Below are 128,702 nucleotides of genomic sequence, written 5' to 3'. Positions count from 1 at the left end.
TCAGTGCATGGTTGTTTGAACAGGGCCTGTTATTGTCAACAAAAAAAAAAAAAAAGGAAAAAAAAAAAGGAAAAAAAAAAAAAAGAAAAAAAGGCTGTATTTCCCCTTCCCCTCCCACAGACCTTAGAGCTGTGCCTTTTCTATGCAATATTACAGACATATACATCTGAAACCAGATTACTGTATTCACATGTAGGTATGGGCTGTAATCAAAAACCAATTGGACAAATGTACATGGAAATGAGCAGTCTTACTTTTGTAGTTTTATATTATACAATAAACAATTAAAATAAATTCTGGCTCCGTTCTTTCCCTCCGTGAAATGGTAAGGCGGGGGGACAGACCCCCCAGCCCTCCCCCCCCAGCCCGGGTCGGCAGCAGGAGAGGGTCTCGCCCACGGGAGGTGGCAGGGGACAAGGGAGGGACAGCCAGGTCTCGCCCCGCTCCACCTTACAGAACAAGAGAAGCGTCACCTGGCGCAGGGCGCGGGGGCTCCTGTCCCCAGTGTCCCCTCGGTGGCTGTGTCCTTCTGTGGCCATGCTGGGGCTACGAGTGCCCAAAGGATGTGCGTCTCTGCCGCGCTGCGTGCAGCTCACCGAGGCGCTGCCAGCCCAGCCCACCGCAGGATCCGGCCAGTTTTAATACACGTAACGCAGCATCCCTCGGGGCATTAAATCCCGGCAGGAAACCTCTGATACCTTAATCCACCTCCTCATTTATCAGCGCCCTCTCCCCCCGCCCCCAGGTGACTGGTGTTTGCTTTCAGGGCCAGCCAGGAGGGACATCTTCCCCCTGTTCTTTGGCTCGAGTCCTTTGCGGCGCTAAAGCAGCGAGCGTGGCCCAGGATTGTCCCTTGGGCTGGCCCTGGCACACAGAGAATGAGTCACCCCCTCCCGCCCTCCCCCCGCCAGCGCACCCACAGAACCACGACTGCTCCCATTTTGGATTGATGGTGATCCAAAAAACCAGAGGGAAAAGCAGCCGTTTTCCCCGTCCCACCATGTGCCTCAGCTGTGGCGAGCTGGCTCGTGTTACCAGTGCGGCAGCGCGGGGCACAGGGCCCTGCACACCGGCTGCCACGCAGGGACAAATGGCTGCGGGGACGCGGGGGAACGCAAAGAAAGGAGAAATGGAAGAATCCAAGCCAGCCCAGGGGAATGAAGAATTTCTGTCTGCCTGGCAAGCGCCGCCGGGCTCGAAGGGGTGAAACGCAGCCGGGAGGACAGTGCGAACGCTCTCCCCAGCGTCCCCGCTCCCTTCCAGGGCACAACGCCGCTCGCCCCCCACAGACACTTACAGTAGTTCTCCGTGCAGCGACCTGATGGAGGACACGTGGAGATGCCACTGTTACCTTCCCAAAGCTGCTCCCATTTTTTGTGGCCACCTACCTTTTAAGAGCTCTTTTTCTCACCTGGGACTCATTAGTAAGAGATGCCCCCAGCTCAAAATGCAGCGCCCAATTACCCCTTCGTTATGTGAGTGGCTTGTCACCCACTCCAGACCTTCCAGCTCTCAGGGTTGGCGAGGGCAAAGCCATCACTCTGGGCTTTTAAAAGGGGGTACCCATGGGGGGAGCCGGGGAGCTGCACCTCCCGCTGGTGCCTGCCCCTGGCCGGAGGAGTCCCCGGCAGCTGCCTGGCATTTCAACCCCACCAGCCCCTGCCGTGAGCCGGCAGGAGAAAGCGGGCTTAGGGTTCAGCACAGGGACTGGCCTGCAGCGGACAAGGTTCAGGTGTGAGGTATCTCACACTGACACCACACTGGCGGAGAACGGCACTTCCCTTGTTACCCAGGAGTGGGGTTTCCAGGCCACCGCAGTGCTGGCAGCAGCTCCTCGCAGGTGTTGAGACCTTGAGACCACCAGCAGCAACGGCCTGGACCTGGCCCAGGTCTGGATTCAACTCTGCTGCTGCCTGGTATCGCTACAAGCTAACATGGCAACGCCACGGCTGACACCAACCACTAAGCTCCTCTCTGGGCCCAAATAATTAGAATCACAGAATGGTTCGGGTTGGAAAGGACCTTAGAGAACACCTAGTTCCAACCCCCTGCCCTGGGCAGGGACACCTCCCACCAGACCAGGCTGCTCAAAGCCCCATCCAGCCTGGCCTTGAACACCTCCAGGGATGGGGCAGCCACAGCTTCTCTGGGCAACCTGGGCCAGTGTCTCACCGCCCTCACAGTAAACACTTTCTTCCTGGTATCTCATCTAAATCTCCCCTCTTGCAGTTTAAAACCGTTAATTGGAAGCTGGGGGTGTTGTGACCAGGCAGTCACCAGCTTTCACAAACCTTGCTCAAGCACACGCCACGCAGACAGAAGCAGACTCAAACACAGCGCCGAGGCAAGGAGGGGACAGCAAGGGGCACCCTTGTCCCACCGCACTCCTGGTGCCCTCACCAGGAGGGATAACGCTCCCTGCCTCTAACCTGCCCACCCGACCCAGGCCTGGAGGGACGCACGTTCCTCCCTGTGGTGGCAAGAGGAGCGAGCCCCGCTCCAGGCCCATGCCGCAAAGCTGGCTTCCCTGGACCACACGCGTCTCGTACTCACCAGGGAAACCACAGAGGGGAAAAGCCATCGGTGGGGGGAGGAATCCTCCAGCCACAGGCAATGCTTCATAGAGCCACCCTGAACCACAGCCAACCCATCAGCTGAGGCAGCTCCGTAGGGATGCCGGCTCCACAGCAAAGCTCTTTCTCGCTGGCCCCCCACCCTGCCCCTTTCCAGTTCGTCCCTTTCCTCTGGGCTCTGTCACTGCTGAGCCCACGGTCCCACCTGCCTCCATCGCTGGTGGTGGCAGGCTCCTCTCTCCACTCGGTCCCTGCATGCATCATCTGCCTCCTCTCCAGGCAGCTCCCTCCTTCCATGGCTCCATGGCTCCTCTCCCTTTGGAAGAAACTTGCCTTAGCAACTGGCAGCAGGCCAGAAAGATTGTGGGCTTTTTTCCTCCCACACCCCTCCTTCTCCTCCAAATAACAAGATGGTCGGGGAGGGAGAAGGAACCGTGAGACCTTCAGGAGCCAGCATCCCTACGGACCATGGCAGTGGGCTGGACACACCTGTCAACCTCCAAAACTCATCCTCATGGACCGATGGCTCCAAGTACAACCAGGTGCTCCGGAGTCACAGGCAGGGAGGTTTCTTTCTAGTCCTCCTTCCTTCTCCCTTTTCCAATCGATGCGTCCCCAAAAGCCAGCTGATTCCTCCACAGGCATCTCCAGATCTAGAGCACCTGCCAGGGAGGGCACATCATGGGCACAGAAGAAACAGGTTTTAAATCGCCCATTTCTGCAAGGATTTCCTTTCATTCTTCTGGCCCTGCCGTACCCACCTCACGCTGCTCTCCCTGGGCTATTTCCTCTCCCATTTCCTCTCCTTTTCCCGCTATTCACCAGGCTTCCTCCCCCTGTTCCTCCCCTTGCGCAGTTTGGCCTACAGCCTTCACTACTTGCTGCCTTTACATCTCCTTTCTTGGTTTGAGCGGCGATGACATCAATTTTGTGCTTGTGCCAAGCTCTGCATTTATTAAAGAGGGGGGATAAAAGAAAAAAAAGCCACAAAACTCTGGTAGTTTTCTAGAAGACAATACTGTAACTTCACTCTCATTCTCCCTGCATGCTGCCTCGCAGCTTGTGTGGGGAAGGGATTTTCAGGCTGCTCCAACCGGAGTTTATCGCGTCGCTTGCAATCCCTCGGCAGAGCTGATGTGGCCAACCAGCTCCCGCTGCCTGCTGGGGGGGTCTGCACTGGGGTGGGGGGCACAGAGGGACGAAACCCCCTTCCCTCTGCTCTAATGTTGTCACCTACCACCACCTTTCTCCTGCCTCAGGCCTGCCAGGGGTTAATATTGTTGGAGTCACGGTGGCACCCTACTTCAATCAAAGGTTTGCTCCTAAATCATAGAATGACGGAATGGTTTGGGTTGGAAGGGACCTTAAAGATCACCCAGTTCCAGCCCCCTGCCCTGGGCAGGGACACCTCCCACCAGACCAGGCTGCTCAAAGCCCCATCCAGCCTGGCCTTGAACACCTCCAGGGATGGGGCAGCCACAGCTTCTCTGGGCAACCTGGGCCAGTGTCTCACCACCCTCACAGGAAAGAATTTCCTCCTAATATCTTATCTAAATCTCCCCTCTTCCCGTTTAAAACCATTCCCGCTCCTTTCAGCATTGTCACTCTAAGTAAGTGTTGTGCATCTCGTCCCCTGCCCCTGGCTGCTGGGAAGGCTTGGGGAAGCAGATCTGCCTCATGTGACCTTAAATTAAGGAGCTGGGGGAGGGGAGGGAGGTAAGCAGGAGACGCCCCTGGGAAAAGCCAGGAGGGGAATTCCAGCCATAGGGCCACAAACCCAGGGGCCTGAGGGACGTGGACAAGGAGGGGGCTTCGAGTCCCGCCTGTTTTAGCAGACGCAGCAGCATTTTCCAGCGAGGCCAGGCAGCTGGCTCAGAACACGAACACGAGGGGCTATCGATTTTAAGAGAGCCATTTTTAAGCGCAGCCCTCCGTCGGGCGGGGAGCGAGTCAGGCCTGCGGTGGCTGCCAGGGGGCTGCCAGCCACGGGGAGGTCTTGCCCGTAATGGTGGCACCAGCCGATGCCCCGCCTGCAGGAATAAGCACAGGTTCTGCAGCAGCTTTTGCCTCCAGCAAACGCGAAGGAGATGCTTCTGCTGCTCTGAATGGGACTGAGGAGCACCTTTTCCCAATTTGGGGAACACCTGTCCTCTAACTCCATTTTTAAAGCAGGAGACCACCTGGTGCGAGCGTATCAGAGCATTTTACTTCTCCCAGGCTACAGGCAGCTCTGTGAATCCAGCTGCAAGGACACAGCTTTAGGCTACACCAAGGTTTAAGGAAGGGCCGGTGAGCTGAGCTGCCAGCCCTCGGCTTTCCCTGCATGGAAGCGAGAAGCAGGGTCTGGACCCAGATCATTCCCCCCCCACCAGGGAGGAAACATGTACAAATGGCATCAGCAGCGATACCCAAAAACCACAGAGGGGGCTGGCCAGCGCAGCCCAAAGATAATCCAGCTTTAGCAGCAAGACTTGATGCCAGCCACAGAGTTTTCATCCAAGGAGGGGCTTGGAGGTCAGGACAGCACCTCAAAAGCCTTCGGCGGTTACCTGTGGATCCTAGTGGCCTCCACAAGCAGCAGCTGCTCTGTCTCCTGCCCTCCGACGCTGTCAAAAGCGAAGCCTGGGGTGCACCATCAGCACGGCCCCGAGCTGGCCGTGCTCCAACAGCATCATGGTCACGGTTCCTCAGACCAGTTCCTCCCGCTGACGAGGCTCACGAGCACACTGACTCACAGACGCCTTAGCCGGGGAGGGAAAACTGGATTTTGCTGCTCCGGCAGCCAGGTTGCTCCCACCTTGCAGAGGAAAAGAGTTCCGGGAAGCAATCGGGCAGGGGAGCCGGGGAACAGCCGAGCATGCAGTTTGCTCTTTGACGTCTCAGATGCAGGTGACAGCTCTGGCAGAAGCGATGGTACCCCTGTTTGGATGACAACTCCCTGCCACCACTTGGCAAGAGCCTTAAAAATACAGAGAGCAGCTCTCAGCAGAGCTCAAAACGCCCCCTCCATCCCTCCAGTGGCACAGATTACTCCCCAAACACTGCGTGGCCTCGCCAGTCTCACTGCTTATTACTACAAACCTAATTCTGGATGGTTACAGCTGTGCAATGTAAATGCACAGCCCTAATACAACCAATAAATTAATAAATAAATCAATCAGTCACCTAATTGCCTCTGCCACCCAAACTGGGTTATTGAAAAGCCTCGACTTAATAGGTCAGGGATCCCCAGGACACCCAGAATTACTTGCAGAAAGGAGTGTGATGATGATTTGTACATCCCCGCTGTGGGATGGGGCAGCGCTTGGTGCATGGCGGGGGCTCCCGGGACGGCGGCGATACCGAACGACAGCTAACACGTCTGTAAAAATTGCAAGCTGCTGACAGATGCTGCGGGAACAAAGTGAGGGCCGAAACGCGTCTAGTGAATCATCCGCTACGTATTGGTTCAACCAGTTTGAAGTCGGTCCCACACCCGAAAGCAAAGACAACCCCGGGACTGTGTAATCCCAGGCAAAGGAGTGGGGGAGAAAGAGAGAGAAACGTGCCGGGCAGGAGGGACGGCTCTCCGGCGTGGCCTCGAGGATGAGCTTGGAAAGGCGGCGAGTCCCAGCTTGCTCCCTCCTGCCAGAAACTCTTATTCCTGCCTCCCCTCCCACGCCCCGTGCTCCTGCCGCGACCTTCCTCTCCTCCCGGCACGGCTGCTCCCTCCAGGCAGCAGTTGGCACCCGGAGAGCAGACAGGAGCCTAGAAAACAAGTCCCCGCAGGGAGCGGAGGCGTATGGGATGAAGGGAATGAGACCGGGAAAGGAGAAGGACTCCACGGGCGCGGGACCTGCTGAACTGAAACATCCTCAGAAGGGACAGGAGAAAAACTGACCTTTCCGCGGGCTGCTCCCGGCGGGTAGCAAATCCGCTTGGCTCCCACTAACTTCATTTCATGCCTTGACCTGAGTGCTCTCCAAAGGCAGGGATAAAAAGAATAATAATTTTAAAATAAAGAATACCCCTCTCCAGTTAATCCTAGCCTGGCCGGTGCCTTCCTGGCCCTGCTCGCCAGGTTCAGAGCGTGCACAGCGGCACAAAGGGAAAACTGCAATCTGCGGAGCACGTCACCCACTCAGCCTGTTTTCCGGTGCTGCCCTACGTGCTAAAAGCCTTCAACTGAGAGGCGTCAAGATTTAAACTTAAATTAAGATTTAAGATGAACAGCAGGAACAGACCTATTCAGTGCGACTCCTTTCCCTCCAGCAGACTTGCGATCCGTACCAGGCGAGCAGGACCAACAATTTCTGGTTACGGTGTCTGTTCTGCAGGAAGAAATCTAAACTATTTTTCCACCAGCTTCAGTAAAACAGGCGATTTGGCCCTGTCAGTCCAGAACGCCCTGCGCCGTCCGCAGACAACCCTTCATAGAGGGAAAACGCGCCCTGCTGAAAAGGGTTAAACCAACCTGTTTTAAATAAATAGCTTCACGTTATATATAAGCCATCACGCAGAGGAACCATAGGAAAAGCACATTTTAAATGTGGTTTTTGACTGCGGTTAACCCTGAAATTAGGGACTTTATCTTTTCTCGATTATTGCACTCGTCTTTTTGAAGGACGGCTTATCCCCGAAGCCCAGCTCGACTCCACCGCTTTAGAACAGCTGCCAACGCCACGGCCCTGCGCCTTTCTGCGTAAAACGGGTCCTGCCACTGGCAAAGTTAGTACCTGCCACGCAACGAGAATAAAGTTAGAAAGGGATTTTGTAAAACATTGCCTCCCTGTTAACCCTGGGGAGAAAACCCAGGCGCTCACTGATGGTTGACTATCTCGCGCGACCCTGAGAAGCATAATAATTTACCAACATATAAATGGAGGGCTTAGCGGCAGCTGCGCTACATGAACAGTCGCTGGGGTGCTCTGAAGTTTCTATCACTATATGGCATATAAAGCTGGGTGAATAACTGATTTTTCGGTTCGCTGGCAATCCTGAAAAAAAAAAGTTTTTAAAAAAAAAAAAAAAAAATTTCATTTGGGGTCGACTGAAACAAATGTTTCACTTCGACTCTTCAGCCCTTTACAAAAGTTAGCTCCGAAGATCATTCAAAATGAAAAGTTGCTTCAAAAGAGAAAAATGTCAAAGCCTTTCATTTGGAAAATGCTGAAACAAAAGAGGTTGGTTGTTTTTTTTGGGTTTTTGTTTGTTTTTTTTTTTTTTTTCTCTCCAGAAAAAAAAAAGTTTGGCAAATCAAAACCACTCATAAAACGTTTTCATTTTGCCAAAATTTGCCTTTTTTGCTCAAGGTTTTACCCAGCTCCAACACAACCAATTTGCACCTATAATAACTTCAATAGAGACATGAGTAATCCTGATGAAATACAGTCTTTAAAAAAAAAAAAGTCTCAGCCACTGTACAAATGTCCCGAAACTGAAACCCAGAAGAAGAAAGTAAGCTAAAAACCACTAAGCTTTTCTTGGCTCGGCAGGAGAATCTTATTAAGTCTCTGAATCGTATAGCCACAGATTTGGGACGTTGTAAAAATTAAATTAGTCTTACTTCTTATTAGCTAGGCAAGAAAGGAACCAGGAGATTATGATACAGCAACTGCTATTGTGAGCCAATTTTTCCAGTGTGTTTCTGCTTTTCTTCTGTAAACGAACAATTAGTGGGCATTCTCGCTCCTCTCATAAAGGCGGTGTTATTTTTAATCTCGGGATGCAGGTTTCTGACTCTCCACTCAGACTAATGCAATTCAAGGATTTAATGCCATGCTGCCATGCCAGAGTGAGATTCTCATTTCGTTTCCCCGATATGTTTCATTTGAAGCTTACGCGTGCTCTGCAGTCGCATCTACCTACGCAGCAGGGAAACCGAAGACCCAGGGCAGCCAGGAGTTAAACCCTTGGGATACAAAGGAAGAAAAGGCATCCAATCCATACGCACTTCCAGAGAGTCGGATGGCCTCACCTCCCTCCTGTTTTGCCTTTTGCTGAGAGCTTAATAGAGATTGCTTGAGGGCTCCGATGCCTCGAATGGGGACATTGGGGTACTGTGCCCAGCTCTGGAGTCATCAGCACAAGAAGGACGTGGACCTGTTGGGGCAGGTCAAGGAGGCCACAAAGATGCTCAGAGGGCTGGAGCACCTCTGCTGTGAGGACAGGCTGGGAGAGTTGGGGTTCTCCAGACTGGAAAAGAGAAGGCTCCGGGGAGACCTTAGAGCCCCTTCCAGTCCCTAAAGGGGCTACAGGAAAGCTGGGGAGGGACTCTGGATCAGGGAGTGGAGTGATAGGACGAGGGGCAACGGTTTTAAACTGAAAGAGGGGAGATTTAGATCAGATATCAGGAGGAAACTCTTGACTGTGGGGGTGGTGAGACACTGGCCCAGGTTGCCCAGACAAGCTGTGGCTGCCCCATCCCTGGAGGTGTTCAAGGCCAGGCTGGATGGGGCTTTGAGCAGCCTGGTCTGGTGGGAGGTGTCCCTGCCCATGGCAGGGGGGTGGAACTGGGTGATCTTCAAGGTCCCTTCCAACCCAAACCGTTCTGTGATTCTATGACACAGGTTGGCCAGCTGGGACCAGAGCAGTGCCCTTCCTGTGGGCCCAGAGAAATACATGGGATTCATCCACTTTTTTGTTCAGAACACGGCTGCTTCACGTGCTGGGGAAGAAGTGGGAGTGAAGTCATGCATTTTTCTAGCTGCTGTATTTTTTTAAATTAAGCCGGGCTTTAGCACAGCCTGCCTTCGTAGGTCACAGCTTCCAGACATCCCACCACGCTCCTCCGTGGAAACAGTAGAAAGCAAAGAGCAGATATTCCAAATGTCACACCCAGGCCTGTTTTTAAAATAGTAGAAAACAAAATAAAAGCAGTTTTTCTATTTCATAATCACACAAGGATGGGCAGTGACAGTATGCTGGAAATTGTTTTAACAGCTCTCAACTGAAAGCGGCTTTGAACCCAGAAAAATCCGTGGACGAAAATAAAAAAAACAAAAAAAAGCAGAACTTGGATCATCTCAAAGCACAACTACACTACGAAACTGTAGCCTTCCAAGGACAAACTCCAAAGCAATATTTAATGAGCCAATACCTCCATTTATCATGAGTTCATTTGAATACTGGAATCCCTACATAACACTGCAGGCAGGTTTGATTTATTATTATTATTTTTTAAATGCCACCTTTAATCCCCGAACGGCTGGCTATCAGCACTCAGTGGCCCAGCGGGGCCAGGGGCAAGCAGCTGGGCAGCACGGCACCTCTGGTCCATCAGGCAGCGGTGTTTCCAGCAGGTGAGGTGCAAAGGGCTGTCCTGCTCATCCATCCTCAGCTCTCCTGGGGGGAACCAGGGAGGAAACAGCCGTTTCCCACCCCACTCCGAAGGAATGGAGCTGGAAATCCCTCTAAGGGTGGCGTTGCTTTTAACCCTGTGCACTCAGAGTGGAAGCCCAGGGAGCTCAAGCACCAGATAGCTCCAGCTACCACTTCAGCCAAAGACAACAGGATCTCATCCCTTCCCCCTTCCAGCTTGCAGCATCCCGCAAAACACCTGGGTTTTACGCAGTGGCTTGCTAGCACGAGTTAAATTACAGAATAAGAAAGGTTGTTTCTGTGCAGAAGAGTATGGAGTGCTGGGGTTCCTGCATACCAGGACCTCTGTAGTCCTTGGCCATGTTCCAGGAGAGACAAGCTGCGGGGGAGCTCCTGGCACACATACTCCTGCCCTTCCAGATAGGCTCCAACTTACTCCTGGTTCCACACCTCCTATCCTAAAGCTGCTGCTGCATGCTGTGCCGGAGGCACAAAGACATCCTCCCCTGCTCTAAAAATCTTCCCTTGCAGCCTTTTGGAAGCTGAGCTTTGTCCTTGTCAGAGGCCTCCAGCCCACAGCGAGCACATGCAGCCCCCCAGGATCGATTAGAGCCTGGAGACTCACTCATTTCTTGGAGAACCGCAGGCCTTGAGAGTACCGGCTGCTGAACACCACCAGGTGGAACCTACGGGAGATGTGATGTGGTACCACTGGTTTCCCTTTCAGCAGGGGACAAAGGGCTGAGGTGGTGCAAACACCCCAAACACCATTGCTGTAAGCACCCCAAACACCATTGCAACACCAAAGATGAGCATCTCCCGTGTGTGCAAAACCCTGAGCAATGCACCCAGGAGACGCCTCTGTACAGGACTCTGGCACCAACCTAAACAGCATCCAGGACCTCACAGAATAATCCCAACTGCAGCAAATATCACATTTATCTACCTCCATGTATCTATCACTCTGTGTGTGTGTACAACCATATAGATGATCATTATATAAAATCAGCTCCTAACAGCAAACTCTAGACAAGGAAAATGGTCTGGACAGCATAAATTACACAAACAAAAGCTGATGCAAAACCCCTATTTAGACATTTAAATTGAAGTGTTTTGCTAGAGGTACCAGTCTCGAATTTATCAGCCTCTCCTTTGACCAACTCCGAAGAAGCAGGAAACAATCACACCGCGACTGTAGCATCTCTCCTGACCCTGCCATTTCAGCCAGCTCTCCTGGCAGGGAAAGGGCACCCATAATTTGTGAGCTGCATCTTCTGCAGCCACAAGAGCAACTGCAGGAGAGCATTTTCCTCCCCCTGTCTAAGAGTTAATTAGAATTTCCCAGGTGTGGGTTTGTTTTGCAGAAGAGCAAGGCCTACCTCTGTCTTGTTTTCCTCTTTTCCAGTGGCAGCTCTATTTTTGGGGAACCTACAGCAGCAGCAGCAGCAGCGGGGTCTGCAGTGCTCCATCAGACAGGAGCACAAAGCACACCACGTTGAAAGTAGAGCATGAACTCCCTTGTGATCCCGCCAGCGTTCCCTTGTCCGCCTCTACCTGTTTGGGTTGTCGAGAAGAAACTAGAGCCTATTATCAGCCTGCTTCTTTGTCAGGGGTTTCTTTGATGTAAATTCAACCATGATCAAATCTGCTGATGGCAGCAAACAGCTGAGGAGTAACAAACATGCAAACTGCACAGTGACCTGCAGAGATTAGAGCAAGCCAGGCTGTAGACAAATTGGGAAGATTAAACGCAAATGAGCTAAGAAGTCTTGGGAGAACTACCCAGGGAGACGAAAATAAGCAACGCAGACAGAAAATAAGAGAACAAGGCAGACCAAAGACTGAACAGACCCTACTAGTAGATAAATCAAAGTCTTCCCCCGCCTCCCAACGCTTTAGCTTTACCCTAGTGCTTCTGCTCCAAGGAAGTCAGCGCCAGGCTGGCTGCTGGGAAGCGGGCTGAGAGAAACCCTTAGTGCACCTCTGCTGTGTTCTCTTGTCACACTGCTGCCACTGCAGAACCAACTCAGCCCTTACAGAGGAAAAAACAGGCTTTTCCCCCTTCTCTTCGTGTTTTTTGCCCCTTTCTTAAAAAAAAAAAAAAAAAACCAACAACAAAACAACAAACTGCTGGAGAACTGCTGACAGGACTTCCTTGCAATCAGAACCGCCCCACTAATCTGAGCATCTGCAGAGTCCACCTTCACTTCCAACCCTGTCAAATTCAAGGAAAACCTACCTGGAGCTAAAGGCACTATTGATATCCGTCTTCCAGCAGTGTAACCTACCCAAGCATAGAGGACCAGGAGGCTTGCAAGGCCAGAAAAATCACACACCCATATATAATGTGATGCACTCCCATGGCTGTGCAGCTTCCCCTCCTGCTTTGCATCGGGGACACATGTGCTAAGGTATGGTCTAGAGTTCCTCACACACCCCATGCTGTGCAAACACACTGCAAATACGTCCCTGCCTGCAGCACAACAGCATCTTGAAAGGTTTCTTTGAAATTTGGAGGGTAGGGCTATTCTTTTGAAGGTGGAAATACTTAATTTGGGGCAGCACAGTATACCACTGCACTACTTCACTTTTCATCTGTTGCCAGTAGTGATGTCATCACCCCGCAAGCCCTCAGATTTGAGGACCAATACTGATTTAGGGACCACTCAGCAGTATGCCAAGTGGTATAAGGGTATTAGACACCCAAATTCATGGAGAAAACAACAGAGCACCCGAGAAAGAAGTACTTGAATCAACCTTTCCGCAGCTAAATGAGATCTGCTGCCGTATCAGAGGCGTATTTATCTTTCAAATCCCATCATTTCTGTATCCCTTAAAAAAATGAACTTCTCTAGCAGCAAGACTGGGAAATCTGTAAATTTCCTCCTGTAAGTATGCTAAAATTCCCCTTGCCGCTGTATACCACGGCTCTTTCCGCCATCACTTGTAAACCAGGGCAGTGACATTGTGCTCACACTTGCAAAACAAGAATGAATTTTCAACCCTGCTGATCAGAAGTGGCGGAATAAGATCAAGATGTCAGCGAGGCAGATTTCAGCACATAAGGCCCATTATTTGCTAATGAGATTTCAGCAGCAATCCTCCCCACTCACACCTCCGAGATCAAAACACGCTTCAGAGATGAGAAGGTTCAAAAACAGGTTACCAGCAAGCCCTGAACTATCTCCCCTAACGCTGCGGTGCCATCAGGCTGGCTTGGGCAGCACCAAACCTCACCAGTGCCTAGTCTAAGTGTCCACCAGTACAACTCTGGTCTGACTATTTTTCCCTGGGGGCCCAGTATATTTTCCAGTGCGTATAAGTGATACAATACAACCTGACATGCAACACACCAGCTTAGCAGAGCCACGATCCTCATGCCGTTTGCAGGAAAACCGCAAGGGGACCAGCACACATTTCAGAAGGCAAATGCCATCTTTTTCACCAGGACAGAGGTAAGGTCTGCAAGTCCTGCAGAAGTCATCAAGTATTTATTCACCAACCCTTTCCCTACATGCAGGACCCCCGGCTGCTCGTGCAGGTCAAGGGCAACTACGGTACTAATAGCACCTGAGGGGCTGCCCCCATCCGTCTAATTTTCTTAAAACCTGCTCAACTCAGAGGTTTAACCTAAGCATGGCTCAATTGGAAAATCCAGATCTCCTCCCTAAATCCACTGCCAATCTCAGGGGAAAGTGGCTTTTGCGAAGAGAAGAGAATTCAAGCATGCACACCGCAACATTTCAGTAGTTTCCCGGGACAGGCTAACCTCCCAAAGTGCCAGCACGGTCCTCCAGTGCATTGCATGAATGAAACACTGCGGATAGGAGCCTGTGCCAGCTGCAATGGTCCTAACCGGCTGGAAAGGACCAAACTCCCTACCTCTTTGGTCCTGGACTCGGGGGAGAATTGGCTCAAGCCGCCTCCTGAATGAAAGAGCAGCTTTCCTAATGACTGAGCTCACACTGCCAGCCTGCTAAGGAGCTGCATTGATTTGAAACCTAAAGGACAGCTGTTTCTTCATCCCTTTCCACCCTGCTTCCTCCTCCCTGGCCAAAGGAGGAGGAAAGTTGCCAGAACAGACTTCATCTGAGTGGACAAGGAGAGAGGAAAAGAGAGGGGATACCCCCCCAAAAAATGGAGAAGGATGGAAAAACGTACCCTTTAGTGCACAAAGCGGCCGTATAACTGCTCACTTTGCCATTGCCAGAGGGAGGCAGCTCAGTCTAAGAGAAAGTGGAGTAACCTGCAATACTCCTAAACAGCTGCAAAACACCCGCTGCCAGTTGCATGTTGATTCTTAACTTGCTTCAGCATTAACTAAGTGACAAAAGGCTTTAGTGCTCCTAATGAAAACACAGTCCCTGTGCTCAGTAAAATAACACAGCCATGAAAAAAAAAAAACCAAACCAAAAACCTTTTCGTGTGCAAAGAGGTTTCGAGTCCAAGATGATGAGATCTGGACAAAATGTTTGACGAGATTTGGGGCTGGGGAGGGAAAGGAAAGGGAGGGTTTGAAGGTGTCTGTGCGTGACACTTCGTGTCTGCTTTCCATTTGTTTCCAAAACAGCCACGCTTTTGTATGTGTGCTAAGGCTCCCTGTAGTTTAAGAGCCAAAATTTGATCAGAAAAGGCCTTATGGACCCTGAGCCAAGCTCTGCATTTTTGAACAAGCCTGTTAGATACTTTCCACTCTGCTCTGAACTCCTGTGGAAGCTACTCCCAGAGTCTTCTCCAAGGCTGCTGTGAGGAGCTGAAGGGCCTTAGGAAGAGATCCAGCATAATTTTTTGCCTCGTTTTCTCCTTGGACTGGTGAGCATAAAGGAGTAAGAAAATCAGCAGTCCAACTCGTAGCGTGTCTGCATACAGCTGCCAGCGTTCACTTGCTCTTTCCAGGCAGTCTCCTCGTACCTTTCTTTTCCCTAACTGAAAAAGACCCGAAAAACCAGCTCTAACCACAGCAAAAATTACAATTCAGTCAATATCACAGCTCTGCAGACTTGAGTGACGGCCCGAGGGGACACTAGAAGAGACACTAGACAGAACCAATTCTGCCGTGACCACACACATGTGTCTTCTGCACATCCCACTGTACATCAACCTGCCCCTCTGACCACACGGCTTTGGAAAAGCATGCTGGGATGAAGCTGTGTGCAGGAACAGCAGGGCTGCCTTCCCTTTCCCTGTGTCACTGTGGCCAAGACTTCTTGCTATCCCAAGCAATAGGGCAGATCCTGATTAGCATGTTCTTTCAGATATTTATACAAACAGGCTGCAGTTAATAATTAGAAATATCACTGGGACTAGCACTGGTAAAGCCAATTTATCTGTCTCTTTTATTATTAGAGTTGGACTCTGCTACAGATAAATTCCCCAAATTGGCACAAGGTGTTGTAACAATGCCACCAAGAGTCGTTGGCATGGGATGGGAAGTCTTGTCCTCCTCACGATACAAGTCCAAAAGGCTCACCTCTTTGCAGAGCCAGAACAGCACAGCGGTCTTTAGGGTTTGTACCACAGGAAGGTTTGCGATGCTCTCTGTGTTATAGCACAAGGCCACAACTACCTGAGGGATATGCTGGACAACTTTTCCTACGAGGCATCCTCCTGAGCAGCTGGGGGCCAGCCAACAGATTAAGGTCTGACCCAAAGAACTTGCTTTTCTCTCCTTGTGTAATGCCTTCTGAAGACCAACTCAGGCGAGACAACACTTCCTGCCATTTTAAAGATTAAGGCCGCCTTGAAAACCGCACCTGGCTTCAGTAAGCTGCCCTTACTGCATTTCTTCACTGTCTGAGGGAAACAAACACCAAGTGTTTTATCGCTTAAAGATTTAAAAACAATCGAGAGGCATTTCATTGGAAAAGCTGAGACAAAGCCATAGACAAGGCTGCTGAGCTGAAAACTGCCCCTCTGTTTCCCCTCCCTTCCTATTTAATAACTTCATTTCTTTAAATATGGGAGGCAAAGCTCATACAATGACAACAATCCCGGCAGGAAACCTACTTGTATTCTCCGGGGATTTGCTTGCTAGACCTGGCGTCAACCATGCAAATGCTTGCAGCATGGGACCGCACATGCATGTGTACTAATAAACCCCTGATGGTCCAGCCCTAACGAGTAAGGATCAGTCACAGCAGCTGAACTGCCAGCGTTGGCACAGGTGTAGCAGGTCAGCAGCAAGTGCCACCTTGGGCACAGGAACAGTGACAACACAAGTGGAAGCCCAGCAGAGCACCTTAAGGCATATAGCCTGAGAGGGTCGGCTTCATTTCGACGCCTCAGTTCAGTTTATTGCACACATGGGTACATATTCTAAAGATACAAAACTATGCCCAAAACAATCATTAAGCGCATGGAAAACAATGCAAAAAGGGATCATCAGGCAAACATTCAAAAGTGTCTATGATACCTTAATTTTACTCTCCTTTGAATTAGTCTTTAGTTACAGAGTCTCATTATTTTGTTTTGCACAGGACCATGGTCTCTTTTTAGTACAATGAGAAGTATTTTTTTTGTCCCTCCACATTCTACAAGTAGTCCCAAGCCTTATTTGAGGCACACAATCCAGTTCCTATATGGAGTATACTATTAGGAACCTCTGCAGGTATATGCCCTAGTGTTAGGTGAATGAGGTCCTGACAAAGTCAGTGGATCTGCAGAGGAAGATTCAGAGTCCCTAGAATAGGCATATAATTTTCTTTGGTGACCATACAGTGAATCCAGACATAAGACAGAGAGCGTTCCCCTATGCCTTTGAGATGTGTGCGATACCTATATAAGCTGAGTCCTTCTCAGATGTCGCTGACAAACTATGAAGATGAGCATGGCATTTCAAACAGAGCTGATCTCCGCAACCTTGCTGTAATGCAAGGGTAACGACATATATTACAAGTTTAAGAACAGGCTGACAAGATGAAAACAAGAGCTCCAGCAGTTTCGGGTGCTTTGCACATGCACCTGACCCCTGGTGTCGCAGAGCCCCGATTGTATATCAAACAGCCAAAACTCCTAACTGCTTAAGCTACATCCCGGAGCAATTAGCATTTCTGCACATCCCAATCAGGCAACTCACGCTGGGCACCAAATGACAGAAATGCACAAGTGACCTCCTGAAAAAGAGCTGGCCTGGCCAGCCGCTTCAAGCCAGCAGAGCATTGCACTCCACCGTGCCTTCTCCAGAGTTTCCACACAAGGCCATCCTTTCCCTTTAGCTCTAAGAAGCAGGGGCCCTGCAGAGAAGAGTTTCACTATACTATGCTGATTCAGAAAAGAAATCTGCGCAGGGCATGAGGCAAGGATAGGGCGAAGACAGGACGATATGAAAGCAACGGCTGTCACATTGCAGATGCATGACAGGACTGAAGCTGTGGTTCCAAATTACAGCAGCAGAGCTTAGCTTTTGAGGATTTGATTTTATACCTACAGTCTGGATTTATAATGTTCCTCCATACTTAAAAGTAGTTTTTAAAAAACATCTTCTAACATCTGGACTTGTATCAATGCTAAAACATGCACCAGCAGCTGCATTTAAACCCTTACGTCTGCAGTCCAGCTCTGTACCAAAAATAACTGATAGCAATAGCTGGCTGTTGCAACACATAGAACTTACATTCAACCAATAGGTTTGACACATTTTCTCTGCAGTACAGTAACACAGAGACTGGGGTCTTTGAGGCTCAGTTCCAGATTTTGAAGAAACGCAGCCAGTGGGCACAATGTGTGTGTGTCTAATCCATCCCAGGCTTTCTCTCCTCTCCAAATGCCCCTGCTCCTCATGCTTGTATCCCACTTTCTCCACCACCTGCTCTTCCTATAGCTATCCCAGCTGCCTACGCAGAAAGTCCTGCTTAACCTTCTTATTTCCCCTACTCAGAGCTCCTCCTGAGCTCTTGCTTTATATTTTCTTCCAGCTCCTCCTCACCCTGTTTTTAGCCTCCTGAATTTGAAACGTGGTGTTTCTCCCCATCTCCTTTCATGCTCCAGGTTCACCTAAGGGAGCTGAGCAGGCTGCTTGATGCCTTTAGTGGCTGTGCTCTTCAGCACAGAGGCCAGACTATGAAAAACTTCTCTGCTTTTGTAGCAGACACTCCTAGCAGGTGCTATGCAATTACTAGATGCCACATGCAATTATAAATTATATTCAAGTGTATTTTGCAACTATCCTGTATTTCAGACTGCTCTGAAATTTAAAAAATTATGCAGAGGTACGGAACCAGCACAAAGGAGTTGTACCTAGATGTAAGCGGTTGGGCCAAGGCTGATCCATCTCACATGAGCCGAGCCAAGCCTCCCTCGCATCCTATGAAGCCTATTAGATATTCATCCCAAGCACAGCGGTCATGCAGTCCAACAACAAAACTTTCCACATGCCAATTTCATTACAGGGTAAAATTCTGTACAACAATCCAATGTGACGAAGGGTTAACTTCAGTACATGCTAATTGCATTTGAGGGCATCTACAGACATTATTTGTACGCTTTATTTCTAGCATCTCAAAATGAATCTGTCAAGCTAATGATATTCAGAGAAGGTCTTAACGTTTCAAGTGCTGCGGGAAGTACAGCACTGCTAACACCTGCAGCAGGTGGTAAAGCTCCTGGTAAGTCAGCGCTGAACCACTGAGCGTCAGAGTGCAGTCTTTTGGATAATACAAGCAGAGCCCAGCTCTTCTTCGCAGTCATTCAGGGGCCCGCAGCTCGCTTCACAGTGGGAGTTTTGGACTTTGCTTCATGGCCATGTTCCAACTCAGGCAAATTGCATCTGAACCAAGTGTCCTCTGCCGCTTCTGTTGGATGAGCACATAAGCGCCTCACTATTAAATGACACTAGTTCTCAAGTGAACGTGATACACATTGACATGTCTGATGACAGCGCACAGCAACACGTATGTGCAGAAAGTATCAATTACCATCATGCCCATAAACCTACTGGCAAGATTCAACTAGATAAGGCATGCTGTGGCAATGGGAACAGCATGGAAGGACAAGCCCAAAGCAGCCGGATCTGCTACACAAAACTTTCTGCATAAGAACAAAGCTGCCTGTGCAAGACAGGGGGAGAGAGGATGAGGAGCCTGCCCGTCCACCCCAGAGTCGACAAGAAAGAAGGGAGCTTAAGCTAGGAGACAAAAAGCAATGCTACGTTTTAAGGCAAGGAGCATCCACCTCCAAAGGCTGGATTTAGATGGAAGATTTATGTCTTTTCAGCACTGTGAAGGTTTGTGGGATGCAATTTTTAATTTATTTTTTTTATTTTTGGCAGAAAGAATATAAAAACCCCATAAACACACTCTAGGTAGTACCAGGTTTCACAGAGTTTTAGATTGGTACATCAGTCACAACAGAAATCTCCTTTTTCCCCTGCCATTTCTCCCCCCTCCCCCATCTTCAGCGGGCCACCAGTACAGCACTTGGAGACTGGAAGACAAATGGGCAGCTGCCTCTAGAGGCAATTGTGAGGAGACTAAAGATCAACTTGCAGCTGGCACTTCCACCCCCACCTCTCCTTAATACTTCAGTCCACTTGCTGCCAGACAAGGATCATGAGTCAGCTCCTAAACATATTCTCCTCGAAACAATAGCTATAGCTCTCTACTGCAGCTATACCACTCCTCTGGCTCCAAGGGACACGCCACAGTTATGAAAACAAAAGGACCGATTTTAACCTACAGCAGCCCAGCACCAGAACTGAATGATGTAATAAGCATGCACTAAAGAATACTATGCTAAACCTGTGAGATTAACACAGCTAATTTTGACATGAAACGGGCATGAAGTCAGTGCTATAACGAAAATCTGCAGAAGGAGCAAACAGAAGTGTTTTTGGGGATACACAGTAAAGCAGATGGCTTTTGCATAAGTCTTTTCAGCTACAACAGGGTGCAGTTTGATACCATGGTGTTGTATGCTGCAGCACTAATTGAAGAGCAAAGGAGCCAATTTAGCCTTTACAAATTAACTTTATCACAACTGCAGGAGCTGTGCTCTCAATTCTGAGTGGCCAGCACTCACTGAAACTCCTGCGTTCACAAAGGTGGAACTCCAGCACTCATCTCTCGAGGACATTTCAAGAGGACTCCCTAGAAGGAAAAAGCTTCCTTTTGCAAGGAAAACATTTCAGGTTACCAGCCAATGACATCAAGCTCACACTTTAACTTTTCTGACTCAAGCGCTGTCAGACGATAAAGAATTCAATAAAGAGGTAAGAAAAATGCATTGGCGATTTCTCAGAACTAGATGTTAACTGATGAACTGGTGGTGACTACTGCACACTTTTTCTGTGCACATAGTAAAGGTTAGACATGGAGAGTCTCAAAAAATATCAACACCCAGAGCAAGCCTTACCTGCAGACAGTCCACTGATATCCTCTGAAGAGACGTTGCTGAAAGAGCTATAGTGCAAGCTAACACGTAAGGAAACTTAAATCCTACGTTTACGTTTCTATTTCTAGCTAATAAATGGGCAAAATCAGTTGTCCTTTCTCACCTCACCATCATTTGTGTTTCTTACAGCTGAGTATCACCAATTACACTGAATAAGTCTCTAACCCAAAATAGCGACATGTATTGAGCCACATCACCCTACAAGCCAGCAGGCAAGCTGGAAACAGAAATAAAAGAGTACATCACAACACGGTCAAAGAGACAAGACAATTAAAGAGAAGTCGTATTCTCCTTCTGCAGGATCCTGACAGGTGTGTTTTGTGGGCCTGTGCAACACAAATTAGAAGGTTCTACTGTTAATGCAGTGCATCAACTTTACCATCAACAGAAACAGGAATAATGTATACATTCTGTATAAAATGATAGCAGACTATATACATATGTATCTTTTAAATTATTTTATTTTGTGTAAGCTAAAAGGAAATTTACACACTTAAATCTCAAAAGACCTTGGGCATGCACATTGACCTTTTTAGAGGTTCTTCTACATAGCTCTCTTTTTTCCATAGGAATTTCCCCAGACATTTACAACCCATAGTTTTTACTGTATATACAGCCTAAAACCATAGCAATCTATGATTATGTCATTTTACACTGTGCAAAATCAAACAGGAATAGTGGTACAACAGAACATAAAAATTTTTAACAGGTAAATTTCATTGTAAGACATTCATATAGTTTTGGTCCTTCTTTTCCAAATCAAACTGATTAAAAGCAGACAACCTTCTAATGACCCCAAAAAAATCAAGCATTTAGATAGTGATCCATAACCGGAACAAGAAGTTACTGACAGCGTTACCTTTCAAAAGGCTATATAGTGACACAGCCATACTATTGAAGTTTAAGAACATAAAAAATTGATCAGCCAACCAATCAACCAGGGGGAGGAGAGGGGGGAGAAGAAAAGGAAAAACACATCTTAAACTGTTAAAACAGAAAAGAAATTACCAGGTTTTAAAGAAACAACAACAACTGAAAATCCGCAAAGGGACAATTTAACCTTTTGTTTTTTTCCCCAGCAACACATATTTTAATATATGCAGGAAAGAAAAAGATGCTCAATGCAATCCAAAAACTTTTAAGGGGGACTTCACAGATTGTGAAGATTAGCATTTTCATTATGTGTTTCTAGGATTTTAATTTTTTTTTAAACTTTTTAAAAGTTTTGTAAGAAGGACACCACCAGTGTATTTCACAAAGACATAAATGTATACACCCCAGCACAACAAAAAGAATAGATCTTCAAAAAGATTTACCCCCATTTATTTACATTTTTCTCTAATATAAATTTAGGACTCCAGTATGTAAATAAATATACATTATTATGTATACCTTTCTAGTGCTGCTTACCAACAAATCATCTGAACTTGATTTTTTTTTTTTAATTAAAGCAAGATTGCTTTTTACAACCCACAGAGGGAAGAAAAAAAAAATCAATAGAAAATGTCCAATTCACATCACTTTAGTCTACCTTTTCTTGGCAGCTTGTTGAAGGTGTTAATGTGGCTGGGAACATCAACACCTTGGCATGCATGAAAGTTAAGTCAGGAAGGCTAGAAATCACCTTGGCAGCCTCTTCACTGAGATGTTCTTCCTTTTTAGGCTTCCTGTTGAGAAGAAAAGAACAAAGTACATTAATCCAGTACCTGATATCCCTTGAATCACTGAAAGAACCACTGATTGAAGCAATGTTCTGGCAGTTTGTCTCCCATTGACAGGCACTTCTGTAAGCTACTTGAATGTAGTCTAGTGTTCTAATACCTACCTGCCTACCAACAAAATGTTAACATAGAAAGTCAGAAAAATGTTCCTGAACATTGTTGCAATAAGGGGGGAAAAATTCCTATTCAAATGCTAATTTTTATATATTTTTCTTTTTTTTGGCAGGTTCCAGCGTGCCATTCTGGGACCACTCACTTGAAGAAACAAGCATGCCCATATTCTAGGGATACGACAATAGGAGCATTACTTCTAAACTACATAAATCCAGTACAGTATTCCAAAATAAAATGGAAAAATCTTGAAAGGACATGAAGAAGGTCCTAACTTATTTCTTAGTACTTTTAAAATAAAAATAAGGTACTTATGCTGTGTTTCCGACACGACCATACTCAGATTAGACATCAAACTGCTCTCCATCGTGATCCACAAACACTTTTTTCCCCTAGGGCTCAGCAGCAGCAAAAGGTGGCTCACAACTTGTAGCTACTTGCTTTGAAGTGCAGTAGTACGTGTAGCCATAATGATACATACAGTAGTTTGGGAATCACTGGTGTTTACTTTGCCTTTTGCATTATTCACAAGAATTACGGAGCCCAAATGAATAAAGAGGTCTGAATCCCATGCCGCTTGGTTCTCTCTATTATGCAAAACCCTCACATTTCCTAAGTCAAATGAAACTTGGCTCAGACTGCTACAGAAGACCCCCCTCCCCTGCCCAAACATCCGTACTTTACAGACATCTAGCTTATCTTTGAAGAACACTGCCTATTACTAGAAATACTCAGTTTTCCATCAAACATTATTCCAGTTACAAAAAAGGCACCTGCTACACCCTGTAATGACATTAGAAATTCCAGCTAAATAAGCTCCCCCATCTTTGGGGCAAAAAATAAAACTGAGACAAAAGGCTCAAACCAAGCAAACTGCCTTTCCCTAGAACACTTCCGAAATTTCATTTCTATATCTTGTCTTAGCTATAAACTTTAAAATGAGACCATGAGAGGGCAATCTTCACTCTGATCACGAAGCAGCATGTACATATATTTTCTTTTGTCAGCACCCATCAGGATTGTATCCTGAACTGATCAGAGATCAGGGGAAAGCAAAGGGCTACGTATTTGCCTCAGCAAGCAGTCTCAGAATTTCTTAGCTAGGAGAAGAAGAAAAAAAGAGCCGGAGTCAAACTCATCCTTGACATCACTGATCATTGTGTTGACACTAAACTATCACTTTTGTTTGCTACTTGAAATCTCCACTTGATGAAAGATCTCTAGATGAGGCAGCCTAGATACTAAATCTGACTGTCCTTCACTAGAATAGCAATATTTTCTTTTCTCTGCTGCAGTGGAATTTCATGAGCCACTGACTAGGCAGATTACCAAATTCTGGAGGATAAACAAAGCTGTGCGCTGGATTTACTGAAGGAAGACGCAGAGAGACAGCATGTGCCTCCTCTAACAACCTCACAGTCAGCTCTGTTTGCACTCGAAGGACTATCTCTGAGCTGTTGAAATGTGGCTGTCACCCACCACTGTGTTATCAGTATCTGGTGCCACTATTAGTAATCACTTACCACAAGCCTCTTAAAGGTACAAACTCCTGTTGAACACGGACTTACAGCTAACAAAGGAGTGTTTGACAGAGGAAGCCAAAGGAAGAGGGCTGACTCAGAGATCTGCATTAAAAGGAGTTCCTGTAATTGTTAATCAGGCACTGAGAAGGAGCTCACACACTCCTTGCTATTTATATGCCTCTTCCTCCTCTGCTCAACTGCAGCATGCTAAGAAATGGCACTGCTGGGTCCCAGAGGCAGTGCTGCATTTTATTTGGTGGTCATACGCAGGACCTTTATCACAGGATGATGCTATTGCTTCTTGCTGTACTAGCTGGTCTCTGCAACATCGCAGTCAGATGTGAATCTCACCCTATCACTGATGGCTCCCCTCCTGTCAGAAAGCCCTTTGCAATAATTTACCTACTTAATGTGCTCTGTAAAAAGTAGCTATAGAGAAGGATAAGCTAACACATAAAGCAAGTGTTATTTAACTATGAGCAAGTTACAGCTATAGATACAATCACTTGGTAATGAGGCTCAAAACCTAAAATCTCCATTCCTCAATGGACAGTGTCAGGTTCCTCCAGCGGACAATAAAACTGGACACTGCAAGTACCCTTTTCTGGGTAAGTCAGCACCTTCAGTAGCATGTATCACCAGGGCAAACCCTGAAGAATTACTCACTAACTCTGTAAACTTAAAAGACAAAGTAGCATCATCACTGCAGACTGTTTTTACCCTTAAAACTTACCAAACTGCCTAACAACGGTAATGTCTTTTGATAGAGTTAAGAGAAAAGAACCATGGCAGAGGCAAGAGAAAGAACGATGTCAGGTGCATTAATTTCAGGCACCACTTTTGCTGAAGATATTCCCACTGTCAAGAGATGCTTTTGCTAAACCTTGGTCTATGGGGAGCCGTTGTCAGAGCTTCTGCTCATGCCCTCTTAGTTTTTAATTGCTGTGGCTTACAGAATGGACACCTGAGTAAGTGGATCGTCAGCAGCAGCTGTACTACCTCTGTCTGCTTTGGAACCAGATGTTTTGATTACTAGACCATTAAAGGGCTTGCTCGAAACAGGGTCCCTGCCTCTTTAAGTATATTAAAACTACCTTTTACAAAGCACTTTGCCCCATCCATCTCTTCTCTTTACACTAGGTTAGAGCTCCTCCCAAGCGAGAGTACAGAGGGGATGCCCTTACCCAAGCAAATAACTGCAAGCCCCTCTACCTGCTGGCATGAAGTTTCCTTTTCAAAGGCATGTTAACATTAAGCTGCAAGAAATTAGCCAGACTGACGGGCAGGAAAGTTGTTGGAGGAAAACTTAGCAAGAAATAGGGAAAGCTTTGTTGATGTGTCACTCACACCTCGCTGCTCTGTTTTGCATTCCAGCCCCTTCCTGCAGCGTTCAGTCTTTCAGGACTTCAGTCATCTCTCATGTTTGCAAAGGGTTTTGCACATAGCACCAGCAAAGGCCAGGCTCTAACAGCAACAATGAGTTGATTAGAGAAATGCACTTTAAAAATCACTCTCTAATTAAGAGCTAGCCTGCTCCATCCAACACCGCCCACAAGGAGTATTTCCAGTTTAAATGAGGGTTTTGGCCATTTCTTGGAAAGGTATCAGTGCTCTGCTTTCCTTCAAAAAGACAGCAGATAAACTTTTGATCTCTGCCAGTTCTATGGAACCGGGCAAGGCTGCAGAGTCTCTCTCGGTGGAATGCTGCACTGGATCCCTGACCTTCAACACTCACTGCTGCCGCCAAGGTTTCAGGCTCAAGCTGAGGGGGACATTTCCCTTCCTCTCCCAACACTTTCCTTCCGAGAAACTGACTTTCCAACTTCAAGAAATCAGTTTGCAAGCAAAAGATGGGGCTACTTCAGACAGAGATGACTCTTCGCATGGCTTCCCACAGCTGAATAATGGTATTTTCACTCTAAGCTTTACACTAAAGAGGCTGAGTTCAGACAAGTTACAGACATGGGATAGCCTTAGCACAACTTCAGTTGCCAAAGTGGTGTTAAGCCACTGGCCACATCCTCCCCTGATCAGTTACCATGAATGGCTAACAGACCCCATTTCCAAGTTGGTGCATGAATGTCATCCTTCTTGAGCCGGCTGTACCCTGCCACTCCTATTTTAAAGTCTCTAGTTCATTAAAAAAAAAGAATAAAAAATGCAGAAGAAAAACAATTTTATTGGAAAAAGCTAACATACTGCGACATATTTGGCATATTTCTGAGATAAGACCTTCTTATATCTCTGAAGGTTTCTAGCTTGAAAAACATAAAAATAGACTGCTTTTCTTTCAGAGAGCGTGAAATTAGAAAAGAGAAAAAATTTAAAATTGAGTGGTGAACAAAAACATACAAAATGTATTGAACAGTGAAACAGCTGCTTTAAAACAGCTAATCCTTGCATGCGTCTGAACGTAACTGCAAAGTCTCAGGTCCTCAGCCTCTCCCTACAGCCTGATATATTCCTACAGCACAGACCTCGAACCTCTTCCTATCAGTAAGCAATGCTCCCCAGAACAAGGAAAGAACTTCGACATCTGGATAAAGAGCTTTAAAAGAGCGAGTAAGAGATTTAAGGTGCACCGTGGAAGCATTGGGAAAACCCCCAAACCCCTCATATCAAAAACCAACAATACAGAAAAATGAAGGTCAACATTCATTTAAGCAAAGCAGACTTCCCTGTTCCTTTGTAATGAAAAAGTAAGCTAAGCTATCTTAAAGTAAACAAGCAGGTACAAATCTATGAATGGAGACAAAATAATTAATAATGATACATTTGGAGTTTGTATGTCCTCGCTGTGAACTTGTGGTTACTTTTAAATTACACTTAGAATATATTAAAAAAATATTTCAACCGTACCTATGTTTTCTAATTAGTGAAAGTCAAAGTTTCCCACTAGCGTATCTTCAGAAAGAGCACATGCACTCCATGGACAGAAAATTAGGCAATCCAAAAGCTGACACACGAAAACCAGCATTGAAGCATGGAGTTCCCTCTACTGGTTCTCCCTCGAAATTTCATGCCTTGCTGATCTTTTTTATTCAGTGTTCACTTTGAATATTTTCACTGCAGGAAAACTAGCAAGATAGTTTTCTCAATGAAAGCACACGTTTTAAAAGAGCTCCTGAAAACTATAGTTTTAGTAATTTTAAGAAAGCTACCAATGTCTCACCATCACAAATCGCTACATTTGCCTCAACTCTCTTCAACTGTGCCTCCTCTGTAAGTGCTGTGCTGGATGGAAATGCATCTACTTAGTTTGAGAGTGCTGAATAAACCCGAGAGCTCACTTATGAGTGAGGCTACGTTACTATCTATTAGTTGCAAAGCAACTAACATTTGTTGCATGTTGAGGCATGCACTTCCTCAACAATAGAAACCTTTTATTTGGTAACAATCACTCAGCAATTCTTTAATGGGCACAGACGTTAATTACATGTTAAGACAGCCCAGGATCCTACTGCTAAGATACACAATTCCAAAAATAAACCCAAAGAATACGAGCTTGTAAGTTGAGAGACTATTCTGTACCTATTCAACAGGCCAGACTTAAAGGAAGACATTTGACATCTAAAGCCTTTTGAATCGCCTCTCCCTATAGAAAAAAAGTACGGTAGAACTTCACATGAGATCCAAAGCAGAAAAGACATCTTAAACCAACTACACGCTCATTCCTTAACTTGCAACGGCAAAATGAATCTGATGTTTGGTCACTGAAGTTTTGACAGGTGCTAGAAATATATCGTAAGGGATAAATATTGTCTTAATCACTACTCAGCTTTATTATTTTGCTTGTGCAACATTCCGTATCTATAAGTTATGTGGAGGACTGAGGAGGGTCCTAGGTCACTGAACGGCGTGATTCGGTTTACCCTTCCATTCTTAGGAACCGGCTCTGTTCTTCAGAAAGTCGCTTCCTCCAGTTCCATCTCTGGCTCTAGCTTTTCAACTTATGTCCTGGTGATCTTTTTCTTTCAGCTCATGAACTGTTTCCCATCTTATTTTTAGGGTGCTATGTTAATTTGAAATATGAACTACAGTACTATGAATTTCATATTTAAATGTAATTATTAAATTTAAGCCTTTTGATAATTAAAGAACTTCTGACCTAAAATAGCAAACACATTCACTCCTCACATTTCGTGCCACCCTTAGCAAATGAAGAAAGAAGTGCAACAAAGAGTACTTATTTACCTTGTGGACGTGCTTGCCTTCTCCACGGTGGACATGAGTCTTGCAAATGCATCAGTCACTCTGTTGCTTGCATTGGACGTTTCCAGTTTTGAGGTTGTCAATTCATACAACTCAGGATCCACACCTTATAGTATAAAATGATAATCAGTGATGGTTGGAGGCAAGCATAGCCATAATTAGACACAGACCAACTTGCTAGAGACTGTTTTCTGTAAACATCTGAATCATTTATAATTTCAAGATACATGAAAACAACATGACAGAACATGTCTGTGTTTCTAAAACACCATCCTCTCTCCCCACCCTTCTTCAGTAGCTTTTGTAGTTGTACTACAAACCACACACACATTGGATCAAGTCTGGCATACAAGGTCTCAGTCTAAGAGCAAATAAACCGAATTTGATTTACCTTTTAGAATGAAACACCTGTAAAAATGTCAGCTGTGTTAAAATGGATTGTTTCAATAACTTCAACTCAACTGTTTGTATTAAAAGAATGCTGCATGTTAGCCAGGACCAATTTTTCAACAAGAAATTACACACAACACTGGCATGCATTGGAGTGCATTTAGTATCCTGCTTTTCACGAGAGGTTGTGTTAAAAACATTTTAAGTGAGAAACAGCAGCTTTTGTGATACATACAAGTGAAATGGCATTAAAAAAGTTACATACTAATATGTATAACACTACCAAAACTTTCAGTCTATGCTCCCTTTTCAAGTATTTATAAAGCATCGAGTATCTGGATGTTTCAGCCCTGATTTCTGAGTTCCAGGTATCTTAAGTCAGATGCTGAATTTTGACATCACACATGTTGTGAATGGATTTGAAATTCTATCAACAGAGGTCATTCTGAAAACAATGCAAACAATGGGAACTTGCATCCCAAAAAATACATACGTATGGGTGAAATTCTACCTGTTTAATATCAAGCATCACATCTCAGTAGGAAGTAGCTGTAGAATTTCCAGATATTAAGTATGTTTTCTTTTAAAAAAAGTCTCTAGGAATCAGAATTATCAAAACCAATCAAGAGGAAAGACTGTTACAACACATTTTGTTGTTCAGAAGCATTTTAAGTTGGTGATATTCCTCTAGTTAGTTTCAGCTACTTTATGCTTCATAGGTTTAAATGAAACGTGCATGTGCGCCACCCACAAATATAAATATTTTGCAAAAACAGCCTAGAATTTTTTTACAGAAGCATCATGTTTTATAGACACCTGCCTTCTAAACAAGTTTGACATTAGTGCCAGCTGGTTTGGACAACACAGAAGCATTTCATACTACTGCAGAACAAACCTTGCAAGTACTTGGACATGATGGTCCCGTGTAGCTACTTAATACACAAACCAGCATTTATAAACCAATGTGCTGATTTTTTTACCCAGTGTACTTGCCTGGATCAAGACACTTTTAGAAGTATTTCTGAAATACCAAAAGATTACAATGAAAAAAACAAATATGCCTGTGCTTATTTGTCCTGTCTTTTCCACCCAGTAATTACAGTACTACGTGTGCAAACAGATGAGGTTAATAGTCCTCATGCCTGCTTTGCATGAACTCTCCCCAAGCAGAGTCTTGACTATTTGTCATTTGCGCCCAAGTTAAGTACTCTTCCATTGTTAGGAAACTAAGCTGGCCAAAAAGTAAAACTGAGAAAATCACCTGGTTAAACTGCAGGAGCTGGGAGGAGGAAGATTTGCTCCATTTAATATGAGTTGATTAGAAATTAATCAGTTCTCCTTTCAGCCTACATTTTTTAAGTCTGCATTTTCAAAGTTAATTTCATCCAGTTTCATGCAAAACATCAAAATATGTACTGTCCCGAGACCAGTATACCAAGACTTTAAGTATTCTCAGATGTTTACAGAACTTGGAAATAAGAAAAAGCCCAACTATTCCATGAAATACCCACTTTCAAACAGGGAGAGGAAGACTTGAAGAAATACACTTTGACTTGCAGAAGCCTGCGAAATCCCATTAAGGTACAAATTGTAAAACTAATTGAAACAAGGAGTCCTTTGACATGCAACTCTGCAACAAATGCTAAATGCAACCTTATAAGTTACATCATTTAGATATTCACATTTACGGTCCTGAATTCATTTTCATTGTAGTGTGATGTCACTGCTCAATTTACTGTTCTTTAGGAACCTTTTACTCAGCTACATTTATGTTAAACTATCAACGTGAAAAATAAAACAATACACTAAATCTGTGGGAACATACTAGAAATGGGTAATTCCCTGTTCATGACGTAGAATGCAAATTTTAATAAGAAATTATTTTGTCTGCTGATGAAATCAGGCTGAGAAGAATACAGCATAGAGCTATAGCGAGTAAAATTAAGGTCTTCAGAGAAAAAACAAACTTCTACTACTGATAAAAGTTTCTTCTTTAAGCCAAAAGATCTAACAATTTATCTTTCAATCATTTTAGTTATTTTTAAGAGTTGCATATTCTCCATTTTATTCAAATCATTAGAGAATGTTTAAGGAAAGCACTGCAAAACCTTAATGAGATATTGAAGGAAAGTTAACCAACCAAACCCCACACAAAGCTCCTAAACACAGACACAAACACACGAGCTGCAAGCCAAGAAACAAATGACTTTCCCAGAAACAAGTCAGGAGGGAGGAAAGAAAAGCCAAAACCAAAAAACCACCAAAAATAGGCGCTATAGGGCATACCAGAGAAGGTGATAATACCTGTAACTTGATGAAACAACAACATAAAAAAAAAAAGGCAATAAAATGCTAACAGAGTATCCCTCCAGTAATCAGTTCAAGTGTGCACACCATCAGGACACAAGACCGTACCCAACTGCCCGAGCAGTACATGTATTGGGTACTGACAACTTGTATGTCGATAGACTTGCACACGCTTATAAAAGAATCTGTAAGACTCAAACATCTTGAATTTGCTACCTATCACTTCCACGACAAACCTGCCACCTTTCATCTGATAATGACATTTCTCAAGGGTGGAATAAAAACACATTTGGAATGCGATGCCATAAAATTGCCTTCAATGATAATATTTCAAAACTAAAAAAGCAGGTCTTTAAAAAACAAAAAAATACAATAACTATAAGCACTTATTTGAAATGTGGGAAAACCACAAACCTCTTAAAAATTGATTTTTTAGATTAAAATCACTAAGAGGAAAAAAATCCCTTCCTATGAAGAAAGTGATTATCATGGCTTCAGGCATTGTATTGAAAGAGTATTTGCCTTATCTACTTAACCTATGCACTCTGATAAATCCCCAAAATATTCCCTTAAATTCCTGCAGAAATTTTATTCAAAGTGAAGGTTTTCACAAGCTTACGCAAAATACTCAGAGCATGTCAAAACCATTTGATAAATTAATTCAATTAATTTTATGTGTTATTCAATGGAGAGAGTGCTGTTTTCATCTCCTTTTAAGGGAGTAAGTTGCAGGTGAAGTGCTTTGGTTTTATAACTAACATTCATGAATTTCTGATGCCCCACAAACATGCAGCTATCCTTGTTTTTATTATGAATGGTGTTAAAACACTTTTTTCACTTTATCATTAATATTAGTAGCTCACACAAAGAAAACATTTGCAGCCTCCTGGTACCAGCAAAGACCAGAAGGGCTGTGATAAATTAAGCCCCATAACTTCATATTCACACATAACTTTTCAATAACATTATAATCCTATAATTTGGAGGTGCTCATTCAGAAGAGAGAACAAGCCTAATTTTTGGGGAATTGTCATATGTACAGCATATTTCAATTTTTCTGAACTGCTCTGGAAAGTTAACTTCCCAAATTTCTCATTTGAAACAAGTGTTTTAACATCTTATTTGCAAGAGCATAAGAGCCATTCATTCCTTCAGCACGTGACAAATACAGAGCTGACAGTACCTTTTATATACCTCTCACTCGATACAAAACATCAGAAAACAGAACACAGATTAAAGGAAAAACGCAGTAGAGACACATTTTAGAGAAACGCAGTGTAAAATTTCTCCTTGTTTATAGGAAAGTCAAGTGATGTGCCCATGCTTTTAGTAAGTTGTTATAATATTACAGTTGTGGTTTTAACACTCTGCTGACCTGGGATTGTGGTGGTGCTGCTAGAGCTACTGTCATCCACGGGCCCAAAGAAATCAAGGTTCAGAAGAGTGGAACCTCCACTAGCTTGAAATTCAGTGACCGTGTTGGTAGGCAGCCATATAGAAGGTAAGCCAAGGGAGGGGTTTATGTGTAAAAAGGGGTAAGACACACACTTGAACATGCAAGTTATAATTAGTACTCAGTACGCAATTTAAAAATTGACATGAAAACAATGCTTACAGTATTAGTTTGTACCTTCTAAAATGTTAACAACTTAATTCAGTGCACATTTCCTCATGTACAATGCAGCAAGGAAATCAACACTAGTAACTTTAAAATAGATATATTTATTTCAATCTAAAAATGAAAAGGAACCAGCACGACCCAGAGAGAAAGATGTGATCAGTTAAAGGGAAACAATATATAGATCAATTGATAGTTAGAATATAGCAGGCTTTTTCTCCCCTCACTGAAATCAAAAGCCATTCTTTCATCAGGAAGACTGAGCAGATCCCCAAATAGCAAAGAACCAAAAAAGCTTTAAAGTTTTATTTAGCGGCTTTAAGCTATTAATTATCATTATCTTAAAGCAGTGTGAACACAGGGTAACAAATGCCACTCTTATATCCAGTTCCTCACCACTAAATTATACTGTTCCCCTTTAGCACTAAAACAGAAATCAAACCAAGATACATTTTAAAGTTGTTTGTTAAAAAGAAAGCATGATGATTGACTGAGGTAATAAGACACCAGACAACAGCAAAAGGGTCCATCCAGGCTTTCCTTCAGCACCATGATATTGCTCTCCAAACTCTTAACATCCCACGTGTTCTGAAACACCAGCGTGAGGCAACACCAGCGCAGTAAGAGATGCACTTGAGTTTAGCCTGCTTTTGAACAACTTATGCGTCATGAATTAATTGCTGTTAGCAGGCTCCTCATAAAGATATCAGTTTCTTTACAGGTTTCTAGTCTGTCGATCAAACAAGTTTCCAAAACTTGTTTTATTTCCTTTGCATGCACTTACATTTCTGAGACTGGAGGCGGTGGCACAGCTCACTTTGCTATTAAAATAGACATAGGTGCAGGGTCTTTTATATGATAACTATATACATTTACAGATACAAATAAGTTTGTAGCTACCTCTTTAATTTCATATATTAGCTATAATTAGTTCTTGAGAGTAAGCAAAAGTGATAACAGATGAAGTCACATTTTTGAAATATAAAATTATCTGTAAATCTGAAAACTTTCAGCTCAAGAAGTGTATCTTTTGCAAACAGTTTGTGGTTAAAATATTGTGCTTTGAAGTAGCCACTATACACAAGTTTGTCATTCAAAGGATGTCTAAAGAGATAGTTCGTTGGTGAAAAATACTTTTAAGATGTAAAACTTGTCAATCTAAAATGCTCATTTGTTCAGAGTTTCATTATAATCTGCAGTTATGTATATAATGAAGTGTTAATATTGCCACTGTGTCACTAGCCTATGGCAGGAATCTAAAATAATACTTAGTTTTTTTCAGACTATGTAACACTTCATGTAGGGGCACAGTTAATCAGAAAGAAAGCCTGAATTTCCAAAGTTAAGAGTAAGAAATAAATATTATATATATTTTTATATATATGTGTGTGTGTGTATTTAAAAAATAATAATCAGCAGATAGATGTTTGTCTGAACTTTGTAGCTTTCTTATCTCTAGCTCTGGTGCTAGAGGCTCTACGGAGAGACGTACCATCTAAAGGGTTAGTAAGGCCACTGCTACTCCAGTCAAACTGGACAGGTGGTAGAGATTCCTAGAGTTGAAAAGTCAGAAATCAGATTTTACAGTCAGTTCAGGTTACAACAATGCAAAGCAGTTCAAACAACAGATTCTTTAGCGTCTAAATACTAAAAAGACAACTAAATGAGCAGCTCCAACTTTTGGGAGGCGTGTATTTTCATAATATGCACAAAAGATTCAAAGTGGATCTGTTCTACCACAGGAAGTCTCGTTAAATTCTGAACAGTACAGATTAGGTAACTTCTAACTCAGAGAGGATTTGCAAATCAACTAAAACATATGAATTGGATAAAAAAAACCAAAAACCTTAAGGCATAGTCAAAAGTTAAACTACTATTACTTTCATGGAAGACGAGATATTTTACATAAAAAGTTAGGTATACACAATTACAGGGCAAATTTAGAATAGGGTTATTAGTGAAAGCTGTCTGTACATCCATGCTTTGTCCTGATTATATACAAAATCAGTTCTTTACCATCAAATAGCCCGTGATTCTTGCTATTCATGGGACATAATCCCTCCATGGAGGGACAAACCACCAACATCCTTCCCACCCCCTTTAAAAAAAAAAAAAAGTATCCTGTGACTTATTATCCTTTAACGATTAACTCATTCCAATATATAAACAAACCATTGGTAACAATGCTCGAACAAGAGGAGCATGGAAATGTTGACTCATTTTGGGAGCCCATCCTTGCCTTTTCATTGCCTCTTGTTAAGTCTTTTGTGCACACCCAGGTAAATCATGCAAACAGCAGGGACCATGCTTTACAGGGAAAGCCTGTTCAGGTGCAGTAGAACTTGCAAGTGCTGCCCTCCTGTATTCTCAGGATACAAACTGGATGGGACAGTATCAGAAAGGTCTGAAATATGTTGATCTTTCTACTTCTGCGCATTACATTTCTGCTGTCTCCCCAGTGAAGTCAACTGTCAAGAAGTACTGGGAACAGATGTGCCTTCAGCTTCTAACAGAACAATCACATTTATGGAAGAAAATGCAATGGAATGTCTCTGCAGCATTATTCAAAATGCATCATTAGTTGTCAAGCTTCCAGTGGCTGAGACCACTTTTGCTTTTGCAGAAAGTGTGGCTTTAATTTTATTTTATTTATTTTTTCTTTTAACACTGTCAACTAGCCAATACTGAAAAAATATGCATATTCATGAATCGAGACACTATCAACCTGAGCTGGCTTTGTACAATTAAACTAACTGTAAGAGGTTTTTGCTAGGTGATAGATGTTTACAGCAAGAAACATGAAGGGAGCTGGAAATTTATGTATTTAGTTATAGCAAATGTCTTGCCTTAGAAAAATCCGTCCTACCTAACGACTTGGAAATATTTCCAGTACTGAGCACAACTAGCACAGTATTGACTCCATGGAGCTTAAGGAGCTGACGCTACACTTTTTACTTTGGTAATGAAATAACTGGCATTGAAATGATTTGCATGGAAACATAATGTTAGCAGTGGGGAAGCTACGCCTGATGAAGTAATCATCACTATCATCAGTAGCTTGTTTAATGTTTGTCACATCTAAAATACATCAACATTAAAAGGGGTTTGTACCAAAAAAAAAAAAAAAAAAAAAAAAGAGGCGAGTATGACAATGGAGTAGCTTTCTACCCTGAGGAAAATGAACTCAAATTGAAACAAAGTAGCTTCCTACCAACTCTCACTTACTGATAAAAACATCCACTACATTTTGTGTCAAAAGACTGAGTCAGGACTGATGAGTGCGACAGAACTGCATGGAAAAGGTGGTACCAATGGCTGGCAAAGCTTTTCCCTTTAATGATTACTTGATTCTCAAGTTTGCCTAGGAGGGGACAAAGGAAGTGATGAATTCTTCCTAAAATGGAGGGGTGGGGGGAGGGAGAGGAAATAAACTGACTCCAAATCAATAAGAGTATACTAAGTATATTAGTCTGCTCTGTGAGATGAGGTCACTCTGCTGACTTCAACCGCTTGCAGAGAGGGAGGTGGCAAGTAAAGCAGACCCCATCTATACAGGATGCTGGCAAACCCCGGTCTATACAACAGCAGAGTGAAAGGAGAGGGCAGGGGCAAAAGCCCATTAAACAGAAAGGAAAAGTTTTCTGTTCCTAGTGATCTCAGCTCTAAGAAAACTAACTATACTGGGACACCTGAACACAGCACTGAAATCTCAGACAATGGGAACATGCCCTGCAAACGGGAATATAGTGTTTTGTCTTTCAGAGATTGCAAGGTTGCTAGACTACTGCATTTACAACCAGTATTTTATAACATGCTTTAAGGAAAAGTGCCCAATCTAGAAGGATATTGAGAATCAGGGCAAACTGCTCTCACTCCTCCCTCCATCTTAGATTACAGGACACGGTACAGAAATGAAAAAGTATACTCAGCTGTCAGAGTACTAACTCTGAATGTTAAGGAAGTAAGAAAGAGTAAACTAAAATGCCTGCTGGTTTTACTGCTTCATATTTCACTTTGATAAAAGTGAGAGATGTTTTCACACAGTAATTTTAGAATGGTATTATGTAAGAGCTTTTATAATCCAAAGGAGTAAAATGTAAATGTTTGCCTCTGTGCCAATAATTACCCAAAGAAAATTAAACAAAGAAAAAGGAAAAAAAAAAGGGGGGGGGAGTATTTTGCTGTCTTAAAGCTGGGGGAAAAAATAGAAGGGCTTGTAATACAAATATGGTATCATTTTTAGATAGATTCCACATAGAACAGAGCATCATAAACATTTCAGAAAAAAGGTTTACATGGAAGCAATTCATACCTTTCATTGTGTGTATTCATTGGAAAATTACAACAGTTCTGAAAATTATTTTTCTTAGACACCACCTTTAAGCGACTGTCCCATCTGATAGAATAGCAAGTTCTGCAATATCTCTTACCTGCAAATCGTTCTCTCTTACTCTGTCAACAAAGCTACCTATATTCTTGGATCTTTCTCATATGTATAACTGGAGAGCAGTTCCATGATGGAGCCTTTGGCTGGTGGCCAATAATATGGTAGTTTGCATCTGTCATTGTTTGAAGTCCTGATGGTCCCTTATGTAATTAAAAATGTTTTTAACGACTGTCACCCCGTGGGGTTTAATTAAGGTTCAGTCCCTAATAGCCAGCAAGTGTAAGATACATATTTCTATTATAACCTGATCTCTAATTCAGTAGTCTACATGCATGCAGACATACTGTGATAGGCACCCACAGAAAATAATTACTGGTATCTTTCTTCTAGAGAGGTCTGGGTCACTCTAGATTTCTATTCCAATATAAAACTTACTAAGCAAAAGTAGGCAGGTAAGAAATCCCAAAGTTATTCTGTATGCTGGGACAAAGCTACCAGTAGGGTCTAGTGAAGACAGATAGAACCACATAGAGAGAAGACGATGCTTTGAAGCAATACCGAAAGAGCAGAAATATCTTAGAAAGCTTTTTGCAAAAAAAGCCAGAGAGAAGAAGGTAAATAAACTTTAAAACTATAGTAGCCAGAGAACAGTATCAAATCCAAGAGAAAGCAGTCAACATTAACTCCAGACAGCAGCCTTGGTAACAAGCGCTGGAATATATTTTAATCGCACTGCCTGAAGACTTGGCCGCAGTGTAGAAGCCCACTATAGCAGATGCTGTAAGACAGAAGAGAAGGGTACCTATCTCAGGTTTCACAAACAAAGGTTGCCTATTTGAGCCTATCTTTCTTACACCTGATGTGCCTTGATAGAGCCTTTTACTTCAGACCTGCGAAGCCTTTGAGACACCATGCTTAAAGGCAACAGTAATCAGGGGATTATTTCATATTCTGTTTACTGCCTTACAGTTACAAGCACAGACGAACAGAGAAATAAGCCTCCCCCCATTGTCAAGATAAACAACAGATCAAAGAAGAATTTAGACGCTGCCTTCAAATATAAAACAGAACGAGTTTACAAAAGTCATCTTTATACAATAAACTAATGTGATAGATCAGTCAGTAACTTAACTCGCTTGAGAGGAGAAATAATCATTTCGAAAACCTTGTCCTTTTATGGCTCAGATGGAAATTTTGTCCACTGTATTTCCACAGCCTAACCAACCCAGTGAGATCCTCTGCAGGGAAGGAGGCCAAAACATACAGTTTATATAATAACTAAGAAAAATTATTGCAGCTCATTTGCCGCTTTTTTCCTCATTCTTTTGATTTCTAATGCTAATTTACATCTCTGCAGGCTCTCCTCCGTTCGCCTACAACCAAAAAACCGAGGAGGCATTTCTGTCTTTTTACGAATACTCTTTCCACTCCTACTTCTGCATCATCACAGTCTTTCTTCCAAAATCTTACTCCCTCAGCAGCAAGTCATACATGCACACAGACAGACGCTGATCGTTATACAAGTCCCCTAGATGCCAGGCTTTCAACAAAGGAGAACTCTTCCCCTTTCCTTAAGGAAAGCATAGGAATCTATTAACCAGAGCCTCTCTTTTCAGCAAGAAAGCCAAATATGCTGAAGTTTCTGAATATAAAAATGACCAATCATCATTGCCATCTGCAAATAGAGGCATTTAGAAGTTTTACCCAATTAATGTGTAATTACTTAGTTAAGCTTAAAGATACCTAAGTTGCTACACCTAAACTACCGGTGTTTAGAATAAGAAGTTTCAGGGTCCACTAAAATTGACTATAATATTTCCATTGCATATCTACCAATGTTTATAACACAGTTCCTAATGAAACGTTTACCAAAGTTTGGGCACATCATCTTATTACCACTACAGCCTGGAATATTCCTAAGAGGCAGCCTGCACAACGTGAAATGAAGCTGGATTTTCCCAAAAGCAAACAGAAGCCACCAACCATTAACAGAAGATGAGGCCAAGAAACAAATAAGGTCTCTGAGGTGGAGAACTGATCGTTGCATGCCCTGAAACTTTCTGAATATCACTTAACTGTGGCCTCTTAATGGTTAGAGCTCTAACTCATCTCTTCCCCAAAAGTTTATTTTAGTATTTGTCTTTTTGGAAAAAATAACCTAAGGCCAGCAGTGCAGACAGATGGCATAGAAGCTTCTTGTATGTACTTATGGACCACAATTATTGAACTGAGGTGGCTTTGTCAGAACAAGCTATGAGGCAGGATTATCAAACTGTGACAAGTAATGGGAAATTCTACTGCAGAAGTACTGAAAAGTACAAATTCATAATTAGAAAAAGAAAAAAAAAAGATACTTTGATAAGTGGAGGTTCTTATTTTCAGCACTATGACTGCCAAGCAACTGAGAAAATGGCACGTGTGAGAGATGCTGCTCCTTCGGGCTCTTACAGCTCACTACATTATGTTTAGTGTATGGTTTAATCTATGTTTTCCCCTCTGTAAAAAAGGGAACTTCGAACGCTGCAGAAAGCCAGTGAAATTTTCCTACTTTGTTCATATAAAGAAATCACACAAGTGATTTCTTCAGCTCAGACTGGTTACAATAATCATTATTGCTACCTTTTCTAATACCCAGATGAGCTGCTCAGTTCCACTGCAGTATTTGTGAGAAGCAGCTTAGGAAATGTCACCAAACATGTATATTACTATATAAACCAACCTCAGTTCTGAGCCCACTGACATACTGCTATTCCACAATGAAAAAAAAATAATTTCTCCTCTGGTACAAGCATGTCAGTTAGAGCTCTGCACTCCGGCAGAGCAAAGAGCGCCAAGAATTCTCTACACTCAGAAGTACCTAGCATTAAGATTAGGTGTAGCACAAGGATAATTCATTTTGGAATACCTTCAATCAGAGTCACAAACATAGCAGGTAACTAAAGATGCTGGGCAGATTAACAAGACCTGCACTAAGGAGGGACACAGCTAACAGTCTGAATGTGTCGAGTACCACTGCAGTGACTATGAAAATGAAATGTCTCTGTATATCCCATTAGCTAGTTGCCAGCCACACACATTGCAACATACTATGGCATGAAAGTGGTTTTCTAATATTGTAATATGAAAACAACAACAACAAAACAAAATTCATGGAACTCAAAAGCTCACTCCTACACTCCTCTGAACTCAGACTCCTACAATAAGCTTCAGAAAAAGCAAAGATGAAAAGTGTTAGCCAGAGGAAGGACAACTGTAAAGTTACATCTAAAATTTGTGGAAGTAACTGTTCACTGTCTTTTAAAGAAAATTGCTGTATAACAGCAGATATCATCAGTACTCTTAAATGCTGGCCACCAACTGCTACAAGTCTTATCATAGGGACTCCCTTCCAGTCACACATGAAAAGTAGATCCAAGAGCAGGACTTCAATCTGACACAAGGAACACCTGTCCTTTACATACAGGTCTCTTTGAACACATCATCTAGATATTTTAAATATGAAGGAAGAGGCATATTGTTTCCCCTCATTCTTTGTTTTCCTCTCCTTTCCCTTCTCTATTTTTTACCTGGAACTGATCAGATGTACATGTGTTCATCTCTGGTGATACAGGAGGTGTCTGTCCTATTGAAGCTATTTTTTCTGCTGCAGATATTGGTTTCAAAGGTTCCTTGGTAGGCTCTAACATACCCTAAATAAATAAAGAAATACATTAAAAAAAATATCACATGCACACAGACACACACACATATATATTCCAAGAACTGCAGATGCAAAAAAATAGAAAACACACTACTAGGTAGTACTACCCTCAACTAGGGGCTGGGGGGTAATCATACATCTCTGGGACACTTTCAGTGAGGGGGACACAGAAGGAGATGGGGCAGGGGAGAGAATTATCCTGGTTCCTTAGGCCTAAGAAACATTTTAGAGCCAATAACATAAACCTAAGTGCTTAGCTGGAGCTTGCTTTCAACTTTCAATAGTGTAATTTAAGCTGGAGGAAACAGTTACTTGATAAGGTGACATTTCTCCTCCCAATTGTGTGTAGACTACTCCAGAAATATCAAATGTCCCATCAGAAAGGTGAAAGTACATTCATTTCATTTCAACAACTACGTAATTCAGAAGAAACAAGTCAAACTATTGGTTTGCAGAATGATACCACGAACAATAATTACTGACAGGGAAACAGATGCATTAAAAAGCATTAAGAAAATAATTAAAACTGCTTTTTTAATTTTAAACAAACAGTTCAAAGCTAAACAGCACTATGAAAAAACGTCTGAAATCCCTGGTGTTCCTGAATAAAACTGAGGGAGAGAAAGAGATCTACAGAAAGACCAAAGTTTGCACTGAGACATGGCAAACCCCCTCGGAAAAATAAAGTATGAGAAAAGAAATCCCCAAGTAAAACCACTGGATTTGCAACTAGCATATTTTAAAATAATTTTAGGAAGTCAGCCACCAACATCAGCTGTCCCACAGATGTTTCTACACCATGTTAGGGGAGCTCAGAATTTAACCACCAGTTAAATCAATTCTTTTGAACAGCAGAGAAACACACAAAGCAGTGTGGCAACAGAAAGCCGCAAGCCACTTTACTCCTGCCATCATCTCTATCCACCTTATAGTGTGCACAAGTATATAAAAAATTTAGGAGATAATTAATCAGCAACAACAATCCGTTGCAAAAAGTAACTGCACATGCTGTGTACAAACACAGTCTTGCTCACAAATATGTTACAGGATGAAAACAGCAATTGCTACGAGATGTTTTATGTCTCTGTGTCTGAATACCACGCTTACATGCAAAGAAGTGCATGGGCTGACCTTGACGCATCAAGGTCAAAAATAACAGCTCTAGAAACTGACTGTAGAAGTCACTCTACAAAATTAATCTACAGATTAAATTGGCTTAATATATACCAAAGAAAACTGTAATCCTTTAATATTCAATTTGTGAATTATCATATAAAAGCATATGTGTACGTGTGTTTATATATGTAGGTTTCCAGAAAGAAGAACATATTTGTTCTGCTCAGACTAGCAAAAATGGCATATCCTGTCTTCTGAATGTTTTTACTACCACAGACACTGAACAGAGTCTGAAATGCCAAATAGGAATTAAAGAATATCGGCTTAAGTGAAAACAGTTGATCTTACTGCACCAGGACACTTGAGTTTCCTTCAATGTACAGAAATCTAAATTACGCTTGTTATTTTTTATCTAGCATGGGGCAACACTATACTCGCTATACAATGCTTCTTGTATGCATTAATAGCTTAATATATATGGGTATGCTTTATTAATAAGCCAACGACACTGCAAAGCATTACCAGGCATCTCTCTTGACCTAGGAATATTGAGATGCAATCAAGTAATTAATAAACAGTCTGTCAGAGAAAGAGTTGCACAAAGAGTAATGCTCAAGAGTGCTGAGAAAGCTTCCTACGCACATTTCATGGAATACCATGACTATCTAGCAGTTCTTAACCTTCCTTTGAAGCATCTCTTAGCGCCAAGGCTTCCCACAACTGCTGAAGTGAACTGATGTTTTGATTAGTTTTGATGTTCCTTTGTCATTTTTGACAACTGTTTAACCATCTAGTTTCTTGTGTCAAGTTTTAGTGGACATTTTTTACATCTATACCTTATATTTAATCATTAAAATTCAACATGAAGAACTCATTGCTGCATATACATCAATACATTACTTCAATAATTTTTTCTTTTTTAGAAAATGTCTCAAACTGAGCTTGGAGTAGCTAGCCCACCTTATTAGATAAATAGCTTGCTCTATGAAATAAGTAAATTGATTTTTTTTTTATTTAAAATAAAGTATCCGCTTGCACACATAATGAAAATTGCGTATTTGATGATTGCTTTCTAGCATTTCAAGTGACACCTAAGCCACAACAGTACCTACAAAAATATCTTTCAGCATACCTGGCAGTTATCTTTGTTTTATATATTTCATTGTATAACGTTGTTGGAACTATAACAAAAAAATAACACTAAAAAAGCTTACCAGTCCTGCTGCATACATGGGTACTATAACAGGCTGTTTCTTGTTGCCTGTAAAGAGCTGATAAAACAACAACAAAAAAAATTTACTTAAGAGTTTCTGTGTCAGTGATGATAATATTTTTTCAATGTTACATAACTTGTAAGAGAATAATATCAGAGAATAAATACTATGTTAAATGTAACACCGTGGTTAAAAACTAATGCAACTTTTAATATTAACAGGGCTTATAAAAATTAAGTTGTCAGATGGTCTGTCATGAAAAGCCACATTTGGTGCAGCTATGCAATTAAGAGACAAGCATTCACACAGAAGGACTTCCACCTGATTCTACATTTAAAGCAGCTCCATTATTTAGAAAGCAAGTTTTATTGACAGACTCACAATATTTCTTGTGTCGATTCCCAAGGAGCACAAAAGCTTTTTGTTGCTGTGGGAGCCACCCCACTGGTATCTCAGTCCATATGCATCATGGATATCCTGCAGCTCTGTCCACACGTCCATCACTTCCCTATACAACCCATCATAAATCAAGTTATCAACGGGAAAAACAGCTTAGCAGCCTTGAATAATTATTCTAGTTTTTAATGCAAGCGACTTATTATACATTCCAATTAAACTTACACCCAAGCACAACACACGGGGAACTAAAACTGCACAGTGTTCCCAGAACAATTATAGTTCACACTTATTATTGGAAAATGATGTCCACAGCAGACAGGACGTGGTCATCACAGGAATAAATATAGCAATTTATATCAAGTCTAACTAAGAAGACATATTCTGATTAACTCAGAGACATCACTTAGAAGAAGATGATATGCTGCTAAGTTTATACGCTGAAATACTCTTGGTATATGCAGTCACTGAAAACAAGCATTCAGCTAGATGGCTAACTTTTACTCCTTAGTTTTTAAAAATGCTTGAAGCAAACAACTCATTTTGAATTACTGCTATATGTTTTAAGTTCCAAAGACGACACGTTTCTACTTCATTTTAAGTTTGTTGCATTGTGGCTTCTTACCCAGTATTTGCTAAAGTCTCCTCAGTTGTCACCTGCTTGTCACCTGCTTCCAACAAATGATTCAAGGAACTTATTTCTTCTTCAATTTCAAGAACAGGCATGGAAGGAAAACAGACTTCAAATATTCGTTCCAGACGACTTAGCAATGTTGTCTATATCAAAGAGAAAAATTCTTATGTCAAGTTTTGTTAACTGCTTTGAAATTATAAAAATAAGTGAAAATGGAAAACGATACGTAGTTGATACAAAGCTTCACTTACCACAAAATCTATAACTGTCAGAGGACCACAATATTTTTTTTATAAGCACCAAATACAGCCTGCTAGCTACTGAGAAACAGGAAGGATCTTGCCCTCTGCGAGGTGAGTCTTACAGAAGAGTTCAGAATAGTTCTTATCAGAATCACTCTTTGTTATAAATTAGCAGAAAAGACACACAATGAGTATAAAGCTACATTTACTTAAAAATGTCTTAAAGTCTCCAATTCTACACATCCTAAGGGTTTTACTGAACACATTTTTTCAGCAAGCTTGGTATTCAACATTATCTGAAATATGAACCAAAACCAGTATCATCTCACTTAATGATAATGCACTTCAATCCAAACTTCCCAAACTTCAGACATAACATTTATTCATGAGACAGCTTGACTTCTCACAAGATGTATGCAATTAAAAGTCTCACAAAACTCAGCCTGATGTGCAACATGCTCGCGGTGTGATCATAACACTGAAAATGCTAAGGAAAAACTATTTATAGTCCAAAGATGGCACATTTCCTAAAAACTGTTAGTATCAATGACTCAGATGTAGGATCATCCCCAGTTTCATTTGCTACAGTTCACATGAAAGTCAGGTATAATGCTGAAGAGCCATGACTAAGGCATTTAAACGTATTGTTTGTCAAAAAGTATTTGTAAGATTGGTTTTGTACTTCTCCAGACCAAAAAACTAAAGAAGAAAATGAATACCTTAATGCCTTACTTTCTTGCCCTAAAACCTATGTGTATTTTCATACATTAGAGTCTGTTTAATTTAAAGAAAATTACTTTCCTCCAAGCAATTTCCCTTTCCTGCCTTTCACAATTCAGACAGTTGATGCTGAATGCTGTGATCCTGCAGGGGTTAAAAGCCAACCTTGGGAATGTTTCTATCCTTGCCAAATAACAAAAAAATCCCCACTCAGTTTTATTGTGGCTGCATAAGAAGCCAGCTAGATAGCAACACAGTTTGCATAACCACAACTTTATCAATGTTACTCTTGTCTGACCTTCTTTCTGCTGCCTTACATTACAAGCTTGCAACAAGAGTATGTAAATAAAATAGAAGTTTTGCGGGAGGCCTACAGATCTATATTCTGGGGTTTTGAGAGACTAGGCAGGGTTTCCTGCTTCTCACAGGAGTTGCAACCATGTCTTGATGCTGCCATCACTTCAGTGTCCCTTGGGAGAAAGGAAACTCCAGCATCTGAGGAAGGCAGACAAGGTTCTTAAGTTCCATAACGCAGCAAATGTCTCCTCCTTTTTTTCCTCCTCCAGTGCCATGATCACTGCTGTTGGGTAGGGTAAGGTCTCAGCAATATAAAGAGCATATATTGGTACTAATGGTTTCCAGGCATTTCGGTTCCACAGCATGCACTGGAGAATGCTCTGATTCTTGCCGCTTGGGCCTCAGCAGCTGGATTTAGTATTAAAAATAATAAAATACCCCCAACTCTTAAACTACCTCCTGCCCCCACAAAAAGAACAAAAAAATCCCCCCCCCCTTTTTTTTTTTGGACAAACTTAGTAGGCTTTCTTCTTTTTAAGTTGTTCCCTTACATTTCTACCTCTTCTCTCTGTTATATTTACACATAGCCACAGAATTTCAATTTTATTATAGCTCTGTGAACTGTCTCAGACATCAGATGTACCACTGCCATGGAATATATTTCCCCCGCCAAGTTCAACGCGTTAACAACAGGTAATCAACAATCTCTTAACATGTATTAAAAAGTACCAATCGCAAGGTATGATCATAAAAATGAAATCAAAGCCTTTTTTTTCCCCAATATACTTGTTTTTAACAGCAGCACCCAAATTTCTCTCCTTGATAGGGGAAGGAGACACCAGCCCAGCACAAAAGGAGCACTTCCATCTCTCCAGTTTGGGAGTTCCACAACAGCCACCCTCCAACGCTCCGCTGCACTGCTGGGCGGCACCCAGCAGCTCCAAAAACCGCTTTTCTACTGGAGAAATAGAAAAGAAACTGAGTAGGCAAAAATGCCACAGCGTCTGCTAGCATAGCTATGCCAGCAGAGCCCTCCTGTGGAGATGCAGTATATTCCAGGAGCAAAACTGAATTTACAAACATAATCCTCAGAGATATTTTTTTTTGTTACAACTGAAATGATTTAAGGTTCAGAGAAGCAAGGCTGGTAGGTGGCAGTTCCATATTTTAATTAGACCAACTGATACAGCTGGGACAAACCTTTATGCACCAGAGTATCTGCTTCACAATTATAATCGTTATCTACAACATTTCTCATTTGAATTTTTATCTGAAAATTCGGCTTGTCTCAGTTAAGGAAACCACTGACCACGTACGTCAGAAACACAGTACAGGAAACGTAACACAGAGGCAAACACCACGTTTATCAGTCAGGATGACGAGTTGGGAACTGGGAACAAAGTCTGTTCAGTCTATTCTCCACATTCAACCACTAACTGCAAAAAGCAGGAAATTGAACTTGCTTAAAACATCAGCTCTTCAGTTTTGCTACCTGGGAAAGAAATGCCTGACAAGGACAGGCACCAGGTTCAGTTATTTGCAAAGCATAATGTCAAAATGCCATAGCAGTTATACTCTCAAAGGATCTGAATTACACAACATACCTGACTCTCACTTTTTTTCTTTTCCTCTTCATTACCTCTCTGATATACTCTGACCATAATGAGTCATTTTCTACAGTACATAATTTTCCTTCTAATCATCTCTTAATGCCCAATCATTTTGGACATACAGTAAATTACAATACTTGTCACATTACCTGTAGGCTGTTTTGTGTTTGTTGACCAGAACTAAGACACTAATTTACCTTTTTAGGAAGTAAAACTAAACAGCATTCCAGATTAAAGCCTGACGTTTCAGCATACAAAAGCACACTGTACTTAAGTTTTAAAACTTAATTTTGCCTACAGTATATCACTTGCCCTTATCGTACATGAACAGGTGATGCTTCATTTCTGTAATACAGCAAGAATACATATTCCCAGTGAAAAGGAAGAGGCAGACGAAAGGCACTGCATCATGAAAACAGCAAGGCATCATGTTTCTTGAAAAGGATCAACATTTGAGAACATGCTAGTGACTAAGAATATGCTTGCTTAGGTAATGAAAGAATTAACAGAAAGTCTCTAGGAACCAAGCAGCATCTCAGTCAGCACCCAATTTCAAATTTGAGCTCAAGAATTGTGCCAAAATTTCAGGAACAGTTTAATTATAGCATTCTTTACACTTCCTTTCGTCTTTTCTAAATTTCCAGAAATGCTCAGCCCTTATTTATATACGATAGAGAAGAATGGTTTCCATAGCAAACCACAGCAATTAATTCAGTGTGTACAAACGGACACAGGGACAAACGTACAGACACAGGGACAAACGTACAAACACACAGCTCCTAGGCAGTGGCAATGTCCCCAAAGGAAGCAGTTGAACTTGTTCTTCTAATTGGTAATGAAATCCTGCGGTCACAGCTCCCAGGTATAAAGGGCATTACCAAGATTTTTAAATTAGTGGAAGTGTCTGTCTTCTACAAACCTCAATCTATTGTTTGTACAAAACAGACTGTAAAAAAAATATTACTTCTGTCATAAACAGTAACACTACTGCATCTTTCAGGGTGAAAAATCCTGAAAAAAAAAAAAAAAGGGAAAAAGAAAACAAGAACTTTTCTCCACTTTTGATGTCACTAAAAGCATTTGATACCCAAGTGTTCTCCACTGCCATTTGAGAAGAGTAATTCTTGGCGGCACTCACTGAAGATGTGAATGAAGGCTACAGCTGCCATTCCAAAAATTAACAGTGATTCTCCAAACAGCGACAAACTCAAAGCCCCATAGTTTCTGTGACTGCATGTTTTGGGTAAACACTTAAGATATATGGTAATCACCACCTGAAACAATCCAAATATGAGAGATGTAACAGACTTTCAAGTGAGACTGATAAATTCTAATCCTGTGGTTATCTCCTTGGCAGTTAAATAGAGGGCAAGATCCAGCCCTCAGACCTGAAAGGCCAAAATACTTGGTTTACAGAATTTGTTTTTCCTCCTTTTCTCCACCACAAGACTATAGAACCTATGAACTCCTTCAAGACAGCAAATCTACATTGGCTACCAGGAACACTAAATCCTCCCCAGCTGCCTCCACCTGAACTCAACAGCGACAGGTCACTGCCTTTCTTCAGAGCTATGAAAAGAGGAGACACTAAAACTTGCCATAAAGACAACATACTTGGGCCACACTACAGAAGCAGTTGATACGAATTGCAGGTTTCACTGTAGCACTGCTGTAATGCTTCTTTGGGTGAAGTTTCAGGGAACTCTGTGTACAAGGGGGTGTAAAAAAAACCAACCCAACAGTCATCTTGCTTCTCTCCACTGTCCCCACCACACATGAGCTGCGGAGCAGACACAAGAGCTCACCCAGTGAGCTTCTCCTCAGGCTGGAAGCTGAAGAGTGGAGTGGCATTTTGTCCCTCCTTCCTCCCCGCTCTCCATGGGAGGGGACAACCCCATTTCTCAACACAATGCCTCATTTTCCCCACTGACGCTTACAGCTCACGGCATCTCTGCTCTGGCAGCTTTCAGAGGTGCTTTAAGAAGGGGAAAGACTCGAAAGCAGAGCACATTTTCAGCCCTCCTTTTCCTGCTGCCAGGAAAAAGGGCTATGGAGGAAGCATCACTCAAGCTCTGGGATGTTTGCATCTATCAAACTCAAAACTGGAAGACCTAAGAATAAATAAAACCAGTGTAATAGTTAAATTAGTGAGAGTATTTGGACATTCAAGTCTTATCTGATAGAAAAACATATGAAAGGAGACAGAAATGAGCATATGAAGGATCCAAGATGCTAGATGTATAATTTAGGAAAGGAATAAAGTCCATATGGACATGATTGGTTTCTAGTTAGAATTCAGAAGCTGAATGAAGGCTCTCAAAAAACCAGCAGAACAAAGCTCAGGGACCAGAAGCCAAGAAAAGAAACTGATTAACTAGAGATTTTTTTATTATTATTTATTTATTTTAAATCATGAACCCACTGCTCTGGAGAGTGCCTAGCGCAGGTCTTTATGACCATTTAACAAAGTAGAGCAGAGATTAAATGAGAAACCCCCTTTGCTGCATTTTCTAACAACCAAACCATATTTTCCAGCAACACATTTGCCTGTGAGGAGCTAAGTCACCATATACTTTCTGTACCGTCACCATAGGTGTGTGTGCAGGGGGTTGGGTGGTTTGTTTTGGTGTTTGTTTGTTTTGGTTTTTTTTTTGGGGCGGGGGGGGGGGGGGGGGTTGGTTCTGTTAGGTTTTGGGGACTAGTTTGTTTTTTGGTTTGGTTTTTTTAAGAGCTAAACTACATGATATTAACACAGGGGGAGCTGAGAAACTGATTTCAATGGATGCAACTCACCCTGGGGAACACACCCCTCAGCTTCAGTGGGTCTCAACATCTTTTGGGCTCAAGCATTGAACACAGCTGAACAGTTAACAATAGTAGCAGTAAACAACGGTAAACAAACAAATCACTAAGTTCCTAGTTAAATGGGAGCAGCTTTTTTTCTTTATGGACTGCTTAAACTAAGAATCAATTTCCCTTCCACATAGCAAAAATGTCTTTCTTTCTCTGCTGTGCAGGCTCTGCTCAGCAAAGAGAACACCTTCTCAAAAATAATGAGAGAAGAACTGCAGGCAGAAAAACCCTGAAGTGAAAAAAAAAAAAGAAGCAATGCCTACAAGAACACTGGTTTAACTTCTCATGATTCAAATGTGATGGCTTTTCTCCGCACCCGCCCCCAAAAAGCAGATAAATTTAAGATGGAGCTATATGTTTCTTAGAGGTAAAAACCAGAATTATTAAATTTTTATTACCACGGGTAATTTATAATAGAAACACTGGTCCTAAACTGAGATTTACAAGCCAGGAAGAGGATGCCACAAGAGCTAAAAAAAAACACCTCACCAACACAAAATGAAGAGTAAGATTTTTATTACATAATTTAAAGAACTAAAGAAGGCAAGGATAGTCCTCAATATCCCAAAAACATTTTTAAACAGTAACTGTAAAGGCCTTGAGCTCAACTGCAAAGGAAATCTGAAAATTTAGTAGCTTGAGAAAGAAGAATAATACTTCTCTGCTCTTTTTACTACTTGATATAAGAGAGTTATAAACTGTAGGGAAGTTCAGTGTAGAAACATGAAGCTGTCTCCCTCCTTCTTGCTGGAAGGCGTGCACACTTATTCTCCCTCAGCTGAAGAATGTACGATATCTTGCATCTTCCATGAGGGCAAAGTAAAGTTTAACAGCTATTTATATCTAGACTACACAAAGATTGCCTCCCATTTCGGTTGGACATGTTACTATTATTTAGAGGTGGTGTACTAACTCTCCAGTCAGGCTCTGAAAATTAGTATAGTGGACAAAACTTATGTGTAGAAGATGGAAGATGATTTTGATCTCTGGTATATAAACAGAAATGCTAAAACAACCCCCTCCCAAACTATTTTCTTTTGTAAGATCCCCTTAACCAGCCTGTTCTGAAATACAATATTTCTGAAATACAATGTTTCTGAAGTTCTGAACATTTTGAAATACAATGTTTCTGAAATACCCCAATTATGGGCTACTAATAATGGTATGGGTTTTACTGTAATTTAGCTGCACATACTTAAGAACTGTGCTATGGACTTAAAAAACCCAACCTTTCCAGACAGATATATTTACACTGCAAGTTGTTACCCAACTGTCTGAACTTAATTTAGCCAACACTATCTTCATTTATCTTAGTGAACTGGGAGGCTGAAGTCTTTACGGTCATAATTACTTTTTTCCAAGAGGATGACTTCATTCATCGCCGAAGACAAAGTACTCTCCAAGTGACAGGGTTTTCTTTGTCTTGATGCATACTTGTGGCTTAGTAACTGTACATCACCCACACTGTATGATTAATCTGAAGAGGTAGAGCCCACGTGCACAGGCTCTCTAATCAGCAGAGAATTTAAATCCCATGTTGAGGACTGTTCAGGCTTCCCTTCCTCACTTTCCAGTATTTGTTAATTTTTAAGACTTTTGGCCTTACAATCAAGCCGCTATCCATCTCCTCCTCCTCCTCTAGAGATGCCTTTACTTCTTGAACACAGCTAGGCACAGCCGTATTACCCACCTATGTGATTACCATAGGTAACAACTGCTCTTGTGCTTTGCTGCCTAAGTCCTATGTATATTCCTAATGCACAATACAGCAGAGTAACCCCCTCAGCTGACTAATGTTCAACACTATCTCACAGGAATAGCAGTGCTACGAGCCTTATATTCCTTATAAACATAACTTAGTTGTGTGTTATGTCACCACGTAAAGGGGATTAATGCATAAGGCACAGTGCAGGTTCGCTCAAAACTTGTCAGATCAAAGAGTTCACCCACCACCACATCCTAAATCAGTTTTAGTGAACACAAAGGCACATCTATATCTAATGCAAACCTGCAGCTATACTGAAACTAACTACTATGTATTTTTCAGCTGAAACAGACATTAAATAATTAAAGTATACTGTAGTATTAATATGGGTTCAAAGAACAATTTGTGTACCTGTGCCCCTCAGCCTTTGAGGCTGGAACCTTTTCTAAGGGGTTACAAATTCTTTCAGTAGTTGTAACTGAATATCATATACCATGTCCTTTTTCTTCCTTCCTCCACTCAACACCACTGAATAGAAGAGGTCAGCATCTTACAAATCCTACATTTCAGATCATATGCAGGATTCAGAGAGCCTAAGACCAAAGGCAAAGGAGAAAAGACATAATGATCTTTTTGCCACTACATGTCACTATATCAGGTCATTTCTGTGACCTTTTACCTCTTTCTTCTTTCATAGTCTATATTTTGTAAGAAAAAAACGGATTTATTAGTTGAATTCTATAAGAGTCTAATTTTTAATTAAACATTATACCAAATCCACAATCTTTAAAACAGTTTGCCTGACTGTTTACAGTTTATATTATGATCAAGATCACATTCAGAAAGCACAAAATTTTGCTGCTGCCTCCATATCCAGAATACACAAACTAAGGAAACAGAAAGGAAAATATACAGAGACCATTGGCAGGGGAATTTGAGCAACTGGTAAATAACTTTCATGCTGCATTCTGGATGGACGAAAATTGCCATATATGTAATTGCCACATTTAAACAGTAGTGCTGCTGGCTAAGTATAGAAAAGCAGAAATCTGCAGAGTAAAGAATTACATTAGGGTCATTCTGTTTATACACCATTCGAAATTATTTCATTACCACATTACAGTGACTCCCCTAGTCTCAACATTACAGATCAAGTGTACACAGTATCTTGTAAATGATCCCAGTTCACCTTTAGCCTATGCTGAGGTCTCTGTTTTCACACTTAAGTATCTAACAGACACAGTATTTCTCTCTTGCACAGCCTGCTCACTTTAAGTTGCTACAGCGACTGTTTTTTAGATCTGCCAGCAATACATTGATGCAAGCGGTCTACTCCTCCTTACCCTTTTTTGGTCAGGGTAACAAAACACTTTGTCCACTTACCTCTCCCTAGCTTTATTTTGCATGCAAGTGTTTCTGCTTTTGCCTCAAACAGCTCCAGAACTCAGCTTTAATACATGGTAAACAGAAGATCAGCAAATACTTTAAAATGCTGTATTTTGTGGTTTGACCTCAGTGACATCATCTTAATTGAAAGTAAGGAAGCCAATAAAAATCTGAGTTTAATGTTACTAAGATTCTGCACTCAAAGTACTGGGACTCTCTGCTGGCTCATGTTGACTCAACTAATCTCAATGTTTCTAATTGCAATTTACTAAACTGTGGCTCAATGGATTAAAAACAGAATTACTACTTAACATTGAAACAAAGTTTTTTTTTTAAATATAAAAAGGTTTCAATAGATCCTTCCAGAACTTAAACCACTTACAGAACATAAAGTGAGTTTTGAAAATGCGTAACTATTGTTTTAAGAGTTAGCTGAAAAAAAATAATAATGTAGCAACTAACAGTCATTGCAAGGCTAAGGAAACTATTGCAACAGAGAAAACATATCCAGCTTAACTTCCTCTACAGCTTATTTGTGTAAAACATTCTTTGAGTTGTACTTCCTCACTGGCAGGGGAGGCAGAACATCACTTTATATACAAACAGTCAAAACTGGCTGTAGCATCAAGACAAGGAATAAAAAAAATATGTTTTAAGTCTTAAAACTTGCTTTACGATCTAACCAAACTACCGTATGACTTAATGACAGATCACTGAAGAACTTCCATTGTAACTTGGCTGTTATCTTTTGTTCAGGCAGAATTATGGGAGGGGAAAAAAAATAATTACAGAACTTCTGAATGTTCTGCTTTTATAAACATCTACATTCAGAATTGTTTTTTATTGAAACACCATCATAAAATTATGGAAAATTCTAAGCAAAAATAAATGTCTGAAACCTTCAGACTATCAATTAGCAGCACGATTAACTAGAAAAATGGATGATTTACTAGAATCACCTCCCCACCCCATTTCTTTGTCAGATTCTTTCAAGTGGCAACAGGAACAGTTTAGATTAATTGCACTAATGACCTTAATACTCTCCAATTTCATGGGTGAGTGACCAACAGAACAGGTAACAATAGATTCGTGCTTTCAGCTTGAGAAACAGACCCATGCATTCAGGTGATGATGAGCAAGGTTTTGCACAGGCACAAAAATGCACCTGCAGGTTCACTTCCGAGTCTTTTTTTGGGTCATAAAGCCAGTTTGAAATTTGGCATGTTAATCACTGCACAAAACAGTAAGAAGTATGTGTCAGGAGCTGAGGCTCACACCTTTTAATGTGACAAGAAATCAGAGCTGAGCCCCAAAAGCTCCATTCCATTTGCTGACACATGCAAAGCTCCAGCTGGCACAACTTTCTTCTGAAAAGCCATTTCACCTGTCACTGGTAGGAAATGAAAAGAGGGAGGGCTGTCACCAAGCCTACACAAGGTCCTGGAAGAAAGAATTTACCTCATTTCCTTAGACTGACAGAGAAGATCCAAACCTTTTAGACACATGTTACTACTAATACCCTTTATTGCTGGTGTTGTTGCACATTTCAAAAAGACAGAGCATATTCTGAACTACTTACATGGGATGACATGATTAAAAAGCAGCAGTGAAGAGAATTTAAAAATCAATTTGTTGCTCTGAATCTTCTAAAAGTAGTATTAAAAATTATCTATGTATAAACAGGCACATATCTTAAAGATGACTGGTGAGAAGACTTTGGAAGGAATTGATTAAGAATTAACACATACTTAGCCACTAAAGTAGAAACACTAGGGTGTGGGGGTAAAAAAGTAAACCTATGTGCTTCACCCTCCCCAAAACTCCAGATTAGAACTAGGCATTAGCTTTAAGAAATCACAGTGCTATTTTTGTGATGCTGCTATAACATGGAGCTTCCCACAATTAATGTATAACTGAGACTTATTTTTAAATAACTTTTAAATGGTTAACTTCCCAGGAGCTGGAATACCAGGGACAGAACTTTATCATGCTCTCTGCTCTAAGCAAATGAGTGCAGCGAGTTACAAGTTGTCATCACTTTAAATCAGATTTTGAAAACACGAGAGAGAATGATCGTGAAACGTTCTGGGAACCAGTAATCTCAGCTTCCAGTCACACCACTATTTTATGAAAAGGCAACATCAGAGCGCCCGCCCCCCGCAAAAGGCAGTAAACTATGAAGCAAAGGAAGAATTATCACAGACACTGAGATGTTTGACGGCTCATTCCTTTGATCAGTTTATGTAAAGGACTGCATATAATCATCAAAACATACAAGTTTTGCATACAAGTTCCGGCATACCCCACTCATTTTTCTACGGGAAATAGCACTACAAAAGATACAAGATGCAAACACAGCATACAATTTCACACCAGCCCGTCTCACCCACAAGACAAAGAAAGACTAGCCAAACATTTGTTGTATGCAGAAGCAGGAACCAGGAAGAAGTGTATGCACAACAGCAGAACAAGACTGAATGAGATCAAGAACATCCTTACCTGAACTGAAAGTGCTGGCTCTTGAGATTGCTTACTGGCAGTTCCTTGGAAAGATGCTAAAGCAAAACTGTCAGTCTTGTGTAATACTGGACCATCAATCCTGGCAGACACGTCTGTCCTATGTGACTGCCACGTCTCTTTTCTGTGATGAGATTCACCAGCTTGCTCGTCTCCAAAGGCAGCCCAAGAACAGCTGTCTTTTTGTTCATCTTCAAAAGCATTCCAGTCTGTAGCCTGGTTACAACCTGCTGAACTGAAGTCCGCAAAGTCATCAGAGTCCTGAAAAGCAACACTATCATCTTGAGGTTTTGGCACTGAATCAAAGTCTCCAAATTCACTATCATCACCATTTTCTACCTCAGTAGTATGCTCAAAGTCTAAGCGTGAAGTTTTACTGGTAGTAACACATTCTAAAGTGTCATCAGTCTGATTTACTTCAGCTTGATCTAACCTTGCTGGCTGCTGAGAAACAGTACTTGTGTCCCTGAATTCACCAAATTCATCATTAGGTTCGCTAATATGTGCGGGATGTTCGGAAGCTCCTTCTGAATCTAGGGCATTTATTGATTCTTGAGTATTAATGAAGTTGGGAGATGCACTGCTGACTGAACCAAAATCACCAAAATCATCATGCGCATCACTGCAAGCTACAACTTCAGTACTACTTGCACCATTCTTAAGATCTTCAGAATCGCCCAATTTTTCTCCTGCAAGACAGCTTAGGCTTTGGATTTTATCAACCTTGATGTCCTCTGTTCCCGAAGAGTCATCAGGCCTAGTAAAATTTTTGCCATTCTCTACACCATGTTGTCTTCTCCTCCCACTGCGTTCTCCATTTTCAGTAGTGCATATTGAACTTCCAGTTGTCTGAGACGTACTAGAAATCGCAAATTCATTATCTTCCAGTGCTGAGGGACCCTGTTCACAACTGATTTCTGAAATGCGAACCTCTTCTTCAATAAGAGTTACTCTGTTTATCCTGTTGTTCTCCTGAATGCTCAGAGAGTCTCTTTCATTAAGAACACTGCATGTTGTGGGTCCTGTTCCCGCTAAATGGATTGGGGTTTTGTTTGAGAACGTAGCAAAATCTGCAAAGTCTTCACCTGAGCTAGGCATTGAGTTCAAATTTTGCTCAGTACTATGGACGCTAACAGTTTTCAGTCCCTTTGAGTCACTGATACTGTCTAGATCTTCTGTTCCCTGAGGATTTACAGGGTCCGACGCTGCAAATCCGTTTGTTAGAATCTCTAGACATGGAAGTTTCTCACCATTACAAGCATCTATTTGCTCATCCTGGCTCTCAACTGCTATACTAGTTCTAACCACACGAGAAGAAAAACCCTCTGATTTCCCAGTGTTGTCTCTTTGTTCCCCTCTTTTGTTTATTTCTTCTAAAGCAGTACCTGAAGTTCTAAACTTAGATTTTTCTTGGCTGGTACTAGTAGCCGACGTATCAGAAAGTTCCTTACTAAGAGTAGGAAGCTCTGCAAGGCAGTCTTTATCTTTAACATTTTTGACAGATGTGAAAGTTGCAATGCTAGCTACATTGTCAGAATAATCATGAAGTGGGATGAAATGATTTGTGGGTATAAACTCTTCCTTTGGATGACCATAGTCTGGTGTATCAAAATCAGCAAAAGCTACACCAGCAGTGCTTACACCAGAAAATCCTCCAAATTCTCCAAATTCATCATCTTCATCATCATCGGCTCCATTGTCCAGTGGTGGAGGGGATGAGGAGTACATTCGAATAATATCTGGTTCCATTGTTTAGTTCCACTTCAAAGTTAATGTATTTCTGTAATAGGGAAAAAAAGAGAAGTTTATTAGAATTTGGCTAGCTTTTGTCATCTCATACGTTTTGTTTTTACTGTGAAAGAAACATTCCCCAAACCCATTTTCTAACCAATTCTTTTGTTTTAGAAGTCACAGAGAATCTACTGGGGACAGTTCAAGTCTCTTGTAAACTACTACATGATCATCTTCTCAGCAGTCAGTGCTGAAATGCCAGAACACAAAACATATCTGTCTTAAGCTGTTGTGCAATACGCTGACGCGACTAAGCTCAGTTTTAACCCCTTGGTTCTCTACCTCCCATCACCAGCAATTCATAAAATAGCCAGTGATCCTGGTCCATCATTTGCCCCACTCAGCTCACTGACTGTGTGACAGTAATTAAGCCACTTAATGGACTATACCACAACAATCATGTATGTAAGGCACCTTCAGTAGCGTCAAAGATTTCAAAAGATGCTTCCATAACCTTTGAAACTGTGAAGGAGTGGAGGAAGGAACTGCTGTTATAATCATAGAATCGTCTAGGTTGGAAGGGACCTAAGAGATCATTGAGTCCAACCATTAACCTAGCACTGCCAAAACCACCACTAACCCATGTCCCTCAGCACCATGTCTACCTGTCTTTTAAATACCTCCAGGGATGGTCATTCAACCATGTCCCTGTACAGCCTGTTCCAATGCTTGATAACCCTTTTGGTGAAGAAATGTTTCCTAATATCCAATCTAAACCTCCCCTGTGGCAACTTGAAGCCATTTCCTCTTGTCCTATTGTTTGTTAATCGCTAGCTAGGATCCACTGCCCTGCTGTTTAAGTTTCTCTCTACCAATTCATGGGTCTCTGTTAGGTCTCCCTGTTGTTTGGATTTCATAACTGCGAGCCAATACGCTGTCTCCACAGCTGCTGCCATGTATTACAAACTGCCAGTTGGGAAAAAACATTATAAACATCAGCAAAGCCTAGAGCAAAACAAACTTCTTCAACAAAGCTTATTCTCAAAAGCAGAATGGAGCAAGATTATCCATAAAATATTTAAATGCAAATCACTAAATCGGGGGGGGGGCGGGTAGAAAAGAGAAGAAAGTAGTCCCATGGCCTAGATAGAAACAGATTAAGGACTCTGTCTTAACATTGCAAACCATTACAGTAACAGCAAGGTACAGATGGAAAATTTTCTGTCCTAAAGAGTGATCTTGATTTTTTTCAATATCGTGTGTGATTAATGAAGCAGTAACTACTACTATTTACAGATTCACAATTGTACACATCACTAATTCATAGCTTAAAGCCAGAGCTACAACCAAGTTTCCATTTCCAATGACACTTGTCATGAATAAATTGTAACAACATACTAAGCATTATCTACAGAGAGTTGAAACAACCTATACATATTAGCAAATATTCGAATTTCTAACCTGCAGAATAAGTGCAGACTTTACAATACTAGTTCTGAAACACAGACAAAACATGATCCTTAATTCCAACAGCTTTAGCAAAGGACTTTGTACAGGCACCTAAACAGCAGCACACACAGGGTATAGTAACAACAAGCTCTGCAGTTCTTCTCAAGCATGACATGCCACAGCGCTTGAGCCAAACAACTCTTGGTATTTGCCAGGAAGGTCTGGTATCTTTAAGGTGACTAACATAGCTACAATTTTTTGTAAAAAGGTTATTTTGCAGTTACAAAAGAACATCATGCTTATCAGATGAAAACATGAAGTAATTTGTAACATCACATGCAAACTGAAGAAGACTGCAAAAGAATTTTGTTTAGAATAAAGAGTAAGTTGTCAACAAGCTCCCACATACGCTTACTCAGCACCAGCTGCTTAAGAAGGTATTTGAGAGAAGAGCTTCACTCTCTTATCTCAGAGGCCTCATCTCTCAAGAGCACTCTCCCTTTTACATCAAGGTCTAGCAATCGCTGTTTAATGCCACACAGGAATGTAAAAGATCTTTTCCAAGATTTCTGTAGAGTGTGACTTTGTGTTCCCACCGAGACTACTCCAACCTGTTCACTTTCCAAGCTTCAGGGTTTTCAGTCTACTAAATACAATATTAGCATTTCTTCTTTGTAACTATCAGAGCAGCCATTCCTTCTTTATATCCGGATTTCCACGGTCTACTGCAGTCAACCATCAACACTAAGATTAAACACCCGGTATATCCAGACTACAATTGCTTTCTGAATGTTTCACTGCAGAGGAAGATCCATACGCTATACACAACGATATACCCTGGTAGGTGGAGTGCTGGTTGTTCTTTTGTGCAAAAAAAGACCGGTTAGGTAGATATTGGTATATATTAGCTGTGCTCATCTGAAGGCACCTTATCTGGAGGACAGCACTATTTAAAGCTATAGGGGAGGTGGTTAAACAGCAAATGGTATCGTGTCTGCAATTCATGACTCCTAGGGTCATGAATCAGTAGCTTTTTAGGAATGCAGGACATTTAAGAGAAAGGACAGAGAAAATGACATCAATCAGGATTGGCCTCACTGCCCCCCTCTAATTCCTGGAAAAGGGAAAGGATTTCTTTGTTTCTATTTTTAAATTAAAAAAAAAACAAAACAACAAAAAAACCCACCAAAAAACCAGAAAAGAGTGGGTTTATTTGGTTATAACAAATCCTATCTTGTAATTAAATTTGAGTTCACAAGTTTCCCAACGAATCTCAGTAGAGAGTAGCATAAATTTATTATTAGACTTCCTGAAGTTTAACAATAGTTGTTAAACCTATTTGGAAAATTTAGTTGACACTATATTTATCATCCTACCCCATGTGACAAATGTTGAAGAGACTGTAAGGGCAAGAAACCATTCCTTGAAACAAACAAAAAACCCCTCAACAATATTTCAAGGACAGCACTGACTGGATATAAACCTTTAACATCCCAGAGGAAAAAGAAGCTTAAACAGAAACAATGAAATGGCTGGAAAGAAGGAAGGTGAAAACAAGAATCCTAAAAAAAAAAACCCACCCTTGATCAGCTTCTGAGGAATAATACTGGAGGGTGGGATAAGCAGCTCCTTGCGCAAGACCAAGTACTATGATTGAAGCCACTGCAACCTCAACAGTAGTTTTATGTCATGATTAGATGTGTTATTCTTTATTAGGCAGAGATGTACAAGCCCTCTAAAGCACATCTCTAAAGCCATTTAGAAAAAAAAGTTTCTAAAACAGGAAGTAACGGTTCTACAGCATGTTGATTTACATTGGAAAGAAAAAGCCATATAACTAAACCCATAGAAATTTGAAGCAGAAACCCAAATAAAATCCCTAAATATTTCAATTACTCTCAAACAGGTAGTCTGTAAAGCATGTAATGTTTTATAAAGTCAAATGCTTGTGTGCTGACACAAGCTAAAGCTAGGAAGTTAATGCATTTGATTTTTGAAACCAAGATTTCTGAAGTCTGTAAGATCCAACCTTGAAGCTTTCCATGCAGTATGAGTAATAAAGATCAAGTTTAACACAAAAGTATCATACTACATATAAAATAACTCCAAATGGATACAGATCAGATTTTTCTTCTTTTGAAACAGTTATAGAACAATCAAGTCACACAAGCAATTATATTCAAGTAAAAAAAGAGACTAAATCTAGGTAGACCAACTTCCCCTCACCCAGAAACTTTGTTTTATTGATGAAAAGTCACGAGAAGGGGAGGAAAAAGCTGAAAACAGAAGCAACCTCCAATTTGTTTCCAACTGTTAAATACATAAACTTACAGCACTGTACATAAAGAATGGCAGTAAACTATGGTTTTGCTGGTTTGGTAATGAAACAAATCTACATTGTATTCCTACAGCCTAAAGTTTTCTAAAATCTTGGAAAGTACTTTGATTACCTACAACTCTTCTCCTTGGCTACAAAGCACCACCACCTCAGTGGCCTACCTAGATTACCATAGATTACATTTATGGAGAGGAAATAGATACAGAAGGATGCTGATGAGCCCCCTAATTTATGCATTATATAGGCCAATATTGCGTAAACTAAATAACAAAATTGCAGTCATCATGATTCAGACTGAAAAACAGCCTAACAAAAAAGTTTGGTGTTTTTTTTTTTTTTTTTTTTACCCTGTATCTCAAAGACATATCCTAACACTATGAATCAGAGGCCTTGGAAAAAACCTCTGAACTTCCCCAATAAAAAGAAAATTTGTCTGTATCTTTCACCAAAACCATGCACGTTTTGTTTTATTTTTAAACCTTCTCAGATTTATAAGCTTGTATAAGTTGGTTTTCCCTTGAGTTATTTGAAATATCACATTCAGCTCTATATCAGTAACTGCTCTGTCACTTGACATCAAAAGATCTCATGCAAGAAATGCCGACAAAAATGAATTCTGAACCTGCACTGGACATACTTCCATATATTATCCATCGTAACAACTCTACCCATCTTTTTTGTTGGCCATTTACTATATTATTCTCTTAACCTCAGCTAAAAATAAATCATAATAGAGTTGAGAAAACCCTTAGGGGCAAAGACGATCTAAAAAAACCCCAAGATGCAGCATGCAGAACACAAACTGAATAACATGAGAGCAGCAAGCATCACAGTCAAAGGGAACTGACGTACAAGACTCTTTTTCTTTCCAGGTAATATGAAAAAAGGGAGGCAAGCAAGAAGAATAGTAGGGACAAGCACAGGACAAAGATAACGTGAAGAGGCTGCACAGGGGATGAAGCAGACTACCAAAGCCCAATCAAACATGTAGGAAGATCTCCAACATCTAAATATTTTCTCTCCTGCAATTTCTGCCATAGAGAAGAAGAAACTTCCTTCAATTTTTCATTTCAAAGCACTTTTAAAACATCACAGGGATCATTTACACAGCAGCAGTCCAGTAGCACAATACTCTGCTCCAGATATGTTTCAATAATGGTTGCCAAAACAGGATCTGCAAGGAACATTAACTGTGCATTTAAAAACCTGATCATAGGTTTGATAGTCTACTACATGTTTAATCAGTTTAACCTGTAAGAACAAACTGCATAATCAACTGCAGGACTTGCATATATATTTTTTTAAAAATATGTCAACTATTTGTAATTATGTTACAGCTGCATTTTAAAAGCCAAAGTTAAAGAGCTCCAAAATGTATGAATCTATATTATATATGAGTGTAAGCTTGTTAATACAACTTAGTTGTTGTTTACAGAACTCAAAAGAACATCATACTCAAAGTGAAACAGAAGGAAAAGAGTCATATCAGTATTCCCCATCCCCTTTACTGACTAATGAGTGATTTTTAAAATTTTTTTTAAATGGGGCATAATCCCAATTCTCCTTGTAATATAAAAAACAGCATGGGAATTTTTAGCCTTAATGTAGTTTTGTTCAGAAAGAATTTCATTATGATCCCCCTTCTCAACATTCAAGAGTGTTCCACCTGCCAACCACAAACTATTGAACCAAATTCGTTGCTGTCCACTGGAATATTAACATGGGGAAAACCCACAGGTCTGACAGAACAACAACTTTGTTCATTAATCCATTTAGTTAATCCCTGCTTTGTCTGGCATCTCAAATAGGGCCTAAGAGCTGGAACTGTGGCTTCATCTTTTGTAGTACTTTATACCCAACTCAGACATATTCTTGGTCATGACATTAGGCTATATAATTTTGTAAAGTTGGTATTTCAAGTGATCAACCCAAAACGTGATTTAACTCACTAAGTAGAATTTGAACAAATTTATGACTGATATGCAGATTATTTAACATCCCCATATTTTTGAGGGAATTGGCTCCCAAATTTAAGTCAGCTATGAAGTTAACATGCACTTTTATACCTATCTGTTCATTGAAACATGCAAGTTTTACACAAATGCAAAACACTGATTTTTCAGCACACTATATAGTGAGGATGTTGCTTTGAGGGCAATTATAACAGTTTTTACTTGCACATAATAGATCAGCTGTTTCCATGACTTGGAACACGCAAAAACCCAGGCTTCTGGCAGCAGACCTTACACCTTGAAGTGAAGAATGTGAAAGAGTTTAAGCATTCAAGTGTCATGTTTAGACCAGATTATTTTAGCCACAACCAGATTTACGTTGTCAAGTGTCAGCAAGCTTTTCTGAATCACAATAGTTTATAATATTAGACTGATGATGGATTTCCATCAATTCCTCATGACACGCAGTTGCCCAACGTTTTCGAGAAAAAAAACTACTAAAAAGTTGTGTTCTCTTCCAGATACTATTTTTTTCCTGCAAACACACTGTTTTCAAAACAAAAATATCCAGCTGAAAACACTAGTTAACTTTCTTGCTTCCATGTGTTTCTTTATATTCACACTTTGATATTCATTATGAAGAAATTTCACAAACAAGTTTCAGTATCATAAATATAAGACCACTGATAAAGTCACGTTATAAGTGTAATTCACCAATATGTACAAAAGTACATATTGACATTTTACTTTAAAGAAAGAAAACCCCACAAACATTGCTGGTTAATTTGGTCAGATTCAATTCTGTTACTGCAGCTCTTTTTTAAACTTTTTTTCCAAGGTCACAAGCATTTAAGAATGTACCTCAGGTTGATTTAAAACACTCAAAAGAACAGAGAAAACAGAAATCAGTAATACTGGAAAAGACGAGAGTAGTAGTTGATGTAAGTTTTTAGAGGGCAAGAATTCAGAAAGGCAAAATGTATACCCTTCTTTTATCTCAAATGACTAACTAGGTTTCTAAAACGTTTACTATCAGACCAGGTATCTTATTATTTGCCTGCACTAAATAGGGAATAATGTCTGCTTTCCTTATACACTGATCACACCCTTGTTCATTACCTTTTTGTAGAATAATAGTAACAGTCTAACAAAGACATGGCAGCAAAGAGAACAATGCAATTATAATACACAAAAGCAGGTATAAATAGTTCCTCTGTGTATCTTCTAAGGCAAAACTTGAAATAGCATGTTTGGCTCTTACATAAGACCTAAAGAAAACCAGGGAGGACACAAACAAAGAATATCTCTAAAGAAATATTTGAGACATCTAGATTTAAAAGAAACTGCTCATAGAGCAGAATGTTGCCTTTAACTTAAGATGGACATTAGCAAAGCAATGGATAACCTCTCAACTGCGGATTATTCTGAAAGCAAAGCTGAGTTAAGCAACCCACCGCTTAAAGCATAAAGAAAACAAAATAATCAGAAATGGCATGATCAAGATCTCTGTGACAGAAACAACAATGTTACTGAAATGCCCTACAGTAAAAACCTTGTATTGACAAGGAGATGGATTCAAGTCATTAGCTGCTAGCATCTATCTTTCCAAGAACATTTAACTCTTCTACTGCAAGGGAATTCCGCAAGCAGATACCAAAAATAATGCAGTAAGGACCAGATTTAGACTTCTCATTACAGCAAAATGTTGGCTTCTGATAGGAAAAGCTGTCCTCTTCTGTTATAACTTTACCTTTTCACTGGTTTATGAACAATGGAAAATGGACTTACTGTCTTTCTGCATCCGAGAACTTATTTCTAGATGGGCCATTGTAAACGAGGAGCGCTTATCTATTAGAACAGCACTCTTACAACCCAAATCCACTCTAGAAAGAGAGTCATTGCCCAGGCTGAAGTCAATATGTTCTTATATTGCTTTAATAAGCTTACTTTTACTTTTGGAATAAGTTACCAGCAAACAAAATACAGCAAGAAAATGTTTACTTCATAAAGCCTCTGAGAAATCAATGTTTTCGATTTTGAATCTAATGCTGTTACAGCCAGAAGGTCCATTACCCACAGCAGGAGTTTCAGAGCACTTTTTTTTCCCCACTTGGACATCTACGAGTTGAGGAAAACAATGTTCTCCAGTTCCAATAAGGCCAATGTATCTGAGCCTTATTTCTCACTAGCCGACATTTGGAATTAATCGATACCACTGTACATTACTGTGGTTTCAACAAACACGAAATATGCTGGACACCTTCTATTAGAAAGCGTTGTACGTAAAATGAACATTAAAGTAACAGAACTCAGGAGACTGCCATCAGGATTCAGGCACATATCTCAGGCAGCTCATTCTTCCTCAGACAATCCAGCTCATACAAGTTTCAAACCTCTTTGACAGTGCTCCTCTTCCTCCCATCACTGAGAGTAGAGGAAGACTAAATTAGGTGGCACAAATGTGAAATTAAAACAGTTTTGGGATACATATGCCTGTCTTTAAATCTTGTTAGATTATATAAAGAAGCAACTAAACCTACTTCCACTAGTTGTTTTTCCCCCATTTCATTTAGGCTTAGCTGTAGAATCGGAAGAACATTTGAAAATATACAAATCTAAATGTTCTGTTAGTTTATGAAACTCTTTTTTAACCAAGAACAGCATCACTTCCCCAAAACCAAAAGAAAAGGTTATTTTTATAAAGTTAATATAAGTAAAAAATTGTAACATTTCAACTCAAAATCTACTGACTTGCCTTAACAGCTGCAGATAAAGACACTGTCTGTACCTAAATCCATAAATGGTGGGGAAAATGCTGTAACAAGTATGTTTTTAATTCATATAGGCAAACACATCTGGCTGGGAAAGCCAATCAGGTTTAAAATCCGTCTCTGTGGGAACACAATATGTGTGTCCCACATAGAGCACACATCCATACAATGTGTAAAGACAGATGTCGTAAGTAACACATAGCTGGGATGTTTTCATTCTTACCATTTCTTAAATTCCTTTTAAAACAACGTTCAACTCAGTGAGAAAATTTGTTTCTGGATGTTACCGTGAAACATGCTAGCTGGGAACCTGTTCTAAATTAAGATGAAAAGATGCTGGATTAGAAAGTATTAGAACTAGATTATTTAAGGTCAACTGTTCACAAAGATTTATTTACAGAGCAGTATGTTTTCCAAAACATATAAACCCTTCAAACTTCACACAGACTACAGTAAAGAGCAGATTACAACTGCCCAGGGGTGCACTAACAGAGCACCATATGAATGGTTCTCCCACAGCTTGGCAGAGGAAATAGAGTCACTTAGGGTGAACAACCATAGGTCTTCCCTCCATTGCTGCAAACTTGTGCTTGTTTTTAAGTGAACAAATATTTTCTTCAACATGCAGAGAGCAAGCAGGTGAGGGGGAAAAAAAGAAAAGAAAAAAACAAACCCTGACTGAAACAAGTTAAACGCACGTAGCAAGAACAGGCTTACATTATTCATCATTTATCCCACCTACAGACATTATCTCGTATAAAAAACACAATACAGGAGGTACACCTAATACTTTAAAGAATAAAATCTATTTTCCATCACTTTTCAAGAAACATACAAACTTGAAGTTTCACATTTCCTTCCCCTGGAAACCTACTTTAGAACCTACTAAAGCGAAGACAAGATTTGCCCTTCCTTGGGGTTCTTCCAAAACAGGACTCTTGGATTTGAAAAATCCAAATTATTTGCCTTACAGAAGCAGACTCATTACATCAACTTGCCACTGGTACCAGTACAGAAACATTTCTTGCAGTACCAATCCAAAACTTTAATTGCTAAAGACATTAGCATGGAATAAAGTCTACTGGAAATGAGACTGTCAGTTTTCAAACAAGGCACATTTTTTTGTGTGCAGAGAAGCAGCTTACACAGTGTGTTTTCTGCACAAAGGGAAAATAAAATTAACAGACAAAATTTCTGAAACCTAGCAGTAAGTAGGGTCTAAGGCACTCTCCTTAAGAGGGCTATCCAGAAGAGTTATGAGTATTTTGAATCCCCGTGAAAATGTTAGCATGTCATTGCACTGAAACGTTCACAAAGACATAGTTTAACTTGCCAAACAGTACAAGAGCACAAAAAGGAATGAACATTTTGTCAAAAAAGATAACGAGCATCTAAAAGAAGAGTATGCTGCTGAGTATAGTGAAAACAACCAGATCCAGCATCAGTTTCTTCACGGCTGAGTTTCCAACTGATACCACTACATAGCCGCAAAGAAAGCTCTATGAATATTTCAAGAGGAAAGGGCAAAGAGTTGACAGAAGTCCATCTAAGCTGCTCTATTATTTCCCCTGTGAAAGACAAGTCTTTTCAAAGCCCTTAGAGTTTCAGAATATTATTTTACGTAATTAGGGCACTAAAATGCATGCATTAACTTAGTTAGTTACTAAAGCAATTTTTAAATATAAACGGAAGATCACACGCTGTCTTCATCAACAGAAACATGTAACGAATGTGATTCAGCATGTATAACTGAATCTTATAGACTATTAAATCCTTTGCTAAACAAAACAAAAAATAAAATAATAATAAAATAACTGGACAGCATGAACTGATCTATTGACACAGAGATCCTTCAACTGCTTACTTGTAAACAAATTAAGGAAGTAAAAAGAAGAGGTCATACTTTCACGTGACCTTAGAAGGTCACACAATGTGTACTTTATGCAAACATCACGTGGAATGGAAACACCATAGCCACATTAGCTTTTCTGAAGTCCCTTTACTATACAATTAACTGGTATTTTTAAGGTTAAATTCTCATATCGTCAAATTTCTCCTATTTATTTTCACCGATAGGAAAGGAATGTTTAAAATAAAAAAACACCATAAAAAAACCCTCAAACCACAACCCCTCGGTAGCCACAGGTACTTCACCTCTTCCACCGGCTCTCCCAATTAATGTTATATTCCTCCAGGTACGGCTCCAACTTCAGGATGAGGAACCGCTACCCACACATTAGCTGTGTGAGCACGCATACAAACTTCTGTGTGCACCGACAATACAACCTAACATTTTTACGCTTAAAGTAGGCTAATTGGTTTTCCAAGTCTAGCTCGTATGCCCAGAGAATAAAAGGAGGAGGAAATACTTTTAATTTTGTTCAACCTCCAAGGACCAGCCCAGTTAAAAAGCAGCATTCATCAAACTCACTATACCATGGACTCAACAGCTGAAGAAATCAGTTCTAATGAAGCCCATCATGCTGCACACTGTGCGTGAAAACTAAACTTATACGACCAATGCAAGCACAGCTCGTATCAACGAAGCTTCTTCTCCTCACTCCCTTCATTTATGAACGAGACGTTTGCGTTAAAAGGAGCATCAAACTTCTGAAGGTTTCAATTTCTGTGCTGAAGCTGGAAGGAAGGAGCTGTCGCCATCAAGAATCCAACTTACTGATGCCTGGAAGGGGTCCCAAGGTTTAACCCTGGGTTTAAGGAACTGTCTTCTCAAAGGAAAAATGAATATTTTTGGTTCATCAGGTAGCCACTTATAATAGCAAACTGAAGCGTCGGCACCTAATCAGCATTTCAGCTATTTGTTCCATTTTACAACCCTGCCTTAGCATGTCATCTTTAGCAACGGACACACTTTACACCCCTTAAAAAAAAGAAAGCTTATCAGGGAGGAAAAAAAAAACAACAAACAACCAAACACGCAGGACGGCAGAACTTCTTGTCCGCCACCACGGAGCCTTCTCTCCCAGCCGCGGCCCCGCTGAACCCCGCAAAACCGGGGGGGGACGACACTCGCCTCAGGCCGGCTGCCACCCTGCCGAAGGACAAAGCCTTCCGACCCTACCCCCTCGCTCCGGTGGGACGAGCTGAGGGAGAAGCGCCTCAGCGAGAGGGGGGGAACGCTGAGGGGCTTCACCCCGCCCGGCTCGGCGGCCCGGCCCCGCCGCCCTCCCCTGGGGATGGACGGAGATCGCGATGCCCTGACAGGGCCCCGGCCGCTGCAGGCCCCCGGAGGACGGAGAGGGGTCCCCGCCCGCTTTCCCCGGTTCCCTTCCCCGGCCAGGCCCCGAGGGGTGGAAACCAGCCGCTCCGGGGGTAGCGGCGGCGCCGTCTCTTACCTGAGGGCTGCACGAGGGGCGGCGGGGCCCGGGCGGGCATGGCGGCGGGCGGGGAGGGAAGGGGGAAGGGAGGGAAGGGGAAGAGGGGACGCGGTCGGTTATCTGAGGCCTCCCGCGGCAACCGCCATGGAGGGGGAACCCATGTCACGGCGACAGGAACCGCGTCGCTGCCGGCCCGGCCCCCTCCCGGCGGCCACCGCCTCCTGCCCCGCCACCGCCCACTTGGCCTCCCGGCAGGCACCGCGCCGCCGCCCCCGGAGCCGCCACGCTTCCAGCGGCGGCCAGGCGGGGCGGACACGTAAATAAATAAATAAGCGAGCGACCAACGCCGCTGCGGTGCTACCTACCCTCCCCTCACCGGGTGAAGCAGGTGGTGGTTGGACGGCGCCGCCGCCATCTTAAGTGCTGGCAAGCCGCCCCCTACCGCGGCGGGGCGGCCATCTTGGGCGAGGGGGTAAGGCGGTGCCATGATGCCGCGGCCGCCATGTTGAGCTCGGGAGGAAGAGGGCAGCGCTGGGTTGCGGTGTTTTCCGTGTCCTGGCGTAAGGCGATGTGAGGTGGTTTAATTTTTAAAAATATTATATTTTTTTCTTTCTCCCCAGAGGTATCTTGTGAGCTGCGCTAGGTGAAACCCTTGCTTCCCGGTGCTAGGGATCCTGTCAGGGATCCTGTGAAGAAGGCTGGGGCTGTGCGGGCGTTCGCCTGCAGAGAGGTGGTAGGAAGAGGCGCTGACATAAAAACCCCCATCCCAAATAGAAGAAGGGAATTGGGGCGAATCCCCTCTTGCAGCTGACGGGTGGTTTGGGGAAGTGGTGTGGAGGAGAGCAGGCCGAAGAGCTCCGCTTTGCTGGCAGGAGCTTCACCACCAACGTGGTCGTCGTGCCTGTGCTGTGGGCAGGTTTCATTTCCAAGTCTTGAGGGTTAGGCTAATATTTCTGCATAGGAAATGGTTTACTGCAAAGTTTTGCCCCTTTGAAGTGTGCGTACGGGGTAGTCTGATCCCATATGTATGATCCCGCAACCCTATTTCCAAACCCGCCTGTGGAATGGGCTGCCATACCACTATTCCACGTTTTATGTCTCGTTGTGACCAGGGGGTAAGTTCCCTCAGCTTCAGAGTCTGTAACCCGCTTAGTCCAGGTGGAGTCCCTGCGGGCCTGTCTGCATCATGCTGAAACCTTGTCTGCCGGAGTTACCACCTTCAAAGAGTAGCTTGGTACAAATTTGTTCCTGGAAAAAGAGATTTGTATGTGCCTACGCTTCGTAGGGAAGGTGTGTCCATAGGCCAGTGGCAAGTGCAACACCGGTCAAATAATGCTTTAGCTTTTTACCATTTTGTTTGCTTGTTGGTTGTGCAAATTCTGAAAAAGTAGAAAGACTGTCAAAAAGGTATTCAGCGAAATGTGCTATTTTTAAAAACAATTTTAGTATTTTCTCTATATATCTTATTTGCCCCTTTTCTCAAGGAACACAACTAGACAATGGTTTGACCTCATAGGTGAAAGAACGTTTACAGCAAAACCGCTAAATTAAGTCATGAGAAATAACAACACATGCATGTTTCCATTTTTCAAATATTTTTATTTTTTTCTTTTCTAATACCTGTTTACACTGTACTGGTGAATATTGTCAGAACTACCAGCACGTTAGATCTTTAAAAATGCATAACATGGTTTTAAATAATGTGCAAAGCCTGACGTTCATCCTTTGACAATAGTGAACTGAACACTGTACAGCAGTTACAACATGCTGGCAAATTACAATAATAAAATAGTGATCAAAGTGTAATATTAAAGCTTTGTTCCCACAGAGGCTTAAGCATATATTTGAACACATGGTAGTTTGGCTGAGGAAGGCTTATAGCAAGGCTATTTGTAGAACTTTTCATGTTTGAGATAGGTTTGTGGAATAAAAAAGATTCAAGTGCATTTGACAGTAATTATAATTAATCTGCTAATTTAATAAGCAATATAAGGCCTTTGTGAAGTATGGGGAAATTATATCATTAATACGATGTTTCTGGTACATTAGGAATCCTGTTACAGTAGCTGAAGGTACTCAGAGGTGACTGTTAATGAGCTGTGTGAGTATTACATTGCGCCGCCTGGTGGCTGTTTTCTTTTTTTCAGCTTAGTGTCAGAAAACGCAGTGTAAAGCTTGTGCTGACCTGGCAGGACGGAAGGCGAAGCGGTGAGGGAACTGGAAGGTAGGGCAATTTAGCAGTCAAAGATCTTTGACCTTCACCCAGTGTACAACAGTATGCTTTACAAATTGTAAGGGTGCAGAGAAGAATCTATAAAAGCAGTAGAAGAATCTATAAAGGCAGTGGAATACTTTGTTGTAAAGCAGCAGACAAACTAGATTGTTTCTTCCCATATCTGTCAGTAGCCATTAAGTTCCAGGGGCTTAAAATATACCTCAGTGTGTGGTGTTAGTCCGTGAAGAATCATTTCCCGTTCCAGCTGTGTTTCGTTGATGGTCATTGGCCATGAGTGGTAATCATCCTTACGGCAACATTGTAAATAATATAATTAGAGGAAGTAATTTAATAATTATCTTCTCTTATACAGCTGATGTATCAATGATTTGAATGAGCATACAGAATAAACACACTGTCCGTAAACTCCCCAGACAGCAATCTGAGCCCAACGTGCTAAAAAAAAAAAAAGCGTAAAGCCCTTCTTTGTAAAAGACCAAAGCAACAAGCACAACCACGTACAACAGAAAGAGAGCAAGAAAGATCGACAGTGTCAGTAATTAGGTCCTAGAATAGAAGGAAATTTGTTAAGTAAAATTCCCAGCTGATTTGAGGAAGTGACTCATATCCTAAGCTACAAAGAAAGGCAGAAAATCCCTCCAAATGGTCCCTGCCAGTTTGACCAGAGAGAAATTTCCTTCTCTTTCTTTGGTGATACTCAGTAGTTCTTAGGACCACAAGCTTTAATCAATATGCAGTTATGAGTCTGTAAAATTAATTTTACTTGAATGCAGGATCAGACGAGACGTAAGCGTTCTATATAAAAAAAATGAAGGTGATCTTCACTTTGGCATAGTGTGAATGATTGACAAGATGTGTGGGATTTCTTCAGTCACTCCTGCATAAGCTTTGCTGGTTGAAGGAGATTACGTTTGCTTACGAAGGCAGACTGACTCTTTATAATAGCATTAGCCATGTTATGTATTAGTTCTGTGAAACTGAATCCATGGGTTACAACACTAATTTCAAGGTTATATTTTCAACATGTGAAAGTTTCCTTTACAGAATTGTATGTGTTGTAAACACCGTATGTTATTGGACATTTTATATACATAATGGACATTTTTTCTAGAGTGGTGGTATTCTATGCATTTTCAAACATATGTTGGTGGGTTTGGGGTTTTTTTTGTTTGGGTTTTTTTTTTTGTGGTTTGGGTTGGGTTGGCTTTTTATTTGTTGTTTAAAAGCATATACTTCCAAGCAATTTCTTTTCTTACAGCATGGTGAAAAAACGTTGTCATTTGAGATAACCGTCTTAATGTGAAGCCCCTCTGCGTAGGGCAATAGAGGTTTTAAGTCAAGCAGGTAACTGGTAACTTCGAGGTCCAGCCTTGATTTGTTAGGGGCAGCAAAGCGGCTTTATCAGTCACTGCTGCCGAGTCCTAAGCTGCCAGGAGAGGGCGCAGCCTTCCTAGAAGTCTCAAATGGGAAAAGGTATCGTGGTGTGTCAAGATGATTCACAAAGGCGGTCTCCCAAAAACCCGCATGGTCTGGAGGCTCAGACGCTCCTCCTGGGTTGGGAACTGAGGATGGCAGGGAGAACTTGTTATGGTCTACATCCGTGTCTTTCGTAAAACTTAGTCATTCATAATTCTGATGAAAATTGAGTGTTTATAGGGAAACGATTTAGCTTTTTATTTCTGTTTTTGGAGTTTACAATGTGATTCCTGAAGGTAACTTTTAGTTATACTATAAGCTGTGCCATATATCATGTAGTGTAATGCAGAATATCTTCTGAAAGATGTTGGATTGCTAGCAGTGGATAGTACAGTTCTTGTTCTTTTTTCTTTCTTTTTTTTTTTTTTTATTTAAAAAACATGTACAGTACAACATGGCTCCTGGCAGTGCAAGCTTTTTCTGGTTTCCCCACTCAGTGTATGGGGAAGAAACTTGCTCTAATCCAAGACTAGATAAATCTTCAAACTTCAGGCGGTTTGTTTCCCTTTCTGCTATGTCTGGCAATGCTGCTGATCAGAAACTAGGTAGTCAGTTTCCTGAGAAATTATCATGCTTGATTTTTCTTTCAATTGCAAATTAAAAAAAAAAAAAAAGAACCGGACATTTGAAGATTTGAAATTATCCATAAAATGAATTTTAAATGGTCTTTGGACTTACCAGATCATTTCATTTCACTAATACCAAAGGCCTTCATTTCTGCTATTGTCAGTACAATACTAACTAATTTAAATTTTTCTGTGGAAATGAAATATAAAAAAATCAAGCAAATTGAAAACAGGAAACCAAACCATTGCAATTTATCTTCACAGAATGTTTTGACTTTTTCCCATCCTGACATGAAACTGAATTGGCACATTTCTCTGAAATGTTTTTAATTCAGTAAAACTGCATTTTATCTTAGACCATTATAGCTGACATAACCCCTACTAAAGCATTATCAAGCAGAAAGAGCTTGTCTGTCTGAATTCACCAATAAGCCTCAAAAGCTTTACATGAAAATTGTTTGTGGCTGTGGTTTCATAAGGTGGGCATTATCAAAGCTAGCTGAATAAATAATACGTGCTTTCTACTGGCTTCTAACTACTGGGCAACAGTTAGTAAAAGAAAAATTCTGCAGTTACTGTTAGCTAAGTTAAACAAAGTTGCAGCTGAGCAGAGAATGAACTGTTGCTAAAGCAGCCTGTTACTAAACTCCACTGCTGGTCTGTCCTTTGGCATCAAAAGGGGGTGAAACAGATCTAAGAGCAACTGATGCTTGTTTCTTTGATCTGTGCTTGATGCCCTGACCTCCATCGAGGTTTGGTGCAGACTGTCTGTCTCTTCCACTGCAGAGCTCTCATCTTCATTAGAGTTGAGGGAGCCAGGAGTGCCTCTTGGCCCCAGAGCATTCCCAAAGCGCATTGGGGACCCCGTTGTGAAGAGCCTATCTGGGTCTGTGGGCTGGCTGTGCAGCAGAGATCCTGAGGATCCCCATTCCCTGCAATTCTAACAGTGTCTGAATTAATTCCTGCTCCATGTGGTCTTCACATGTCTCTCTGCTGGCAGTGAAAGGAACTTGCTGAGCTTGGGCTCCCCGTATTAGGTGTTAGCCATTATAACCCCTATGTGGTGGTCTTTCTTTCCTCCCAGGTCTGTAACACCTCTCAAATCTTTTCAGAGGCACTGAGGTACTCTTCTAAACATCTCAAATGCCCAAGTCTTCTGCATTGCTGCTACTTCCTTTAGCATTGACCTCTGGGCATGCAGAATGACCAGGCACTGGTTTCTCTTGTTTCGGGCATCCAACAAAGGTGTCTTAGTTGTTCCCAGCTCTTCAAGGAAGGGACTGTCTCCATCTAGTTCTATTTGCACTGGCATAAAATGTAAAACATTGTAAGACGTGTTTTAGATGCAACATAAAAATCTTCTGTTTGAAATGCAAGTTTGTTATTATTTTATACAAATCTCCCTATCTATCTTTGCTGGAGTCATAATTATGAAAGCTAGAAGACATTACTACATCAGCAGTCCATTCTGTGGTTATTCACAAGCCATTAAAACTCCCAGAATTGTCCTTAAACAATCCTAAATGTGTTAACTACAAAGAACCCAATGTAGTTACAGAAAACAGACGAAATGACAGTTATTTTAGTGGAAGGTCTTAGAAATCTCCTACATCTGAAGGGCATGTAGGTTCTTTGATTTTTAGCTCAGACTTATTTGGGCAAGGATAGGCTTGCTGACAACACTGTTTGTTGAGAGGGTTTGTTGGTTGGTTGCTTGCTTGCTTTTCTTCTGAGGAACTCCTTTCTGAGTCTCAACCATGTTTGCTGTTGATTTGGAGCCTCTAATGAATATGGAGGCTCACATTCTTGCCATACGAGGGCTACTTGGTGGATTAACCAGCTCATGAATGTCAAAACAGCCCCATTTTCCTGCCGTGGTCTAGACCACATTCTCAAAGTGGCAGAAGTTGATGACTTCTGTGTGGCAATACTACACGTACATATTTTTATATGTAACTCATCAGCAGCATGTGCAAAGTATATTTTAGTATACATACATTTTAATAACAGCAAGGCTTGTCAGAAAAGCCAATAGACAAACCAATGTAGCTGGCAAAAACTGGCAAGCTGTTGGCAGTTCTGGCATGTTCAGGTGTGAAGGAGATATAACAAACTTCAAGATGAGCGCAGGCTGAAAACAATCTGATTTCAGCCCTAATTTAACTGTGTTACTCAGACAAGCTGAGGGGGAAAAAAAGCTGGCAAGTGTGGCAGCTCAGCAGTGGACAGACCAAATGATGTGCAGGCAGCACATACTGTTTCCTCCCAGGGGTGACAATACTTCCTTCTTCTAGAAGATGGTATTGTGTGAGTACCTCATCTGTCAGCGGGAAAGCAAGATTTCTAGCAAAGCTTTCCAGTGTGACTAAATGCTTTTTTTTTTTTTTTTTTTCCAATAAAGGCTCTAAATGCAGAAAGCTGACAAGAAAAGAAATAAAAATTATTCATTTAAAGACAGTCTCTTTCCTTTAAGAAATCTGGCTTGTGAGTTTTGTACATTTAAGATGAAAAGTGCTAAAAATGCATTATTCTGTTTTAATGATCCAATTTATTTATTGAATAAAGGTGAGTTGATTTCCATAGCCATCTTCCTTCCTTGTGCTTCAGCTCTTCTCTGTGGTGACAGGAGTCAAGAGCCACCAAACGCCCCTGTAGATCAGCTGGTAGGAAATTCTGAGGTACAAACTACGAACTAGTCCTGTGTATGGGCACTATTACAGCAGTCTCTTGCATACTGGGCTGTTCAGGGTAAGAAGATATATGCCCATAATCTCTATTAGCATCTATTTTTAGGCTTTTTCATTTCTAAAGCATTTCAGAGGGTTTTGTGGTTTGTTTTGGTTTTTAGTTTGGATTGGTGGGTTTCTTTGAGGTTTAGGAACACTGAAACTCACCTCTACAGATGATGTATATTTAAGAAGACCTGCAATATCCTGTTGTAATTGCACAAGTTCATTTCATATATATATATATGTCAACACAGTCAGTGAAATTCAGGTGACTGGTTCAGATGTTTTGGACAAGTTTTTCTCATGAACTAGTGTTGTGTGACTGGCAGTGATGCATATCAATAAAAACAACTTGAGATTATTTTTTTTCCAAAGATCATGCCCTTTTTACAGTGAATGGCAAAATGTCCATTAAACATAAGTGAAAGTAGGATTAAGTTCCAGGCTTTAAAACGGAAATGGCTGAGGTTTTTCTGGGTTAATGATAACTTCTGTCTCAAATGCAACTGCCATGAAAAGAAAGTGGTTTCTTTTGCAGAAATTTGTCAAAATCCTTCTCATTGTTTTTCAGACTCATATCTGATGCCTGTTTTCGGTACCACATATGTCAATTTTATCCTCTGTCATATTTTCCTGCAATGAGTTTGCTTTCTTGATCTATGTTCATTGAGATGCAAAGCATCTGGGATGTAGGCAGATAGCAAGGGTAGTTCTCAGAAAAACAGGATTGCTTTCTGGAAAGCTCTTATACGAGAAATATGTGAGATTGGCCATATCTGGTTGTAAATTACCTGACAGGGTTGTTGTCATAGGTAAATTATAAACAACAAGACAAAATCTAGAGAGAAAATACCATGCCCCAAATAGCCAAAATGTTTTTGAATGCTACCAGAAGTACTGTCTGGCCCAGCTGCCCTGGAGTCCTGCAGACAGCATCCTTTGGCTGCACCAGCAGTCAGAATGAGACCCTCAGACAGAGGCACCTGTTGGTCTCCATGTGGTCCCCTGCTGTTATTTCACAAGCAGAAATAAGCAAGACTGAAGCCCTGACATACGTACCAAGGCACAATGTGGGAAGGAGCAGGCAGAAGGGAGCGTGGAGAGCTGGTCAGGGAGGGAAACTGCAGGACGACAAAGGCAATCACAAAGACAGCGGGGCAGATGAGACGAGGTCCAATCCCCACGCCTTCAACATCCAGGATCAGTGCAAGATCTCCTGAGAGCAGCCGAACTGGCTCTGCTGCCACAAGGAGAGCTAGGAAAGATGAGATTAGGTAAATCCAGGTGCCTGAGAAATCTTTTTAAATTCACCAGCCTCTAAGCAGGAATCTTCTCTCTAAATCGTGGCTAGCTGGGTTTCAGCACTGGGAAAAGGTGCTCTCTCTGAGCCAGCTCCTTGGTTCTAATAAGCAAATATGATCCCAGCAAGCTTACGTGATATCGCTGATGTGCTCTGCAGGAAGTGCTTCCCCTTCACCTGCATCTCTCCGTACCATTCCCTGCATCTCTCCGTACCATTCCCTGCATCTCTCCGTACCATTCCCTGCATCTCTCCGTACAGTCTAAATGCAGCCTGTGTCATTTCAAGGGAGATAATGTGCATCTTAGCAGTGAGCTGCAGCCACCCCATCTCTAACCTTATTGAATTCAGTTGTGCATTAGTGGTGAATTTGGTGCATGATTTTCAGCTTTTAACCACTGAACTGAAAAAAACCTTAATAAGCACAATAGACCTATAAAGTTATAGGCTCTAGCACTTGTTGCAAGCAGCCTCAGTTCCCACCATAGTTGAGAGACGACTATTTTCAGAGCACCAGCTTGGGCTCTGTACTCTCATCTGGCCAGAGGGGGATCTGTGATCAAATCTAGATGTTGAGGTACACAGTGCTAGTGAGTTGGAAACACAGCTCCGAACAGCACCCAAAGCACCAAGACCTGTCTTCCCAAGACAAACTGATTGCCAGATGTTTCAAAGGAGTAACTTTGTCTCGATTTCCCTGCATTTATGGAGTTGTTTATAATGTGGGCCACAGGGTATTTGCTGTTTGCTTGGTCAGATGTAAGTCAGCAGTTCATTGGATTTAAATGAAAGAGGATAGCGACTTACAGTCGGTTTGCATGGAAATGGCTTTGGGCCAGTTGCCCAGTTGTGGAATGTTATACGAGCAGAGCAGATATAATTATTTCCAAATTTGGCCACAATCCATATTTTATCCATATTTAACCATATTTTGCTGCAAAGGGGCTTGTCTCCTTCGGCAAGAAGTCCCCTGGGCAGAAAGCATATCCTCAGTAACTCACTGTTTACCCCATACTGGATGGAGTTTCCAACAAATTCTCCTCTGTGGAGGAGCCAAGATGCATGACCCTTGCTAGGGATGCAGCTATCTCCCAAAATCAGGCCTCTCTCTCCTCGGCAGCCTGTCTCACTTAGGAAATGTTGCAGCTTATGAGATCATTCACAGTTCTCTGAGCAGCAACTTATTCTTGACACAAAACCTGTTGGCAATAGCCTGGATTTTTCAAGGAGCAAAGACTCCTGTGCATATCATCACATGGAGCAGGAGGGAGTTTCAGGAGCACTGTGGAGATCTCTCACCAGTCAGGTGCTTGTTCTGCTTATTCAAAGAGATGGTGGTATGTGAACCAGCTTTCATGCAAAAATAACAGGCATTTTAGCATGTGACTGCCCCCCCACCTCCAGCAAGTCCTTTTGTACCTTCTGGGATCATTTTATCTGGCTTGTGCTGATGGAACTTGATTGCTATCAGATGGCCCTTTGCAGAATTGCTTCAGGGATGAGGAAGATACAGACTGAACTTGCTGCAGAAGCTGTTGCAAATTGACCTATTCTTCTCATCGCCAGACAGTCAGGGATGGATGGTGTATCCACTTAGTGGCTGCGGAGCCATGAGTCTTCTGATCTTTTTCCCCTGTATAAATGTCTTCAGATGCAGTTTGACAGCAGGTTACACTGAGAAGATTTTTCTACTCTACAGTTCTACGCCATCAAGACATGCTTAAATTATCCTATAGGCTGTGCCTTCAGAGAGTCCTGTGTTACTTACACATCTCTGGTTTTGGCTGACGATTTATATGCCGTTACTAGCTGGGCCACTTCTCTGGAGAGTCCCCCTTTCTCAATCTGACAGAGATGCAGACAGACAGAGCTACAATTCTGTGCTACCTAAAAAAACCCAGGGTGATAACCCTTTACAAAGCATGACAAAGAGTCACTGTGTGCTCAGGTTTGCCTTGGGGCTGGTTTGCTTTTACAGAACTGGACCAGTTTCTCTTGAGTCAGATTCTGTTATATGCAAGTTACTGTGGTGCCTTTAATTCAGTTTCAGAGTGGACCAAATAGGTTTCTTCCCCCTTCACAATTATTACCTTGTTATTGCTCTGTTTGTTAATGTGTATTCTGGTAGTATTGCACAGCTACAAGCATGCCCCAGGGCCTGGTGCAGTAAGTGTCCGTGGTTTTTCTCTCCTGATTGTGTAGGAGGAGTCATCACTGCATTATAAACTTATCTCTGCAGCTTCTCAAGGCTCATTCTTGCCCGTGGGAAAGCTTCCTACTGGAAAAGCGTCAGGCCTGGCTTTCTGTGGGATAGGCTGGACTGTTACATCCTGACCTGAAAGAGGACCGTTTCTTTATCTGCACTGGGACTGTTATGAGGGAGCAGATAGCAGTAGGACAGAGCTGTGTTGGACCCCAGCCTAATGCTGGCCCCAGGTAAGGCTCCACAGCAGTTTCCAGGTTTCCCTTGGGAGTCATAATTTGGTTAGAGTAAATATGATGGCAAATGAGTGAGTCCCATGAAAAACAGGAAATAATCTCTGCAGTTGTGGGAGCTAGTGCTAGTGTGTGGAAAATACATAGTGTTTGTGTGAGCTTTTGAGTACTGGTTTTATTCCTGTGATTCTTTTTGGCTAATCTAAAACCTTGATGTTGAATTCAACCATTTCCTATCCCAAGAAGCAAATATCACCACCACAGGACCTTCTTTGGTGCATAAAGGTGCTGTTTACATTTCCCATTGCACAGGTATTGCTCAGCTATGAAAAAACAGAATCACTGTTTTACCAAGGCAAGGGTTGCTAGAAGAGAGGAGTCTCCCAAGGGATTATAGGTTGTAAGTTGCTCTATCTGTAGAATGCAACAAGCTGCAGTGATGTCTACCTAACACACATATGTAGGCTTTGGACTCATTAGAATTAAAAATGTTTTGAAGGGCGGAACTAAACCTGTGTGTGACTGCCTGTGTGTATTTACACTTTTCTTGCAAAAGACAAAAAGAAAAGAAAGCGATACCTGCTCTTCTGGTGATTAGGATTGTTTGTCTGCGTGATGGTTGTTTTCTCTGAGGCTTTTGTGCACGGTGTTTTACAGCCAGTGGGCTGCTCCTGTGTAAAATTCCTTCAGAGGATACTCCAGAGGAGCCAACTGCAATTAAAACCCAAGACTGTCCCAGTCCTTCTTTGACATCTCCCTCTTTGACTTCTGTTATCTTTAAATTACATCCTTAGTGCTGTCACTCTGTCAGAGTAGGACCACCTTGGCCTAGATCTTTGTCCATGGAAGGTTTAATATATTCCTGACCCAGTTAGGAATCTGAGGGTTTTCCCCTCATTTCCTTGGGGTGTATGTAAAAAAAAAAAAAAAAAAGATTCAGGGTCTGAATGTCTAAGCTCCAAAGACCTCACCATCGGGAACCCCATTGACAATAAAAAATGCCTGTAAAGGCAGAGTCTTGTATCTCCGAAGTCTTCAGGTTTAAAAAAATAGATGAGGGTATCATTGTCTCTCTATTTTGCAGTCCATCAGAGCCGTTAGCCCCAAATCTTTGCTCAGTCTTTAGTTGGAAAAAGTAGACGAGGAATTTGAAGTGAGTAAGAATACATCAGGACGCCTGAGTTTAGCTAAGACTGCATATAAAAATAATATTGTCTTAGAAAATGAAAAGCCTGTGCCCTGCATCTGCTGAGCAAGGGGTTTCATGCCCATGTTTTTTTCCTGCGTGCTAGCAGATTCACAAGATGGGATGCATTCTGACTGTGGCTAAATAAGCAGCTGGAGGGCTGTTATCTCTGTGCAGAGGCACGAGCCTGTTCCCTTTCTGTTTTCAGGCGCTCTGCCCATTCCACCTCCTTTGTAGGGGATGCAGTCTTATGGGAGGGTGAGCATGTTCACGTACATCATAGAGTTGCTACTAGCTGAGACTGAGCTCAACAAATTGTTTCTGTCCCATTCTCCCAGAGGTGTTCACTTCACTTAATAATTAATACCTGGTATTTATACCTTTTGGTAAAGCACTCCGAAACACCTGACAGGCTGACTTTGTGTAGCCTGTGATCATTGACCCACCTCTGGCATTCAGCCATTTTGGAGTGATAAAATGTAAGCTATGCACAGAACTGGCAACCCAAAACAGATGAGGTCAGATTTGTTTGCTGCTGTAACCTCCTCAACATCAGTAGAGTACCAGTATTGTTTCCTCTAGAAGAGGAAATATTTCCATTCAAGAGTAGGAGACCACCAAGGACTGAAGGCTGAATACTGAAACACTGAGCATTCCCAGTGCTGTTTGCAAAGAAACCCACCAGCCAAGAGCTATTTGGTAGTTTGGATTCTGAGAAGGCACTGTTCTGTGTCTTGCTTTATATGCCAGTGCTGAACAGTTCAAAATGGACAGGGATAAAATATTACCCTGTTCAGTCTAAGCAAAATGATAAATCTGCTCTCTTGAAATGTGATTCTGCTTTATGTGGTTTTACTTTTGGTGGAAGGGGAAGCATGTAGTGTTTTCCTATTGCCACCTGTTTCTGGCAATGCAGGATCTATTTGAAAGCCACTGAAAGTTCCCATAACCAATAATTAGTTTGGATCTGGCCAATAGGAAGCTGCTCTCAGCCATATGGAAAGTAATTAAAAATAAATAAATCACATGTTTATAGAGCCCTTTCCACATCATTTAGTGTTTCTAGTTGATAAAGAGTATTGTGTTTCTTACTCCTACATATAGAAGATGCATGCATCACCTGTGGGATGTTGTGCAGGTGCTGCCCTAAGTGCCTCGGTTCCTTCCAGGGCTTTTTATTCAGATCTCTTTCCAAGCCTGACGGGACTGGTGAATCCCTGTGGAAGCAGAATTGCAAGTGTTGTCTTTGTTGTGTGAGTGATGCATAACCCTCTGCCTTCAGCACTGAAAGCCTTTGCTGTTCTTCACTTTCTTAGGGTGTCAGTTTCCTTCCTATTAGCAGTTGCTTAAGGAAACATCTGGAGTCCTCTATCTATGGCCTGTTGTTTCCAGCTCGCTTTTTTTTTTTTTTTTTTTTTAAAGCACAGGGTGTGTATGTGTGTGAAGGGGAGATCAGGCATCTACATTTGGGTGTTTGGTAGAAGGCAAGTGTCCTCAAGATCCCTTTATAAACACTGGAACCAAAGCCTTTGGAAGACCATTCAGGGCATGAAAATTTTCTCTGCTAAATCATCCTCTGGAGAAGTGTCTCTCTTTCCGCTGTCTATATAGGGAACCCACAGAGACCAGACTGAATTACCAGAGCTGAAATTAGATGCTGCAGAAGGTGGTATGAATACCCCTGCAGTTCCAGCTACTACTCACCCTCTAAAAGGCTTCCAGTTTTCCCATTAATGTAGCCACTCAGCTAGCCTAAGCAAAAAAGCAGTCTTTGCAGAAAAAATTGTACATTAAGCATCACTCTTTATTACACCAAATAGCTCTTTTAAATCCTCACCCTGGGAAACTGTTGACACATGTTCGAGTCACTCTACTACCTTCTCCCAATAAATGCATGTGTAATTGTATTTGTGTATACTAGTTACATGTTGCTGTGGAAGTTCTGGCATGCTGATATATATCTGTATGCCAACCCTCACAGCCTGTGGCTTCATGGCCGTATATGGAAGTTCACCTGTGAAGGTATCCAGGATTTCCCTTTGGATCTGTTTGAGGTCTAAACCAAGCAGCTCAGAAGATGGCAAGTGGAGCTGCTACATGCCTGAGATGGGTGGCACTCTCTGGCAGTGAAAATTGTGGCCTCCTCTTTGAAACCTGGCTCACATCACCCTGAATGCCATGAAGGACGTTTCTTCCTGCCATGCTCTCTCCAGAACAAGGTGTTCCCTGTGGATTGGTATGCTCTGAGAGGCCAGATTTGGCTATTCCCTTCCATCACTGCAGGTAGAAAAAAGATCGCTTGAACAGAAAGGAAGACACAAAAATTATTTGGAGGCTGGACAGAGGCAGGTGGGAACAGGCTGATGAGGTGGAGGTCCTCTTGGTCTGGTGCTGTGGCTGTATAGATTCAGTGTCTAAAATCCCTTGTGGGGAAAGAATGACATGGAGGGAGTCATTGCCTGCAGTTGACTGGGGGGGTTCCTGGAGGCCAGGTGTAGGAAAGCTTGAAAGCACACATTTCAGCATAATTAGAGGTTTTTCTGAAATTAAGATAAAACTTGATATGCAAAGTCTGTACACTTGGATTTCACGTTGCACTACAACCCCTGGAGTAAGCCTTTATCTTACATTTACATCAGGATGTTAGGCAATATACCACCACCTGCAATTTACTTTGACTGTGGTGACTGTTCATTCTTATAGTGTGGATTGAAGCCATGTGCTAAAATGTTTTAGAAAAGTTTCCAGTCTGGTATTTGGTCATTAGGTTGAAAAGGACTGTGTACTTTGAAGAAAGTGATAATAAACAGGATGAAAGTGTATACAAACCTAAATGATACTGAGAAGGTAGTTTAGGGTCTTCTCTTTATTCATCCACCTATTAAAGGATAAAAGGGCATATAATGAGACAGAAGAATGGTACATTGAAGGCAGACAGAGAAGAATTCTCTTTGCATGGAGTATATTGCCATTCATGAACAATGTCAGAATGCATAAACGTAACAGGATTTTGAAAAAGATCAGGCATTTAATAGCCTCCACGCCAACTGAAATCACTGCAACATCAGTGGTAAATACATAAAATTCAAAACTGTTGAATAGGTTTCAGACCAATTCTACTTAAAGAGAATTGAAAGAAAAATCTGTCTGGGACAGGCTATGCTGTAGCTATAGCTGTCTGCCACAGCATCTCTTGTGCTGTCCTCCAAAACACGTTCCAGTTAGTACAGCCAAAGACTGTGAACTATTTGGACAGCCAGTTTTATCAAGTATAATAATCACCATGCTCCTGTGATGGTCTGTGATCATCAGTTTATTTATACTGAATACAGCAACAGCCTACTGGAAGATACGTGACATTCTGACACCTACCTGAATGGCTGCAGAATGCTTCAAGTGTACGTTAGTTATTTCTTCTACAAGTGAACCCAAATTGTGCTCTATGTAGAGCCACTTGGGTTAGCGCTCGGTGGAAAGGTTCAGACCTTGACTGGTCCTGTACAACTCCTGTCTAAACCAGCCCAATGACAGGACCCTTAACCTGTCTGATATTATTCCCGGAGAGTCTGAAACAGCTTCTTCTGCTTTATGAGGCATATAAATGCTTTACGAGACATGTAAGTTTCCAACAGATGCTGCTGCACATCTGCTCTGCACAGGCAGCTCCCGGTTACCTCCCAATTGACTTTGCTTATAGGCAACTTGGCCCTACCAACTGTGCTCCCACATCTGTACAGTTTTGTGACCAGCCATAAGCCTTGCACTTCTGCAATCTTGATAAGATTTAGTGAGCCAGGGACCTCTGCACCATACGCTGTTGTGCAATACAGACGCCCTAACGCTGCCCACTGGCAGCTGACACCCAGGACTGAGCCCCTGGAGGATGTCTATAGATGGCCATCAGTTCCCTTTACTGGTACAGAGATGTAATTTCATGTGTTACGGGGCCAGGTAAGGCAGGTCTAACCTGCAAATGCATCATCTCTTCATCCTGGAAAGTGGGATTCTGTTTTTTACCAGCTTCCCTTTCAGGCTGGCCAATGTGAGCCACACAGCTCTCAGGGCACAGTCCTGGAGGTAGAAGCGCTGTGCTTGTCAGTTGTTGAACTTCTGAGCTGCTGTTCATTCCTGCCCTTTCCTCCTACCCCAAACAGTGAAATGTTTGCTGGCACTGTCCAGGAATTCATCTGTTGGCATTTTAATATGCATGTGTACGATCATCCAATTGCTACAGTTACACTGTGGGAATCTTGTTTCTAAAAATACACCAATCTCTGCTGCTCTCCAACACTAGCATGAGATAATGTATCATGTTCCCTAGCTGCCAGTGACACGCAGGATGAAGGTAATCAATACATCTGGTAATACATAAAGAGAACAATTATAATTTCAACTGATTTCCCTTTCACTTAAAATCATCATCTTCTAGCCTGCATTATCACAGCGTCAGCTGTACAATGCATTAAAACAATCATGTGCTTCCCTTTGCTCAACAGAATCCCGTTATTTTGCCTGAGAGCGTCTTTTGAATAGCTCAAGGAGGTTAGGTTTATTATGGGAACCCTCCACCAGTTCATACTCCAGCAGGTGCTCAGTTGCTATCAATCAGTGTACTTCCACCAAAGTCAAGAGAGATCTACCTGTTTGCATCATTCAGGATGTGATTGCTGTATTTTGTCTAGGAAAATATGTGTGCGCATCATCTTTTGAATTCAACGTGCAGCAAACAACTCCCTGCTAACAAACCTGATCTTCCATGTTCCAGCTTCTCTTCTGCATTATTTAAATTAAAGGTGAAAGCACTGTGAGTCAGTGGAGGCTGCAAAAAATTGATGGAATGCCATTTAATTTTTACTGTTTAAAAAAGCATATTTTGGAAGGATTTTGCATTGCAAATAGCCCTTCTGATCCCAGAGGAGCTACTCACAGTGTGTGGCATTACTCAATCTTACTGTTGGATATTTTGGTCCAAAATAACATGTCTGCCTTGGGAGCAAAGGAGGAGGCCTGGGAGTCTGAACTCCAGTGTTGTAGCCAAAAGTCACAGTGTTGAGACATTAGGTGCATGGAAGTCAGTATATTACAAATTACAGCACTGATTGCTGAGAAACTGTTGTTACATCTCTGTTCTTCCCTCTTCTTGCCCATGGTATAACAGCAGTAAATGAGAAGCATTCATGAATTAACACGAATTGTAAAGTTTGTCAGTGCTTTGAAGTTCTTCAGTGAGTGGTGCTAAATAAAGTACGCCTTGGTCGGTGTCTATAGAGGACATAGAAAGCTCTGAAGTCACAGGAGAATTCTTCTGGCTGTGGGGTTTCCAGCAACGGTTCTCTCTTGTGGAGAGGACCTGCCACCCCTGAGAAAAGGCAGTGGAAATGGAGGGAAATGGATGTGGAAATTGTGTTCTGCACCCCTGCAATAATCCAGAGCTGCTCCCAGCTTTGCCCCTCAGAGTCTGTTTTGTAGCCACTGTAGCTGATTGTATCTTTCTTCCAAAAATGGGGTGTAAAAGGACCCCCACTGTCCTCATTGTGGCCTTTGTACTTTTAAATTAAAATATTTAATTTTCCCCTGGAGATTGTAGTGAATCTGTTGCTTTCCCAAGAATGTTTCTTCTACATAAAGCCATAGTCTGTCCTCGGTTTGGGGCTGGATCTCTTCTAGACAGTGATTATCTTTCCCATTGAACAGAAAACTTCTTAGAGAGCAGCCAGGAAAGAATCCTCTCTGCCTCTTTGAGCACGCAGTGCTGGAGCTGCTACTGCAGCTTGTCATACATTACAATACTGTCAGCACTGGCTTTTCTCCCATCACAAGGGGTTTTGGAGCCAGGCAAAGGCAGAGACACTGAGCACTCTCGGAAACCTTCAGCATCTCCATCAGCGCTTGGCAATGGGCTGCTCCACATCACGGAGCTCTGCCTCTCTACTCGATTGAAGCAACACATGCCCATGGCCTCTGGGCACCGAGAGAGCATGGCTCTTGGCTGCTAATATCAGATTGCCTAGTACTAAAATCCCTGGCTTTTCTCTGCTGCTAAAATTTACTGTTCAGCTTCAATGAAGTTTTTTTCTAATTAACCAGGCTTTTGTTCCTATGTTTCAGTGTCCCAAGGAAGACCTGTTCTGCAAACCAGGAGTCAGTGTAGCTCTGTTTCACTGTCATTTGTGGCTGCTGAGAGGGCTTGCAGGTCTCCTTCTGCCTGCTGGGAAGAGAGCTGCTGAAAGACACCTCCTTCTCAGGGTCTTTCACTGAATGATCCCCCCTGTCCCCAGCATAACAGCCCTGGTCTAGCAAGGCACCGGTGTGCAAACTGAAGCCTCAAAACCTGAACAGGATGAGAAATGTGTAACCTTTGGAGAATGCTGGAGTCGATGTGATGTTTTGAAGCCAGCCTCTATTCTTAGAAGAGTGATGAAAGTCATAATTCAAAAATAAGATCCAGTGCAGTGCTAGCACTCGTATTCGTGGTATTCCTGTGAGTAAATCCCTCAACATGAATTGGCTTGACTTCAAGTTCAGAAACACTCCGCCAAAATAAGGCCCAGCTGTGAGGCGTCAGTCGTACTGATCTGAATGGGAGAGAAGTACACATGGCACTTGCCATACCAGGTGCTCTCAATGGAGTGGGCGACCCCTTCCTTTCCTTCCCCCTAAAACAGATGTCTGTAGTTTACTCAGTATTACAGGTCAAAGGAGAGCTTTTCAAGGGCCTCTACAGGACTTAGCCAATGCAAGTGGTGAAATTTTATGTATATATTCCCCCTTTTGAAAATCCCCCCAAGCACTTATGTGGCTGCTGTTGTTCTGCTGTCTGGTGGGGACTAGATGCTGCCTTTATACTGTTCCCAGCCATTTCTGGTTTGCATCTAGGTTACCTAATGCTGTGTTTGAACTCAAAATCTCTAGATGTCTTAACATACCCCTTTTTAGGGTCATGTATAGTAAACAAAGGGCCAATTTCAGGCTGGCTTTGAGCAGGGATGGCCACAGATCCATGCTTATGGGTTAGAGTTAGGCTGAACTGTGTGGGGAGCATCTGATTCATAGTCATTTTATTGGGAAGAAACCCACAGAACTAGCTGTATTCAAATCCTGCTCATCTGCCGCTTGGATTTTGAGGTTTCCCTCAGAAACCTCACTCATTTTTTACAGCCACAACTGGATGTGGGGCATAATCCTTTCCCGTTTGGGTCATGCAGAATTTTTCCAATAGCTTTAACTGAAAGATGCTGAGACCTTAAAAGTTTCCTCTTGCACTTAGGTCAATGTGAACTTTAGTTAGGATCATGACAACAAGTGAAACACTGGATTTCATAATAACTTATGTTTGGAGCCAATATGGTGGTTTTACTCACCATGTAACCCTCACCCATGAATTTGGTTCCACCAGAGTAAACTTGAGCATATGTGCGAGTTACGCTGCTGATGGGCTGTTTTATCCTATGCAAAAGTGACCAGGCATTGGTGTCTCCTGTCCTGGCCATAAGGTCTGAGTTGTGCCTGTTAACTCCTGAGGCTTACGCTGCCCAGTGATGTCAGCGGCAGTCGTGCATGAGTAAGCAAGCTATTCTTTCCTCTAATGAAGTTATTTGATTGTTCTGTATAATGTGTTTAAACTGTAAAGGAGTTTTACACAAGCTGTTACCAAAGCTGCACATCTCATGCCAAAATTTCACACTACGGTTTTATGAGGGAAAGAGTTAGCTACCTCTGAAAAACAGTCAGAACATAAAAGAAGCCAGAAATTAAAGAAGTCAAGAGGGTGTGTACTGAGCACTAATAATTCAGATAAAAGACAGAAAAACCTAGTGAAGATTTCACATTTTATTGTTATTAAAAGTTCATTATGAAATTGGCACAACACATAAAAATAGATTTGTGGTGAATGATACATATTACTATTATTGCCCGGTCATTTCGTGCACACCCTTCACTTTTAAAAATCAGAAGGTAATGAATATAAGACATTTCGTCAGCTAACTGCAAAACCAGTGTTACTGCAGCAGAAAAAAGCTGTGCTTTCTGTTGACTCTATCAAATGGATAATGTAGACAGAAATAGTCCTCTATTCATACTTAAAAATAAACTCAGTTTTTGAGTATGCCCCAGCTGAAAATAACTGGAGAGGGAGAGCTAGAAATACCCCTTTTCTTATGGACCTATTTCCATGAAAGTCAAAAGGATTTTTGCCATGGATTTTAAAAGCAGCAGGATATGGTTATTTGTTGACAGGCAGATGGAGAGGCCTAGCAACTGAAGCTAGGGAGGACCTGTGGCAAAGTATGAGTTTATTATTTTGATCTTGCACATGCTGCTAAATCTTCTTGTTGTAGTAATTGTGTATGTTCATAACAGCAGTGATTGCTGGGAGGAGCTGAGAGGGTGTATCAAAGCCAGATAAAGCGTCTGCAGCTCATTTTTTCTCCCTGTTTGTGTTGGCCTTGGTTCTAACCCCACACGCTATTTACTGCGAAGTGACTTTCACCTGTATGCTTTCTGATCCACGTGTGAAAATCAGAACAATACCCATGATTACAAAAAATCTCATCAGGTCACTAACCATTCCTAGCCTTGTGTAGCTTTTCTTCCTAATTTCTGTGCTTATCTCAGTGAGCATTTAGGGCTGCCCTCAGCCTGACTCTTGTTCCTCATGCTGTCCCATCAATTCCAGGGGTGCTGGGGGGTTGCTTAGTTAGTTGAACTGGCTCAGCAGAATTGCAGTTCTGCAGTTTTCTGCATGAAAAGGTCACTGTAACCAGCCGTAGTGTGGAAAGCAGAGCTGTGGGTTTCTGCGGGGAACACCTGTCATGGATGGGAGGCAAGATGAGCCCCACATTAGATACACCAATTGAATGTCTGTGGGGAAAAAAAGTACCTTAGTGGCATGGCTATTCCTATTATTTATTTGGGAGCCTCTTTCAAAGAAGGCAGGTAGGAACATGAACCCTTTCATGCTTTCCAAATTTGTGAGCAATGCTGGTTTTTTGCTGTGTGTCCTGGTGTGGTGTTGCAGAAGGCGGCAGCTAACAATGTGGCAAATGCCCATCCCCGGGACACTGTCATGCAGCTCCACAGCCTGTGCTCTTGGCTGGCTCTGAAATGCCCACTACCTCTCTCTGTACTCACACTCCGTTAGGACTACAGCATGTCATGCTACCCCAACACTACTACCAAGCTTGAGAGCGCTGTGGCTACTCTTTTATTTCCTCCACAGTGAATAGTTTTAAATCGCGGAAGATAAAAATCTCAGTGCTGCTCCCTTACGTTAAAATCTCAGGGCTTCAGTCTCAGCCTCACAGCAGGAGAGTGACAGGGGTGGAAAGCTGGCACAGCAGAATGGTGAATCAGGCCCTCCCTTTGGTTTTCAGGCTGTTTACTCAAAACAGCCCTTGAGAAAGATGCTATGCCTCAAGCAGATGTCACATTCAACCGGTTTAGCAATATTACGCCTATTTCTTCTCAAGCGAGTCGAGGAGGGGAGGGAGAATATAATATATGTTAGTGCAAGTTCACATAGACAACATATGAATATTTAGTACAAAATGTTCTTTGAAGGTGGGGCAAACATTTCTAATTGTGACACAAAAAGAAGGTCTTTTGTAACATTTTTAACAACTTGGCTGCGTGAAAAAAAAAAGTTTATGTGAAATATGTTTAGACACAGACTACCTCACATGATACTTAAGTATTTCAAGGCTCTTTCTGAGTAGGCAATAACATCTTTTTTTTTTTTTTGTAATTAAATCAGCTTTATCACAGCCAATTCCAAATATAACTAAATCGGTCATGGTTTTTTGGTTGTTTTTTTTTTGTTTTTGTTTTTGCTTTTTCCTCTTTGGAAAAAATAAAGCTATGCTAAGTTGAGGGGTTCCGCTCCTCATGGGTTTTACCCATTCAAGGCTTCTTTCATTTCAGAATTCATTTCCTCATTCAGAGGAAACCACGGAAATATTCAGCTAATAAAATCTAGCATAAGATTTCAAAAGTTGGTTCACACACTCACTTAGTCCTGAAGAATTGCAGCTTCCAAGAAGCTCACAGACTACTTGTCCCTACTGAACAACATTTTGAAAACCTGGCCCAATTTGGAGTCAGTCTTATTTCAGGTCTGGTAGGGCTTATATCCAAAATGAAGATCTGAATAATCTCTAAATTGTGGAGACCAAAAAATTCAGATATAAATTTTGCAGCACAGTCTCCCATCTTGAACGTTTGGATTTGGCTCAAAGTCCAACTGAACAGAAAAGTTTAAGGCCTCGGTTTTCTCTGACTTACACTGCACATAGAAGTGTTCAACAGTAGCTTCTGAAGACAATCAACCAAAGTAAGCCAAGCATGCGTGGAACAGCCCTTGATTATATAGACATCATCCTTCTTTTGCCTGCCATGGCCAGGCACTGCCCAAGAGCAAAAGAAAAGTAAAAAGGCTTCCAAACCAGTGTTAGACAAATAGATGTGGAAGCCTTAACAGTGACTTTCTGCCCTTTCCTGAGCTCTCAGCCAAACCACAACCCATCAGAAGTGGGTTCACAGCCCTTCCTGCCTCCAAGCCTGGCTCAGAAACCACAATAGGGCAGAATCAGGTGGTGGGCGCCGTGGTTGGTGGAGTTATGCAAAGGCAAAACCAGAATCGGTTTCAAAAAAGCATTTTCGCGAGATGAACTACCGGAGCAGGAAAAAACTGGGAGTGCCCAGCACAGCAGGTGGGAACAGAGGTAAGGCAGGCCGTCATGATGGTGTGTTGAGTTCATCTCAACATCCCTGGCCTAGGCACTGTGCTGTGCTGAGCCTGTGCAGGATAGAAAAAGTCCAAGGGCTGTGCTAAGCTACTCCTGCTACCAGGAATCCCAAGCAGCTGAAAATTTAAGTCAGCCAAATCGCTTTTTCTGGGCTACAGTAAAGGCACGGAGGGGAAACCTCTACTGGCATTGTGCTGTCAGGGAGATCCCTTTTGGTTCTGTGCTACTGCAGGGTCATGGTGCTACTTGCTGTCTCCAGCCTCCTACTTATGGCCCACTGGACTAGCAGGACAGCCTCAGGCAATGGCACTGCATCAGCAAACCTGGCTTTACAGATCTAGTTGGAGAAAGCGCTAGGCAGGGAGGGTGCTAAACAGAATTCACCTTCTGCCCGTATCTGCTTTCGAACCAGAGAGCATTTCCAAGCTATAGAAAAATCCAAACACCTCATGTAGAAGCACCTTTCCCTTGGATTTTTATTATTGTCATCATAATTTTTAAGAATATATTTTGTACCGAAACACTGTCAGCATTCTTTATACAACGGAAAATGACACAGTCATTATGTATCATGTAAAAGAGTAAAAACAGAGCAAGATAGGAACATTTCTTATCAAGATTCAATCTGGAGTACAAATAGAATCTGATATACAACTTAAAAGCCACACACCAGATAAAAAGATCATCTGGAAAACAACAGGTTCTCTCTTAATTTGGAAAAAGGAGGAAAAGTCAGGGAATGTCAATGTTAAGGCTAAAAATTCCATTTTAAACTTCTATTTTGTAGCTGGCAGCCTGATTCTTAACTCGTCTGCAGCAGCAACACCACCCCCCTGGCTTTACAAAGAGATTTGCACTTGCATGAAATAAGAATCAGGCTTCTGTGCTCAGAGGACTCTGATTGACCTCAACAGGCTTTGGACTAGGGCCACAGTTGGAATTTCAGCTTGCAGTCTAAGGCTTCTTAACTGCAGGCCAAATTAGCGCAAAATGAGGCTTTACAACTGGCGTTCTACCCTTAACTTTGGACATTCCAGTTCTGGTTGCTTTAAACCACAGCTTTATTGCAGGTTTAACATAGTTCTGTTTGTGAGATCCTTCTCTCTCTCTTTTTTCTTTTTTTTTAAATACTGTGCTACAAAGGATGTTTTTGTATTCTGTGTCTTAGAAAGTCCCTATATTACATGTTTTCAAAATTGCCTAAATATATGTTTATATCACGATTATAACTACTCAGAAAGACCTGCTATAGTCTATTGTGAGCAGCCAAGGAAAAAAAGTGTATTTAGTCCTAAAGAAGTCAAGAAAAGTGGCTGTGTTCATTTATAGTGTAGCGCAATGACTGTGTTTATACAGCTATACCTACTATTTAAAAAGCTACTTGAAAAGTTATTATTCATGTGCAGTAGCTGATTTTCAAGCATTAATAACTTGGCTGTCTAGACAAGTTTTAATTGTCATATCAAAGGCCGAATATGTTCTCAAACAAGTGCAAAAAATCTCCCATCTCCCTTGGAAAGAGGCTGGTTCTCTTTCTGAACTAAGAGACTGCCAAATGTAACTTTTTCTCAAGTTATAAAAGTGCAGTTAAACCTACAAATTTGCTGTTAAAGTTTTTAAAACAGATCGACTTTAACTCAAACCTATCCTGTGCAGCAAAGTTAGTAAGCCCTGAAAAACAGTTTCTAGTGAATATGCAGAGTTCCTCCCACCCCCACCAACTACCGTGCCCGCATTTTCCCAGGGCCTAGAGGGCTCCATTAAAATGTAACTAAATGTTCGATAGGAAACATGATTTTTCAAGAATGATATGTAAAGTTTACCCAAAGAATCTAAGACATTTTGTACATTCAAAATGTTTACACTTTGCTGTCCTTAACCATCAGTAAGATTGTTCATTTTTACTAATAATACATACAATGAGTATAAATAAATAAACTACAGATAAGCTTTAAAAATTGTATTAACAATACATTGTGCAAAAACTTGTAACGATCTACATTCTATGCAAATACCCTGACTAAAATATACAGGCTGTGTCCTCACACCCCCATTCAGTTTTTGCACAGTCCTTGGGCCAAATCAGCGGCTGGGAGCTATCAGCAAAATTCCATTGCAAGCCAATGGAGGTAATGCTGATTTACACCAGCAGAAGAGCTGGCCCCCAGGCGTGTGCAGAAAATCCCATAGAAATCAGTGGGAATTGTGCTTGACTAAGGACTAGACAGTTTAATTGTACTCCATTAAAGTGAGTGGGAGTTTTGCCATTGATTTCCACGGAACCACGCTCAGGCCCCAGGTAAGGACGTCAGCACGTGGCCCTGTGTTGTGCTACACTACTCCACTTCAGTGCAGAAACAATATTTGCAAAAGAAAAACTTTTTTTTGTGTGTATGTGTGTGTCACTGCTGTTCAGGAACAGGTTTTAGCGCTGCATTTCAGAAATTGCCTTTCTGTGATATTTGAAACAAGACTGCAAGTCTTTCTGAATTCATTCCAATTTGATTATCCAGCACAGGTGAGCTATTTTGATCCAAGAAAAACGGCTCAATGTCTATTAACCAACAGTGTTCTTCATTAGGATAAACAACAGCCCAGTTCATCGGCACAGGAGTGAAGAACTGCATGCAGAAAAGGAACGAGGCAGCCTTCCTACCATAGCTGTGTCCAGAGCCGGCTGTCACTTCTCCAAACGGACGATGGCACTTGAGCCGGTTTGGAATCTGCAGTCCTAACAAGCTCAGCCAAGTTTCGTAAGCTGAAGATCTCCATTTATCTTTATCGTGTCAATTGCTGACAGTGTTTCAATACGGTGGTAAAAATCAAAGAGCTGATGTCCATCCACAAATATTCTAAAACGGGGATGCTCGCAAAGTATCTCGACCTGTAAAAATAAAATGATGAAGCATGTTGTTCGCAGGGTAACTGGGAAGTTATTTCACAGAATGCAAAGAGCTCTCCATTAGCCTTTAAGTAGTCTTGGTGCTGTTACACATGTTGCTACTTATGTGCTACCTAACAACCAGACCAGTTTGCCCCCATGAAACCAGTTAGACTATGATGGATCTGCTCTTACTTTACAGGGATGTTAATCCAATCTCACGCTGTCCTGGTGGGAAGCACTCTGGAACCCAGTCCCACTGGCATCAGGGAGGTTTTGTCTCTTGGAATAATGCCAGAAACAGATTCAAACTGCTATTACAGGGAGAAGAAATTGTATCTCCGACCCAAATCTTGCATTCCTTGCTACAGATTTTTTTTTTCCTGTAGAATGAAGGGGCAGTTCCCTCTGCAATGCTTTCCAAGCTTCCTTTAATTTACTTGCAGGGAGTGAACACCAGAGGAGGGATAGGTTTGCCCTCCCCTCCCACACGTACGCACAGAGCTGCTGCAAAGCTAAAAAGCCTTTGCTATTGTGCCTGCAGCCAGCCCAGGACTCCATGTTGGATTAGACTCCATACTGGGGCTACAGTGAGGGAAACGCGGTGCAGGATGGCTTGAATTCAACTAGACAGTTCGCACAATCAGGGAGGACACAACCAGGATCAGGGAGGGACGTAGCTCATCCCTCCTCCTGGAGCCCGGCAGAAACGCTCTGGAAAAGCAACAAAGCCTGGAGCTGAACAGGCTTAGACAAGTCGGGAGATTCCTGATGTTTGGGGTGGCTTGAGAGGGTGCCCTGTAGTTAAGCTTCGCTGGAGCTGTCCCGGGAGGAAGCAGGGATATGAGGGCACAGAACTTGTGCTTCTCGCACAGGCCCTTGGAGACCTCCAGGTCCAGACAGGCTAAGAAGAAAATCTGCAGGGAAGCCAAATGTAAATCCTGGGTCATTTCAAGAGGCTGGCAGTCTGGAGCTGAGTGCTGCTTCCAGGCACTTGACTCTGCTGCTACTACAGCGTATAAAAATGGGAACGGGGCCAGTGATAAACTCAGTGCGCCGAAGCCTGACTGACTGAGGGCACATTGCAGCAGGAGAAGTGGCAGCAGACAGTCCAGGAGAACTTAAGCTCCTGGGGACCCAGTAGCACACCACGTACACAGGGATGTGCCCGTGTTGCCACGTAGCTCCTGTGTCACTACAGCAGGTGCATCCAGCCTTAGGCCACATTATGTAAAAGATATGGTTAGCCTCAACACTGCTTACGATCCATTTTTTTCCAGATCACCCTGGGCCACGCCAGAATGATAATTGGACTGGGTCACAAGTAATTGTCAAGAACACTTAGTAGTCTAATTTATTCACTGAGAGGGAGAGACCATCAAAGGTACAAAGTCAATTGGGGGCCTAAATTCCAGTTGTGCGTTTGGGGGAAAAAAAAAAAAAAAGAAGAAAAAGAACAACTCCTTCCTTTCTATCCCTTTCTACAGTATCTCCTGCCAAACGTGCAATATTGCTGTCCTCTCATGTCAACTGTCAGTGCGACACCCAGAAAACACATAATTTGCAATTTGACTGGCCCAGCCACCACCCACTGCAGCAGGTAGTGTAACCCTCTCTGCCACAGCAGGACCAAGCCTCCAAGCCCTTTCAAGTGCATTTCCCACATGCACCAAAAGGGTGTTGCCAGCTCTGATGGGAGAGTTTGTAGAAGCAAGTCGAGCGCAACCCATTCACAAGCAAAACCAGTCGTAAAGACCCCCTCAAAGCCCAAGCGTCTGGGGAGACAGTGAGCTTTTGGGGTTGGGGGAGATTATCTTGGGGGCGAGATGGATTAAGAGAGTTCGGCAGCTGGTCAGAGCAATGGCATTTAGCAGAGGGGACGGCGAGGTTTCATAAGAGGGGCGGGGAGGAGGAGGAGGGTTTTTCTGGGTCAGCCGCGTGGAGAAGGCATGCAGCCTTTTTTCCTCAATGTAGTGAAGCCGCTGAGAAAGAAGCAGCCCTCTGCAGCTGCATACTTTGTTAGTCCTGATTTGCAAAGACATCTTCACATAACCATAAACACCACAGATGGGAATCTGCTTCTAGGTCAACCCAGTCCATCCCCTGCACCACAGCGATTCCACGTACACCATTTCCAAGCGGCTATGGACTTAAATTTAACAGGAGATTTAATCCCAGGCTTCAGAAAAGAATACCACTATTGCTTAGCTGTTTAATCTGCTAACACGAAGGGCTACGGTCAACCTCAGCCTAACATCCCTGGAGACAAAGGATGAACAAGATCCTTATTAGCCGCACTAAACTGCAAACACTATGTCCATTAAAAAAACCATCAAAACATACAGCAGTCCCACCGTGTATTTACGTTCTCCAGTAATAACCTGTAATGCACTAATAACATAGAGGTACTTTTTAATTTACAGCTATAAAACTAAGCTCAGGAAGTGCGCTTCATCACGCAGCGTGACAACCTCACGCTTGTCATAGCACCCCGGTGAGGTGTCCGCAGCCCCATCTGCAACTGCCTGCAGCTGCAGGCAGCAGCGGGATCTCCGTGCAGCTCCCGATGGACAACAAACATTCCCGCAACCGGTGTGCCTCAGCCGGAGAAGCACGGGCTAGACTGGTGATTTCACGAGAGGCAAGTCAGGTTCTGCCGCGACTCTCATCCCATTACACTTTATCAGATCCGGTGCCTGCCACTGTCGTCCGGGTACTCACCCTAAAAGGCTGGTCCGGTATAAATGGAAAATAAGGAATAGACGATTGCTCTTCCCCCCATTCTCCGGCCACACAAGAGTTTCTGACAAACTGTCTGTCTGTAAACACGGCTTTCAGCTCAATAGCCACATCCGCAGGAGGATCTTCCGACTCCCCACAAGTCAGGCTGATGCCAAAGCTGCAACACACACGAAACGGCTCTCGTTCACCCAGAAACAAGTAAATCGGCCCCAAATGCCGCCCATTTCATTTCTCAGCTTATTAAAGCCATTGACGGTAAAGGCATGGCGGGGTGACAGCTCAGCTCATTCAGGCAATGCTCCGAAAGCTCAGCGGGGACAAGAACATGGTTATAGCACATATATATATGTGTGTGCATGTATGCGTGTATATATGTGTGTGTGTGTGTATACATATATATATGCTCCTATACTCCCAGGTGAAATGCTGGGAAACAGGATCCCTTAAAGAAATGCCCCCTCTATGGGTCAAAGGAGAAATCAGCACGCTATATTTAAAATGATAAAAATAATCCCTCTCCAGAAAGGAGGGATCCTTGTGTTTGTGTCCGTGTGCCCGTGTGTGTCCCCGTCCCCCCTCCCCGCCCCCCCCCCCCCGGCGGGAGACAGCCCTGCCCGGGTGTTACCTCTCGGGGTTGAGGTCCACTATGCCCATAACTAAGATCTTCTTTCCCGGCCTCATTCCTCCTTTGATGTGCCCACAGAAGGGGACGATCTGGAAAGGACAGGGGAGGGGGGGTTGGCCAGGGCCACTCGGCATCAGCAGCGGCCGCCGTGGTGCAGCCGGGGGTAAAGGTGTTAAAAAAAAACCCCGAACCAAATAAAATAAAATAAATAAAAAAAGAAAAATCCGAATAAAGGTGATTTACCAAGCGAGGGAAGTACACATCAGCTTGCACCGGGGATCCCAGGGAGTTGTTTAAATGCCCGTCCTCTATTTTCTGCAGGTAGAAAGGAGAGCGCTGAGGCAGGGGTAGGCGCGGCCCCTCCCGCCTCCCGCCCCGCCGGTCCCTGCCGCGGGGGTCCTGCCCTGCCCGGACCCCCCCAGCCGCATCCCCCTGCCCGTCCCGGAGCCCCGGGGAAGGGGTGGCAAAGCGGCACTCACCAGCGCGTCCCGCTCGGCCACGGTCCCCGCCATCTTGTGGAAGCGGCGGCGCTGGGGACGGGGCGGAGGGGGGACCGGCGGGGGCGGGGGAGAGGGAGGGAGGGAAGGAGGGGGGCCGTGTAGCAGCCCCGGCAGCAGAGGGGCAGCGGCGGAGCCGGAGCGGAGCCGGTGCAGAAGTAGGAAGGCGAGGAGGAGGAGGAGGAGGAAAGGAGAGGGGGAGGTGGCCGGGTCTGCCTCGCCCGGCGGGGAGCCCAGCCCATGGCCCGGGGGGGTAGCCGGGCAGGGCGGGGGCTGTTGCCGCCGCTGCCGCCGCTTCCTCCGCGGCGGGGCCCGGCCCTGAGCGGGGAGACCCCGACCCCGAATGGGGGGACCGCGGCCCGGCCCCGCTGAGGGGGCGGCGGAGGTGGGGGTAGTGGTGGGCCCGGGGTAGGCCCTGGCAGCGCCCGGCCGGGCGGGGGGCCCGGGGACCCCTCAGCCGCGGCCTGCAGGTGACGGGTGCTTGGAGAAGCCACACGATCCCCGCGCCCCTTATTTCGGGGAGCACCTTTATTTCTAAGCTCGGCGAAGAGGCCGAGCCGGGCGTCTTGGCTCACTCCCCTTCTCCAGCGGGGGGAGAGATGTCTCAGTGTCGTTGCCCGCCCCCCCTCTCCCCCCCAAAATGGCCTGTCACCCCGCTCCCCGCATGGGGTCGAGTCCGGGGGCGGCTGTTATGTGGGGACACGTCTCCCGCCCGTCGCAGCGGGAGATCCCCCGCAGCCTCCCGGCCAAGTCGGGCACCAGCTCCTTTGAAATCCTCCCCGCCGACCTCCTCCTAATGAGAGGCGGTAATTGCATAAGGCTCGTTAGAGAGCGGGGAAGCTCCTATTTACATGCGGTGTCCGTAGTTATGCAACGTGGCCGTGTCTGTGGGTGTCTTGCTCTGCCGACAGCTCGGCCGAGGCCACCGGCCCTGCAATGCCAGAAATCCCTCGCCTTTACCACAGCAGGAGTGACTTGTCCCGGCAAGCACGCTGTAATGATCCTGTTGATGAGTGCAGGGTCCTGGGGGAAGGAGGGGGGAATTGAGGAAGGCTCTCTCCTTGCTTCCTCACTGCTGGGATTTGGTGGCGTGAACATCTCTTTAGCAACGTGACATGGTGACTGGACTGCTTTCTTGCAGGACCTCGAAGGGGTCGCTTGGTTTTTTGTGCCTCTCAACCTGCGCGTTGGGCTGGGTCCTTCTTCCTCTGAGGTCCGGTGAGGATTAATTACTCACGTTGAGTAAAGCGTAGTGGAAGAAGCGAAGTCACTGCAATATGCAGGGTTTCAATATGACAGTGCGTGTCCATTGGGAAATGCTTGCAATCAGTAGCTGATGCCATTTGAGAAATCAAGAGCTACTGAGAGTAAGCGCGCATTGTGTAAGTGTTTGGACGCTTGGTTCCTTTTTCAGGAGTGCCGCTAATTTGGGGATGTTTTCATCTCTAGGTGCCCAGTTGGAGATGGCTCACAGAAGCTTCTGTTTGTGCAGGAAGTCACCTACTGATGTCACGGCTTCTTCAGTTGTACCAGCACAGCTGGACACAAAGGCAGTGGGCATCCCTGATGACCTGGCATGGGAAAACCACTGGGTTATGGGTGTCAGCCATGGGGACATGGGTGACATGGGGTGTCAGCCGTGACCACCTGGAAAAGCACCTTCCTCAAATAACTGCCAGGAGACTGAATTCGTCAAAAGGGCAGTAGCATGAAAACATCGCATGTAAGAAACAGTTGGCTTCCCAGTGGTGAGTTGAGTGCCTTCACAGGCTCACCACAAAGAGGAACTGGAGTTAGCTTGATGGTTTTGTCAGCTCCTGTGTGCTGCTCACCTCACCAATGCTGCTGCCAGCTGCGTTATGCTTTTTTTTTTCCTGTTGGCCTCAGAGAGAACAGAATTTGCCCTAAGCTTTTTATTTTTATTTAGTAGTACAGTGTTACACCCAAAGAGCTCTTTCCAGAACACCTTGTCTTTTCCTCTCCTGTACAGGGAGTCGCTTTTTTCGATAAGGTTAAATTTATTTGACATAAAATTAGGCCAGCCAGTTGTTTGTGCCAAAGCATGAATTCTTGGCGGAGAGAGGTCATCGTTATGCCTTTGTTTTGTAGCTGCTTTTAATTGAACTTTTTCATTTTGAAATAATTAAGTAGCAAGACTTGGCCATTTGGCTAGCTGCTTTGCCTTGTGTTTGTCTTTTTGGTGTGTTTTCTGAAAACTAGCAACAAATGCAACGTTTGTTTTGTCGGCCATGGAAAGATTGACTGGAACAACCTGCAGTATGAAGTTATGATGGGGCAGGACATTCCCATGTCTTTAAGGCACCGGTGGTCTCTGCCTTTCTGTTTCTGTGTCACGTTCTCCTCTTGCCCCATAACAACCCAGGAGGACGTTGAAAATCCTGTTTGCACCACAAACAAGGTGAGGCAGCCACAGCAGGAGCTTTGCCTCTGTGTGCCGCTGTCCTGCCTGTGTGATGGCTGCTCCCGTGGTTTCTCCGAGGGAGGCGTTCTCCAGCAGAAGAGGACTACCCACCTCTGCCCTGCCCAGTGGTCTATGGAGCAGGGTTGCGTTTCTGCCCATCGCTGTGCCTCCTCATCCCACGGAAGAGCTTCCTCGAGATCCAGCTTCCCAGCAGGTTCCCTTCTGCAAAGGGCTGCAGGGTAAGGGCTGCCATCTAAGCTCCTATACTTGTTCTTCTGAAAAAGGGAGAGGTCTGAGCCAAATCTGTTCCCTCACCCATGCAGTCCTTGTTAAATCATCTGCACAAAATGGGCCCTGTTCGGTATTTGTACCAGCCTTCTCCATGGGGAAGCTCTTGAGAGTTTGAGCTTGCGGACCTCGTGGTAGTAGCTGGAGCAACACAATAAGTATTTGTGTTCCACTGTAATAATGCTGAGGTACAAGTTACTGAACTTGACTGGTTGACCAAGTACAAAAAACCCCGTGGATAGGTATTGTCTTCCATTTCTGGGTTTGTACAGCCCTTCGCTCAGTGGGAGCCTGGGACTCTTGAAATACCGAGAGTTGTATAAGGATTAAAAAGAAGTGGCATGGTGTGAACACCGTTTGGGAACAGTTAATGACATGCCCAGCCCAGCCACCAAAGCCATTGCTGAGAACTGGCAAACCCAGAACTTCATCTTAATCCCAGCACCTTGTATCTTGCAGCCACTCCCTTTGATGATTTAAAAAGGTGTATCTAATTCTTAGCTGGCCTTCACCGGAAAGGAATGCAGCACGATGGCAATTTTGGTGTGGTATAATTACCCTGCCTTTCTTGCCCCATTACCACTGACATTGCTCTCCTCACACCTGGGTTTATAGGCTGACTCGTACAACCTCTCTGGTTTGTTTTGCTTTTTTAATGACGTTCATGAGAAGATGGGAGGTGTTTGCTGGTTTCGTGGAAGCTTCCTTTGGTTTCTGGGTGGTAAGGCACTGAAGTCCTGGTTTTTGTAAGACTCGGAAAAAGCTGAGTAATATGATAAAGAAGAAAGTCGGAGAATAAATTTGATTTGGTGGTTGGAGCCTAGTGTATAACAATTCGGAGGAATTCCTCCTTTTCAGAATTACTGCAGTAAAATCAAGGCGCTGATAAACAATTATTGGGGTTTTTTGACCTTTGTAGCTTCATCACTGTAAATCCTCAGGCAGAGGTCTGAGAGACCAAACCCAACCTTGTATAAATTTGCCCTGGGTGGGTGCCCAGGGAGAGATAGCAGCTGAAGATGTGTCGCAAGGGGCTGGAGGACAGAGTGGGAGATGTTCTACTTGCCCTCTTGCCATGCCGTGTGGCTTCAAAGTGTCCTGAGGATGGATTCCCCTGGCACTGCGTCCTGAGTCTAAAGTGCAGGATGCCGCGTACCTGCGGAAACGTTCATGAGGCTGCCCTCCCACACACACCCGTGGGAAAGACAAATGACAGTTATCGGTACGGACAGTGTGTGGAGGGTGTTTAGCACGCTTCTGCGCTTTCACAGGCTAGTGCTGGCACATCTTCATGGATGGAGGAGGGAATCCAGGGGCAGGAGCAGCAGCACCCCTGTCTTGACATTTATTTCATGTGGCTTCTTTGCATCTTCTTGCCTCCTGAATTATTCTGGCCTGAATCTTGCCCCAAGGGGTTCGAGCTCTGGCTGTGCATGAATCCAGCGGAGAAGTGAGTTTTCTGGGGCTCTTGGTAACAGAAATTGTGTAAACTGGCGTTTAAGGAGTTGGTCCAGGTGAGAGAGTCATTTGGTCGCGCGCAGAACTGCCTCATGTCTGGTGCAGCACACATGCGTATCGGAAATATTTGTCTTGCAGGTTGTTTACTGGAGTCTGCACCAGGAACCAAGGGCACGTACATAAAGGCATGTCAGATAAGGCATTACTTGCTGGTTGAAGGCTGTTCACATTCAGGATCTTTCAGCTCTTCTAGTCCTTTCTACAGAGAATCGATGTCCAAATGCATCGGAGGGTGGTCTTTTCTGCTGTGTCTTATTTGGGACTTCTTTGGTATTATCATATCTCCTCAATTTTATTGTGAATCTCATAATGTTGGTTCTTTTGTCTTTTATTTTCAGCTTTGAGGTCTTTGTCATTTCATAAATGCCTGGCTTTTATTTTATTTTATTCAAACTTTTTTTTTTTTTTAAGAGGCACTTTCTAGCAATTTGAGAATTTGGCTACTTTCCTAACAACTGCAATCTAGCGTCAAATGAAAAGCAACGTTATATATTTATATTTATATATATATATATATTTTTTTTATATATATATATATTTAAAACTTTTGTGATTTTCTGTCCAACCTCATGGTTTTAAAGGCGAAGATTCATGACCATGGTGCATTATGCCTGCATCACATCTACCAGGGGACGTGGAAGAAGACTGCTAAAGGACTTTTACCCATCATCCTCATGTCAAAAGGTTTCTTTCTATGGACATCTTAAATTATTAGTGACTGCTGTTTGTCCTCTTTCTCCCTGTCCCCTAACAACAGGTGGCCTTCCCATTTTGGTAAGAGAAAAGATGCACGAGTAATCCTCATCACAGTAGCCCAGGGAGACCTGCAGACATAGGGTGGAACTGATTAGGAATGCCCCAGGCACAGGCATGGGAAATCCAGGGAAATCCACACACACTTGTGACAGAGACATGGTGGCTTAGGGACCTCCTGGCTAACCAGGTGGCAACAATGCGTTGCTGCTGATTGGAAACCCCGGCCACTGCTTCCCCACCAAACTTCTGACAGTGAAGCGAAGACCACAGCTGTTGAAGACCGTAAGGCAGGGTCAAGCACAGGAGAAGGCAGTGAAAATAGTTGCGATGCCCAGTTCGCCACGGCCACAAGAACTCATCTTACAGTAAAATTTTTAGGGGTTTATTTTGCTCCATCTTAAAATTCTCCTGGCCTTCAGTCGGCTCTGGCAGCACTTGAGGCTGATCTAGGTTCTGCCAGTCCTCCTGGGGCATGATGGTTCTAGCAAGACCAGCCTCCAGACATCCCAGGCCCCAGAGACCTGGGGGAAAGGCTGGAGCAAAGAAAAGGTTCCTTTTGTGCGAGAGGATCTGCTGGGCTCAGGTGGCAGAGGATGAGCTTAGGCAACACTTGAGCAAACTGGAGATGCCCAAGTCCCTGCTGGGCCCTGCTGGGGTGCAGCCTGAAGAGGCGAGGGAGCTGGCAGATGGGCTGGTGAGGCCACTCCAACAGGGAGATGTGCCTGTAGACTGGAAGGAAGCAACCTAGTGAGACCTGGTCAGGCTAGAGAGTTGGTTGCAGAGGAACCAAATGTAGTTCAAGAAGGGCAAGTGTGGGTCCCTTACCTTGGGAGGAATAACCCTGTGCATCGGTACAGGTTAGGGGTTCACCTGCTGGAAAGCAGCTCTGCAGAGAGGGACCTGGGGGTCTTGGTAGACAGCAAGTTGCCCATGAGCCAGCAATGTGCCCTTGTGGCCAGGAAGGCCAGTGGTCTCCTGGGGTTCCATCTTGGGTTGAGCGACACAGGACTAATTTCTCTTCTAATGTTGGGGAAAACTGAATTTGTGAAAATATTTACTTTATAGCCAGATAGCCTATGTGGGATTCAAGGTCTCAGTGTTTTCAAGCCTTGCCAGCTGCAGGGATGAGGAAGGGCAAGGCCTGGGCATTTGACCAGGATTTGACCATTGAACAGGATTATTTCATACCATGAATGTTACATTCAATATAAATTAGAAAGTTTGCTGCGTAGTTTCTCTCTCCGTTGATGGCAGTGATCCAGAGAACTTCTTGCCCCATTGCCAGTCCCTGAGCCCTTCCCTTCCTCCCAAAGCCGTAGCGCTCACAGTGTCCCACATTTGCTGTCCCCTGCTGGGAGTGCACAGCTTCCTGCTGATGGAATGGGCTGAGTATAGTCCTTGTATATTGCATCTTGGCATTGGGATCAATACTGGTTCTTTAGTCTTATTAATGTTAATTATTTTATTATTCTTCTATTAAATGTGTTTCTATTTCAGCTGTCTGGTTGTCTTTTTTTTTTTTTCCCCTGACTCCCCTTCCCAGGCGAGGAGAGGTCATTGGGTGATAGCATAATTGTCTAAACGACAATAAATTGGGGGACCTGCAGAGGTTGCCTGGTCGAAGATCTGCTCCGGCAAACTCGCCTAGAGCGGGCTGCCCGGGAGCATGTCCTGTTGAGGTTTGGGTATCTCCTAGGAGCTGCGCCATGCGGTCAGAGCGAGGGCAAGACGTAGGCAGGGCACAGTGGCCAGGAAGGGCTAAAGGTCCTTATGCAGCCACTGTCACCTGCGGCTTGCTGTCCCCTACAGCCAGCCATCCTCCTTGCGCACTGGTTGTGGGGAAGTTTCCTCCTCAGCCCCCCCATAACTCACGGCAATGGTAGAGATTCCCTTCCACGCTGGGCGCCATAAATGCCTCAGCTCACCCAAAAAGGTTTGGAAGCGGCTCCAAGAGCAGCTGGAGTGCTGAGGCTCTCTGCATCCCGGTGGGACAGAGGGGACGCCAGCAGTGTGATGAAGGAGGGAGGATGAGCCCTTTCACTCTTGGCAGGGAACTATTTTAAGTGCACAAGTTACAAGTTACATGTTTCAGATTGCCAGCTATGAATTAGAGAATTTGTTAGTTCGAAACCTAATTAATTGAGGGGTGAGTGAGTGAATTCATGTGTTGTACTAGTCTGTACAAAGGGGATTGAGCCCTTGTTTGCCATTTTTGTCTGTTTTCCTAATGAGCTCATCAAATACAGTTGCATTTGTAAGAGTACGTTGTCCTGTAAATGTGAGAGATCCACCTAGACCATGACACTGCTCAGTTCATAACTGTTGCTTTGCATGGTCTGCAGGACAGGGTGGGGGCTCTTTACTATTTTGAGAAGTTCCACAGGAAATATTCTTCATCTGTATGTTAAAAGATCTGCTTTAATTTTTTTTTTTTTTTTTACAGTGCTTTCTGCAAATGGAACATGGAACCTGGAACGTGGGAATCACATCTTTATTTTAATTGCCAGTTTCAGCAGTTAAAATCATATGCAGAGCAAATTCTGCACTCAATCAGATGTGAACAATGCAGTGTCCCTGTGGGTTTTCTGGACATCACTGGTTGGTCCAAAGTGGTGTGCTGGTTTTGGTGAATTAGGAGCAGAGTCAGCATCTGACTGAGTCCCAAACATCTGCAGGTACAGGATAAGACTGAGACCTGCCCTCCATCCTCCGACGGTGCCTTCAAAACACCCCAGGCAGGGAAGGAGGCCATTCCTGAGAAGAAAAAGAAAGATGACAAGTGCTCTGGGTGGTTGATCAAGGCAGGGTTTCACCGCCTGTGCACGTCGGTTTCAGGTGCCGTATTCTCACTCAGGACTTGTTGCAGTCTGAACTCATCTTCATCATATGAGGATCATATGAGGTATCCTCCATTAGGGACACTTTGCTCTGACAGGCGTCCTGCTGTGCATTGCAGCAGTTCGGAACTGAATAATTTATTTTGGAAGCACGTTTTGTACATGACTTAGAAAATGGAAGAGAACAGGGATATTGCAACAGTGAGCTGTGGACAAATATGTTCTTCCTTATAGTTTCTAAGCATTGCACTTTGCCATCCATTGTTTCAAAATTGTTTTCTCTCTCATAATTATCTTCAAAGGAGAAGGTCGATCCAAAGTGGCTGTTGTTTTTTGGTTGTTTTTTTTTTTTCAGGGTGGTTCATTGATTTCCATTTTTAATAATAAAGGTGAATACACAAAATGAAAAAAAGAAACATGGTGATATATTACCTAACATTTAAAATAGAGAGAACGCGCATATGTGCCACAGCACACTTCATCTGTGGACATCAAAGTGTCTTGCGGAGGTCATAATCCTCATTTCAAAGATGAGGAAACAGAGGTGCTGAGAGGGAAAGTGGCTTAGCAGGTCAGTGGCAAAGCAAGGCAAGAGTATCCTGAGCGTGTACTGCAGGCGGAGGTGAGGGAGCGGAGGAGAAGAAACCTGTCCTCACCTAACCAGGACAGCCCAGGTCCCACATGCAATGAAGGCACAGCGACACTGCAGGGAGAGCAGCAAATCATGTCACAAGCCATGGAGTCAGTGAAGCCTGGTTTCCTCCGGTTTTGTGTCTAAAGGGTAATCCGGGGATTGTCTGATGTTGGCCTTCGATGGTGCAATCACAGGGTGCCACTGTGGCCTTTCCCTCACCATGGGCACTGGTGGAGTCTGGCTTCTCAGCTTTGTTGTCTGTTTTCCCAAAACTTCTGGGTGCTTAAAGAATTATTGAGCCTTTCTGTCAGGTGTGATCACTGTGAGCCAGTGGAGACACAAAGAATGTGTCCTTGCGTGCACACAGACATGTATGTCTTGGCATTGCAATATAGGGGGTACCTTATCCTATGGAACTACGCAATCAGTTAACATTTTAATACTGTAGATCTGCGGTTTTGAACTTTTTTTTTCTCTGTAACAGAGTTCTGAAAGTGGATAAAGGGTGGTACAGCAAGGATGTTCACACTGTTGATTCAGTAGCCACGGTTGTTTCATCTTACAGGAAAATGCCTCCCAAGGGGAGACACAAAATTGGAGTTCCAGCTCTGTAGCTGCATCTTCTTTGAGCCCGGAGAAACTCACTGCGAAGTGAGACTCATGCAGGTTATTCATTTGATGAATAACTTGAGTGAGAAGATTTTTTTATGCCTGCAGCCATGCTGCCTTGGGTCATGGTCTTGTCATATCTCCTTACTCAGAGAGGGAGAGGTTGAATGGGAATTTTGGTGTGAAGTTCTGAAGTAGTGTTTTTCAAGCTTTCTTCAACTCTGAAAATCCTCTGGAGGGGCTGTTCAGCCTCCTTGATGGTGAATTGAAGCCTACTGATAAGAGGTCAGTTTTCTTAGCTTTAATGGACCCATTAAAGGTAGGCCATGGATGCCACAGGTCTGTTGGCCAAAAGTTGAAAACAATTGCTCTAAATAACACCCCTGATATTTCAGGAGTACTTCTTATGGCTCAGGACAAACCATCTTTCCCTCTCGGGACCAGAAGACAGACGCTCCATGAGTGTATAGAGTTTCATGGCATGACGTGGCCATAAGTTAATTGAAGATCTTAGAGTGTTTCTCATAAAGGGATTTGCCTCTGAAAGGTAGACACGATTTGGGGGATTCTCCCTCTCTACTTAGATTGTTGGAAGCAGCAAAATCAGTGGGAGCCAGGACCCAAGATCCTGACTCTGTCTGTAGGAGAGCATCCATGTTCTGGTTGTGCACATGCATGTGTGTGTGTGCAGGGTGCTGTTGGACGTGCTGTCCTGGGGAGGTCAGTTCTTGGCTCAGGGAACAGACTGTCCACCTTTCTTGCAAGCTGTGTTACACAGCTGGTAGTTATTATTGATGATAACCGCGAAATGGCTTGCAGTGTAACCTTCTGATTAACAGCGCATCCCTGTCTGCTTTCTGCTTCTTCAGGCAGGAGCTACAAAAGACGGGTAGTAAGGGTAAGTTGTCTAGCTTTGACATTCACCGTCTTTGACCTTCAACTCTTTTTTTCGTGATGAAGTCCATGTTACCCATCAATTAAAAAGACACAGCGTGATTCTTAGCCCACAGGAGGGTAGTGAGAGTTTTAATAATAAACTCTTCTAGATCATCAAGTGAAATGTGCTATATAAATGCAGATTAATGTTACTAGAAAGCCTGCAGGTTCTTTGCCTTGTGTGTCTCTTCTGTGGTGTCTGCCAGCAGACCTGAATACATTTGCTGCTCAGATTACTAATCTCAGATGTAATATATCAACAGAACAGACTTTTGTCCTTTATGTTTTAAATATTATAGTGCATTGTATCATGTAACCTATGATAATACTGTTTAGCATCTCTGTTATTAGAACATCTCTTCATACGTTTGTTGTTACAGGCCCCAGAGGCATTGTTTATGGGCAGACCTCAAAGACCTAGTAGTACTTCTGTTTTCCAGATAGGAAAACTGAAGCCCATTTTCCAAGCAAAAACTCTGAGCCAGTGGTGTAGAAACTGGGTCTCCTACCTTTCACATGCTTTCTCTCCAAGCACTGAGAAACTGTGCTTTCAAAAGTGCTGAAGACCATAAATTACAAGACATCAACGCGGAGTTTGCAAGTGAAAGTAAGTTTGCTAAACTGAATTTTTTCTCCCTCCACAAGCTGTGGGTGACAATTCCACTGGGAGCTGCAGCGGGTGGGATCCCCGTGTGTCTGGTTACTCGCGGCGAAATGATTTATCAGGAAGGGAAAGCCCTCACCCATTAGCAGTGGATCCTATTCTAGTGGTTGGATATTGACTGTTTCGCATCCCCAGGTGCTTCATTAGTTTTCTTCTCTTAATACCGAGCCTTTTCGTGAGTTATCAATATAGCAAAGCTGTAGAGATCATTGTTCAAAAAGAGTTATTTGGAGAACATGCACAAATGGTGGTGGAGAAGGGATACCTGAAGATCCCTCCTCTTCACACCTCACCAGGAGAATATCCTTATTACCGGGCTAGGTGGTTGTGGTCCTCCATCTTTTCTGTTTCATTAATTTAACATTCCTTGCTGCCCAGTGGTCTGATGTCAAGATGAACCAAGAAATATTTCCCTCCCGCCAGCCAGCATGGGTGCTTTGAAAGGAGGTGCTGGCTTGATCTCTGCTAGGAGAAGATGGCAATTCTGTGTCTGCCTTTGGTGAGTGCCCTGGTCCCCTTGGTTGATGCATGGAACCTTGGCATGGCAATGTGAGAAGTAAAGCAAGGAGCAATCCTCTGTTGTGCCCACGTACTGGTGGGATTCAAAATCCACCTCAAGGAGGCAGGGGAGGTATTTCCTTAGCTTTCCTTATCAGCCATTTTAGGTGTTAATTGCAATTACCTGGCAATTATGGTACCTCACATCGGAGGTGTGAGTAGCCAGGGTTTGGGCATTTCGCTGCTGGAGCTAAGCACCTGGAAGGGAGGTGTGGGAGTTGCTGTCACCAAACCTAAATCCTTTGTCAACCTGGGGCCAGGGCGCCCAAGTTGAATAATTGTTATTAATGGAGGAGCTGCCTTGTTTGTCCACTGAATAAATAAAACAGTTTTTCCAGCTGTTCCCTCCTCCAAGTCTCTTCCAGCACCTTCCAGCTTCCCCACATCACTCCCTTTTCCTAATGTCCCCGTGTTTTCTCTATGGCTTCCACCTGCTCTGGTGGGCAACTCCCAGGGTGGTATGGTCTTCCCAACTAAAGAGGGCTTTCCAAGGGCAACCTGAATGTCCCAAATGTTCACTTGTACAACCCTCTTCCCAAAATCATCAGTGTCAAAAAGTGACAAAAAGTTTTTGCCTTGTGTTACAATGCTCATATTTAATTGTTAGTTAAATATCGAGGTCACTGGCCACTCCTATTCCTAAAGAAGCGCTATGCCTTTTAAACAAGCAGTGCTGGAGGGCAAGGGCATTTACTGACCAAACCATCTGCAGAAGAGTTGACCTTTCCATTTGCCTTTCAAAGCCAATTTTCCCAGAACCTGTGACCTGAATAGCATGTTAGTGTCCTGCTAGGGCGGCTGGTCCCGAGGTGCCCATGTTTCCTGCCTCTTGTTTCAGTAACCTCAATGATTTCAGCATCCCTAGGAAAAACAATTCAAAAAATCCATTGAGTCTTTCCAAAAGCAGAAACGCGGCATGATGGGGACACACCGAAACCCATTTTGCTAGTAGCACAGCAGTTAAATGGACAGACCCTGCGGAAACTCTGGGTCAGTATGCAGTAACAGCAGTGCTGTATGAAGCTTTTATTCCATAAGAGCGGCTCTATCACATTGATTTGTGCCAGAGAATAGCTGGGTAGCTTTTTTACGTGTAAATCCCCTTCCAAACCTGACAGGCTTTACGGCACAAAAGTGTCAGGGAGATACTGGTGCTTGTTTCTTCCACGTGTTCTGACAGGGATATGTATCTGGTCATCTTTGCCGAGGGTGCAGCTCCTTTAGAAATGCACTTTGTGGAAGAGCTTTACTTGGGGAAGGAGTTACTTTTAATGACAGTTTTATGCCGTTCAAATGTTAAAGTCTTTGCATAGCAGAGGTACCTGTGGTTATTCTAGCATAAAAATGCCTGTGTTTGCATGGTTCTGGGAATGAGTATAAATTATGCTAGCAAGAACATGTTTTTTGTTTATATGTTGGGAAAGTCGGTACTGTAATTGAATATGACTCTAAACAAAATAAGCCTGGCGCTATTTTTCATTCACAGGCCACCCAATTGAAATATATCCTCACCATCACCATATCGCCAAGGGCAACTCTGAGGGGTCAACTGAGTTGGAGTCAGACTCATCTCACCACCTTCAGCTGCCCAACGCCAGCACCAACAACGTGACGCTGGAGACTCTCTGTATAAAGGATGTTAGGATGAGATGAACCCTGGTCTAGAATAATCTGTTTCTATCCACTGGGTTATAAAGGAGCACAGATCTGCCGCTTACAGTGTGGATATCCAGTATGGGCTCGATAAATCCCGTGTTTGACCCCTGAGATCCTCAGTAGGTCTCCAGACTGCCAGTCTCACCTCCCACTCACCCGGGCACAGTGCCCACTGCAGGTATATGACACCAGTCCCTGCTCAGCCTGTCTTAATTAAAACCAGTTTTATTATCTGATAGGTACTGGCAGAATATAATCCACGACACAGAAGGCTCCTGCCCTGAGGACATTTCCCTGTAAACAGATGGCAAGCAGAAAATATGCCAGAAAAGCTCTGCCTTGGAATGTTTGTGATTCCTTTCCCCTTCGGACGTAGCATCATTGCTGGCTGATGCAGGCTCCAGTTACAGAAGAGCTCTTCAAGGCTAAGGCAGGATGGAAAGCCTGCAAGGGCAAAACATGAAACCAAGGGAGGGAAAAAGATCCAACCGATTAGTATTGACCAGTAGGGATTTTATTTCCACCCATCCCTCTTGCTCCGTGCTTAGCAGCGTCGGTGTACGGGGTGTAGGAGAGGAGCTCTGCCCAGGGAGGTGTAGCACCCACACAGTCAGGAGAAGGGGTGGGGGACCGCACGTACTCGGCTTAATTTTACAGACTTGAAACAGATTTCGCCAGCTGATGTCACGACTTGCAGAAGGTTGGCGGGGATGCTGGTGGCCGAGGTGGTAATTAAACCCCTGGCATTCCCGCCAGAGGCACGGTCGCGTCCTGCTTCCTCTGAAGCAGAGCTGGTCTGACACAGCAGGAGCTTTACACAACCACGCCAGATTTTTTTCATTTTTGGGGCAACATTTTCAGAACTACACACTCAGGATTTTTCACTATTTATAAGCTGGAGAATGAACGTACTTCTGTCCCCTTCTATCTCGCACTTCCTTAGGTGGCACACATGTCAGGCAACGAGGATTTGTCTTCCGTCTCACTACGCAAGGCTTTCATTTGCATTCCCTCTTTGTTTCTTGTTGGGGTAGCAGAGGTTGGCGCTGGCGTGCAAGACGTTTTTTTTATTGCTCCTCTACAACCGCAGCCGCATTTCAGAAGCGATTTGGCACGTTGCCCTGCTGGCGGCTGACGATCGCGGTAGCAACTTCTCAGGCTGAAATGTTTTGGCGGCGACACGTTAGCCCATCTCCATTATCGCACAAGGTTTTCCTTTTCTCCTTGTCTGTTTTGGCCATATCAGAGGATATTCTGATACATTATTATCAGAATATATTATATATATATCATATAAGTAAAATATGTAATATGTTTTATATATTACATATATAGGGTATATGTTGTATACCTATATATATATAATATAGATATCTGATATATTAAATGTATCAGAATATTGTATTCTCTTTGCAAACAATCTTTCATCTTTTTCACCATTTGGAGAGGGCCTGAATAAACGCTTGTTAGGGAAAAACTTCTACGGGAAAGACCGGGCATGTTACTTGGTGTATTATCCTGGCTGACACGACCTCTTGCAGATGCAGCATTACAACAGCAATAGCGCAGCAATACATTTATAATAGCACGGCACATGCAACCTGCCATTGTTTTTAGTGGGAAGACTGACACCGACATGCCCGATGTGTTCATTGCCTGTCCTATGAGGGCTTTTCTTGTAGACACACTCACCGCGGGGTTTCCTGGAAAACAGAGGCTTAAAACTGATAGGCATGTTCTATCACCACCTGAATAACACTTAAAACAGTTGGATAAGTGCTTTAATCCATTGGTTCCCTTTTCAGGTAAAACTATTCATTAAACCAGAGTAAGGACAATAGATGACTACCTGTGAGTTCATCGGCTGTAAATCTAGGGTGTAAAATAAACTCATCGTAAAACTTCTGCCCTGTTTCTTCCCACCTGTTCTTTAGAGTATTCATCTCTTTTGGAAAGCTTGTTCGAGACTTTAAAACCACAGGCTACATATGAGGAGCGGGTATGACGTGCACACGGAGGAGAAGGAGGTCTTGATGGGAAGCAGGGGTGGGAAAGGCAAGACGATGGTGTCCTTGGTGCGGAATGAAGCGAGCTAGAGAGCAGTAAGCTGGGGGGAGGCAGGCGTGGTTTGGGGATCGCTGCCCAAGTTCAAAGCGCGTATGCAGATCCTTGCCTGGAATTATGTATTAAACCCAGACCTGAAGCAGTTAAATACGGGTACAAACGTAAAACTCGTGTCACCGAGACGTGCGCCTCTGTGCTTTGCTGAGTCTAAGGTGGGCTGTGGTAAGAGGATTTCTGGGCTTACGCTGACTGAGGCCAGCAGGTCAGAACTGGAGTATTTTGTAGAAACTCAGCTACAAATGTCAAGGTCTATAGAAGCGCAGTCTCCGATTAACATCTTTAATCTTATTATCTCGAACCTTTTATCTTCAAATTTTCTTGGCTGTTTGTTTGTTTTCTTTACATTTGTTTACATATACCAAACTGAAAGTTTTTCTGGAAATGCTGGTATGGCTTTTAACTGTAAGAATGATTCACCAAGAATAATTAATTCAAAGATCTTGGCATCTCTTTTCCTTGTAATCTGGTGGTGGATATTCTGTGATTTTCTTGGAAGGTTTTTCCCCCTGAATGTGCATGTTTACACTCACACCCACACAGACTCACACACATTTGCAAATGCAGACACTTCCCTCTTCTTCTTTTGGAGATTTTAAGTTCTGGAGCAACACATCTGACCTTTTTTTTTTTCTGCTCTGTACCGCCTTTATTTGTGTCCAAAAGCACAACAGGGGTTTGTGGGACCCATCCTATAGGTTTTTGTCCATACCATAACCCCCACTAAGCTTCCAGCACAGAGCAGGCACAGGCGAACCACACTTGAAGAAAGGTCTGTGCCCCATGCTAGCTCCACCAGTTCTTCAGGCCCCATCTGGGAGACTGCTGGCTGGCCTGGGTCAAACCAGGCATTTTTCTAAGGCATTGAACAGAACAGATCTGCTTCCAGGGCCCAGGATTGTTCCCTGGCATTGTTTAATTTATTAAGGAATAAAAAAGAATATCATTAAGGAATAATAAAGAGAAGAGAAGGCTCCAAGGAGACCTTAGAGTCACCTTCCAGTACCTACAAGGGCTACAGGAAAGATGGGGAGGGGCTCTTGATCAGGGGGTGGAGCAATAGGACAAGGATTAATGGTTTTAAACTGAAAGAGGGGAGATTTAGATTAGATATCAGGAAGAAATTTTTCACTGTGAGGGCGGTGAGACACTGGCCCAGGTTGCCCAGAGCAGCTGTGGCTGCCCCATTCCTGGAGGTGTTCAAGGCCAGGCTGGATGGGGCTTTGAGCAGCCTGGTCTGGTGGGAGGTGTCCCTGCCCAGGGCTGGGGGTTGGAACTGGGTGATCTTTAAGGTCCCTTCCAACCCAAACCATTCTGTGATTCTATGATTCTCTAATTCTAAATATTGTTGTTGATAGAGAGGTTACAGCTTGTTCACATTTTAATGTCTATTAGCAGCAAAAGCAGTGAGTTCTGCCTCAGAAAACGAAGCCTGGACTTTGCAGTCTGTGAAACAAGCTTACACAGAGTGCTAGGGGTAAGATTTCCCCACTGGACATGAAGTCTCTCATGAAACTTGGAGTGGCTCATCACTGTAAACATCAGTAATTCTTGAACTATTTGCTTTGTAGAGCTCACAGTGTCACTTGAAATGTAGGCACCTAAAGAGAAATCAGGGTGTTGAACACCTTTGAAGAGCAATATCTTATTTTTTTTCTTTGTTCTGAAAAAGGTCATTTATGCAATGCCAAAATCCCTCTAGCTTGGTGCTTTGCACTGTTATTTCAGAAGTTAAAAGCTATTTTAATGACCAGCACAGCGTGACAAAAAACCGAGTTGCTTTGCAGCGATGGTCATAACATCGCGATACTGACACTCCCTTGGGACCTGAGCAGGGTAAGTAGCAGGCTGTAGGTGAGCTGGGTTTAGCCAAATAAATGCAATGTAAGGAGCCTGCAGCAGAATATGGAGTCGCTCCGTAATTACGCTCCTGGTTTTTCTGCCTTGTCTATGAAACAGAGTCACTGGAACAGGACAACTTTTATAAATTCAGGGAGGGTCAAAATTATTATAACTAACTATAACAACACTTGGCTCTTTGAGGGCTTTTATCCAAATGTTTCCAAGCCCTTGCTCTTCACAAAGAGAGATAAATGTAATTATCACAGTTCTAAAGTGAAGAAAGCTGAGGCTTAATTAACTGCTCATGGATATACAGCAAGTCAGTAGCAGAGATGGGAACAGAAACCAGTTTTCTGACTCCCATTTGTGCCCTAGTCACTGGATCCTGGTGCCATCTCCGTCAGGTAGCGACCGCAGCAGGATAAACATGACAAAATGTCCCAACGGGACAAAGCTGAGGGTGGCCCAAAGAGTACCCAGACATCCCTGTGGCCAGCTGAAGCTGCTCTGGGATACAGCTATTGCCTGTGGTCCGGCATTTAGTGAACCCAGACCAGCACCAGGAACCTGAACGTTCTATGTGTGAGAAACCAGTTTGCTCCTCATAGGTTTGTCCTTGTAATAATCTTAAAGTTTGCTTGCGGGAAAGAGCTCCTGCTGCGGCATCACCCACCCAGCTGCTCTCTGTCTCTCTCCACCACTGCAGCTGTGCTAACCTGGGACTCCTGGCTTTATCCCGGTCAGGAAAGTCAGTGGTCTAGGTTAAAGTCACAGCAATGTACGCCCTACGCCATCCACTGAGGCTTCTTGCTTTCCAACCTTTGTCATTTTGGTTCTGACCTGCCCCTCACCATCCATGCAGGCTCAGCTGGGACCTGCAGCCACCAAGACCTGTGCTGGGAGACTCCTTGTTCCCAAAAGCAGAGCCACGAGCCTGGAAGAAGAGACTGTTCTAAGAGGTGCAGAGATGAGATAAGCCATGCACTGATTCCTCAAAGGCAGCATTTAGCAATTGTTCACCTAAAAGTCTGACAATGGAAAAGCCTTAAAATGATGATGAAGATGAGCCAAGGGCTGGAGCACCTCTGCTGTGAGGACAGGCTGAGAGAGTTGGGGCTGTTCAGCCTGGAGAAGAGAAGGCTCCGGGGAGACCTTAGAGCCCCTTCCAGTCCCTAAAGGGGCTACAGGAAAGATGGAGAGGGACTCCCCAGGGAGTGTAGCGATAGGATGAGGGGAAAAGGTTTTAAACTGAAAGAGGGGAGATTTAGATCAGATATTAGATATCAGGAAGAAATTCTTTCCTGTGAGGGTGGTGAGACACTGGCCCAGGTTGCCCAGAGAAGCTGTGGCTGCCCCATCCCTGGAGGTGTTCAAGGCCAGGCTGGATGGGGCTTTGAGCAGCCTGGTCTGGCGGGAGGTGTCTCTGCCCATGGCAGGGGGGTGGAACTTGATGTTCTCTAAGGTCCCTTCCAACTCAAACCATTCTGTGATTCTATGATTCTACAAAAATGTTCTGTTCTGAATAAAGTATGCCAAAGCAGAGGGAAGGATCTCTCACCCCTCTCGCCGACTCTGGGCCAGGTATATTCAAACTCTCTGTTTCCTCAGTGCCTACACAACCTGGGCACAGAGCTACGCTGAGCTGTGTCCTCCTTGTGCACCACCGGCTTTGAAAGTCAAGGTGCTCGCAGCATCTCTACAGGCTCTCTGGAGGCCTCTTCGCCCATCTGACTTACCATTTTTTTTTTTTCCTACAGTTACAGTTGTGATAGATGTTGTCTCAGCAAATGAGGAGACTTCATCACTACATAAGCAATATCCCTTCCCTGTTTTGGGTCAAAATGTAACCTTGAGCTTTCGCAATAGATCAGACTCCTCTCCCTGCGGCTCCCTCAGCACAGTGTCTGCAGCCATTTATCTAACTCCAGGAAGCAAATCAAGTTAAAATGCCCAGAATGCGATTTTTCTAGCGTTTACTGATGACTTATTACATTGCAGCAGTGAGGCTTTCAAAACAGGAAGGTATTTCTACTCCAGGCTGAAAGGACATCCTTTAGGACAGCCGGCAGGTAGCTTGCTGCTCACACCCTGGGCTTGTGCTGGGAGTGGAAGTACGTACAACCGTGGCAAGGGCTGGCTCTGATGGCAGAGAGAAACCTGTAAACAGGAATCGTAATTTTTGCTTCCAGCCACAAGCAGAAGACCTATTTAGCATCTGCTCAGCTTACTACAGGGCAACGTAGTTGTCATTTTTCTCCCACTAAAGCTTAATGGCAAGCGAGGATGGGGCTCAGGCAGGCACCATCCTGCAAGAGGAACGCAGCCCCTGCACCAAAGGCTTCCACAGGAGAAACATGGGATGGGGCAAAGGGACCGGTGGGAGTACAACAACACAAGGGCAGAATACGCAAGTGCTGCTGCGCAGGGAATCACAAAATAATAGAAAAGAAGGGGACTGGATGTCTATAGGAAGTTAGTAGTAGTTAGTAAGTCAGAGGAGGGCTGGAGCTGAGACCCAGGCTACGAAGGAAGTTCTCTGAGGCCACATCTAATTCTAGTAAATTAATCACACACAGGGCCTTTCTCTGGTGCTGAGCCCAACTGGCAGGGAAGAGCTGGTGTCCATTCCATTAAACTCTCTCAGCTGTCAGAAGATGATGGCTGACTCCACACGGACTCCTGGGAGCTCTCCCTGGCTTTTGCTAATCCCAAGCCATGCCCAGAAACCTTCCGGGTGAGCGTCAATTTGCACAAGCCAGAATCCTGCCAGGGACAACCCTGACAACTAAAATCGGGTGCCCGGGTCCAGCATTGGTCTACACTTACGCAGCCAAAGTCTTTGCTTGGCCTTTGCTGTGGCTTCTCTTGCCTGGATTCGACTAACTGCTTCTGCAGGCAGCTGCCAGCCCCTCCGAGCCGCAGGCATGGGAAGAGGCACCACGGGGACGGCTGTCTATAGAGAGGTGTGGGCTGGGGGCACACGTGCACGCAGCAGTGGGTGTAGGCTGCCTGTCACAGCACACTGATGGAGAGGGATCATAAGATCCCTGGAAGCCATACTGGCTGGTGCTGGTGGTGTTGACAGCGAGGGAAAGTAGCCCTTTGCTGCAGGAACAGGCACTCCCCTCTGCCCATTTCGCCAGCCAAAGCAATAAGCCAAGATGGATGTTCTCCATTCCAGCCCCTCCTGCTCCTGGCCAGGTCCCAAAGGCAGCAACAGTCAGTTCTGCTGACAAGCCGTGAGCTGTGGCTGGTTATGCCACCCTCACATGTTCTCCAGGACAGAAATGCGTGTGGTGGACTCTTCTTCTTTTCCTGGTTTAAATGTACCTTTGAAAACTTGCTGTCTTAACTAGCTTGAGTTGCAGTGGTCATGGACATTTTTGGATGCTACATACACATGTACATGTGTGTACATACATGTATCTCCTATTTAAGATTCTCCAGTGTGACTTTATATTCACGGCTTTCAGCTCAGATGGCACTTAAAGATACACACGCGCTGGTTTTTTGCCTCAAGTGCTTAAAGAGAGAAATGGAGACTCTGGCTGCCTGTTCTGGCGGTAGCCTGATTTGTCACCCGGATGCCTTCTTCAGAGGAGAAATCTCAAACGAGAGGAGCTTTAGGAGGCCAGTAAAGGTGCTTATATGTGAAAAACAGTCTGAAGACCGGAGGAAGGCAGCAACTGTCATCTGAAGGTGCTGCAAGTGGAGGTGCCACCACAGCCCCCCTTGCATCCCCTTCCACCGTGCAGGTGCCGAGGGCTGTAAGAGAAGCCCTGAGTGCAGCACAGGTTTCACTGTCACCGCCAAATCCAGAAACTATTCTTGGACACCACCTACTGGCATTTTCCCTTTCAACTAGTCTCAAGACGAGCAGTCGTGCGGGGTGTCGGCGGCATCCCAAGCCTGGAGGTGAAGAGACAAACTTGACCTTCCCAGACCCTTTCGGTGAATGCCCTGCGTGTTTCTCGGAGAGAGGGCAGCTTGTGAAAAGCTCCTTTTTTTTTTTTAAGGGAGGGATTTTTACGTGGGACCGGGAAAGGGGATGCCGATGTCCAAAGAAGTGCCGTGAATGGAGGTGGGTGAAAGAAACAAGAAAAAAAAGAAAGAGAGGGAGGGAAAAGCCTGCAGGCACTAGCGAGGAATTAACTGGAGATCTTCCCTACCACAGCTCTGGGGGAGGGGACATTTTATACCCATCCAGTGCCCGTTTAGATGTCCTTTCAAGACCCAGAGCATGTAAGTCCATGATTTTTGTTTTTTCATCAAGGTTTGTGTGGCACTGAGAAAAACTTTTTTTCAGTTTTTGGATGCAGCATTTTAAATCAGAGAGGAGGAGTTACGGCTTCTGAGCCCTCTGCTTTTTGGCAGCAACACCAAAAACTGTAGTGCTGATGTTTATAATTCCTGACAGACGCGACAGACAAACACAAAAAAAGCAAACAAAGGACCATAGTGGTCAGTCATCCTCCTTTGCGCGGCAGGCAAGGGCTGTGCTCAACCTCGGCATGGTGTTGCTGCATGCAATGGGAAGAAGCCTCCCAGCTGCAATTGCTGCTCATGGAGGACACGGTCCTGTTCTTCCTCCAGCCTCCTGGCCGTGACCTGCTGCAGCTGTGGAATTTCGGCAAAAAAAAAAAAAAAAATCCAACAAGCTCCCAGCACACCCATGGGTCCTAATTGCTCTGAGCAGCCTCAGCTGGGGCCTCCATCCTCACCTTCTGCCAAGCAGCTCTACTTAAGCTCAGCCTTGGGCTCTCTTGTAGAGTGATGGGTCTCTGTTTTTGCTGCCTGGATGGGCCCCTTTGGGTCCATGTTGTAGCTTGTCTCCAGCCCCTCTTCACTGATTGCAACTCCTGGGTCAACCCTGGGCTTGGTGCACCTCTTTGCTGTGTCTAGGGCTGCTGGTGGACCCTGCTACCAGTGTCCAGCTCTACTCAGGTACTGTGTGACTGTGAGTGAGCGAGCTACCTACCTGTGCTAGGTCTGCTTGTCCCCCTTTGTGGGGCAATGCTGCTCCCTGATGTAAGTAGATGCTATTGGTATTCTTCTATGTCTTGTCTCTCACCTAACTATCACCTCTGGGGTTTTCCTACAGGAGTTTTTGCTGTTGTATGTGTATGTATCTTTTTCTTATATTTGCTTATATGCTGAGACAAATATGCTTATATTTGTCTTAGAAGCTACTTCATCCACTGTTTTCCTCTGGGCAGCAGGTCTAGATTTAATATTATATTCTGAGTCACCTTTTCATCAGAAGATAGAGAAGGCTATGATGCTGCCATCTGCCCAAGGCCTGTTGAGACCCCCTGTTGCCTACCACAGGGTTCCTGAGTCTCTTCACCTCCTCGTTGTCCATTAGGTCTCTGGTTTTTGCTTTCAGTCAGGTGAAGGCTTGAGCCCACTGATTTTTATGTCTGTATTCCTCTGCTGCTCTCAGAGGTGGTCTCACAGGTTGGTGTTTTAAAGTGCTGTGGATGAGATGGTTTCTCTGAAAGCTGCCATGAAAGAGTAGTGCTGAGCAACAAGCTCTATCCCTATTCATGACACAAAAATCCCCAGACTGTCCAGCTGGGAGCTCTTAGCTTAGTATTTGTCCTTCTGCGTGACCTGAGCTCTTTTCCAAGCTTTTGTCTTGTCCTTTTGGGCATACGTCTGACTTCCATTGGTGGTCGGGAGGGCAGAAATAGCAGTAGCAGGGCTGTTCTGGTGTATCCAGGGATGTGTGTACTGCAGGATCTGAGCAAGCCATCAGTACCTGCAGCGATCCTGCTGGCACCTCTGGATATCCTCCTACTGATGGTCAGGAAGGTGTAGGTAGGGCAGTCTGGTGGAACTTTGAGGGGTTTTGTTTGTTTTTATTAAATATTAATTTCCTTTTCTGTTGGCTGGCTGTAGATGTTGAGGGATAAAAGATGCATCTGGCAGGTGGAGCAGCCTCTGGAAGAGGACTTTGTTCAGTGTGGTGTACATGGAGTGTGAACCCATAGCTTAATGGCTACTAATATTAAGAGCTTTCTGAAGTGATCGTGATTAGAAGCCTCTTCCTCCAGCAAAACTGAAACTCTCTTTCAAACACTTCCACTTTCTGTTGTGTGGCATATTGCAAAAGAAGGCTTTCATTGCTGTGCCATATCACCCAGGGCTCTCCTTTCATATGAGCCCTGCCAAGTGGAGAGATGTGTTCCTGGAAAACATTTACATGTCTCTGGCTCAATAGCTTTCTCTGATTGAGCAAGCTCTCTCTTTATAGTGAGTAAAATCGGAGGAGATTTATAGCCTACACTGGTATAATGTGATCCTGCCATGACAGACAGTCCTTTCATCATAATGAATGATGGATCTAGTTGTTATTACTTTATTTTATTACTGTAACAGGTAGTTTTGAGCTACACTTGCCGCAAAGCATGAATGCGGTAGGCTGGAAGGAAAACACCAGAGCTCTTGTGGTACAAACTCACTTAAGAAGGAAAACTGTCTTGCACGTCAGCTGTGGACTATTTCACATTGCAGGAAAAAAAAACCCTTACTGTTGGGGTTTGCTCTTTATAGTGTGCATTTCCTAATTTTAGAGGTGGAATTCATGTGTTTTTTCTCACGCTGTTGGTGAGGTCTCTGAGAAAGTATCTGTGGTTGGAGCAAGTCTCTTCATAATTCATACTGGCCCTGATTCTCCTTGAATCCCAGTAGCTTACAGGTAGGTCTTCAAAGTGGGTCTTATCTTCTGGTGTTTATATGTAAGAGCTCTGCAGGGCCACATGGTGGACTGGCAGATAATTTGTTTTGTAGTAATAACCTTTCTGTGTCTATAAAATAAAAACACTAGGTGAGAACGATGCTGATGTAGATTTAACTCTGTCATTTTCACAGACTTTAAAAGAAATTAGGTTGTGATACACCTAAATTTGTGTGGTGGCCTGAGCTGCTAATGCTGATGAAGGTGGTGTGGGGATTGACTGGCCAGCCGACCACCTGTGTGGTGGCCCACACTACATGCCAGTGATGTGCCTTAGATGTTGAGACTACTAAAGCCCTGTGCTGATGGCACCTTCAGACATTTGGAAGCTGTTACAAAGAAGAAAAGGATGTCGTGGTGTTATCTGGAGAGCTGGCAGTTCAGCTAGCTTCCCAGGCAGGGGAGCAAGCTTGTAGCGATGGCACTACGGCTTTGTGGATTTTGACTCTAGACAAGCCTAGCAGAATAACCAGATCAAAACTGCTAACACAATAAGTTTCACTAAAAAAAAAAATTAATTGGTAGGAAGGAAGAAAAGGAGGAAGGGCAGGCACTGCTTTGAAGACTGAGTTGCAAAAGGTAACACCACGATAATCCCGAAGGGTATTTGGATTAAGACAACACAGATTTTTGGCTGTCAGTGGAAAATATGACAAGAGGCTGCTGTTACAGAGTTGATGCTGTCTCCCCGAGGTGCACAGTACTGAGACTCTTGTCAGCTCTTTCTGACACCCTGAGAGCTCAGTCCTCATCAATGTGCTAGTGGCCTTCAAAAGGAGCGGCTGATCTTGCTGCTGACCTTTCTGGATGCCTGTTCTTTAGACACTTTCTGATGCTACCTGAGGAAGGAACTCCTGTCCCTCCAAAGAACAAGCCTTTTCTAAGGCATCTCAAGTCTGAAATGGAAGTTACCCCAAATCACCAGATGCACTGGGAGTAGGTTCTCATCTACACCTGCAGGAGTAGGCAGGTCTCAAGTGGTGCTTGGTGGGGCCTGGGACCCTTTGTAGGTTGAAAGAAGCTTCTACAAGAACCTGCATTTCACCTCCCCAAGATGCAAAGCCCCTGTTTTCTGCTGACTTTCCATGGGCTTACTTGGTCTCCAGCTTGAATGAGAAAGAAGTGCCCACTGCATGACTCTGGAGAGGCTGCAAAGCGCTCTGTGAGGATCTACATAAGGGGGTGTGCATATACATGTCTTCATGAAATGCTTTTACTGTAGGCCAAAACACCAACATTGTTTGCAGTTTTGGCTTCCTTTATGCTTCCTGCTAGAGCTCCCTCTCTTCACTTCTGACTTAACCAAAATTTCTTCTTTGGCTGCACTTTTCCCTTGTTGCTGCTGTTTTCCATTGTTTCTTGCTTGCCTCAGGCTTAGCTTTTGTCTGAGAAGTTATAGTACAGAAGGCTTTTGACTAAGTTTAGGAGGAAACTGATGTTTTTCCTTAAATTTCTAACTGACATAGCTGCTTGATTATTTTAACGCTTCCATGTTCTGAAAGGCAGCCTGGAGATTTGGCTGGAAGATCAACCTGGAGCGAAGGGTGTGGGAGTTTTTTGCCTTTGAAAAGCAGACAAATAATTCTGTCAATTATAGGTCTATGAAAATCCTTATTAACATCCTTCTTGTGTGAGAGAAGGCAGAGGTTGGCAGAAACAGCGTTTAGAAATGGTATTTTCTTGAAGGTGATGGGGCAACTGAGACAGGTGAGTGGATGCGCAAGCAAGGACGAGGGGATGTGGGAAAGAGGGTGAATGAAGCTTGTGTGGTAACATAGACACAAGAGAACCTTGCCCTTACCACTGTTAGAGGGCCTGCTGCCTAAAATTTGCCGCAATATACAGAAACTTATGACCTCGGAATTTCTGTATGGCCAGCCAAAACCTGTGTAATTTGTTGCCAAGGTTGTTCCTTTCCTTGGTCTGTGGAAAGTTAACAGCTTCCAACTTGTTCACTGTGCCAGGATCTCATGTGGTTAAGACCTGCCCCGCACAGGAGAGTTTAACAGAAATACTAATACTGGTGTGAATGGAAAAGCGTGGCTGAAGACACCAGAGAAACAGCAGATGAAGGGTTAAAGGAGTGGCATGTATTAATTGCTGCAGACCCACCCCATGTTTCATGCAAATAACCAGAGGACAAAGAACAAGCTGAAGCCTTAGAGATAAGGTGACAAGACAATGATCAACAGTGCTGAAGCTGTGGAATGCCCAGATAAGGGTAACAAGACTCAATTTTGCCTGAAATTCTTGAGGGATGAGGCAAGGCAGTGAAGAACAAGACCGGAATATCCACTGCTAAGGGGTATAAAAGATGCATCCAAAAATAGAGAGGAGCCCAGAAGGTTCAATGAGGCCATGATGGTGTTATCCCAAGTGCTTCCTGCTGCACACAGGTGATCCTGGCCAGACTGATGCACACAGCTCTGCACATGTGAGTATGTTGATGGAAGAGTGGGTGGAATCAGCTTATTGGGTTCTCTTTAACAAAAATCGCCTTCTCTGTCTGTGAGGTCTTGCAATGAGTTTTGTTCCACCGATTTTGCACTGTGATGGAACTAAATGTTCCAGTTCTGCTAATGATTTATGTGGGAGGTGATATATATCCATGTGATGGCATTTTATATATGTTGCAGTTGCCTTTAAAAAAAAAACCACACCACACTATCTAGATAACTAGATTGCAAAATTGCTATGTTAAAGGAGTATTCATGCCAAAGCCAGGCACTCAGCTGCTGTGAATTGAAGTTATCTGTTTAAGCTTCCTGCTGCCCTCTTGTAGGAAAGCTACTGCAATTAAAATGTTTGCTGTGTTTCTCCTTTTCCAAATGCTCAGCTTGAGATGCACGCAGCCCATTTGAGGGATGCACCGGACGCTGTCAGTTATAGGCGACACTACGGCATTTAAGCATGTAAAGTGCCACAAAAATGCCATAAAGGAAACCAGGCCACCCAAGTTGCAAAGCAGGCTTTCAGTGTGAGAGGCTCTTGCTGACCTGGATGCTGTGGCTATAAAATGAAGGCAGCTCTCCGGTCCCACAGAAGTCAGAAAAACTTGTGCTCTGACTGCAATCCAGGTGTGTTTTTCTCCTTTCCTACCTGTCTCTGTGCCTGACCGTGCTGGCTGGCCACATGGGCTCTGCAAAATAGCTGCCTATCCCCACTGAGGGCTTATAGAACATCTGCTGTGCTGCAAGGGGCTTGTTGCCTGGGTGCCTCTTGCTCTTTCTCACGGAGTTGCGGGGAGGAAAAAGAAATAAAAATGCACGTGAAGCATTCAGGGGTGACAGTGGTAAGGGCAGAGGAAAACTACCCAGGAGGTTAATATGTCTGTATTTTTAAAATCCCTAAGGATACAGAAGTGCTGCTGGCCAAACAAAGTACAGAATGGACGCTGTTGGTTGTGTGTCACTCCTCCAGCGACAGAGGAGGACGTGGGGGGAGGTGTGTCTGGTGAGCAGCAGTAGTGCCACGTGATTGAACCAAAATAAAGGTCACAAAATGAAGATGTCCAGCCCTATAAATGTGTCCTTGTTCATGCCTGCTTAACTCTGCTGGCTTTGCCATCTCTTCGCAGTCGGTGTGTTTGGAAGGCTGGGTTGTGCAGGTGAGTTTCTAGCTTCTCGTACCTGTGCTCTGCCGGATGCTGAGCTCCCAGCCTGATGGGCTGCTTGTCTGGCCATTGGGCTGCTCTTGAAGAAGGCAAACCTCCCTGTGCTTCACCAGTAAGTGAGAACATGTGGGGAAAATATTTTCAGTTGTTTGTCTCATGAAGTTTAGCTTGAAGACAGAAGCGCGTTGTCCTTTTTTTCCCTTCTTTCTCACAAGAGTGGGGCGGGGGTTAGTTTGAGTTCCTTAAACACTTACAACAGCATCTGTAATCTAGAGTTCAAAGAGAAGATTTGGTGGAGATCAGTCAATGAATTTTAGCGTGGCAGCTGCCTTAAAGTCTGGTTGAACATAAGTGGGCAGTGGATTCCTGTTACTGTTCTTGCTCTCTGAAACCTAGAGATTTCCCTGCTGCCAAAGGGCGGATCTGCTCTGTTCTCCAACAATAAAAAGCAGATGATTTTCTGTCTTAAAAATATCCAAAGGGGATTGCTAATGCAGATCGTCTCTGCTGTGTGCCCATCCTGGTGTGCCTGGTCAAATCCCATTCCTTTTAGCAGTGTGGAAAGGCTAATCCCTGGCATTGAAGGCACCCAGATTAACCCACAGCAGGATTAGGATGCTTGAGCTCTCATTAGAAGATTAGTATATTTGGTGCTCAACATTTGCAGAACTTGGCCTGGAAATGATTCCTAATGAGGTCCCGGACTCCTGGGTGCCAGTTTGCCTGGCACGTCGAGAAAGGCTGGAGTTAGAGCAAGTGGCTGTAAAAATCAAACGGGAGTGTTGAGTGTGCAGAATGCATTTTGGATTTAGACCAGTCGTTGCTGCTGATGGGGACAAAAGGCTTTGGGGATCGGGTCCAGAGTCGCTGAAGCTTCTGCCCCGCTGGGGGTGGCTGTGAGGACTGTCAGGCCCTTCGGCGTGTGTCAGAGGACAGAGTTTCTGCCTTGACCCGGACATCCCTGCTGGTGGCTGCATCCGGGACAAGGAGCTGTATCCGTCCTCTCTCACATCTGCATTTGGGACTCGCACAGAGCTGCTTTTCAGGTCAGCTCTTCCCTGCCCGTGTGCGTCCTTCGGTGTTGAGACCTTCTCCCTTTCATAGACTACTTTATTTTGAGTTGCTTGGCTGGAAGTGAATATAACCACTACCCTGGCACTAGTTTAGTTCAACTATTTCTGCTGGTCTCCAGATAAGAGATAAACAACTCTGTCCTAGATGACATCTGTCCTAGATGACATTAGAGTCTTCTGTGGTGCCTGTGAAATGGCTTTTCTGGTGCTTTGCTTTCTGGAGCTTTCTGCTAATGATAACACGTGCCATTAAGTGGGTGAGGTGCCCACAGATGGACTTGTCTCAGTTCCTGCACAGTGCAAAAAAAAAAAGTTTATTTTGGGGGCAGGGCCTCTGCAGTAGTACCTTTAGGTAGAAAGCAATTGGTGCTTCCACTTTCTGTGCTGGGACACAAACTATCTGTGCTCATAATGTCTTATTTCAGCAACTAGCAGGGAGGATTCATGTCTGTTTGTTTGTTTGGTGGATTTTTTTTTTTTAAATCTTCCTCTTGTCAGCAGGGCATTAATTCCAGTGCAAAGGCTGCTCACGCTAGCTCAGCACCTTGTAAATGCTTACACTGCATGGGGGAGTGACAGCAGAGCTGTAGTCCCATCACAACCAGTCCCAGCATCGCGTGTGACCTGGTGTCTGAGGTGCACTGATGCTGGTGGAACACACCAGGGTGCTGCAGGGAGTGTGCGTGGGGAAGGATGGGCATGGTAGATCTCTTCTTGAAAAGCAACTTTTTTCCTGTTTTTTTTTTTTCCTATGGGAAATTACAAATGAGAACTCTGAGGATAGACCCTCTTTTAAAGATTTTTGGTAATACGGGAAGAGTATGTATATTCCTCTTTGCTTTTCAGTGGAAAACTGCCATGATGGTAAAATAACTGTTAGCTGGGAACTGCGTTCCTCTACCATGACTTACAAACCTACGTTCGATTCAAAGCAGCTTGTCTTGAAAAGTCCTGAACACTGGCCATGTTGCGGAATTGGTTCCAGTGATTTCATTGTTGCTGAGTATCTTGATTTCAAGACATGACCTTTTTGAACGTGGATGGTATCCTGCTTCCCTCTGTTGCATACAAATATTAACAGCCATGTCTTGGCTGAAATGTATGTAACTGCATTTGTTGCTCACCTGACAATAAAATCTCTCTTCCTCAACTGAAACCCATGTGGAAGATGTAAGTCTAAAATTCCTTTCAGTGAAGAAGACACTAGAAAGGTAGGGCTCTTCCATGGATGCTTGCTTTGAGTTTGACACTGGTGTCTTAGAGCTGTAGCTGTACTGAGCATTCCCACTTCTGGCAACGCTGTGCAGCCTCGTGAAGCAAGAACTGTTCGGTTTTAACACATTTATAAGCACTAAGTACATTCCTCTGTACTTTCTAAACACAGTTTGGGGGATTTCCATAGAGCCACATGATAAAATTGAATATTTTATGCAAGTCCTGTGTTGCAAGCTATTCTGAAAAAAAATAACTTTTGAAATACAGAATGTGGGCCTAAAGCTTCTGCCTGGCTTATTGCAGCAAGAAGACAAGGCCACTGCTACCGTGGCGCTGTCTCCAGCTGCCTTGCTGGGAAGAGAGAGATGCATATATAATAAAATATAAGTAACCAGCAAGAATGTGGGACAGCAAAATATGCATTGATTCTCCTGTTTGGCCAATGTTTCCCCATGTGGAACTTGCCCTTGATTTATATGTGCGTGGACCTAGCTAATCAGTGTGAAACATAGTTGTTTGTATTAAATAAAGAATTTCAGACGCCCCCCTGCCCCCAATTCACTGGATGAAAATCCATGTTCATGTAGGCTTCGTACCCCTACCCCAAAGGCAGAGGAGGATGGGATTTAGTTTATCCCCTGCCCCCGTTTCACGTGGGGGAGTCCCCAGCAAGACTGTCTCCTCGGTAGGCGCTCTAGTTGCACAAGGTAAATAGCGTTGTGATGCTGAAGCTTATTTTTAATTGGCTGCAATGCTTTAAATCTGAGGGGAAAGAAGCAGAAATATAAAACAAAAGGAGTGGATGTGGTGAGGCTGGAGCCCTGCAGCAGGCAGAGATGCTGGTGTGGCTTCCTCTGCTTCTGTGGGACTGCCTTCCAGTGGGAGCAGGAGCCTTCTCTGTTTCCAAACAAAACCTTACCCGTGGAATACGCTTGAAACCAATCTCTAACAAAAAAAAAAATAATAATCTTGGAAAAGTCCATTTAGCACTTCAGGTTTGGGGTTGTCTTCTCGCTTTTCCTTCTTTTCTGGTTCTGACAGCAGGAAGGCTCTCCCTGAGGTATCCGGAGTCCTTCAGATCTAGGAATTACTTTAAAAAGCCCAGCTTTGTGGATTTTTCAATGGAGTATGCGTGGCACTGCAAGGAATAGATGTGAAGTATAAAAACACAGGACCACTATCCAAGTGCTTGCTGTGCATGAGGAGTTACTCATACCTATACAACATTTAACACTATAAAATGCCCCCTGCGTGCCAAGTCCTGAACGGAGCTCAGGCCATAGGAAGCTCCGTAGCTGCTCAGGGG

The 128,702-nt window shown here is 43.5% G+C and overlaps 2 protein-coding genes and 3 long non-coding RNA genes across 12 annotated transcripts; 3 read left to right on the top strand and 2 right to left on the bottom strand.

Annotated features, from left to right (window-relative positions):
- Positions 1-20,701: 20,701 nt before the first annotated feature.
- On the bottom strand, positions 20,702-68,686 carry AFTPH (aftiphilin). Of its 6 annotated transcripts, XM_054197126.1 has the most exons (11): positions 68,515-68,686; positions 56,559-56,697; positions 54,900-55,178; positions 43,579-43,730; positions 42,939-43,065; positions 42,558-42,614; positions 40,094-40,216; positions 33,633-33,693; positions 31,898-31,981; positions 27,808-27,931; positions 20,702-21,925 (listed from the first exon to the last, which is right to left on the bottom strand). In XM_054197126.1, the coding sequence occupies exons 2-11, from the start codon at positions 56,664-56,666 to the stop codon at positions 21,781-21,783; spliced, it is 1,260 nt and encodes a 419-aa protein (XP_054053101.1). In that variant the 5' UTR covers positions 56,667-56,697; positions 68,515-68,686; the 3' UTR covers positions 20,702-21,780. The 6 variants fall into 6 exon arrangements, 5 of the variants coding, with proteins under 5 accessions (XP_054053101.1, XP_054053097.1, XP_054053098.1 ...); XM_054197122.1 differs by having other exon boundaries at positions 54,900-56,697; XM_054197123.1 differs by lacking the exon at positions 31,898-31,981 and having other exon boundaries at positions 54,900-56,697.
- An 83-nt stretch (positions 68,687-68,769) lies between these two features.
- On the top strand, positions 68,770-96,813 carry LOC128907812 (uncharacterized). The gene is made up of 5 exons (XR_008465744.1): positions 68,770-69,071; positions 70,644-70,720; positions 93,752-95,435; positions 95,539-95,651; positions 96,475-96,813. It is a non-coding gene; the product is annotated as an uncharacterized LOC128907812 (long non-coding RNA).
- Positions 88,236-98,010, bottom strand: LGALSL (galectin like). Its single transcript, XM_054197127.1, has 5 exons — positions 97,898-98,010; positions 97,662-97,733; positions 97,419-97,507; positions 96,773-96,950; positions 88,236-94,054 (listed from the first exon to the last, which is right to left on the bottom strand). The coding sequence occupies exons 1-5, from the start codon at positions 97,928-97,930 to the stop codon at positions 93,911-93,913; spliced, it is 516 nt and encodes a 171-aa protein (XP_054053102.1). The 5' UTR covers positions 97,931-98,010; the 3' UTR covers positions 88,236-93,910.
- A 1-nt stretch (position 98,011) lies between these two features.
- Positions 98,012-106,149, top strand: LOC128907813 (uncharacterized). 3 transcript variants are annotated; one of them, XR_008465747.1, is made up of 3 exons: positions 98,012-98,073; positions 99,057-99,282; positions 99,365-104,323. It is a non-coding gene; the product is annotated as an uncharacterized LOC128907813 (long non-coding RNA). The 3 variants fall into 3 exon arrangements; XR_008465746.1 differs by lacking the exon at positions 98,012-98,073 and adding an exon at positions 105,343-106,149 and having other exon boundaries at positions 98,172-99,282; positions 99,365-102,827; XR_008465745.1 differs by lacking the exon at positions 98,012-98,073 and having other exon boundaries at positions 98,172-99,282; positions 99,365-100,576; positions 102,222-104,323.
- Positions 106,150-108,245: 2,096 nt separating this feature from the next.
- LOC128907764 (uncharacterized) lies at positions 108,246-110,791 on the top strand. The gene is made up of 3 exons (XR_008465727.1): positions 108,246-108,522; positions 108,958-109,078; positions 110,624-110,791. It is a non-coding gene; the product is annotated as an uncharacterized LOC128907764 (long non-coding RNA).
- The last annotated feature ends 17,911 nt before the right edge of the window (positions 110,792-128,702 follow it).

Source organism: Rissa tridactyla, chromosome 3, assembly GCF_028500815.1.
Source record: "Rissa tridactyla isolate bRisTri1 chromosome 3, bRisTri1.patW.cur.20221130, whole genome shotgun sequence".
NCBI lineage: Eukaryota > Metazoa > Chordata > Aves > Charadriiformes > Laridae > Rissa > Rissa tridactyla.
The sequence above is the reverse complement of the archived record's forward strand: the minus strand, read 5'-3'. Positions and strand labels throughout refer to the sequence as shown.

What these genes read in the sequence shown, in the direction of transcription:
- AFTPH (XM_054197122.1), bottom strand. Translation starts at nt 56,666, where the DNA reads ATGGAACCAGATATTATTCGAATGTACTCCTCATCCCCTCCACCACTG. An exon ending in AGCCAGCACTTTCAGTTCAG is followed by an intron (nt 43,731 to 54,899) that starts GTAAGGATGTTC and finishes TCTTTGATATAG; the next exon opens with ACAACATTGCTAAGTCGTCT. An exon ending in GTACATCTGATCAGTTCCAG is followed by an intron (nt 33,694 to 40,093) that starts GTAAAAAATAGA and finishes TTTCAACTCTAG; the next exon opens with GAATCTCTACCACCTGTCCA.
- LGALSL (XM_054197127.1), bottom strand. Translation starts at nt 97,930, where the DNA reads ATGGCGGGGACCGTGGCCGAGCGGGACGCGCTG. An exon ending in ATGTGTACTTCCCTCGCTTG is followed by an intron (nt 97,508 to 97,661) that starts GTAAATCACCTT and finishes TGTCCTTTCCAG; the next exon opens with ATCGTCCCCTTCTGTGGGCA. An exon ending in GTGGACCTCAACCCCGAGAG is followed by an intron (nt 96,951 to 97,418) that starts GTAACACCCGGG and finishes TGTGTGTTGCAG; the next exon opens with CTTTGGCATCAGCCTGACTT.